Raw genomic sequence first — 144,179 nt, 5'->3', positions numbered from 1 at the left:
AGGGCCAGACACACAGTGCATGCTCAGTTCGAGGTAGGGGTGATTGGGGAGCGTGGATGCTGAAACCAATGCTGGGCTACAGCACTGACCCCCGAAGACGGGTTAAAAACTGCAGTGGGCAGGCAGTGAAAATCTGAGAACCTCATCTATTTGGATTTCCGAATACTTGCGTCTTCAAAATTCAGATCATAAAAAGCCGAGTCAGACCTTGAAAGCATTAGGACCGTGCCGTTAGAAAGTAAAGAATTCAGGCCAGAGAGATGGCTCAGAGGTGAAGAGTACTGGCTGCTCTTCCAGAGGACCTGGGTCCAATTCTCAGCGTCCACGGGGTGTGGCGGTTCACCACCTTTTGTAACTTCAGCACCATGGGATCTGACACTGCATACAGGTGGTACACAGACAGACATGTAAACAAAACACCCATATACATAAAGCTTAAAAGAAAAGGGGGCCGGGAAGAGTGAAGTCAAGAATTCTTTTGGGACATAAAATGTTTACCATGGCTGGAGAGAGCACTGTTATTACAGAGACACTGAGTGCAAATCCCAGTACCTATGTTGGGTGGCCCACAACTCCCTCTAACTCCAGTTGCAGGAGTATCCAGTACCTGTGTAAGTACACACACACACACACACACACACACACACACACACACACACACACACACACACACACACGTACAGAGTAGAGACAGTACAGGGAAAAGAGTTGTAGTTGTTTTTTTTGTTTTGTTTTGTTTTGTTTTGTTTTGTTTTGTTCCTTTTCACCATATGGGTCTCAAGTACTGAACTCTGGCTGTCAGATTTGGCAGCAAGACCCACTGAACCATCTTGCTGGCCCAGAAGTGGATTTTTTTTTGGGGAGGGGGCTCACCGTTTTTGAGTTTCAGCATCTAACCTACAGGCACTAACTGGTGGGCACCATGCTACCTCTGTACATTTCCTGAGCTTATACAGGGCCACTCCTTGCTGCCCACTGAGGATATAAAGAAAAAGTATACTGAGCACTTGTCCTTCCTTTCAGCTTTTATTTCTTGCCTGGACTCTGCTGGTCCTCCCAGGACTGTGACCACGGCTGTGCTCTGAATTGGCACCTTCTCCCTCTTCCACAAAGTTTCTTGAGCATCCAGCCTTGGGTTCTGACATTAGGGACATCTGTAGCTCTGGGAACATCCTAGTGTTCTTAGGGCTGCTGCTGACGTTTGACCAGAGCCTCCCGGAGATGCCTTGATCAGAGCGTTTGCGGACAGCACATACTGTGTGCACACAGAGCACAGGACGAGTTCTTCTTGTCCCTTCCCAAGAGGGAGGACACCACTGCTTTCATCCTGGAACACAAGCTGTGTGGACTCTGGAGCAAACACTTCTGAGTTTCCTGCTGACTGGGAGCTTGCCAGTTCAGGAGAGGAGGTTCTCCTGGCTGCGGCTTTTTCTGTCTCTCTCCTCTCTCTCTGTGTGTATGTCTCTCTCTGTCAGGACGCGGCAATAATTTTATGAGGTACACATTTTATTACTCCCATTTTATAGATGGGAGCACAAAGGTTCATTAGCTTAGTCAAAGTCACATGGCTTAGCGCGTGAGGACACTGACACTCAGCTGGCTCTGGAGCCCAGACCCAACCACAGTATCATGCTTTCTTTTCAGAGCAGATTGTGCATGAAGGGAAGCTAGCACGGCGTTGGGACGGGCACGGTCAAGGCAGTGTCCATGCAAGATACCTACCTACGCTCCCTCAACTCCACCAACCGGACCTGGCAACCTCGAGTTGCCTGCCAGTGGGGCAGCTGACACCAATTAGCTGCATAAAGCTGCTGGTGGCTCCTGCCCTGGGGAAGGGCACACTTGGCAGTCAAAGGCTCTAGGGTCCTTGTGGAAACAGTCTGAGACCTCTGCCCCATGTCTCTGGGACGACGGGGTTTCCAGGACCTGACCCTTCTCCCATGGCCTGCCTTCTTCCGTCAGCCAGTGGCTCCTTCCAGCCCTACCCCTCCAACCCCCCAAGCCTAGATATCTCCAGGCCGACCTTGGACACCATGTGGCTTTGGGCTAATTCCTGGCTGAGTAGGTGGGGGAGGAAAGGAATTGGAAATTCCTGAAGACTCAGTCTTCTGGGGGAGCAAATGAATCTTCTTCCTCCCGGGTCTCCTCGGCAGCTGCTGAGCTGCAGAATTTATCGGAGTCCTTCACGCTCTGTGACAGACTGCTAATGAAAGGGAGGCCAGGCTTCTGTGCCTGCCTCCTTTGGTTTCTTATTTGTTAGGGGATTTTTATCCCCAAGAGAAGACAGGATGGTGACTGGAAGCCAGGAGGGCCTCGCAGAGCCCTGTAGCTTGTCAGCAGGGCTTGGCTTGAAAGGGCCCGGCTGAGGGCCACCCAGGGGGCTGTTCCCAGCTCCAAGTACCTGCCTGGGATGTGAAACATGCCTTGAGATTAATGGGAACCAGATGGGCAGGGAGGCCCCCTCCACCTGGCCTCCTCTACAGCACTGCTCAGACTTCTGGCACAGGAGAGAAGCCTTTCTTAGGGCTTCTCTGATCTTGGGTTTTGCTCCAGGCCACATGGCCGGGAACAGAAGCCAGGACTCTTGGCCCTCGCTGTCTGTATGGAAAGATGAGGAAGTTAAGCGGACCTTGGAGGTCTGTTGTCTAGGAGGACGGTTCTGGGCCCAGGCTACACATGAGCTTTCTGAAGCTACCGAGGCCTGAGCCCTACCCAGACCACTACATAAAAAACCCTTGGGAAGAGGGCCAGGCGCTTGTTATTTTAAAAGTTTCCCAGATGTTCTCATGTGCTGCCCAGGTTGAGAATCACTGGACTCCTTGTAAACACTTCTGGATTGAGGAAGTGACTACTCCAAGGTCACGCGGTCAGGGCTGGAGACTGTCTCTTGCTTTCAGCCTCGAGTCTGCTCCTCCGCGCTGCGCTGACCCTCTCTTAGTGTCAGCCTCACAAGATGCCGGTGAAAAGCCCCCGCAGCCTTTTTTTTTTTTTTTTTTTTTTATGCTCTATCTCGTTTCTTGACGCTTTATGTCCGCAGCTCTCTCCACGCACACACCACCTCCAGGTAGGTGTTGTCTCCCCGCTCTGGCTCCTCTGAGTTCTCAGGATGGGGCCCCACTATTGAAAGTGTGGTCTGAGGACCCATGACATCCGCGTGGACTAGGAGATTGTAAGAAATGCCTCAGCGTGCCCCGACTCAGTCCAGACCCCAGAGTCTCAGTCTACGTCTTAGTCGGATCCCCAGGAGGTTCGTAAGCTTCACTGCCTGCTGTTTAGAGTACACCATCCATTACATTCTCCCCAGCAGGCTTCATCTCACTGACAAAACTGCTCTCTCCCAGAGAGCAGATGATGTCTTGCACACAACTTGGGGCAACACAGCACAACTCTAGGCACACAGTGCCTAGGATTTTTATGCTGATTTGCACCCATCTCTCAGTTATCTCAGGCACAGAGGTCCTATGACAGTGGAGACCTCCACTGGCTGAGCCCCCAGCTCTCCTGGGCCCTGCAGAGCAGGTGAACTCTCTCCATTGTCCGATGGGAGATTCCCAGGGGAGTGGTCCTGAGGAAAGAAGGAGAGAGCATCCTTCATAGATGCTGTGTATGGAGATGGTGTCCCTGTCACCCAGGAGGAGGATGCAGTGTTTGCCATCTGAGCCCTGTTCTCCCACACGGGGGTGGTAATATCTATCTCTTTCACATTCAGTAAGTGATTCTTAATGAGAATCAAGCTAGACCACAGAAGCGAAAGCACATTGATACTTCAGAGGTCAAATTATTTTCTTTTTTCCCATTTTTTGGGGGGATGAACTACATTGTCAGCTTTGAACTCTCAAGTTCTGGGTCAGAGTTGAACAGTAACAGGGGTCCCCGGTGTCGTGCCTGGGGAAGAAGGGTGTGTTCCCAAAAGAACAAGTACCTGCCATTCAGGGCCAGCGTAAGACTGAGTTTAGCCAGATCCAAGGGGAAGAGGGAATAGAGGTGGGTCAGAAGATGAGAGCCTTAAATCACCCTCCTAAAACAATTCCTGCTCACCACTTGCGTGTCACCCCGTGCTCATTAAATGTGTAAGCACCTTCACCAGAGGCCTCTGCCTTCTGAATGCTTTATCCTTTGCCCAATAACCGTTAATCAGCCAGCAGCAGTGCAAGTCTTGTGAGGGCTGGGTCTTGCCTGGCAACCACAATCTGCTCCTATTTCATCTAAAAAAAAAAAATAATAATAAAGTGGATAGGATGTTGTGTTTCTCTCCCCATCTCCAGCATGAAAGCGTGTAGGATCAGAGCGCTCTCCCAACCCCACCCCCACCCCTTGATGAAAAATTAACCAGCTGTGCAGAGCGAATGAATTCCTAAAGGAGAACAGGTCTCTGATGTGAGCTGGGCTGGGTTCTGGGAGCTCCAAAAATCCTCCTGATTGTTAATTCTCTCACCCCTAAATCCTCCTCGCAGCCACCGACAGGTGTGTTGTACAGCATGTTAATTGGCCACTCCTTTCGCAGCCAGCTGTGCCCAGCAACTGGTGGAGCAGAGAAGCCCTACTTGGTCTTTTGATGTGATGCAAGTCCCTGCGTGCTCCTGGGGCAGCAGAGTCATTTGGGGTGTACTTGGTGTTTACTTCTATCTATATCTACTTACTGGTGGACATACATGGAGAACAGAACCTGAGAACAGACCCTGGATCTTATTGGCATCTGACCCCAGCACCTGACAGACACTGACACACAGGAGTGATTGTACTGAATGAATGAATGGATGAATGAATGAGGGCTTGGCTATAGGCCAAGCCTATGTACCAGACACATTTCAGTCCATGGGACCCCATTCATACGTGCACCCATTCATTCAATAGACATTCATTAAGCAACGTGGTTCATTCATTCTTTATTCTCATTCATCTATTCATTCAATATACGGGCCTTGTTCTAGGGCTAGGGATGCAGAGATAAGATGTTCATTCTCTTCTCTCATTATGTTGATAATGTGGTAGGAAAATAGGTCAGTAACCTGGAAACAATGAGTGGGCGATACCAGCCTCCAGAATGAATCTGGGAAGCACTGTGGGAGCCAGAGGTGGCCACCCGACTCCACCAAAGACAAATACAGAGAGGTGACACCTGAGAGTAGGTAGGAGTTAACCACAAGGAGTCTTCACAGGGGAAGGTGTGCCTGGCAGAGGGCTCTAGGCATGTGGAATAAGGCCCTAATACCTGGTGATAGTAGAGGTCAGAACCAGAGGTCAGAACCCTACCCATTTCTTGAGTTGTGGGATTGCCAATCCCTGCTCTGGCAGGATAGATACACAATCAAGAGACTTAGATCAGGCGCCACCCATCAGAAGTAAAGAGAGGACCTTAAGACTAGCCTGAACACATTGGGAAGCAACTTGGAGAGGCAGGGGATTATTTCTCCAGAGGGTCCTTGGTGCTCCTTGTACCCATCCCAGGGCAGGCTAATACGCTGTATGGCCTCTTAAAAGCACTGCGTGAGGCATTCTGCCTATTAGCAGAGACTGAACCATTCTCATAGATCCTAGACTAGCCATTACCAGACACAGTGGATCCTCCTAAAAGTGAACAGAGAATTACCATCTGAGCCAACCATTTCTCTCCTAGATGTAAACCCCAAAGACTAAAAAGAAACAAACGTGTATTTGTATGCCCTGATTTATGGCTGTATTTTCATATTGATTGATCAAATCTAAAAATAACCAAGTGTCCATCCTCTGTTGGATGTCCACAACCACCCAATGGAATATTATTCTGCCACAAAAAAGGAATGGCACTCTGGCACATGCTACAACACAATGAACCTTAGAAATGTTACATGCACACGACATGACAAAATACTATATGATTTTACATTATGAGCTGTCTAAGTCATCAGTTAGGAAATGAATTAGGGTTGCCAGGGATCGGAGCAGGTGAGAATGTATTGCTATTGCTTTGAAGGACACAGAGTTTCTGCTGGGGTGGCAGAAGAAAATTAAGACCAGATAGTGTTGAAGTGGAAGTGTGAATGAGACTATAGCAGTAGATATCATGCTTTTAAAAGTGGTTAAAATGAATTTGTTTTATGTGTATGTTTCCACGATTTTTTTTTTGTCTCGTTTTGTTTGTTTTGAGTCAGAGTTTCTCTGTGTAGAGGTAGTTATCCCAAGAACTGACTCTGTAGACCCGGCTGGCCTTGAACTCAGAGATCTGCCTACCTCTGCCTCCCAAGTGCTGAGATTAAAGGCAGGCATGGCCCCCAATCTTGCCCAGCCAGCCTACAGAAGCTGGCATTCCCAGGAGGTCTCCCATCCAAGCACTAACCAGGCCTCACACTGCTTAGTTTCTGAGATCAGACATATCCAGGATGGTATGGCCGTACTGTTAGCACAAATTTTAAAACCCTCCACTGGCTTTTACAAGAGACCCAGCAGTCGATATTTTACTGCTGTCTCCTCTCAGGCCCGCATACCCAGAAGGCCTTGCTCCCTCCAGGACTCCTCCAGGCATTGGGTTCTGCCAGGCTGGTGTGTTCCGTTGTTTTTATTTCCTGCATCTGCTACTACCAGAATCTATTATTGCTCTCTGGGGCTCATGCCCCTGACAGCCATTATTTGTACATGTAAATCAGAGAGCCAGGGACAAAGCCCTAATGACAGGCTCTTTGGAGGTAGCAGGGACTGCAGGGAAAAATGAGCCAGTCCCCCACGGGACCCCTTCCTTGGGTGCAGTCTTGAGAATCTGGGCCGGTGAGGGTGCTGACTCCATGTCTAGGTTGACAGACTTCTTTGTGGAAGCGACGTAGCTTCTGGATTCTGGATGCTCTTGGGATGTCTGCCCCACTAGTGGAACTCAATTCTTGGCTCCCCGTTCAAGGCTGGCCCACAGCAGGCCAAGTTAGGACTGGTGGCATTGGCAGACATAGGAAGACAGCTTTCTCTCGGCTTCTCTTTGCTGTTAGAAGCAGGCAACTGTTTCTTTTCGCAGTCCACAGTGCCTTTTGCCTGAGAAGGGATTCCCAAGAAAGACAGGAAATGCATCTGTTCAACAGTGGTGGGGACACTGGGCTAGGGGAGGGCTCAAAGGCAGAGTTGCTTTTGCTTATACAAAGTCCTGGGCTCTGTTACTAGCACTCCCCACAAGACTGTGACATTTATCAACCCCCGGGGAATACTGGAAAGGTGGGGGTCCAGGGTAAACCTGAACCCACAAAGAATAGTATGGATATCATTTGGTTTTTTTGTTGTTTGATTGAGTTTTGGGTTTGGGTAGAGATGGGGTGGATATGTGAATCCACTTAGTGGGCCATCTAAACCTGTTAGCAGCTGGTGGCACAGGACACAGTAAGTCTCAGGGTTCGCTAGTGTTTACGTTAGAAACACAACTGTGGAATTGAAAGGGTGGTTTGGCTGGCAAAGTGCCTGCCTTTTCACCCACAGAACCCACAACAAAAAGCTGAACATGGTCACTGCCTGGCTCTAGGGAGCCAGAGATATGCAGATTCCTGGGGCTCTGGTGAGTAACACCAGGCTAATTAAAAACCCTGTCCAAAGGCTGGGGGGAAAAGGTAGCTGGTGCTTGAGGACCAGTACCCAGGTACCTATACAACACACACACACACACACACACACACACACACACACACACACGCTCACACACACACACGCTCACACACACACACACACACACACACACATGCTCACACACACATGCCACACACACACACACACACATGCTCACACACACACACATGCTCACACACACACATGCTCACACACACACACTCACTCATACACACACATGCTCACACACACACATGCTCACATACATGCTCTCACACACACTCATACACACACACATGCTCACACGCACATATGCTCACACACACATATGCTCACACATACACACTGACAGGCTCACACACACGTGCTCACACACACACAACACTCACACACGCTCATACAAACAAGCAAATCCCCACATTTGTATATGCATGCAATATCTTTGGGAGGCAGACACAAATTATAACAGTGATTGCCTCTGGGGATGAAATGGAAGGACAGAGGACTCAGAGCCAGAAGCAGGAGAAATATACTAATAGTTCAGATACATACATTTGCATACATATTTTTCCATATGTAATATATGTACAAATAATTCTCTACTGCTTAAGTTTTCTACCATATGCTTTTCATCGGCTACTCAATAAATAACCTTTACTTTATTTCTCTGTTAGTGTGTCACAAGTGGGCAGCCGAGTGGCATTTGGCTGCTCTCTTCTTCCCTCTGGTTTCTCTTGGTGTTTCTCCGGAGTTTGGAGTAGAGAGGGGCTCTTCTGTCTCCAGTGTGCTCAGCCAAATGTTGGACTTCCTGAGTTTCTTCCTATCTAGTTGTTTTCCTGGACAGGAGCCTAGGTCTTGTGTCTTCGTTCTCTCTCCCTCTGGGTTTCGTGTTGTTACTGTTCAAAATGCTCCACCAAGCATCCCTGTTTGTCTTTTGTAAATCTTGTCTTTCTAAACTCTAGGAAGATCATCATCGTTGTAAGATTATGTGTGAAGCATTCTTTTCCCTCTCTCCCTTTCTTCCCTACCCTCCCTTTCCTCCTTTTTCTCCTCTCCCCTCTGTGGGTGGCTACCTCTCCCATCTCCCTTTTATTTCTAACATGAATGTCTTCAAGATGGCTAAGGATATATTACCTTGACTCTTGTTTCCCCACCATTGATTAAAGGAGGTTTTTTTTTTTTAAAAAAAAAAAAAAAAAAAAAAAAAAAAAAAAAAGGAATGTTCCAGAACATTCTGAGCAGTGGAAAACTGCATTTGAGGAAGGAAGCTGCCCCCCTTAGCTGGGCTCTGTAGTTCAGCGCCACTAATGCTATAATAATATTTTTCTTACATCACAAAGCTCCCTGTCCTCCCTATCCCATTTAATTTGTAATTTCAGACAAGGATTTCCATGCTAACTAGAGGAAACACATAAAACACAAATACAAATGATTCCCATTTGAAGTTGTTTTGAATATTCCTGGTGAGGAACTAGTTGTTACCAGATTTTCATCGCCCTGAGTACTTATGGACTGTCTCCTTCCAGTCCATTCGTCCATTAGTCAACCTCGAGTCCTAAGGCACAAGAACAGAGGCTTCTAGTCTCATGGAGCCAACAGTTCACCAGCCCAAGACTAAAAGGTACGTAGGTAGCTGTAGGTGGCCACCTCGAACATGGACTAGAAGAAGCCACTGCTGAATGGAGATGCTGGGGGAAGTAGGACTATGTGGAAGACCTAGGGCCTGGGGCATGAAGGCTGTGGGGATGAGGGGTCTGGTACAGGGGGGCCATACCAAGAAAAGATATTGGGGTTGAAGACCACGACCCAGCTCTTGTCAGTGGAAAGATAATGTAAATGCTGTGGATACAATTGTAGAAGGGACTGCCCTGCAGTCCTGCAACTTGTTGGATGTCATTTTACTCAAGAAGTCTGTCTCTTCCAGACTGTCTACTCTGTCCAAAGTGAATAGTTCTAGGTCTGCCTTGCAAGGCTGTCATGGGGATTACATGAGAAAAGACTGACACATCTAGCTATATCCAGGAACCACTGGCTCCCCACTCATTAATCTTGTGTAGAAAGTTGGGGTCTTCTAAGAGTAAGGAGTGAGACAGGATTACAGGGAAAAAAAGGTCTAGCTAGGAGTGAGGACCCACTCTTCAGTTTTTGAGCAGAGAGTGAAATAGTGTATTCAGATCAATCAGGAAGATTGACAAGACAGCAAAGCAAGATATTTACTCATGAGATCTAAATTTCATGCTGCAGATAACTCTAGGACTTAGAGCCAGTGCTGAGACAATCATGATGGAAAGAATATGTTGGCTTGGGAGGGAAGTCCTTGGGAGAGTTTGCCCTGAAGACTCAGGTGTGAGAGTCAAGTATTCATAAGGATCAGAGTGTGCATTAGAGTAGTTGAAAGTGTTGAGTATGTGCGTGTGCATACATGTGTTTATGTGTACCATATGCAGAGATGTACCTGTGTGCACACATGTGTTTATGTATACCATATGCAAAGGTGTACCTGTGTGCACACATGTGTATGTGTACCACATGCAGAGGTGTACCTGTGTGCACACATGTGCATGTGTATGCCATATACAAGGTGTATTTTGTGCACATGTGTACCATATTCAGAGATGTACCTTTATGCATGCATGTGTACAAGTATACCACATGCCAAGGTGGACCTGTGTGCACACATGTACATGTGTGTACCCCATGCAGAGGTGTACTTTGTGCACATATGTGTAATACATGCAGAGGTGGACCTGTGTGCACACATGTTTGTATGTGTCTGCTTGTACACATCTCTCATGAAAAAAGAGTAGTGAGGACTCAGGAGTGTCCTTTAGAGAACATGGTAGTTTAAGGACGACAGGACATGGTGCGCTGGAGGACACAGTGGGAAAGAAGGCTTGGGTGCAAGGAAGCTTAGAGGGAGAGTCACGTGGAAGAAGGAAGAAGGCAGATCCTAGAATTAGTGGTGACAATGAGCTGTAGGAGCATGAAGTATGAGACAAAGTCATGTCACTGAATTTTTCAAGAAGGTGACCTTCAAAGAGCTGTCTGAGCCTGAGTTGCCATGAATTGCCCCTTCCTGAAGGTTGACCTAGCCCCTTCTTTGTCTTTTGTTCAACGCTCAACATTGAACTCAGAGACTCCTCACGAATGCTGGGCACGTGCCCAGATGCTGCCACACCCCAGCCCAGCCCCCTCTTGTCTGCCGTTTGGGTTCTGCCGGGTTATTCCCTCGTAGATGGTTGTTCTATACACTTCCCTCATTATATGTGCGGCTATCCCTGTCTGATATGTTTAAAGGCTCTCTGAGAATGTTCTTTTGTTCTCTCCACCCCCATAGCAGGCAGCACATGGAAGGCAGCGTTCACCATTCACTAAAGGGCAAATCAAGACTGCCAGTCACTCAGGCCTGAGAAGGGACTGGGGTTACAGTCAGAGGTACAACACATCCACTGGGATTATCCCAACTACTGCTCCCCCTCCCCGCCCCATCTCCAACCAGGCCTTCCGAAAGCTTATCAGACATGACACACCCCCACTCTCCTGTTCCCCTGATAACCCAAGGTCCTGCTGTCCCCTGCCTGGATTACAGTAGCCTCCCAACCTCTCACCCCACTTTTTCCATTCTTTTCTGTCTCTGCTACACCCAGCTGCCAGAATCTCCATTTAAATGACAGTCGGGCAGGTCAGATCACTCTGCTGCTAAAAAGCCCTCAAGAGGATTTCCTGCAGAGTAAACATTCAAAGCCTCCCCCACAGCTCACAGGCCCTTAGATGATCCAGATCCTGTCTGGTCCACAGCCTCTTCTCTGCTCCAAGCTGCACAGCCTCCATGCTGTGCTCCCACTCCCCTAACCCCACATCACCCTGGCCTAAGACACACTTCCTCTGGGGGCACACATCTCGAGTCTCTGTTCAAATGTCATTTAACCAAGCAGCTTCTATGACTGCATTTAGAGAGAGGTGTGTTCCCTCCCCCACTCTTAGCACTGTACCCTGCCTTTGTGACTCCTCTCCAAATCTGCCTCTGCATTTGCCTGTTTATGACCTGCCTCCCCAGTTTGAAGTCTGTCTGGTGAAGTCAGGGATTTCCCTTAATTGGCTGCTTTGAACTTGGGTGCCTAGAACAGTGCCTGGCAATTAGTAAGTGATTAATAAGCCCGAGGTACATGAAAGAGAAGGGAAATCGACATGGGTGTTTATTACGTGCTAAGTAGTGCCCTAAGCACGTCCACTCACATTGTTGCCCTTCTCAGCAATCCTGGAGCACAGTTGTCCACTAGTGTCCGTGGGGGATGAGTCCCAGGACTTCCCTCAGGTACCAAAGTCAACAGATGCTCACGCCTCTTAAGAAAAATGTGTCAGCGTTTGCTGTATAAACTACACGCATCCTCCAGTGTATCTTAAATCATCTCCACTCTCCTTACCAAACCTAATTCGGTATAAATGCTCTGTAAGTAGTTATTCGAGGAATTGTTTAGAGACTAAGGCCAAGGAAAATGTGTGTGTGTGTGTGTGTGTGTGTGTGTGTGTGTGTGTGTTCAGTACAGACACAAATTAACATTAACTCTGTCCACCTGGTACATACAGATCAGCCACAATTACTAGTTCAGTCTATCAATAACTGAATCTGGGAATACAAACCAGTGAAGTACCACGCTGACTGTACTGTGCTTCCTATTGTGTAGATGGGGGAAAGACAAAGAGAGCTGTAGGTCAGTCTTCACTGAAACAGAGTTTAGAATGGAGGCGGACAGCAGGAAGTGAGCAAATTGTTTGACTCCACTTTGAGCTCACTCATTCAATGGTGGACTATTAAGCTCTTGGTATTTCCTACCCTCTGCTAGTTTCTGGAGAGAACAAGTGTTCATCCCCATCCGGTGGTGGCTCTGAGGTAAATCTTTAGGAACTAACACTGTATATTAAGAACCAAGTTTTTCCTGCCAGATAAAGACCTGAACCTGGCATATGGGACCCTTCCAACCTTGGCAGCCTCATTCGGTGCTGTTCTTCATCAAGTCAAACTCACTATTTCCTGCTGTGTGGTGCCATCTTCTACCTTTATAAAATGCTTTCTCCTCTGTCTAGAACGCTCTCCTCTTACCCAACTCCATTTTTATCTGTTGAGGCTCAGCTCATTTTCTTCATCTGGGTGAACCCTGTTCCTGTCCTTGAACCCCATGTTACACTCCCCATAGGCCTGCTCACTGTCACCTTCCGTAACTCCCAACACACAGTAACCCCTCCAAAGACCAACAGCCTTAATCACCTTAGTTCTTAGGGCTGGTATGTGCCATCATAGGACTGCTGGTATGTGACATCACAGGACTGCCTGATTGTGACATCGAAGGACCCGTCACATAGATATGAGAGACGTGATTGTTGGATAGAACTGTGCTAGAGAAGAGAAGGCTTTGGAAGCTTCGGGAGACCCAGGTGTAATGAAGGCCCTTGACGTGAGTCTAAAAGGCTAGACTGAGTGGTTACTGGGTACCCCTCTGAAGGTAGCGCTCAGGAAACAGATGGAGGAGCACCTTGGTGCTGGAAAGACAAGCAGATACAGATGCTGAACCACAGACATCTGGAGAAGCAAGCAAGCATCCCGCTGAGAGACAAGCCTGTGGGCTATCTTGTCTCCCGGGCTGGAAGCTGCATGTGTACCTCAGGAGTGGCGTATGTGGCCATGGGACTGAGGATGTGGGAGAGCTGCCCAACCTGCACAACCTGAGCTGACCCAGCTCAGCCTTCGGTCCAGGAATTCATGGAGTAGGAGGCTCAAGCTAAGACGGAGCTGAGCTCCGCTGCAAAGTAGAGGGACTGACTTGACTCTGGGCTTGGTTAAAGTGCCATTGTTTCTTCCCCAGTACCCTCAGCTCCTGCAAGACGGGGGCCTGGGTCCCAGATCCTGTGTTCTGAGCAGTGGGAAGTACAGCATGCATGACATAGCCAATGAATACTTAGAACGAGTGATGCTGGATGAATACCCGAGAGCAGAGATTTATTATTAGAGTGGGTACATTTGCCCAAATGAGTGAATAGAAGCCGAGCTTCAGGGCTGTTAGAAGCCCTATGTTTGGTCTCAGATTACAGTTCTCAACCTCTGACACATTCTTGGGGTCTTATCAACCCATGTGGATCACCTGTGGGATAGTCCTCTTCCGTTCCTTTCTCAGACCCAGTCTGGCCATCGGCCATCATATGAGAGTGCAAGAAACCGACGCTAACATGTTTGGAGTCACACTCTCAGCTTACCCACACACACTGTGTCATGATTTGTTTGGTTGGTTCTTGTTGTTGTTGTTGTTGTTGTATGGTTGTTTGGTTGGTTGGTTTGGTTTTGTTTTCCCATCATCTTTGACATGAAATATAGGATTGGAGGCACTTGGGTCCCTCCCTGTGAATCAGAGATGACCGAGGTCCTTGGGAGAACCACTGGTAGCATGAAGGTGGGCTTGGCTAGGAATCAGGATAAGGAAGCTTAGATCCTTGCTGCCCTCACCTACTGAGGACCTTGGGTTTGCTGTGCAACATCTCTGGTCTCAAACTAGTTATCAGTTAAATACTGCTAACAGCACTGGTCATGCTGGCCTCAAAGGACTGTTGTGAACAATCGGCGACATAGGCTTTTACAAATGCCACTTTACAAATGTCGAAGGCTGGAGTTACTGTCCTGACTAACTCCTTATATCCCACTTGGAGTCGGAGGATATTCCTGCATGGCTCCTCTGCTTGCTGGACTTGTGTTCTAATCCTGGAGAGAGCAAGGGACTCCCTAAAAGCCGTGACACAAACCCGGAAGGTCTTTTTCATTCTCTCTTTTCTGAACCTTCTCATAGTACTTACTGTGCAGGAGATGAGCTGGTTGTGGGCCCAGGAGACAGATGACTCTCCTATGCAAAAGGCTCCACAAAGCTCTACACCAATGGTCTAGGTCAAGGGCACTGTCCTCTGCTCTCTGCCTGGCTCTCTCTCCAGGGAGACATAGGATGACAACTGGCAGCTAGTGCTGTCCTGTGAAGCCACTCACTTTGCATTGTGGAGGTGGGGGAGGGGGCAGGAGCAGAAAAGAGACTAAGGAGAATGGCTCACAACCGGAGTATAGAATAGTATCTTTTGGAGGGAACAAAGTTGGACTGGAGTGAGATAGGAGACTTTGTACAGACCTTTTATCCTTCCTTCTCCATTAGAATAATAATAAGTTGTGGGTTTGGCTTAGTAGTAGAGTTTTTGCCTATCCTCTACAAGGCCTTGGGTTCTATTTCCAACATGGTGGTGGTGGTGGTGGGGGTGGTGGTGGTGGTGATGATGATGATGAAATAATAATAGCAGCTAGTATTTTATTTAAGATTTATTACACTAATCCATTGGGGCAGGATGGGTACTGTTGTAGCATACATGTGGAGGTCAGAGAACAACTTGTGGAACTCAGTTCTCTCCTTTCTCCACATTTGCCCTTTACCAGGTAAACCACCTCTCATTTGTCAAAGGTGATTAGACAAATAAGCAAATTTCCGGGCTACATGTTGGAAGCAGGGGCTTTAAGAGCCAGCAAGATTGCAGTGTGGCTCTGGGCAAGTCTTGGCCTCTGTCCCCAGCCTCCTCTTCCAGAAACAAAGGTGCTGGTGATACATTCTTATATCAGCCCCAGGCTGAGATGTGTTGCCCCAAGTTGAAAGTCTGAGCTGGAAGCTTTGTAACCTCCAGGGCCCTGGCTGATGCTGGGCTCAGGAAATGCTATTTGCACCTCTGATCAGAGGTTCTGATCTGCCACTGCTGCCGCTTGCTGCTGGAAGCTGTCTGTGCAAGAACAGAGCAGTGCATGCAGAAGGACAGAAAGACAGTCCAAGTGTACAAGGTCCCAGCCCAAGGGCAAGGAGTACCAGACTGCCCTCTGCCTTGGCTTAGGACCCTAAACTCTTAACCGCCAAAGGGAATAGATTCCTACATGCAGGAGTAAGGCATCTCACTTCCCACAGTTGGTAGCATCAAATCGGTATTTTTTCTGTGGTGCAGACAAAGTAAAGAGAGTGTAAAGTGTTGAATTGTTTGGCATTATCAAGGATTTCAGCTCCCCAGGACTCCTGCATAAAGAGATGGAAATTTTAGCTGCCAGAGCCAAGAAACACACAGAAATATATGAATTTATTACATATTATCTTTCCCTCTTCCAAACAGCCTTGGAAATGTCAAAAGATCATCTATTGTCTCATCGTTGATAAGGGAACAGTTTGGGTTTAGTGGACTCAGTTTGGGCACCAGGCAGACAGTGAGAGGCTGTTGGGGAAGAGAGTGATTGCCCAGTTACCTTCAGGAGGCCCAGCCATCTCTCCAGGTCTCATTTGCTGGGTATTGGTTTCTTGAAGCCAGGAAAGGATGCACTGCCCCCTGAGTCACCTTTGACTAAGCACCCACTGTGTGCAAGTACAAGGAGCTTGGAACTTGATGGTGAGCTGAGAACAGTCTTGGCAATTTAGCTCTTTTGCCTGCCAGGAGAATCCAGAGCTGGGGGTGGCTGTGCTGCCTGGAGGACATCCAGGGAGCACTCACAGAGAAGGTGACATCAGAGCTGGACCTTGAAGTAGACATTATGCCGGCAGGGAGGAGAACAAAAGCATCGCGGGCAAGGAAAGCCCAGGGAGGATGGTGTAGCTAGGAGGGCCATATTTGGTCTCCAGACCTGGAAGCTTAGGGCTTGAGAGATGCACAGAACTGGTCACTTCTGCCCACGAGCTATCCCCACCCCTCGCCATCCGCTAAGTAACCAAGGTCATGCCTGATCACAGACCAGCTGGCAGTACTCTCCGATGTCAGTAGAGGTGAGGGTTTCAGCTGTCGTACCTGCTGACCACTGGTCCCTCCTTGCCACCAGCAGTGTGACTGTTTTGTACCTTAACTGAACTTGCAGGCCCTCAGGGAAGAATTCAATCTCTGGCTTGTTCCACACTGCCTTGCTTGACTGGGGGGAAGCCTAGATTAGGAAACTGTTGACCATTCCATGTTCCAGTGGAGGATGAAGTCTAGGGGATTAGGCAGATCGGGGGGAGTGTCACTGTCTCCATCTCCACTGTATTACCAGGAGCCATTGGTCTCCTGCCTCCCCAGCACCTGATGAGCACCTTCTCTGTCATCATGCTACACCAAGGGCAGTTCTGAATTCCCTGCTCCACACCCTCCTGGGAAGCCAGAAAACATGGGGGATAGCTGAGTTTTGAAAACCTCGTAGAGTCTGACCCCCTACTGTAACACACACACACACACACACACACACACACACACACACACACACACATTAAACGTTCTATTTCTATCTGTCCTTCTTGACTCCTACCTCCAGAGATGGAGGAGGGACTCTGTTTCAGATCTCAGATCAGCCGGTCAAAAAAGAGCCAGCCACTTCCCCAGCAGCTCTACCTGCAGAGAACCAGGTGAGAAACACATAGTTCTCCCAACTTCGAGAACCGTAAGCCCAGCTGGTTAAGAGGTACCCTAGGCCCTGGAAATAAATGCAATTTGAATTCTTCACCTTTAAGCTTATTCTGCTGCTTTCCTGCTTCCAGAGTCTTTCCACATTTATTTCTTAGGACTCTCTAGTCATCCTGAGGGTAGTGTAGAGCAAGCTTTGCACAACCCTTGTTTTTACAGTGGGTGGATAGACTGTGATATGCCTGGGGTTTCACTGCTAATTGATGGCAGAGTTGGCACTTGTGGGTCAGACTCAGAATTCTTGATTACTGCCCCAGATCTCCGTGCCACAGCAGGCTCCTGAATAGAAATGGATAGAACTGGAGGGGTACACCCTATGTGAGCCTGAACTGCCCTAGGATGGGGGTATGTGGGTGGTGAGCTCCTAAGGCCCTGCCTCAACTCCTTTCACCATGAATCATGGCCTTCAGGAATCCTCCCAATTCCACATGGCCTAGCCTCATGACACCATCACATGGATCCTCCCTTTTTGTCAAAATTGCCTCTCTAGTGTTTCTCCTCTTTGTGGGAAATGTTGGCAGAAATGGAGGACGAAGCTGTGTCCACTTCACTGAACTGGCGATGGAATTAGCAGGTAATCAGAAAATAATACAGAACAGATACTACCTAGGCCAGGGAGGCTGCTGCACTTGGGAGACTGAAGCAGGAGGGTCGGCCTGGTTATACAATGAAATCATGAGTCAGGGAAACAGAAAACAGGGGCTTGCTGCAAAAGCCTGAGTATCTAAGCTCAATCCCTGGGGCCTTCATAAAGCTGGAAGGAGACCATTGACTCCACAAGTAGAGCACTCACTGGCCTCCTATAGTAATAAAAATTATAGGGCCAAGCATGGTGGCACAGGCCTTTAGTGTCAGCATTCAGGAGGTAGAGGCAGGCAGATCTCTGTGCATTTGAGGTAAGCCTAGCTGGCTCATGTAGGGCTTTCCAAGAGAGCAGGAACAACATAGAGAGACCCTGTTTCAACCCCTCTAACAGTTGTGTGTGTGTGTGTGTGTGTGTATCTATACGTATAGAAAATACATCCCTCATACTACTGAAAAATAGATTGTAAGAAAGACATTCTGTTTGTTGTATGTTGGTGAAGCAAATAGAGAGGAACTTATTTTCTCACCCACTGCAAGACTGTCTCCTCCTCTATCACTCCGGTCCCCCATTTTCCTCATATAGATGCAGGTGATTTCATATAAGTAAAAAGTGACTGGGACACAGTGCAGGTGAATCGAATCTCAAGGGGCTTTGAAAATACAGGATGTTGCAAAAAATTCTAGAACAGCCCTCTTTAGTGAGGTGAGAGCTTCAGGCATGGTAGCCTTAAAATAGGTCTACTTGGGTAGAGACCAAGAAACGATGATGCCCTAGACACCAGACTGTGTCCCGGGGGTCTGTCTCGCTCAGTTCTGGCCTTGAAGATTTTCCAGTCTCCTTCGCTGGAAACCCCCTGGCTTACGGGAAGCTGGGTGTTATCTTAAGGTCTGTAATCGGCCTGCCTGCTTTTCCAGCTGGAGCTGTTCATTCAGAACAATTAGCATGTAGTTTAGAGCTGGAATGAAACATATGGCAGGGGGTCCCCAGGAGCCAGCACGTGTGGCAGCCCAGGAAGGAGGGGAGCAGCCTGGGAGGCACAGGAGGGGGTGTTTGGAAAGGCGAGCTCTAAAGCCCGTCACCTGGCCCAGGTACATCAGGATTTCATACTGGAAGAAAGGAAGTGAGGGTTGGAGCTAACTCCATATGCATCTCAAAGTCAACACTATGTTAAGCAAGCTGAAAAGTCCCATAAACCTACTTATATGATATTCCTCCCCCAGAAAGTCTCGGGGCAAATACCTGGAAGTTGTTGGGGGTGAGCGTTGGGAAATAGAGGTACTCATTCATTCATGCAGATATGCCCTGTACTGTATACTGATTTGGGTATTAGCAATCAAACGGTGAAGGAGACACAAGGTACCTTGTCCCCATGGAGCTGTCATCCCAGTGTGGGGCATCACTCAGTCAACCTAACACGTAGACGGCGGAGAGTGTGGGAGGACGTGGTAGCCTTAAGAAAGAGTTGAGAGTCTGAAAGCTTAGGACCGAAATGTTTCCAGATTTCAGCTGGCTTTGTTTATTATTTGTTTATTTTAATGCTGGCACGTGCCATGAGGTAGAGATGAAGCTCAAGTATAAACATGATTCCTTGTGTGCTACAAGCATTTGTACGTATTCGTGTGCGTGCACACATGTGTGAGAGCGCACCCGTGTATATACATGCATGGATGTAGAAGGCCAGAAGTCCGTGTCGGGGGTCTTCTATCGTACTCCACCTTACTTTTTTGAGAAAGGGTCTCACACTCACCCTGGAGCTCACGGTTTTGCCAGGGGTCTCATCAGTGAGATCTAGAACATTCCCTGTCTCCACCTCCCAGGGCGGGATGACAGGGATTGACTATCACACTTGACTTTTTAAGTGGGTGCCGGGAATTCAAACTCAGGGCCTCATGCTTGTTGGGCATGTATTTTACAGCTGGATTTGGCTCGCTTAAACATGGCACGCCTTTGAGTTTCATGTGCACCTTATGCACATACCCTGGAAGTAATGTCATATGGTATCTATAGTGTGCATTTTCACTACGACCTGTTACATGCCAAGTAAGGGGTTTCCCACTTCTAGTTTGATATGGGTCCTCCAAATAGCTCAGATTTTAGAGCACTTTTGATTTTGGGTTTCTGCACAGGGAATAAATCAACTGTACCCAGCAATGTTTAATTTATATTCAATGATGTGATAATTCAGATTTAAAAAAAAATGGTCAAGTTTTCTAAGCTAGTAAGTGGGAGAGTCTGGACCCTAAGCTTCTGACTACCCTCACCTTGCCTTGAAAATGGCCAGAATGCAGGGTCTGGAGCCAGACAGCAGCACTCTGGCTTGGAAGACAAATGGCAGGAGCAGCAATGAGGGGAACGGCAGGAGTTGGGGGGAGAGAGAGATGAGCTGATCGAAGCACTGTGATTAGGAGACTTAAATTGGAGCCCAGGGCAGGTAAAGAACAGAGCTGTAAATCCAGCCTTCCTGAAAGAACATTCAGCAGGAAGGAGATACAAGCTCACCTAAAATATGTCTGAGATGAGAACCAAAGATCGTTAGTTTTGAGAAAGGGTATAAAATGCTAAACATGGTCTTTATTGGGCCTTTTAAAAGCCAGGTGTAAAATACTGCCATTCTCAAGATTGTGTTTTTCCTTTTCTTTTTTTAATGGCATAAATTAAAATCTCTTTAAGCCATTAGCTGCTGTTCCCCAAGGCGAGCCCCTAAACCAGCTCTGCCAGGGGCCCCTCCTTTTAGTCAAGAGGTGTGGCAGCCACTCGACAGAGCTGCACTCCTCCACCTGTACCCCTCCCTACCCCCCTCCGCCTGCATTGGCACCAAATGCCCAGCCAGCGGCAGGTGGCTGAAAGGCTGAGAGGTTTTATGGGTCTGCCCAGCAGACCCTGTCTCCCACCAGTTGCCAATTTGGCTGGTTGCTCCCTGCTCACAAATACCTAACTCTAAAGATATTTGTGCATGCACACCCCTACCCCAGTCCTGTCAGAGCAGACCTGCCCCTGGGGGTCAGTCGTCGGAGAGGGGCAGCCTTCAGTCTGTCCAGTGCCACCTCTGTTCCCAGAACTGCTTTTCCTGGGCTAGTTTTTCTTTTCTGCTTCATACTTTCTCTTTTTTTCCCCTTTCTTTCCATCAAAGGCTGGTGCTACCCGAGAAAAAGTTCATAAAAATGTTATGTCCACCATAAAACCCCTAATGTGGCATTCTGCATGATCCATGCATTAACATTAACATTTCCCAGACAGTTATTGTGAGATAATGGGCCCGGCTATAATTCAGCAGTAACGTTCCTTCGAGCAAATGTTATGGAGGAATAAATGACTTGCGGAGTGTTGCTGCTGCGATGGGGGCAGGGCGAGGGGAGCAGTTTGGAAATGCAGAGTGTGGACCTTAGAGACCCTGGGGTGTCTAATGGAGGGGCCCAGGGCTCTTTCTACATCTGACCATGGACTTCCCTGCCCTCTGATTCCATAATTCACATATTCCTACTTTCATAGCTGTATTGGGAAAATCTACTAAGGGAAAGGATTTGAGGCCTGTAAGTCATAGGATGGGACACAGCATGGTAAGGGTCTTTTTTCCCCACTAGTATCTTTCCTGTGTACTCAGCACATGTTACACCAATCTCTACAACAGTACATTACATGTGATAGGTTTCTATCACTTTGTATATTGTCTTCTTTAGCAATTTCATACATGTATACAATGCAACTTTATCATATCTACTCCCCTCTTACTTTCCCCCAGACACCTAACAATATGTTTCTTTATTTCTCTGCTTTTGTTTGTTTTGGTTTGTTTTGTTTTAATCCACTGAGCCCAATTACTGCTGCCTGCCAGAACGTTAACTGATTGTGTTGGCTTGATCTTGTGTGAGTAACCAGAGCTGCAGTGAGTTCATGAGTGTAATGACAATGTTCTCTTCAGCAGACACCCTTCACAGCACACCTTCCCATCCTCCATTCTTCCCACCCCCTCCTACAACATTTCCTGAGCCTTGGGGACAGATGAGGTCCGTATAGATGTCCCATTTAGGACTGAATGCTCTGTGTCACTTATTCTTAACATTTTGACCACTTAAGGCTGTCTGCATTACCTGCTGCCCACAGCTAGTGTTTGGCCAGGGTCGAGAGCAGCACCAATCTGTGAATATGAAAGTCAGTATTTATCCTTGTCCTCTTAGTAAGATGGCCTTAGTAGAAACTCACCCCCCTGTCATGCCATGACCTATAACCTCCCAAGCCATGGGCTTTTGACCATGTTTACACTTAGAAGGCATAATTCTTTCCTGTGGAGCAAGCCTCAAATCCAACCAGAAAGCAGTTGGTTACCTCAGGAACATTCATGCCAGCACTGCTCCAATGGACGTACCTTGCTCTGCAGGTTACTATAGTAGCATTCTGTTCACGGCTGGGTGACTACTGACTTCCTTTCTCCTCTACAAGCCTATATAGCATCTTCCTACATTATGAAATCTAGCTAGGAGGAAATTTGCACGTCAGTTCCAGCTCGATTTCTCTGTCTTACAACCAAGTGCGTTGTGTCTTCAATAGTGGGAATTTGCTATCTGATTCTGGTGAGCAACCACAGCAATGGCAGTGGCCTGTGTTACGTTAGGGCTGTGGGGCTTTTGGGATCAACAACTCGTGGAGAGCTATCTCACTCCTATATAGAACTATTTATTTATTTTATTTTTATTCCCCTGTGTCAACCAGGGGGAGTACGATATCTGTGCTCAAGCTCCCTTGTTCTTTTCCAATTATGTTTTTTTTACTAGCTTACAGAGAAAGGGTTTCCATAACATTTATTCATGCATTCTTAGCTTTAGTTAACCTACCCCACTCCTCCCTCCCTCTCAATACCAATCCCCACTTAAAATTGTAACCCTAACTATTTTCTCCTTTACTTTCAAATCACATGTGTTCTACCACCACTCCCTGTCCTACAAGCCCTGTTTAGCTTCCTAACCTCTATAGACATCACAAATTAAGCATACTATATCATTAATTTTTTCATGCCCATGTCCCCTAAGGTTACCACATTGTTTTCTTTAAGAGCAATGTATATATCTTAGCAGTCTTGATAACCTAGCACAAAAACAATATTCAATAAATGTTTATAAGAAGTGAGAAAGGATGGATAAATAGGTAGGTGGGTGGTTAATGGAATGATTGCACAGAAGGATTCAGACTAACTGACTAAGGGAGTGCTCACCATAATCTTACCATCTGGGAGTGGGAGGCAAGAGGATCAAAAGTTCAAGACCACCCTCAGGTATATAGTCCAAAGCCAGCCTATACCACATGAGATGGTGCCTCAAAAAACGAAAACAAAATAAACAAACAAAACATCAATAAAGACCCAGACATGAAGGCAGAATGTATGGGAGGAAATACCTTTCAACAAGATTTCTTGACAGAAATCGTAAGACAATGAGCGACGGGCATTGGAGAAATACTGCTGGATTCATTTTTCTCTCTACAAAGAAAAGACCAAGAAACGTTGGGTCCAGCCAGAGCTAGAATGCTGGAACAGCCATTTCAAGGCTGTTTTGGCTGCCATCTTGCCTCTGTTACTCAGGCTAATAGTAGGCAAAAGGAACCCTTTTCACCCTCAAGGAGCTTGTTCTACCATGGAGGAACACCTCAGCACAGGACGTACCTCACCACAGTCTACACAGAGTGCAATGAGGGTGGTAGGGAGAGCGGCCTTCCACATGGAGATGAAAATTCTATCACTAAGTGAAAACACCCAAAGGACAATGTGGGGGATGTTAGATTTGAGGCAGAGAAGCAGTGTGGCCCAAAACACAGAAAAGATTGGAAATGGAATCCTCACAGCTACTAATTGTCTCTGTAGGTGTCTAGCATATGGCCCTGAGAGGCCATTTGACATGAGCAAGCTTTCCTAGGTCTCCTCTTACCGCTTCTTGCTGCAAGTTCCTTGTGGATCAGCTGTGCGGCTTGTGTCTGAGTTGGACAGAGGGTGATTAAGAGGAAGCCATATTCTTCCAGAAATGTGGGGGCAGGGTGTCTCTGTGAAAAGCATGAGGAAGAATGTTGGCTCTTTTCCAAATGCCACATGTCATGGCCACCACAATCTCTCCCAGGAGCATTCCCCAGAATGAGGGATGAGATTTATGGTACTGGTGAAGGAAATGGTGACCTCTGTAATCTATTCACAGGACTCTAGGGAGGCTGTGCCCCAATCAGAAACATCTTGCTCAGTCAGGGGTCTCATAATGTCCTAGAGCTCGAAGGGACCTTGTAGGTCAATTGCATTAACCTGCCACAGTGGAGGTGTCGGCAACAGGCAGCTTCCAGTCTCTTTCTAATGGATGACTCCTGGTAAAGGCAGATCTCCCATCCCAGGACAGATCTCACTGGTGGAAATCCCTCACACAAAGGAGATATTTGTCTCTTTGTTATTGCCACCCTTCCGTCTTAGACCTAATGTCAGGACAGCCTGGTGGAAACCCAACTATTCTATTCAACAGCTCTTCACAAATGAATTAAAGTTAACTTCCTTAGGGATCTCTGCCGCCTCCTAGCATCAGACTTTCTTCACAGATGTGCTCTGTTCTATCCATGTTCCTCTTGTGAAGTAAGCATTTATAAATCTGGAAGGATAAGGACGTAGGCTAGGAGGAAGATGCTATGGTGTGCTGTTCTGTTGCATGACAATGTGACTATAGCAACGTCATGCACTGTGCATTTCAAAAGCTAGAAGAAAGGATTGTGGATGTTTTTCACACACACACACACACACACACACACACACACACACACACACACACACACACACACACAGGCACACCCTAAGCAGTGTCTGGCTGCTACCTGTTGAATCTTCAGCTCAGCTTCACTTTTCTCCATCACGAATTGCTTTAGCTCCAGCTTGTACACTTCCTGTTTCATTCTGACAGCATAAATTTATATGCATCTCTGTCTAACATCACAACTAGCTCTCTACCTTACATGCCTGTCTCATAAACTTTTCCTCCATCACTTCTCTTTAGACGGCGTAACCAGACCTTTCGGTGTCTGTGATACCTGTGCCTTTCACAGTGCTACAGATCACTGCTCTAGGGCACACAGCTGGCCACTTCAGACTGGACTGGGTTTCAGAGCCTTGTCTGCAGGGGAGGGAGTCACTCTGCTGGCTAACACTTTGCTTGCCTATCCTCCCATCCAACGTTCCTTCCCCATCCATTCAGAAGGACATCATGCAACACTGATATATTTCTTGCAGAAATCAAGACATTCCCAGCCTTTTCTTTTTTCCTTTAATTGTGTGTGAGTGTGTGTGTGTATTGTGAGTGTGAGTATGTGTGTGTGACTGTGTGTGTGAATGACTGTGTGTGTGAATGAATGTGTGTGTGAATGAGTGTGTGTGTGAATGAGTGTGTGTGTGTGAGTGTGTGTATGTGTGTGTGTGTGTGTGTGTTTGGGGATGGGGGGAATAATTTAGTCTTCTATGATTGCTTTCCAATGAAGCCACTCTGCTCATTGATTGTCCCTTCTTTCATAAGAAGTCTATCCAATGTAGAGCTTTTGTTCGTAATTAACACCAAACACCGTTAGGTGGTTTCCAGAATCTGATGTGTGTTGTGAAGACAGAGACCTAGTCTGTGTCCAACAGTTTTTCTCTCATGGGCTCACAGGTAACAGTGGCTCCCCCAGCTCTGCCAGTCAGTTCTCCCCACCCTAAGAAGGAAGTTGCTGCTGTCTTCAGCCTTGAGCTTATTTAAAGCTGGGAAATGTAGTTTATCATCCTCTCACCTTTCTTAAACTTGAACTCTTTTGAGATCATCCTTCTGGTTTGATGATTGTTGTCCTTGGAAAACACAAAGGAAAGCGGGAGTTAAAGCATGTGTTTTCCTTCTGGTTGTTCTCTGGTACCCTCCGATGTTTGCCCTGGCTGAGGCCGCCTCAAGCTCTTGTGTTTCTTTTCATTTTGCTTCAAGTATTGCTTTCTGCTGGAGAAAGAAGGGAGGGGTGTGTGTTCAAAGATGTTTTCAGGCTCTGGTTCATTCTGGTCTTTTGACTGTCCTACTGTACTTACAATGATCCTGCCTTGAGTGTATAAGGCCCCTTCTTGAATCTTTAGTACAATAGCTTTCAAATCATCGTAAAGCTCAGAGTTGAAGATGAAGGTTTGTGGCCAAGGTGTGATGCCCCTACATTTTACACTCACCACTAAGAAAACAGAGGCTAAAGCCTTATGCTCTTTACCAAGCCCCCTTAGGAACACAGTTAGCAGTGAAAAATTCACCCACTAATATTTTTTGATTAGCTCTTACACCCAAGGCACAATATTAGATACTGTGAGTGACACAGACGTGAACCAGATCTGTCCCTGCCTTAGGAGGGGGCAGACACAAAAACTGCTGAACTGCGGTAGCCCTAGGTAAAATGAGACAGTTAGAATCTTGGGATGTATGAGTGCTGTGAGAACCCAAAGCCAAAAAGAGGCCATCTGTGCCCTGGGGATCCAGGGTGATCCAAGAGGGAGACGGATACATTTGAATTGCGGTAGAAGTCTGGTCCAAACAGCAGAATCACAGATGCAGAGAAGGTTATGTACTTATGTATTTCTTATAGAGGAGAAAAAGTAAAAAAACCAAGCCAGTTTTGGGGGAATACCAGGCAAATAAGCAGCCAGATAGTACAGTGAACTCGGATGTACGGTAGAGTCCTAGTCTATTTCAAGTGTCCTGCTCTACCCAGGGTTCCACTGAATCCTTGAGCGCAGCACACCTTCAGAGAAATCTCTCAGTTCTTACTCTAAACCTGTGCATCTTTTGCAATCTTTTTTTAAAAAGATTTATTTATTTTTTTATTTATATGTTAGTACACTGTAGTTCTCTTCAGACACTTCAGAAGAGAGCATCCCATCACACATGGTTGTGAGGCACCATGTGGTTGCTGGGAATTGAACTCAGGACCTCTGGAAGAGCAGTCAGTGCTCTTAACTGCTGAGCCATCTCTCCAGCCTTTCTGCAATCTTTTAATACAAACTGTTTTAGCTGGATGGAGTGGTGCCCATCTGTAATCCCAGCTTGGGGTGGGGGTGGGGTGCTGACATAGGAGGATTGAGAGTTCAAGGCCAGCCTGGTTTACATAGCAAGACTCTGTGTTGAGACATAAAACAAAGTAAAAAAAAAAAAAATTACTCAAATATTTCTTGCATATTTCCCCTCTCCCATTTTGCCCATCCCTGATATTTGCAGTGGTGTCTTGTTAGCCTTGAATACTCCTCCTGCCTCAGATTCCCCAGCACCAGGATTAGAACTCGGTGCCAACATTTCCCCAGAGCTGGGGACCGAACCCAGGGCCTTGCGCTTCCTAGGCAAGCGCTCTACCACTGAGCTAAATCCCCAACCCAACATTTTTTTTTAATAGAGATTTTTGACAATGTTATTCAATCAGCTGAGTTTAGAATCAGGATGCCTGGATCTGAACTGAGCATCAAGCATTTTAGGTCAGATGGGTCACCCCCATCACCCGACTCTCAATGTCCCCCATGATGTAAAGTGGGCAACAGGGCCTGACCTCCCTGAGCCCATGGGAGAGTGGCAAGCGTCAGATGCATCTGTGTGAAGGGCACCACATTGAAAGAGGTGGAACGTGGAGTGGGACTGAGTCAGGCCACGCACTGCACCGCCAGGTGGGAACAAGCCTCCCTGTGACCCAGTGCCTGACTGTGATCCTTTACGAAACATCTGGTGGAGATGCAGATTGGGAAGGGTGGAAGAAAAGAGAGAGGCCAGTTTGGAGGCCACAGAGCCAAGCCTGATCTGGTTGAGGGTACAGCAGGCTGTTTTGAAATATCTGTGAGGCTGTCAGAGTTCATGCTGAGAAGCCAGCCAGGTTCTGTGGGAAGTCTCCCTGCTGTGCCTCAGGAGAGCAGGCTGTGAGGTAAATCAGGAATGCTCCTCGGCACGTCCCTGCAAGCTACCCCATGGTGAGAGAGGGAGTGTGTATGGGGGAGGGGGGACTGAGCAGAAGGTGATTGCATAGACCTGGACACCCCACCACCACCTCCATCTCGTGCCACGCACACTGAAGGCGTATGTGGCACAAGAAACACCGAAGTACCTCAGAGGGCACTGTGGGGAGGGAACCTCTCGTGTTTGCTACTCAGTAGGGCAAGCAGAATCTACTCAGAAAGGCAAGCAGAATCACCCAGGTGCCCGAGGCCATGAGAGAGCTGGATTGGAGGTTATCCACTGCCCAAGGTAAGGGGTCTTCAACACAGCTTCCAGGGAGTGTCACCTGACCCGAGGGCTGCAGGTAGTGGTCTCAGGAGACTAGGTAGAAAGGGGCCGTCTAGGAAGAGGGGACAGCAGACACAGAAGCACAGAGGCCAGGAACAGGTGGTTCTGAGGAGGTTGAATGAGGCTACAGAGCAGGGTGAACCCCATAGGCTTTGGGGCACACACAGTGGGATGGGAAGGAGAGGGTATTTACCATGTATTTTGGAAGAACTGGCGGCATGCATCCCCAGTACGAGATGAAGAAAGAGAAGAGGAAGATGGTTGAGTTTATACCATTGTTCGAACACAGTAAGAGCAGGCAGGATGGCAGTGGATGGTGCCCGAGGTGAGGTCCCGTTGGTGCTGTGGGAGACCCAGGTGGCATCTGACTCCATCCAGGTTCCCATCCTCGCTCTTCCCTGAGGGTCCGGTATGTCTGAAGCTGACTGTCCTAGGTACGCACTGAGTTAGAAGCAGCTTGGAGACCAGAAACCCGAGTCTTACTCGTCTTCCCCTGGAGGTATGCTTGCGTTTCACAGACTTGATGTTAGAGAGCCCGTGAGCAAGTCACCGTCTTGTGGGTTGAACTTTATGTCCTGTCCTTAAGGTCTTCATGTGCTTGGTTAATGATGCCTCCAGGGCAATCTCATGGGAAAAGTGGGTGAGCCTAAGGAACAAACAAGGTTCAAATCCTGGTCTTGCTCTGTGCCAACTGTGTGACGTCGAGCACGTGACCAGCCTGACTCTCTCAGTCTGTACTGATATAGGCACTGCTGGCCACCTGTATATCTAACTAAAGCTGGAAAGTAAATAGAAATGCAAAGTTTTGGTTACAGCATAGCCACACGCGTGGGCGAGGAGAGATTGAAGAGTTCCACCATTGCAGGAAGTTTCACTGCTCAGCACTGTGCTACTGTGCAGTTGTAGACATACCCGACCCTCAGGGAAGAGCGAGGGCCCTGTGTGGGAGGTGCTGGGCCCTGTCGCTGGCACATAAAACTTTCAACTGATGCTGGCTGTCATAGCTCTGGGTGGATGTGGAACAATTCTGTAGTCTCTGGAACCATTGTGGCAGTGTGGTTCACAAGTCCCCTAAAAGACTCAGGACCCAAGGGGCCTGACCGTGTGACAGAGAGACTGTCTCTGACCTTGGAAAGAGTTGATCAAGGCCTCCGCGTGTACTCTTAGAATTTGGTATTGACGAGGTGGGCAGGAGGACCTCAGAGGCATGCAGAGGAAGACATGTTGGGACGTTCAAAACTGTGATCTCAGAACACCTGCAGGAAAAGGTCCTCTCTGTGATGGCATTTGCTTGTGGTGACACAAAGCTGTTTCAGATCTGGGCCCTGGCTGCAGCATATAGTCTTGGTAACTGGGGTGGGTGGGAACCAGCAAGCTCTCACTGGGAACAACTCTGATGAAAATGTGGGGAACTCTATGGCCTGACAGTTTCCTGGAGAGCACGTTGCTACTCCACATGCCTCTACCCTTCTCCTGTGCTCTGTGCTTTAGGGGCTAGCTGAGCAGGATTGTCTGTGACCTGGGGTCAACGGGAGGGGACCCAGGTTGTTTGTTGAAAGCCTGATGACAATTGCCCAGAGATGGTTAAGTGCCCACAGATGGGAATTGAGGCAGGGCTTCAGTCCTAGGAGTGCTGTTAAGGCCCCCCCAACTCCTTCTCAGGAGCCATCACTTGATGCCTTCTTCTCTATGGCTTCGCTGCACTATGCTATCTTGTACTGAGCAACTCACCTGGGCTAAGGGCAGATTTTCCATTAAGGACTGCACTTAAGCACCACTCCACCGACAGCATTAGCTGGGCCTGGGCATCCTTGAAGGGGTTTCTTTGGCCTTCCTCTGGGAAACCCAGAACATTCCATTGGGTTTGGAGAAAGACTGAGAGGGAACTACGAGTAACAGGGAAAAACAAGCAGGCTGGGTCTTGGGAGTAGGGTAGGTAGCTGTCACTGCTCTTTGGAAGGGTCTTGGAGAGTCGTGTCTGTCTGGACTTCCAATTTGCTTGACTAATTCATCTCCATGGATCTTACCAGTTTTGGGTTCGCGCGCGCGTGGGTGTGTGTGTGTGTTTGTGTGTGTGTGTGTGTGTGTGTGTGTGTGTGTGTTGGCGAGCGGCTGGTGGAGTGTGCCTGCGGTTTCCCGTTGAAACCTGCTCAGAGACAAGCCGCATGTTATTGTAGTCCTTCTGCACAGCAGCCCTCCCTCCCTGCTGCCTGTCTGTCCTCCTCCCTAGCAGGATGGATGGAGGCAGTGTGGAGAAACCCGAATAACTAATCAGAGTCCTCATTAACCCCCTGCTGGGATGCTCAAACATTCACTTTGCTGTTTGTGAAGCAGAAAAAAAAATCCTCTCCCTGCATTAAAATTGATGCATTATTAATCCCTGTGCTCCTGACCCGGTGGGCTGCCTCACCATCCTGCGGGGGTGGGCAGCCTGCAGAACCTACCTAGGGCACTGGCTTCTCTGTTATGTGTTGGCCTAGTGCAGAAAAGCCTTCTTGTGGTCCTCAGCTCAGGGAGGCACCAGTCAGGTGAAAGCCGTTCTGTTTTTATCCTGCTGGAACGTGAGGGAGCTTTCCTGCTCAGTCTTACTTAAGAGTACAGCTGCCAGGCTGCCCTGGTGTTGGGCTGGAGCACCGTAAGCCTAGGTGAACACAGAGGCTATAGACGTGCCTCTCGCCAGACATGAGAGGGTGAGCTGACTGGCTTCCCGCTCCCTAGGGGCCACTGCTTCTCAGTCCCCACGTGGCCTGAGTTTAGAAGGTCTTAGTGTTGGGCCCAAGAGGATGCTTTTTCTGCACAGCTGGAGAAGCTGTGCCCTGCGGCTTCCTGGTGCTACACCTTACCCAGAGCTTAAAGCTACTCTCTGGCTTATACCTTTGGAAGGGGTCTTCACATTAATCTTTGAGCAGGATCATGAGTCTACAGCCTTTCTCACTTATGAAAAACCCCGTACCTGGAGTTGTAGAACATGGAAGGCACAGTATCCGGCCTCAAAGAACTTGGTTTGGAGCGTGAGCAGGATGTAAAAGAATACACTAATCCAGAAATGAGTCAGCCAAGGAAGAAACAGAAGGAACAATGAAAGAGACCTTTTTCCTGTACATTGTGGTAACAATACTACATGTTGGACTCTGTGTGTGTGTGTGTGTGTGTGTGTGTGTGTGTGTGTGTGTGTGTGTGTGTGTGTGTGTGTGTATGGTGTGTGCCAATGTCCCCTCACGGTTCTGGAGGATGAGAAGTCCTGGAGCAAGGGTCTTCTTGGGATCATCATCATGAGACAGAAGGGAAAGAGAACATTTTCCTGTCAGAAAGAAATCAGCCAAACTCATTCATTTTAGCAGGAACCCATTCCAGTGACTAAATAAATAAATAAATAAAATAAAACAAACCCACAAAAACAACAAAACAAAAACAAGAAGCAAAACCTCCCGACTGCACCCTGAATCCAGTTGTGAGAGCAGAGACCCCCTGCCCTAAGCACCTTACACGTCCCACTTTGTAGAACTGAATGATGATAGCAGCTGAATTTCACAAGAATTGTACCAGGGGAACTTTCAAACCATGGCAGAAAAGAAGGGAGAGGGAGAGGTGAGGGCGACCTGAGACGGGGTGGGGGGAGGGCTCCTCTCTGTCCTCAGTGAGCCATCAATGCTCTGGGAAGGCTGACAAGAGAATCAAGAGTGGCTGTGAACCCTGTCCCAGCTGGTTGGTTCCGGTTCACCCTATTCATCCACGGCCCATTTGCCTTCAGCTAGGTCTGCCTAGTTCTAGTACCTTAACCTGTGAACTTGCAGCCAGTGCTTGTACTTGTGTTAACTCCTTTTTGTGGCCTTCCGTGCACTAGGCTTTTCAAGACAGCTTTGTAAGAAAGGAGATAAAACTAAAAGAAGAGGAAGAGGAGAAACCTTTTTTTTGTCAATCTGAGAAAAGGTCAGAGGTGGCTACTCTGCTTTTTTTTTCTGTTAATGGAGTCTGTCTTGTCAACTATTTCCCGCCTCCCCCCCTTACCCCCTTGAGACGGGCTATTGGTTGTATAGCTGAGGGTAGCTTTGAACTTCTGATCCTCCGCCTTCATCGCTCAAGTGCTGGGATGTGTGCCAGAAAGCCTGGTTTATGGAGTGCCAGAGACTGAGTCCAGGTCTCCATGCATGCCGGGCAACAACTGTACCAACTGAACTGCATTCCAGCCCCTAATATTTTTAATATTAGCAGATGCTGGGGATTCTGGGTGGATTAAAAAAAAAATCCTGGGTCTCAGCCCATACAGAGTTTTCAGCCTATTGGGGAAAACAGGTCTCATACAACTGAGTGTGTGATTACAAACTTAAGCCAAGTGCTCCAACTCAACCAGGAAACACGAAGGGAGAGGATCTCATGTGGTCTGAAGGGTGAGCTAGAGCTTCCTGAAGAAAGGGGGCCTTCGTCTGTGATGTGAAAACAAAGCAGGTGAGGGAAGGGCACCTGCCAGAAGATGTGAGAGCTTGTGCAAAGGCCCTGTGGTGGAAAGAAGCACGTCTTTTAGAAGGACCAAGGACTGCGTTACCTGAAGTGCAGAGAACCAGCTAGGCGAGGCTGGAGAGACAGACAGGGACAGAGTGCATTGACTTTCATGGACATCACAGGAATGTGGGTTGTCAAGAGGAATGGGAAACCAGTAGTGTGTTTGAGGCCCAGAAAGGATGGGGATATAGTAGAATAAGATTTGCACTTCAAAAAGATGTCTCTAGCTGTTCAGCGGAGAACAGATGGGCGAGTGCCAAGAATGTTAAATGGGTCATCTGTCCCTTGCTGTCTCCTGTCTCCCATTTTAGTGAGCAGAAGCCTATAGAATGTGCTGGAGTTTTATGAAGGGAGATGCATATCTAAATTCTCATCACCCGGCATTCAGCCTCAGCTCAGAGCTCACAGAAATAAGCTGGAGCCCTTGAATTGGCTCTCTCCTAACAGAGTGAGCAGCCAGTCAAGCTCTTGTGACTGCTTTGGCCATTGTTAGCCAAGTACTTTGACGCCTATGGGGACCCTGAAAGCAGGACATGTGCCCCAGCCTCCAGGAGACCAGATGTCAGGAGGGGAAGCTGCTGAGAGAAGGATTAGCAGGGCTGGGAGGAAGCTGATAGCTGATGAAGAACTACAGGGGAGGGAGGCATTACTCAGGGTGTCCCAAGCACATGGTGGTCTGTATTCTAGGCAACTCATGTCTGTCAACATAAACACCAGCCCTGGATGGCCACTTGCTGTAAACTCCTCTCCACTGGGTTAGTGACTCTGCAGCCAGTCATATTCCAGCATGCTCCTGTCCAAGAAAGTGTCATGTCTAGCCTTGGGCCATGACACCTTGTTTTCATTTATTATATTTTCCTACAAGTAGACTCCGAGGGTCAACATTTCCCTGTAAAAAGCCAGACGGGTGGTGTATATCTGTAATCCCAGTACATGAGAAGCCAAGGCAGGAAAATGACAGATCTGAGACCAGGCTAGGCTACAAAGAGAGACTCTTTCTCAAACGAAAAAGAAAAAAACAAACGACTAAACCAAACCAACCATTCTCCTTCCTTAAGCTTGCTGCTGCTTGCAGGAAGATAGGCTAGGTAACCCATTTTGTCCTTCGAAGGCAGGAGGAAATAGGCACTAAGAGATGATGGACCCGTGTGACCGGCTTCGCCAGGAATGCTCTCAATGGAAGTCTGTGTGGTTATAATCATGCTCTCTTTCATTCTGGAAATTATTCCAGTATGACAGATGAATGATGTCACTCCAACAATGTGCATGGCTTTAAAGAGGTGCACGAGTTTTTTTTTTTGTTTTGTTTGTTTGTTTGTTTGTTTTTTTAACAATTCAGGAGGCATCACAGAATAAGTAACATATAAGCTGAGTTCTTACAGAATGAACAGCTATGAGAGTGTGGGAAGAGCAGACCCAGCCTGGGAACACAGGCTCGGTAGAATCAGGAAGCAGAGGCTATATATAAAGGGAAGAATGTATTTGAGCCCTAACCTAGACCAGGGTCAGCAGACCTGCAAAGGCTTAGACAGTAATTATTCCAGGGCTTCTCACTCTTGCAATTTTTCAGCTCTGTCTTTGCCTCAACGACTGGGCTGAGCTATGACCTGTAGTAGGAAGCAGTCATAGGTAACAGTCAACAAATGGGTGAGGTGAGATTCAAATAAAACTATGTTCACAAAAACAATCTCTGGTTTGGCCTGGAAGTGTACACTTTGGCCTATTTGGCCATCTTAGTCCTGGCGGTCATTAACAAGAATATACATTTCCCAGTTCTAGAGGCCGGAAGTTCAAGACCAAAGTGTCTGCCGATTCAGTGAGGAGTCACTCTGTAGATAATGCTCACTGGATTGGAAGAACCAGGGAGTGTCTGTAAACCTTGTATATAGGCATGATCCCACCCATGAGGGTGGGACCCTTTTGTCTTCCTACAAGTCCCTGCTTTTTCATGTTGCCACTGTGGGATGAGGTTTCACCAAGAATTGTGCAGGGCATACTGAGACCCTACCATGGCAGTGTAACCTGCCAGCTCTACCCGGTTGGCACCTGAAGGAGAATCGTACAAAATAAGCCTGCAAGTTAGGTACAGGCTGTGTTACAAAAGATTTCAAACATGTATGTGCTCAAGATGTGCCTTATTTTCAATGAGGGCATGGGACTAGGTCATCATTGGAGGACCTACGATTTGATAGTGGTGTTTAGAGGACACTGGAGGGAAGCAGCAAGCTGCAGAGGGAGTGGGACTGACTGACTGGTTTGGGGCTGAGCCCTGCCCTCCCTTGGTGACACTTGAGGCTGCTGGTTTTCATCCCTGAGGAATGTTGCTTTAATTCCACATTTGCCTCCCGTTCCCTACCCTCTAAGGGTGCAGAACGCCTTTTCTGATGGATGCTCACGGTGGATGCTTGGTGACAGGGCTTTAAGAAGTACTAGCTATCTCCTATCTCCTGTGTGCACCCCTCTGGAGTGGTCATCTTTCTAGTGAACATCCCAGTAAACAAACATGAGATTTCTTCCAAAGTGCAGGAAGCTCAGCTTCCCAAGAGTCTCGGAACAAAAATGTCTGGAACCTCCTGTCTATGCCTGGAGGTCCTATCCTAGGAAAGTATCCTGGCCCCCTTTCACAGGACCTTAATCTCCCTATGTTGGTGCCGTTTGTGGCTGTGACCTCCTCTTCTTCCTCCCCAAGCAACGCTGTGGCGTATGTTCACACCTAGATTTGGACATGAAATTTAAGGAGACAGTCAAAACTCAGTAAATCAAGTGAAATAATATTTTAATGCAATTGTTTTTAAAACGAAAATTAAAAATTAATGACACAAATGCACGGCGGGCAAGCTCTCAGAAATTGACATATGTGTACGTGTTTATGGGACACAATGTGGCATTTTGATACAAGTATACATGAAGAGGGAACAGTAATACGATTTCCCTTTAGCCTCAGCGAGAGTGGGCGAGATGTGGCCACTGTTGCAGTCCTTGCTCCATTCCTCCAGTTGTGGTGAACTTTGTGCCCCAGGCAAGCACTTCACCTTCCTGCCCTTAGCCCGTAGCCTGAGGAGATGCCAGAGGGGCACCTGAGCCGTGGAGAAGGAATGTGTTAAACTGTGCACAGAGAGAAGTAGAAACTTCCCCTTCTTATCCCAGCAGGGAAGGTCTCCCTTGTCTATTCTCTCCTCTCTAGTCTAGCAGACATCTTGCCCCCAGGCCTGTTTCCCTATAGATTCCTTCTTTTCTCCTTTCAGCTGAAGTTTATAGTTCTTGGTCTCTCCGATTCTGGCCTATTTTCTCATTTTAAAGTTACCGGAAGGACTTTTTTTTTTTCTTTTTAAAAATTAGCATTTGTTAATATTTGGGTTTTGGAGGCGCCGGTGATCAAAGCCAGGGCCTCACACATTCTAAGCAAGCATTCTACTTCCTCCCTTGCTGGTATATAGTTATACAAAATGGGGGCGTTAGCCAATTGAGGCCACGGGGTCAGAGCTATAATCTCAGCTCCTATGGGAGGCTGAGCTTAGAGATTACAAATCCAAGGGCTGCCTAGGCTAATTCAAAGCTAGCCTGGGCAACATAGTGAGACCAAGTTTCCCTCTTCTTCCTCCTCCTTCTTTGAGACAGAGCCTTACTGTGTATCCCTGGCTGTCCTGGAACTTGCCATACAGACCATGGCTGGCCTTGAACTCACAGGGTCCTGCCTGCCTCTGCCTCCCAAGTGCTGAAATTTCAGGCTTTCACCCATCACTCTAGGCTAGATCTCAGCATTTAAAAGAAGCAAAGAGAGAGCTGGGGATGTAGTCCATTGGCCAGCGGTTTGCCTTAGCATGTGTGAGGCTCTGGGTTCAGTCCTAGTAGGGAAAACACTGATGGAAGGCAAGGGAGCCGGACCTGGGAGCTAAGAGCTTATGTCTTTAACCAAAGGACAAAGCAGAAAAGGCCAATCTGCCCCATCAACTGAAGACTGAGAATTAAGTGTCCAAGACTGTGAGGGGCATTCCTCGTTCAAACCACCACACCCACCCAGCCCCTCGCTCCTGTGACCTCACCCCCCCCCTCACCAGCCTGCCCTCCCCCTCCCATACAGTCTCAGGGAGGGCCTGCAGAGTCTAACACTCACTCTCCTTCCTTTACCTTTCTTTTGCCTGTGTTGTCATCTGACTTGGTGTTTTATTTATAGACCTCATTTGTTGTCTTGTGATTGTCTTCACTGTTCCCACCTCTCTCCCAACCAAGTACAAGCCTCATAAATGCTGGGCTTTTTGATCACTTCATGTCATGTCCTAAACAGTTCTTTACACAAAGCAGGCCCTCGGCAAACCCCTGTCAAGGAAGGGCATATTAGCTTAGTTCCTTTCTTGACCCTCTAATAGCCAAAAAAAGGGTGTGACCTTTTCCCTAAAGGAAGAACCATTTTCCCAGGGCCCTTATCCTAAGCCACATACAATTCAATTATTATTCAATCAATATGGCCTATATAATAAGAAAATAATTTGTTAGTGCAAACTCTAGGGCTTACACAGCCTTGTGTGACTGTTTTAAATGGGGAATGACTCCATGGAAGTTGAATCAATGCTGATTCTTTTTGTGACCTTAACCAAGACAATGAGGTCTCAGTTTTGATTTCCCTGTCTGTTTCCTGGAAGTATTGATCATAGCACTGCCACCCTTCCAGCTACTTACCACTTAGACCTAAAGCCCATGGATGTGACTGGACATACTCTGGAATGCAGAGGTGGTCTAGAGAGTATGGAGGTATGGGAAGTCTTACTAATGTGGTGAAGTCACGGTGGAAATGACCATCCACTTCTCACCTTATTGACAGAAGGAGACACCAGGGCCCAGAGCAGTGTAGTGTTCATACATGCTAATCCTGATGCCATTTCTGGCCTCTTTGAGGTTTCATGTGCTCATGCTACAAGAACAGGAATCCTGGGCTCTACTTGAGCCCAAGTCAAAATTCTCCACGGTTGAAAGAGAATTCCTGGTTGTCAGGTCCTTCTGAATCCAGCCCTTTGCCAGCAGCTTGGGGAGGAAGGTGTTTTAAATGTATCCCTTCTCCATCCCTTCTATTACTGAGCGACATCTGAACCAGCACTTTATGGACATTTCTTTCCTTTTCTTTTTATCCTTCCTCTACTCTCCTCAGAGGAGGTTATTGTGGAGGCTCTGGGTATAAATCTTCCTGAGTGGCCCTGTGCCTTGGGCAGCAGGTCATCTGGTTGGCACCAGCTCCTGTAAAGTGTGATCACACAGGAGGGAGCAGGGCCCTGAGTCAGGCAGGCCAAGGAGGCACAGAGAGATTAATCTCTTCAATGACACGATTCTTGTGCATTCCTTAATGACTGAAATTTCTTGTGTAGGGAAAATTGCAGTTTTCCCTAGAGGGCATAGAAGGGAAAGCCAGGGCTTAGCAAGTGGGCATTCGTGTGGGCAGCAGGTGGGCATGCGTGTAGATAGCAAGCGAGTGTATGCATGGGCATCAAGTGGGCATTTGTGTGGGCAGCAGGTGTGTGTGCACATGGGCAGAAGGTGAACAAGTATGTGGGCATGCATGTGGGCAGCATGTGGGCATGCATGTGGGCAGAAAATGGGCATGCATGTAGGCAGAATGTGGACATGTTTGTGGACATGCATGTGGGCAGCAAGTGGGCATGTGTGTAGGCAGAAAGTGGTCATGCATGTGGGCAGCAAGTGGGCACGCCTGTGGGCAGTAAGTGGGCATGCATGAAGCAAAATGTGAACATGTATATGGGCACGCATGTGGGCAGAAGGTGGGCATGCATGTGGGCAGCAAGTGGGCATGCATGTGGGCAGAAGGTGAACATGTAAGTGGGCATGCGTGTAGGCTGTATATCCCCTTGCTTGGAGTCCTTTGCCTTTTTGTTGTGCATGAATGACAATGAGCATGAATCAGAATCTGTGCGTTTATGTTTGGAGAGAGAGAGAGGAAAAAAAATAAAAGAAAACCTCTCTCTCTCTCTCTCTCTCTCTCTCTCTCTCTCTCTCTCTCTGTGTGTGTGTGTGTGTGTGTGTGTGTGTGTGTATGCGTACACGCATACACGTGCATGGGAGCTGTCCTTATCATTGACATTGTGACTATGTGTAGATCAATGTGTGTGTCTTTAAATATATACATTTCTGTTTTTTTCCTGCATAAATTATTTCATGTAAAGGCCATCCAGAGATCAGTTCCTGGCATCCCTTTTCAATAAAGCAATATTATCAGAGCTTGGTCCCAAAACTAGTCCCTGGAGAGGCTTTCCCTACATTCTTTGTCAAATGAAATGTCACGGACTCACCAAATGACGAGAAGAAAAATTCTTGTTTATTTCCCAAGTGAGGTAGATAGGAAGCTCTGTTTCTTGACATCTTTTCCCTACTAGGTGGGCAGGTGGACAGGTGAACAGAGGGGCGAGTGGGCAGGTGCATAAAGGCGTAGGTGGATAGAGGGGCATGTGTGCAGGTGAATAGGTAGACAGAGGGGTGGGTGGGCAGGTGGACAGGTAGACAAAGGGGCAGGTGGCTAGGTGGTCTGGTGGACAGAGGGGCAGGTAGGCAGGTGGACAGAGACAGGTGGGCAGGTAGACAGAGGGGCAGGTGGGTAGGTGGACAGAGGGGACAGAGGGGCAGGTGGGGCAGGTGGACAGAGGGCAGGTGAGTAGGTAGACAGAGAGGCAGGTGGACAACTGAACAGAGGGGTATGTGTACAGGTGGACAGAGAGGCAGGTGGACAGGTAGATAGAGGGGCAGGTGGGTAGGTGGACAGAGGGGCAGGTGGGCAGGTGGACAGAGGGGCAGGTGTGTGGGTGGGCAGGTGGGCTTTAATCTCGTTTATAACATGAATCATTAGAGTGTAAAATAGCAACCAAATCTAAAAATATACGTACAAGTGACTTACAGAGACACGTTGAGAGAATTACCAAGTCAGATGCAGACAGTGATGATTGGCAAGAATTTCCACAAATTCAGATTATTGCATGAGCAATGCATCTCTGAAATTTAATACTCCTTTTCCTACTTCCGTTAAACAGGTTGACTCTGAAAAATACATAATTGGTACAAGAAAACCATTTCAAGAATTGAGATTTAGAAACCTAAATCGAAGAGCAGCAATGGTAACAAAGCAACACAAACCCAGTAATTTTAGGTTATGTCATTTCTAGACTAAAACAAAAATCACCTGTGTGGTCAACGTAACTGTTAGACAGGGCAAATAGTGAATGATTACAAATGTGAGGAGCTGACTCTTGAAAGATGGTGTTTTGTTTTGTTTTGTTTTTTACTAAACTATGTCTAAAGACACCCTTACTCCCCACTGAACACACGTGGATGTGTATATGCAGCATAATACCATAGCATCCTCAGACACACCCCGTGAGTTAGGCATTCCTATTTACAGAAATAGGAAAGTTTATTACATTATGGTGGAGCTTGTTCAGGTTAACACAAGGAGGAAGGGCGAGACCTGGCATTGAATCTACGTTTGACTGGCATCACCTCTCTGTGCCAGTTTTCTCACACTCAGGGAGTGCAGAAGGCATGTGAACTCATCCTCAGTCAAAAGTGCTCAATTCAGGGACATCGGGAAATATGGAGAATAGCAGTGTCTTCGGCGATGAATGCTAATAACTAAGTTGGCGAACTCTTCACTGAAATATTCCAGCGTTGATCTGAGTTAATATTTTCTAGTAATGTCTTCTCTCAGTGTGACAAGAATGATAGTTTGGAAGATCTACACAGGGTCACCTAGGTGTGCAGAGGGAGTACAAGAGAGACCCAGGTTCATGATGATGCTGTTAAAGAGATTTTATTTAACTTAAAAGAGCTGAAGTTCTAGAAGATACAGTAAGGTTAAGGGTCCATGATAGACAGACAGACGGACGGACGGACGGATGGACGGGCAGGTGGGCGGGCAGGTGGGTGGATGGATGGGGGAAGGTGGGAGGGAGGGATAGGTGGATGAAGCAGATCTTCAGCTGTGAAGGAATTAGTCTGGAACTAGCCTTAGGGATTGGCAGGTACTGGAGGCTGGAAGACAGGAAGCACTGGATTCTTTACTAGGAAACAGGGTATACAAGCTGGTGTATGTACTAGACATTGGGTGTTGAAGAGCGGCAGCCTCTCTCAGCTGGTTCAAAGATTCAAGTCCAGAAGTATTGGGGCTTGGGTCAGAGGAGATGGTCCACGCTGAGCATGAAGGGAAAGAGCTTAAAATATCTAGAGTTTCATCTTCTTGACGTTGGAAAGCTGCTGGGGTCTGCCCAGAAGAGACACAGTGCCATAGGCTTCTATTCCTGTACAAACATCATGACCAAGAAGCAAGTTGGGGAGGAAAGGGTACATTCAGCTTATACTTCCACATTGCTGTTCATCACCAGAGGAAGTCAGGACTGGAACTCAAGCAGGTCAGAAAGCAGGAGCTGATGCAGAGGCCATGGAGAGATGTTACTTACTGGCTTGTTTCCCCTTGCTTGCTCAGCTTGCTCTCTTATAGAACCCAGGACCGCCAGCCCCAGGATAGCACCACCCACAATGGGCTGGTCCTCCTCCACTTGACCACTAATTGAGAAAATGCCTTACAGCTACATCTCATGGAGGCATTTCCTCAAGGGAGGCTCCTTTCTCTGTGATAACTCCAGCTTGTGTCAAGTTGACACACAAAACCAGCTAGTACACACGGTGTGTCGAATATGATACAAACTCCCAAGGAGCATGTCTGCTCCCAGATTACAATCTGGGCTCTTGGAAGGCGGCCTCCTTGCTCTTGGTTTAGTTTTGACTTTCCTTAGGGTGACAGTTCAGGTTTAATTAACGATCAAGAATCCTCAGAGAATGGACGGAAACGTCGTATTTTCAAGCCCAGCCTCTTGTCTGTACAAGACAATGAGGCCAATGACAAGGATGATGCTGCAGCCAATGTCAGACTGGAGGAAGACTGATGTCCGCCATGACAGAACACACATGTGCAGACCCAGAACGAGCTGCTGTACTTCCTTAGCTTGCACGTCTCCACACAGGGAAGGAAGGAGGCCAGAGATTACAGATGCCTGCTGGGGAATTGCAGCATGGACATTGTAGGCAAACTACGTTGTCACAGCTCTGCTGAAGTGGACTGCAGGTTGAGTGCAGACTCTTTCAGGGTGTGTGGACCACTTGGACAAAGAACTCAGCTCCTTTTGGTACTCCCATACTCCAGGGTGGAGGAATTTCCCTAAGAATTGGGGTTAGGCCCTCACTTTGGGCCTCCGAACTGAGATTCTAGTGGCTGTCTATATTACTTCCCTGCTTATCTACAAAACACTGCAAAATTGGTAAAGGCATTTTTGGGGGGCAGTCGCCCTCCTAGTCAGAGGAAGCCCAGCTAAGATGAACTTGGGCAGCGAGATGGGACCCAGTGCAACTAAGGGGATGGAAGCCGCACTCCATTGTTTGGGGAGGTAGTAGGGATGAAAGGGGTTTTATCTTCAAATGGAAACTCTGATTCCGTCCTTCCTTGTCTCCTTAAACATCTGTATCTTCACATCGGGTCGCACAGGGCTCCGTTCTCTGGGCGTCCGTCCTTCAGTCTGCCTCCTGACTCTCAGGTTGTTTGTCCAGCTCCAGCTCAGAGTCAGACAGTATTGTCCCAGGCTGTCTGTTAAAGGAGGAAGACTTTGAATAGCGAAGAATAGCATGGTGGGGATCTTTGCCCTGTGGAACAGGGACACGCTGGTCGCTGAGGTGGTGTTAGGAAGGATGGCTGCCACGTATCTGTAGCTTCTTTCTCCCTTCCATCCTGTTACTGTCTTTCATCTTCCTCCGAGCTTTCTGACATGTGAGCTGCCCTTCTTACGCTCAGAGGAATCACTGTCAGTGACAGAGAGGAGATTACAGGCTATATTTCTGCCTCCGAGCTTTCTGTGGGCGGCCGGGGAAACAAGTGGAGATAGCTGCTTGTCAGTTCTGGGAACGGAGAAATCTATGTATATTGTAGCCCCGAAGCAGTGTCCCCCGCAGGGGCATGCTGGTGTCACCTCTGATCATTCTTCCTCTCGCTAATGTGCATTTTATTAATCCCAGAGTGGAGCGGGAGGCCAGTGGGCTTCTTTTGACTAATGCTGGTCTGAATCCCATCTGGGGCCCCCCCTGCATCACCTGAGGGTGGGTGGGGATATAGCCAGGGCTCAAATCAGGAGCCTGGGGACTGCAGCAGGACCTCAGGAGGGAGCTCTTCCCCACTCACACACATTCTCTCCAGGGCCACAAAGAGCATGGTGAGAGGCTAAGGGACACTGGAAACAGGCAGGGCTTCTTACCTTACCTAGCTCTGGACCTAGCCCTGACCCTGACCTCATCTCTCTGTACTTGACAGAGGAGAGGATGGTGAAGCAGCAGCCGGGAGCATTGTCAAACACACACATGGCAGTTTACGCTACTTCCTCAGGACAGGAAGAGAAGGTTGGAGGGGAAAGAGGAAAAGGAGAGGTTGGAGATTGATTGACTCATCTTTGGGCTCAGGCCCAGGCACATGGTAGATTCTTAATACACAGACTAAATTGAAGCAATTTGCACCTTCGCAGAAGAGGGGAGGGGTATCATAAACGGCACCTCACAACAGTTCTCCCATCTGCCGTGCCAGCCTCAGAGATACGGAAAACAAGACAGGGCGGTTGATGTTGGCCTGACTCTAGGAATGGCCCTCTAGGCATGTCCACCTCTGCCCTCCCCTCTCTCTGAGGAAAAGATCAAGTTAGCACTGCCAACCGCAAGTGTTCTCTTTGCATTGGTGAGACACACAAGAACAAAAAGGTCAGGATAGGGAGGTGCTAGAAGATTGGGCAAAAGCACACCCGTGTCTGAGTTCCCTAAGCCTCATTAGCTACATGTATAAATGGGAACAACTACTTGGCAAGGAAAAAGGTTTCTCATATGCTGCTAGTAGGACAGGACTAGGAATGACACTCCTGTTGGGATTCTGTGAAAGTTCTTTAAACGAATGCGTCTTCGGACTTGGCAACTTGGTGACTTGGAAATTCCACATAAAACTTGCCCCAGGAAAACGATCAGGTCTGGAGTACAGGTCACCACCAAGAATGACCACTACTTGTTGGTGATAGCAAAACTGGCAATAATCTAAGTAAAATAAAAATTTAACTGAATAATTATAGCACGTCGATAAAATGTAATGTCATACAGCTATTAAAATAATGGATTCCAGTTGACAGTTGCTGCACTCACCATTAATCCCAGCACTCAGGAAGCAGAGGCAAGTGGATCTCTTGAGTTCGAGGCTAGCATGGCCTACAGAGCAAATTCCAGGACAGTTAGAGCTACACAGAGAGAAATCCTGTCTTGAAAACAACAAAAACAGCAAAATAATGATGTTGACGATTGATGATGATGATGTATGTGCACTATACTGCCAAATACTAAGTTGTGTGCACGATATGGTACTATTTTAAGAAATGAGCATTTTACTTCAAATATCAGACATGGCCATTGCATTACAATAACAACTTTACTCCTCTTATTTATGTATGCATTTCTATAAGTATATGTGTTTCGTTGAAGGTAATAAAATATTACTTCTAAGATTAGTTTTAAGAACTAAATAAGGGGACTAGAGAGACAGCTCAGTGGTTAAGAGCACTGACTGCTCTTCCAGAGGTCCTGGGTTCAATTCTCAGCAACCACATGGTGTCTCACAATCATCTGTCATGGGATCCGATGCCCTCTTCTGGTGTTTCTGAAGAGAGCAACAGTGTACTCATAAAATACATAAATTTTTAAAAAAGAATTAAATAAGGTATTTCCTATGGAAGTAATTTAGAGACTGAAAACGTATAAGATGTGCTACTGGCTTTGAGAGGTTCACAGTTTGGAAAGAGATGACAGAAATGTAAAACAACCATCGATGGGAGAGTACAGCAAGCGCTTCCATAGACAAGCAGCATGTCACTTAGAAACACAGAGGAAGAAAAACTCCTTTGGCCAACCACCTGATTGAGATAAACACAAGAATGGATAGGGTCTTGTCAGGTAGAAATATAGAAGGGGAGTATTGAGAGACGGGGAATCTGTGGGCCAGGTCTGGCGCAGGAGAGTGGTCATGACTGAGTGGAGAGTAGTGGACCCCTGGGTATGCGGACGAGGATGAATGTAAAAAGACAGGGTCCCATGGTGTCACTAGACTCCTGAGTGTCTCCCACAGCAAGATACCTTTGGGCATACGAGTGGTGGCCCAGCTGTAAGCCCATGAAAGGCTGTGAGTGCTCACTGCTTATAGGTAAGTATGGATGCCCTGAGGGCTGATAGTCTGTGCCAGGAGGGACTGTAACAACTGTGGCCAGGGAGGATGGTCCTATCCAGGATGTGGCCCTAGGAATGGAAAGGAGTGAAAGTGATCTTTATCTCTCATGAGGAAGAGATGAGAAGGAACCACATCAGGGAGTGAAAATTCTGTGTATCTTGGAGAAGAGGACTCAGACATGCCTCCCAGGTTTGCAGCCCTAGGGCTTACTACAGAGTTCATGGACAAGGTTACATGGAGGCGGAGCAGGGCGAGGGAATGAAACAGGGGTGATTTGGTACCAACAGTGCCCCATTCTCCAACGGTGCTGATTTCTCTGGCCTGTCTGAATGGCTCTCCGGGTGCTCAGAGGGACCTGTAAATGGGTCTCAGTATTTATCACTTCTTGAGTAGACTGAGAGGACTGCAGGGTATGAAGAAGGCAGGGAGGTTGTTTTAACCCAGAGGGTGTTTGTAACTGGAGATGCCCAGGCTACCTGTTCTCCCTTGGAACATCTCTCCGAGCACACCCTGCCTTCCTTGCAACTGGGAATTCGGACCTCCATTAGGATGCTGGATTTTGCCTGTCTGCCACCCTCACCTCCCCAGCAATGTGTTACACATGTATGTACACACACACACACACACACACACACACACACACACACACACACACACACACGGTGGGGCAGGGTCGGGGAGCCTTGTTGTGCAGGCAGATGTCTAGTTTCTACTTCCCTGCTGCAGCCCCAGCCTGGGCTGCTTGTCCCCACTCCTGCTGTCATGCCACTAGTTAATTACATTTGTTACTGAGGTGCAAATGTGTTTTTACTAAGTTGGTCTTAACTAGGAAGGGGCTGCTGATGTTACAGATGGACAATGTCCTCAGGGACAGGGCTAGGGCTCTTGGCTAAAGGAAGTGCAGCTGAGAGTAGCCCCTGCTCCATCCTGGCACCTAGCAGAGCCTCCTTGGAGTCAAATTAGCAAGTCCTCCGTAGGAGAAGGTGATGCAGTGATTGGGATGGACCTGTCAAGACAAAATGGCAAGACTGACCACCAAGACTCTGCCTGGGACACGGTTCATTTCAAATATTGCAAAAAATTAATTCACAGAATTAATTCACTTGAACCTAAAAATAACGTTTAGAGGCAGGCAGCCAAGGCTCCGTTTAGGTGTCAGGTTGTCTTTCTTTGGTTCTAGTCTATTACCCTACTGACTTTTCCTCTCCGTTTCCCTGTTTCCCTTACACCCCTCCTGTCTTAACCCAACTGTTGTCCCTTCAGACCCTAGCTGAAGCCTGGCGGTCACCACCTGGACCCTGCTCCCTCTTTCTCGGAGTTCCCATCTCACAAGGTGTTGAATGATTCTCCCAGTGTTCAAATTCACTCCTAGAGCCCTTTTACTGCTGAGCAGAAAGCTGTAGTCCTCCCAAGGTGAGGAAACCAGAAAGACAGCCACAGGGCAAGTCCAACTGTGACAAAGTCTGGGCTCTACAAAGATTTGGCCATACTGAGGAGAGAGAGTGGAGCAACAATGACACGAGGAACTAGATCCACCATTTCTATAATAGGGCATGTCCTAGGGAGGAGAAACTGGGGTGATAGAGCCCAGTCCTCTGTGTGCTGATGCCTCTCCTGAGACCCTCTGTCCCCTTCCTTCTGCAGGTACTCTTCCTGTAGCTGACTAGAAGTGTTTCTGGCCCAGCTAGAAGTAAGAAGAGGGGGCTGAACCCCCTGAAGACCATCCCAGAGGCGGTGACATCATCCAACAGTAAGGCATGCTTTTCTGTCCTTTGACACATGCTGGACACTGCCCCCTCCCCCGCACACGCCCCCTTCCCCCCACACTGTCCTTCCTTCAGAGTCCCTCTAGCACCACTAGGTTACCTGAGCAGACAATTAGCAAGGACAGCCCTAGACAGCAAGCACTGCTTGTATTTCATGTCTTCCTGACCTCCCTAGCCAGACCTGTAGTGCGCTCTATGCACTTTGTGTTCCTTGAGGTGCAGGTGGGTGGGCATTGCACATACCCCATGGTGATGATTATGTGCACAAGGCACCTGAGAATCCCCCAGGGATGGTGGTGATAAATGCCAGTTCAACAGTCAGAGAATCTGATTCTGTGAAGTAGCCGAGGATGACCCACACATATGTACCCCAAAAGACCTGATAAGCAAGGAGGAACCTGCACCCCAGATGTTTCTGATGGGTTAGGAGAAATAGTTCCTTAGACAGTACTAAGTACTTTGAAATAGAAAACTCCCATTCAAGCTTCCTAGTGGGCGTGAGTGTGGGTTTTGTTGAGGTTTAGTTTTTTTTAGGTTTTGCTGTTTATTTGTTTTGTTTTTGTTTTTGATGTGGTGTGGTTTTTGGCTTTCCTTTCAGACCCCACAGGTTTACGTAGCAGTATAGTTAGCAATTTAGAAGCCTGGTTATCCAAAACAACCCCGTTTCTCTTTCCTGTGTGTCATGATTGGGTCCGGATCTATGATGGTGAGATCCAGTCACAACGCCCAGGGACCTTGTCCGGGATTCGTATGTTTTCATGATGTCTCAGGGTCCCTGTAAACCTCATTATCCATCAGCCTTCCTTCTAGGGTTGGTAATTACTGCCACGTTGCCCAGAAAAACCTGTTCCCTTGTAAAGGAGGAAGTTGCCAACACAGGCAGTGAATGTGGTCACCCTAGATTCCCAGGCAGGTAGTCAGTAGTCACAGACATTCATAGATGACGATATCTGAGAAGTAAAGAGCAGGCAGCCATGACTGTCCCGCTCCCCATCTGTAGGCACTGTGGTTCTGACGTAGTAGTGATGAGATCAGGATGCTCTACCATGAGCAGGCGTCCACGTGAGTCAAGGCAGACCTACATTTTGAGGGGTGATCACCCTGAAGTCGTAGTCGTACAATTCTTTTGGTATTAGGAGCCTGAGTACACAGTACTTGTAGTTCATTGTACACAGAGGCTAAGAGGAGGCTTTGAGGAGTAAGGAGGGGGAAACGAAAAGATAGAGAGAAAGCCTGGCGCTGGCTTGCAGATATGTTGAGCTAGTTTGAGTGTGTTGCTTCCTAAAGCCAAGTCCAGAGACTTTCTCTGCGACTAAGGTGCCACTGGGGCTCTCCTCGTGGACTGCCTGCTAGAGTCCTGCTCTCTCCTGGCTAAGGCTGTTGCTAGATTCCATATAAGCCAGCCTGTGCCATGTGCCATCTCATGGTTGCTATCGTACAAGGCAATGGCTTGCCTGACTTAGAATTCCTGTGTGGCTGTGTCTCTTGGGAGAATGGGGGCTTCCACCAAGAAGATGGAAGCCAATTCAAATCCAAACCCGACCTCTAGCCTCGAATTCCCGGACACAGTGACTCACCACTGAATTTGTTTCTCCAAGTGAGCGGCAGTGCGGTGCGTCCTGGAGACTGAGCACAGTTGACACTACTGCTTGGATGGGTGCGATTGGCAAGGACGATTTTTGTAGCTAATGCTGGAAGTGTGGCAATCAGAGAAGCTGCCAGCTGTCTCACTTAAATTCTTAGCTCTCGCTCTCTTTTTTTAAAATCGTTTTGCTTACATAATCCACCCCCTTTTTATTCTCTAATTCTCTCCTTGCCAAGCTGGCAGCAGAGGGGAAGGGCTGGGGTGGATGGGGTAGCAATTACACATCAGTTTGGGGAGCATTTACATTTTGCAATTACAATTTAAAAATAAGTCTCGTTAATGATCTCCACGTGTAAACGACAAACCTTAACTGACATACATATTCTCCTGGGCCTGCCTGCCTCCCTGCCTCTCTGCCCCGAAAGCTCAATGCAGGCAGAAGTTCCCAGGGAGACACAGAAGAGGCTGTGGAGGCTAGCTCAGATCTAATGGACACTTAGGGCCATTAATGTGTGCCTGAGGTTGGTTAGAGGACAAGGGCGGGGCTGGGGATGTGCAAAGCGAGGACTTCAGTGTCTCTCCTGTATTCATGCTGGGTATTGGCTCATTCTCTGAGATTCAGAGACTTGTGGTCGATCTCTAGGTCCTTAAGAGGTACCATCGATGCTCTAACCTGGGGAAAGGGGGACCCCAAACTCCAGGTGCTTTCCAGGAGGGAATTTTCTGAGCCCTGTGGGGTAAACCCATGAATTCTAGCTCATTCCTCTGGGCTAGTCAAAGCACCCAGCTGGTTTCCTACTCAAGCTCAAGATCGGAACTGTACACATTCTTTCCTTGATGAGGAAAGACTTGTCGGCATGTTTTGATTGAAGCCCTGCAGAAACTCATATTTTAAACTGACCCAGCATAGTCTCAGTTCCTAGCTGGCTATTTGTTGGCTACAGGACTTGGACACGCTCTAGTACTTAGGTCTTTTATCATTGTCCTTTGTCCCCTTGTCCATTCTTCCCCACTCCTTCCTTTCCTCCCTCCCGTCCTCTTTTTCTTTCTTTTGTCTTTTTAAGAGAGGGTTTTAGTTATGTGGCTCAGGCTAGCCTCCAACTCACTGTCTCCTTCCCCATCCTCCCGAATGCTGGGGCTACAGATACAGACCCAGCCCATCAGTGTCTATGCAACTGGAACAGAAGCCAATGGGCTCTCGTGGCAGTGACCTCGCACATTTCTGGTGCATTAGAAATGCTTAGAAAAGGTTATCCTTTGTCCAGCATTCTCTCTAGCAGTTCCAAGGTACCTTCTGTCTACCCTGAATCTGCTGCTCTCCATGGATACTAAGCAAGGGGGATCTGGTCTCATTTCCCCAGGCTTCTTTAAAGTCTAGCCATCTTCCTACTGGGTGGTCCTAAATGCTTCTCCTCTTCCGAAGCTTCTTTAAGAGCACAGCATCAAGCTTCTGGTCTAGGTTCCCTCTTTTGGTCAATGTTGTACCTCACTAGTTTCCAGGACACTTCTTTACCTGGTGGCCCTTCCTTAGCATCATGCCACTCTGGTCCCCATCTAAGAAGGTAGTAAGCCAGATGCCCTCTAAGCCTTTCTCAGCTCTCCTCCACCAAATCTTATGTAGAAGTTATCCCTTAGGTGGCTTCACTTAGGCTAGTTGGAAGTAACACATACAGTCAAGAGCTCACAGTTTCTGTCAGTCATGGTAGCACACACCAGCGTTAGAGAGATCACAGCAGGGGGATCACCAACTTGAAGCCAGACAGGGCTACAGAGTGAGTCTCTGTCTCAAAACAACAACAATAATATTCCTATATTTGATAGCATTTATTTTTAGTATATAGTGTTTATAATATGGTCCAAAGTAGGACTTTTGCTCTGCCAATCCTTCTGCTTGGTGTTTCTCTCAGCATCTTAATGGTCTTTTTCATTTGTATTTTCTCGCATACGTATTTTTTTTGCTCCCTGTGGATGCTATACTAATGCATACTAAAATTAATGCGACCTTCTTTCTTTCTTTCAACCATTATATAAATTTAAATCTTAACAGTGCAAAATATATAAAATAATACATAGTATATATATAGTGCAAGTATACATAATCCTTTATGATACTGTATGTTATTTATGATATAATATGTGCTGTATTATATGTATTATAACCTATGTAATGTTATCCATCCATATGTAATGTTATCCAACCATATCCATCTAGTATGCATAGTAAAATTCTAAGTTTAAACCTCTTTTCTCTTTCATCTTTTTTCCTTTCTCTTTTTCACTTTTGGGAATTTGAGGCAGCTTCTCACTGTAGGTTCCAGCTGGCTTGGAACTCACTATTGTGGATTACACTGGTCTTGAACTCCCAGGAAATTTCCTGCCTCTGCCTCCTGCTTGTTAAGATTCCAGGCTGGTATACCCCGCAGTGCTTGGTCTTTCTCTTTCCTCTCGATGGCATTTCTTCACCAATTTCTAATTTTGCGATGAATAGCCATGGAAACTAGGTTTCCTATATTATAGCATGGTTCTACATTCTATTGTGGTACATAGAATATGATGTTTTTAAATTGTTTTCAATTTATTTTATGTTTTATATATATGAATGTTTATTTTGCATGCATGTATGCGGACCACATGTGTGCCTGGTGTCCTCAGAGCATTGGGTACTCTGGAAATGGAGTTACGGATGGTTGTGAGCTGTCACGTGTATGCTGGGAACTGAGTCCAGGTTCTCTACAAGAGCAGCACATGCCCCTAACCACTGACAAAGCCACCTCTCCAGCACCAAGATATAGTGCTTTAAATAGGATGTAAAATAATTCTTACTATAGAATATATACACATAATATGTATATATATATATATATATTTATATATTTATAAATAAAATTTGCCCAAGCATGGTAGAGTTCAAGGCCAGCCTGGGCTACACAATGAGACCCTGTTTCAAAAAATGAAAGTGTAAATACTGTAAGTGTATAATATATAGCACTACATATAACATGTTATATACTATATTCCCACAGTGTATATGTACTATAACAATAGTATATTACCTACTTTCTTTACCTTAAGACTTGGAAGGTTTGTATTTTTTGCGTAAGTGTGGTTACGTCTAGATTCTGACTAGAGGTCAATTAAAAGACTGAACTGCAGAGAGAAGCATGTTGTCCTCTGAGAGGCTCCACTGAGCAGGCAGCCGACTCAGACAGGTGCAGACACTCACAGCCTAACAGGGGAAGGAGCTTGGGGACTCTTATGGAAGAATAGGAGGAAGGACTGCAGGCCCTGAAGGGGATAGGAACTCCACAGGAAGGCCAACAGAGTCAACTAACATGGATCCCTGGGGCTCTCAGAGTCTAAATCACCAGTCAAAGAACAGGCAAGGGCTGGACCTAGGCCTCCCCACACATATGTAGTAGATGTGCAGCTTGGTGTCTTCATGTGGGTCCCAAAGAACCAGAACAGGGGCTGTCCCAAAAGCCGTTGCCTCTGTGTGGGGTGTGTTCTTCTAGCCGTGCTGCCTTGTCTGGCCTCAGTGGCAGAGGAAGCCTCACAGAGATGTGAATGCCAGGTTACAGGCTTACCCTGGGGAACGCCCCCTGCTCAGATGAGAAGGGGAGTGAGGGATAGGGGAAGGGTTGTGGGAGGGGGTGACTCCGAGGGGGCAGTGAGAGGAACGTAAAGCAAATAAGTAAAAAAAAAATTAAAATTAAATTAAAAAGACTGAACTATGTTGGAAGGCATGAACCCCGTGTGGACGTGGAAATGTCACTCCGTCACATCATCTGGTTGTGTGCTTTGACTGCAGGAGAGGCAGATTCCCCCGGGTCAAGAACACAGTGGTGTAGTGACCCCTCCCTGTCCCTCTGGGTTTCCCTCTTTGGTAGAGTCATGGCTCCTTCTCCCACGTTTCCTTATATGGTAATAATATTCAGAGCTGTTGGTTTTGCTGGCATATCACCTCTAGATATGTTTTTCTTAATGTTGCTGAATGGGAAGTGGGGTGAGCTCTCACGCAGCCAACATCGACTCCATCGCTTGCTTGGTTGACTCAGAGTCTTCCTCTCTCGGGCCGGGTTTTGTTTTGCCACGCTGAGAAGCAAACACAGAGCTTTTCACACCGGGCAGATGTTCTGCCACCGAGGAACACCCTCCATTCTGCCTTTGAGTCTTGACGATGATGCGCCGCCATCTTAGTTCCTGCCCCGTGGATATCCTTGGGAACTTCAGGCTCCTCTCGTTTTTCTCTTGGGGCTTCGGAATGGCGTAGTTGGGGACCTGAAGCTTGCTTTGCCTCCTTCTCTCTCTTCCCCAGCCCTTGGGATCCTCTTCACTCTGAAGTCTCCTGCTTGGCTTCAGCTCGGGGAACTTTTTCGTTTTATTATATCTCTAGTCACTGTCCTCAGTAGTCTCTGCCTTCTCCGTATGGCACGTCAATCGCTCACGCAGGACGCGGAACCTACTGGTTGGTTACTGAGCCTGCTATTTGGGACCTGAGCGCTAAAGAGGACCCTATAGCCAGCTTGCTGCTCCACCTGAAAAAATTCCCGTTTGTTCAAAGGAGTCAGGGCTCTTGGTTTATGACATAGCTCTCTTGGTCCTCTGACAATTAACCCTAGGACCTTGGATCCCCACTGCTCCTGGACTAGGGAAGAGACAGCGAGTTTCTGGTCTGTGAAGGGGAAGCTGGGGTACAAATCAGGACAGTCATGGCAGTCATCCCCCAGCTGCGGATCACTGTTAAGAGCCTTCCATCTCCCGACATCCACGGTCCTTGACCCAGTCTTTCTGAAATGGACTTCCTCATCTCTTCATCTCTCTATGCCCAATCTGCCCCCCCCCCCCCATATTTTTAGCCCAGGCACATGCACACATCTCCTGTTAGAGAAATAATCCTGATAGTTCAAGTCTCCCCCGTATAAATCCCTGGACAAGGACTTAGCAGATGGGTCTTCTGAGTGCTCCAGAGCAGAGACTATGATCTCATATCACAGAGAGGCCTTCAGAGAGCAGGGACCCATCCAAGCTTTTCAGGTTGGTGCATTAGAGGGGTGTCACCTTGCGTGGGAATCCCATTTCCCAGACCTTTCTGCCCTGATGACTTCCCGCATACAGCTCAGTCCCCCTGCATGCCTAGGTCACCCTGCTCTGGACAAAATGAGTCAAGTTGCTTCTTTTACCTTTGGCAGCCTGACCCTGGGAGATGCTCAGATCCCAGGAGATGGAGGTCTGTTGTAAGTTGGAGCCTCCTAATTGGTCCTTGAGGACCAATGGACAAAATTACCTTCTCCACTCTTCCTTCTACCCACCGGTCCTTTCCCTAGCACAGCAAGGGAAGCTTATCTTCTAGGGTGAAGAAGGGGAGGGAGAGGCACAGTTTTTAACTTGCAGAAGGCAAGGGCTCTTTCTTTTCCATCAGCATCATAATGAGAGGAAATTAGTCGTCATTGCAAAGACTCGGTGAGCTATACTTCTCAGACAAGTTACCAGTGTTCAAAGTGTCTGCTGCCAATATGAAACACGTCTCCGGGTCTGAATGCAGCTGGAAGGGCTGAAGCATGACTAAAGGTTTCCCTGGTAGGAGCCAGAGGACTACAGACCCCTTCCTAAGGCTGGGGTGAAAGGGAAGGGGTCTGGCAGGAGGAAGCCAGGAGCCAGTGGGAGGTGAATCGCGTAGCCCTGGTGCTCTGTCCTCATGTCTAACAGCTGCCGCTTTGGAGGCTATGAGTAATACCATTTGCTGACCCAGGACAATGTCTCTATCCACTGCCCATGCAGCTTTCTGCCTGGAGTCTCTCTGGGCTGAGATGGAGAAAGTGCAAAAGAAAGGTACCCTGGAAGGGGCTTCTGTTAAAGACAAAACAAAATAAAACAAGACGAAAAAGCAGCTAGGACTTAGATGTAACCCAAAGCGTCACTCCCAAATGATGGAGTGGCACGGCTTAAAACACATAATATTACTGAACTTTGGAAGGAAAGAGAAGAGAGTCTCAGCCTTTGGATTGCGTTTGAATAGGGACGCTGCTTAGTAACTGTGGGTGGACCTGGAAAGCCATACGTGGGATGGCCAAGAAGGCCACGTGAAGACAGAGAACAGGTTAACAGCAAGATTCTCCTTCCCCTACTCTATCTAAGCCCCAGTGAGGAGGCACTTGGGTCCAGACTGACCAGGAGGCACTGACATAGAACCTGGGTCAGTGTGAATCAGAGCTCTGGTCTCCCTTTGGAGGCACGTGTGATCAGGAACAAGCAGCCTGGGGCTTGTGCCTACAGCGCGTGTTTTGAAAGTTCCTGCCAGACAAGGAAATAAAGTATCAGGTTCCCAACTCTCCAACGCCTCTGAGGTGCAGTCTTCAGCCAGACACTCATTATCTCATGTTCATTCTTTGATTTCATTCTTTCCCTTCCTAATTGAGCACACAGTCCAGTGAATCTGTGAAGGAGACTCCAGATCTGCTGTGTTCAGCACGCTAAATGTTTTTCCTCTGTCTCAGTTTTATCATGTTACAAGACCTCCCCCCCCCGCCCCTCCCTATTCTTATCTCTGGTATCAGCATTTTCCTTTTTCATCTCCCTCTCATTCATTTTTTTTTCTATAAAATAACAAGAGCAAAATGCAATCAAATATTTGCATACATTTGGACTAGTTCTGCTCGCTACCAGGATAAGAGTACCAACAGGTAGGAACCATGGAGGAAGCAGCCCCAGGGTGGGAGATGATGAAGCCCCACTGTGTGGAGGTGTGGGATAGCTAATTCACATGGATTAGCTACCACTAAAGCCCACATGTGACACACAGAAGACACCAGTATTCTTTTCATGATACGATTTTTTTAGAAGTCTGGACCACATGAAAATCAAGGAACAGTCTCTGTACAGGACCAAATCCAAGATGGCAGTTTGTTTCCACAACCGCCTTGCCTTCTCAGTGCTGGGCTCCTTCTCAGTTTCTGGGATCACTTTCTTCCCCAGATGTTTCTGGCTTTTATCCTGAAACATTTGTACTCCTTAATCAGACTGTGTGAAATATTTTAAAAATGATTCCACCTGTCTAAGCCTCAGTTTTCTCATCCACAAATTGGACCAACATGACTGACTCTGCATGGTAGAGAAAAGGCAAGGGTATCAATATATGCTTAGTAATATACTCAGTGTGAGCTAAGGGTCACTATTCACTCCTTATTACTGTCTCACCGTCATCAAAATTAACGATGAGGGAAGGGGCTAACAAACTCCTCTCTGACGTCTAAGAGGCACCTGGACCTAAAAGGTCCTAGATTTGCACTTTAACAGAAAGCCAAAGTAATGGGTGTATAACTTTGCAGGAGTATTTTATTCACTAGGACAAGAGGCCTGGGAACTTGTACTGCATATACTTTTACCCCACAAAACAACACCTAGAAAATGGAAGCCGTAGCTATGATCTTATGCTGGGGAGCAAAGAGGTTCCTGGGTGGGGAAGGGCATATGGCAGAGATGGGAATTTTTCATAACTTAGAAATGTGTGGAGTAACATTCCTGCGTCCTGCAGTGGCGCCCCATGTCTGCCCGTTGCAAGGCTCTGAGCGAGGCTGAAGGTAACGGAAGGCTTCGTGGTCAGTTGGATAGGGTTTGGAGCCAAAGTTTGATGAAGGAAAAGTGATGTGGTTGTGAAATACAGAATACCATCCTATCCTAACTGGCGAGGAACATAGCAAAAGGTGCGCGAAGGGTACATCTTAGGTCAGAGACAGAGGACATGTGTGCCAGCAGGGATACGAGGCTGGGGCCCCGTCTAGACTCACTTCCCCTCACATCGACTGCCATCCTCCGTCCTTTGTGGCCTGCTTCTTGGGATACCAGGAACACAGAGTCAAGGCACATGCCCCCATTCTAACAGCAGTAAGGGCCAAAGTGGACGCCACCCGAACGGAGAAGTACGCCCACTGCTGAAGCCAAAGAGCTGCTTTTTCATCAGATTGTTTTATTTTTTTTTCCTGGAGATGAACTTAAAAACTCGGATCAGGTATCGACCAGCCCCAAACAGGTATCAAACAGCCAGAGAACATAGTTTGGTACTTCTCGAAGAGGAAAAGGCCTGGCAGGCCCTCTGCAGAGGCTCTGGTTCCGAGACCGAGGCCGTCTCAGACTGTCCCAGCTAATAGGCTGAAGAGGCTTCCCAGGCCTCTGCTCTGTGCTCCAGCCCCTCCCTGCTTGCTCTTCTCCTCAAGCTCGGGCTCCGCCCTCAGCCCTCAGACTAGTCAGGGAAGAGGCAGACAGGGCATCAGGGACTAGCCGCCTGGCTTCTGTCATCCGGGATCCCCAGGATCTGAGCTGTTTGTCTCCGTTGAGTTGTGAGCCTCTGGGGCCAGGCCTGTGTTGTTTTCTCAGCTCTGTTCCCCAGGCTGCTTTCGGCTCTCCACAAATAATAATAAACCTGGGAATCAAGTCCGTCGAGGGGGACTTTGCATCCCTGAGTTCATCTTTAGACTTGTTTCTCTTCGTGTGTGCAGACAAGAGAGAACACGTGGTAGCATCTCAGGAGGCCAGGTTGGAGCTCCCTGGTTCCCTGGCAATCCGCTATCTGCCAACACCTGGTGGAGGACCGGGAGGGCTCGTCTCTGTTGATAATCATTGGAGTTGCAAAGGAAAGGACACAAGATTGAACCAAAGGCCTTAAGCCCTCTCCTTTCCCGTTCCTCTCTTTCTCCCACCCATGATGTAGACTCAAAGGGGGCTGGACTGAAAAGGAAGGAGGGTAACTAGATGTGGAGGGGCATGGCTGTGATCCCAGTGGGTGAAGAGCTGAGGCAGGAGGATCTCCGTTTAGAAGACACCCTTCTGAAGAGTGGGAGAGAGTAGCACCAACCTGTTTTTTTAAACGAAACAGAAAACAGAAAAGGGAAAGAGAGTTCAGAATTGTGTCTTTAGGTGAGAGGGTTGCGGGCGGGGTGGGCAGGCAACTGGCACAGGGCAGCTATTAGGCTTCCTCTCACTTCCGTTTCTAGGCACAATGGAAGAGTGTCAGGGAAGGAGACATTTTCTTCAAGTTGAACACTGTTGACAAAAGCAAGACCCAAGCTCAGTAAATGTGAAGTTTAAGAGGCTAATGCTACCCCACCAGGGCAGAGTGGCACCTCCTTTTCAGCAGCCTACCCCATCAGAAGTCCCAGGGCCCGCCACCCTCTGCCTCCCAGCATGGGGAAGAGCAAACCCTTCTGGGAAAGGCACCATGCGTGCTGCTCCCCACCCCCGCCCCAACCCCTGCGCTGTTGTTTTATTTTGTTTAAAGGAACCAAAGGGAGAAAAATTGCCAAGTTGTAAAGTGTTTAAAGAAGAGATGAGAATCTTCATCAAAATGCTAAAAGCTGGAGGGGGGGAGTAATGTGCAAACTCTTGCCTGCTATTTATGGGATTGATTCTCAGATCAAGAAGAGGCAAGCAGTTGGATGAAAGGAATTATTGTTAAGCTCCTCGGTAGGAAGATCTAATGGACAATTGCCGCTATCAGGGGGAATTAAATTGCTGTTTCAGTTTGTAAAATATATCAGCGGCTTTTTGAAGCCAGTGAAGGTGTGACACAGAGGCGGGGGGAGGGGCGGCAGATAGGGGCCTCACCATTCTGCTGAGCTGGTATTGAGTGGGAACAGATGAGGAAGAGGGTTCCCGGTTAAACCGAGGAATGGCTGCAGTGGAGGGAGGGAGCTATAGATACAAAGGGATACAGAGTAGAAAACAGCCACTCCCCACACCCCAGAGCTGGCTTCTAGAGCAAACTGGTACTCAATCTCTAGGCTGGAAAAGACTCATTTGCTCACCTTCGTGGTGAAGTACTGTCATCCCACATAAAGGGCAAACAGCAGGGTGGACTTTGGGGTGGAGAGAGGGTCTTGGGAGTAGGACCGCTCTTTGGGGTGAGAAGCTAAAAAGAGGTCCGTGTTACTCAATTTCTCCGTGAGGCACTCGGGCTGATGGAGACGGGAGGGAAAGAGATGTTCATAACTCTTAAGTAATCTGCTGTGTCTCCACTCTGTTCCCTGCAGACCAGCATCATGCTATTAGGGCGTGACCTGGTGCCGCCTTCTGCGTAGGAAACCCTAGAAAGTAACAAAGAAACGCTAGCACAGAGAGTGGCCAGAGAGCTTGGTGGCCTTGCTCTTATTGCCACTTCCTGCTCAGGGCAGAAGACACTCATGGTGTGTCCAAGCAGGAGCTAGAGGGGAACTGGAGAAGTGGGCCTCCGGGCTGCGTCATTCTGTGAGACCTAAGCTCTGGGCCAGGCGCAGTGTGTCCTGGGACCCACGGAGTAACTGTAACTGTATAGTATGAGTAACTGTACAGTGAGCCATCCTTGGAACGGAGAGAAATTAAGGACTCAGACCTGAGAGCAAGCGCATCTTAGTTCCTACCCACAAGTCTTTCTTTTAGTGATATGAACACAGGTCCTACACCTAGCTTCCAAGACCCACTCTGAGTTTGATCTGACCAAATGAAGGACTGCCTTTTGCCTCCGACAGCCTGAGATCAGGGGGAGTGGGAAGAGGCATCTGCTAGTCTCTGGTCTTCCTGTCACCAGACTTCACAGGTCCTGAGGCTTTCTCTCTCAGCCCAGCAGTGCTCTCCTGAGTCACCTCATACAGTGGATTCTGCAGTGTTTGATGAGCTGTGAGTTAGGTCAGGGTCTTTTAGCCCCCACCTTAAAGACCCTGCATGTCTCTCTCCTTTGAAAACGGTTCAATCAGAAAAACTAACTTGGATGTAAAGGGAACCTCACATTTTAGAAATTTGTAGCCCATTGGTGCATCTCATTTCCCTCCCTTCTCCTTCATCTTCCTCCCCCCTCTTCCTCTCTCCTCCCCTCTCCTCCAACCTCTTCCCTCTTCTTCTCCCTTCCTTCCCTTCTCCCTCCTCCTCTCTCCTTCATCCTCCTCTCCCTTCTCCATCGCCCTCCTTCTTCTTCATCTTCCTTCCCCCTCCACCATCCTCCTCCATCCTCTTCCACCCCCCACTGGCCTCAGACTTTGTCCTCTTCTCTGTGCTAAGTCCAGTCATCATCCCAGGGACCACAGAATTCCTGTAGAAACTCAGCTTTTTGCTTATGGTTTCAAGCTTTTACCGAGACCTAGGGGTGTGTGTGTGTGTGTGTGTGTGTGTGTGTGTGTGTGTGTGTGTGTGGTGTGCATCCACACGCCTGCGTTTCTTTAGATAAATCCACAGAGTCACATGAAATCAGTGACAGGTTGACACCGTTATTTCAAGATTCATCGCTCGGAGTTGCCAGCAAAGGAGACCTAGCCAATTCCTCCCCATCAACAACACTTTTTTCCCAGGCATAATTTATAGCACTGGGGTGAATTTGTTTCCAAAAGATGAATATCACACTATCAGCAACAGCTGCCTCTCATTTTTATTTGTTTTTAAATTTGACTCAAAGTCCAATTCTCTGTACACATCAGAAGCTGTAAATCCTGAGGCGACTGATTACTTGATTTAGTAAACAGGTTATATTATATAATGCAATTAAAGAGGGGCCCTACGACGCCACCTACAGGCGGCTTCTTGGAAGGGGAGCTGAGCTGGCATCGTTTGTCACAGGGGACAAGCCTAGTCGCTGAAGGAAAAGAAAGGGGGGTCGTCGGGGACTAAGTCAGGTTGAGGCAGCTGCCCCTGAAGGAGAAGCTTAAGCCAGCCAGGTTACTAATGCAGCCAGTCACCCCCTCCTGCTGCGTTCACAGTGTTATTTCAGCCTCCTGCAAATCTGTCTAGACGTCAGAACCGCTGGCCTGGGCTTCAGAGAGCGGACGGCTTTGGGGATGCAGGTGGAGGTATATCCTAGGAGGCTATGGAATAGGATGATGGAGGATTCCTGGTTTGCTAGCCTTGGGATGCTTCCTCCCCCCTCCCCCCCTTCCCTCCTAGTGAACTGAGGGAGGAAGAGAAACCGAGAACTGACTGACCCTTGGAATGAAACTCCAGCTCAATTATTGGCATTCAATTCAATAAACATATGTGGGGAGCTAATTCTGTGCGATGGTTTTGCAGATGTTGGAAGCTTCTCTTATTCCCGCCGTCCAAAAGGGAAAGCGTTGTACAAGAGAGTCTACAGGTTGTAGAACTCAGGCTTTTGGACCCTAAGCACAGGCTAGATCCTGGGATTTTGTAAATCTTATTCAACTGACTTTGCAGGTGGGGGAATTGAGGCCCAGTCACAGAGTGAGACTTCCGTAGGCTCCATTTATGCCAAAGTAAGGAAATCCTTGGGGGATGGGGGTGGGCTCGATTAGCTGCTATTGAATGGTGGGCAGAATACCCCCAACACTCCTGGGATACATTAGGCTTTGAAACCTCCCGTGTTTTTCTACTTAGGAAAAAAAGAAGAAGAAGAAGGTACTATCACAGAAAACCAGTTTCTGAAGGGGAGAAGGCACTCAGTTCTCAGAGCTTTAAAAAAAAAAAGATATCAAACCAACCAGATGTGGTGTGCAAAACCCAGCACTTAACTCCAGAGGCTGAGGCAGATAGTGAGTCTGAGGCTAGCCTGAGCTACCTAAAGAGACCCTTGCTTCAAAAATAAAACATAAAACAAAATGAATAAAACAAGACCAGAGTGGGTGAAGGAGAGGATGCCTCAGAGGAAGAAAACAGAACTTTCGGGATCAAAGAGGGTGGGAAGGCCCCTCCCCCTTATTTTTTATGCCATCCACCTGCTCAATCTCCAGTCTGGAACAGAGGGGCATGACAGGAAGGGGCCAAAGCAAATTTGAACTTTCCTTCCTTCTTCTACCTCAGCACCGGATACAAGGATATAATTTAGTCCCAGCTAGGGTCAGGGGCCAGGAACAAATGCTGTCAGGCCGGCTGGCCAGACAGTTCCCAATTAGACTTTGTTTCTCATCCTTAAGGCCTCGAGCCCCCAACCCTTACACCCCTGCCCAATTACTGCCCGGCAGCATTAACCCCTTGGTGCCCCGGGCCGTTAATGGAATGTTAATTGGTCTAATGGGTTTCATGTCAACAAGTCCTAATGAGCTCCTTCTAACGAGCTTGGCAATTTTTTCCCTAAGCCTATGTTTGTCAACACAGTGGAGTTTGTGCTCCAGTCTGAGGGCATCATGGCACTGCCTCTGGGGAGCTAGAGCTAAGAAGGCATGGAGAGGGGCACCCCTAAGCTGTAAAGAGTCTTTTGTACCCGCCTTTGGGGCCCCAATCCCCCATTACCTCATTTGGCTTCGGAGCCTGCAAAATGGCACTTTGGAACCTTTCGATGACAGGATCAGTGATACAAATTACTTCCTCCTGGATATCTTGTAGAGTTGAGTGCTAGATAGGATTTCCCCTGCCATGTAGCTGTCTTGTAATAAAGGTCTCAGCATTAACGAGAAAATTCTCAAGCCGAGTCCAGAGCAAGGAATTTTCCAGGGTAAATGTTCCTCAAAGCCCTCTGATTACGGACGTCATTGGCTGTGGTCCTTTGAATGCCCTGGTGTTATGTCTAATAACAGAAATGAGAGGGTGTCTGGACAGGGCCAGTAACCCCACAGAACCGCTGACGAAAGCTCTGGAGCCCTGGAGCCCTGGAGCTCTGAATGGGTTCTCAAAGAAAGTGTATAGGACAGGCTTCTCTAAAGATCCAAGACTCCCGGCTGTCACTAAAGGGCTCCCCTACATCCAGACCGTATGTCTGACAGGATCACAGAATCCCCACATCCCTCTCCCTTCAAGGAGGCTAAAGCAAGATGGGGCATGCATAGATAGAGGGATTAAGGGCACAGCCAGCCTCCCCGGATGAGCATGGAAGTCTTATGCAGCTGAGCGCCACTGGGTCAAGTTTCCAAAAGCTTCTGTGTTTGTCTGAGCTGAGAGAGTAACTTAAGCCATTTAAAAAAAAAAAAAAATGACCTCCAGTTCTCTTTCAGGAAAAAATCCTTAGAGGGCAAAGAGCAGTGGCCTAGGGACTTTTATGGTGACCCCAGGAAAGGGGAGGAGCCGGAGCCAACTAGGTTCCTTGCTGCAAAGCCTAGCAGGCTCAGAATTGAAAACTGCTTTCGCCTCGTAGGTGGTTGACTCTAGGATCAGGACACTTTCAGCTATCCTTCCTTGTTCTGCAACAGGCATTATCAAGTGACGCCATCACTTAACTGACCTTGCCTTAATTATGGGAGCGTTAACGAAAAGAGTGGGGAATTACGACTTTTCTGTGTAACCTTAATTCTTCTGTTCGAGTTTTCTTTGCCTTACCTTTACTGTGAGTTTCTCATTTACGTACGGAATGAAGTTACGGAAAGACTCAAACCCAGTGTTAAAACAGTTGCCCCAATCGGCTGAGAAAAAAACCTTCCTGGATGTTGCTCTAGCAGTGTCTCTGCCCTGTGCTCCCTCTTCTGGAGATTTCTGGTATTGCAACCCTGCAGCCTTTTCTGTCACTGAATAAGATTCTTGCTTTGCGACTCTTTCTCTGTGTGTCTCTGTCTCTCTGTCTCGATGTCTCTCTCTCTGCCTGTCTCTGTCTTTGTCTCTGTCTCGATGCTTCTCTCTGTCTCTCTGTCTCGATGTTTCTCTCTGTCTCTCTGTCTCAATGTTTCTCTCTCTCTCTCTCTCTCTCCTCCCCCCTGGCCCACCCTCTCTCTCCCAGGCCTACCCTGCTCTCCAGAACCAAGGCCCAGTCAAAGTTACTTTATCTTCCAGAGTTTGTAACATCTCTCAAGATCTCTATTTCTTTATCCTCCCGGGTTTTCAAAGAGAGAGCTGACATACTCATTTTACTATCATCTTTGGGGAGTGGGTGTATGTGGAAGGGGTATGAAAACAGGGTCTTGTTATGTAGACCCTAGAGGCCTGGAAATGCAAGACTGTGCTCAAAACTTGTGCCTTCCTGCCCCTGCTTCCCCAGTGCTAGAACTATAGAGTGCCAACCAGTGCTAGGGTAATAGGTGTGTGCCCCCTTCCTGGCTCTCTTCAGAAATCTTCATTTTGAAGGTCTTTCTAATGTCTCAAGAAATTTTCCTCTGGGCAAGGGATGGAGTCCATGTTTAGAACAGCTCAAAATCCTGGGATCCATCTTTAGCATGAGGGAGGAGGAAGAAGAAGAAGAGGAAGAGGAAGAAGAGGAAATAATCTCCTTTTTCTTCTGGAATTCTCTCTAGTCTGCCCTTGCTTACTATGACTGGCAACAACCCACACAAATCCCGGCAATGAAGACAAACCATGATACTTTTCCTGACAGAGAGAAGCTCTCCCACTCTGCTCTCTCCTAGGCTTTTGTGCAAAGGATAGCCTGGGTCTCAGTGCCCATCCTGTGTTGAGATGGACACAAGGCGAGCCCAGTGAGGCAGGTCAGAATAGAGAGAAAGGGTGAGCCTTGAAACCAAGATGCTCGCTCTGCTCAGGCTTGTTGCTCAGCCAGCACCGTCTTCCCCAGCCCCCCTTTACTTTCTTCCTTCCTGCCAAATTATCACCTCCCTCTACCAACCATACCTTCCCGCCCCCCATTCCCTGGAGAGAAGATCTGGCCTCATTCATCCATCCAGCCTTACTCCTTAGCCCAGCTCCCTGCACAGAGTCGATATGTGATAAGCATCTGCTGAATGAAACATGATCCCCACTGCTTCGCTTGTGCGCCTGAGGTCAAAGCATGCCTGGTACTTTGGAGACTTGGGTCAGGCCAGGGTAGTTCTTCATTCTGTCTTTCCCTCCCTGAAAAGAAAAAAAACAAAACACACACACACACACACACACACACACACACACACACACACACACACATACACACACACACACACTCCTGAGATCAACATCTTTTTTTTGAATGGCACCTCTAAGACCCCTTTAGGTTGCTACATTTTGTGGACATTTTGGAAGGCTCTGGAGAAGCCCCCGAGTGCCCTCAGGGAGAGACAGGAAAATCTGAACACTGGCTCCCAAAGCTCATTAGACCCCTCTGCCCAGGAGAGAGTTTCCACCCCTCCATGTTCTTCAGGCTCTCCTGCCCCATGCTGGACAGTGCAACTAGCCTGTGAGTGCTGGCTCTAAATATTTCAGGGCATCCACTGCAGCTCAGCATCTCTCTGGGCATTCAGTTTCCCTGGGTGGCATAGCCAGGGTGTGTCTGCTTACAAACCATGGTCTAGTTCAAGGAGAAATTTCGAGGCCCCAGAGGGCAGTTCACTTACTGGTGATGAGGTGGTGTGGGATGCAGTGAAGAAGATCCATAAAACACACACACACACACACACACACACACACACACACACACGCTTCCTCATGACCTGTCTCCTCCTATGTAAGAAACAGGCCATCCATTTGGCAAGTATGGCTCTACATACTGGCAACTCTATATTGAACCAAAACTGAAGAAAGTCCTGGTGTCCCAGTATGCACTCTTCTGTTCTTTCCCTTCCCAAAAACTTCCACGCAGATCACCCCTGGATTAGTCTTGAGGAAGGCTGATGGCCCATGTCCCTTGCTTCCACTAGGCGGTGTAATGAGCACACTTGAGAGGGTAAGCCTTGTGCTTGGAGACCCTGAGCCTTGAAGCTGGAAACAGATGGGATTACTGCCTAGGGGAATGAACGCTTGGTGGTTCTGAACGCCTGTGAAAGGTTGAGCCTTGTCAAAGGCAGAGAGATGAAGCAGGCCTGCCACTAGTCAAGCTACCCACTGCCACCCCCTCCCCTTACCAACCAGGCCTGAGTTGATGCTGAGCCAACCATCACCACAGGGGTACAGATTGTTTTACATGTAATTTGAATATTACTCCTTTTGAGTCAAAATTAGCACAGCAAACTTCTCTCTTCCTGACCCCTTCCCATAGTTGTGATTTGTTCCCCTGAAGAAACTCAGGTCCCTGCATACACCATCAACGCCAGGTGCTCCAGATTGGGGAGAGAAAAAAAAAATCGTGGAGCTGGTTAGTCCCCTGGGCTGCCTGGACTCTGTACTAACTGTGTGGCCCCTTTTCTTCTGCCCACAGATCCTCCATGTGAATCAATCCCATGATGCAACATGCCTCCCCAGCCCCAGCTCTGACAATGATGGCCACGCAGAATGTCCCTCCCCCACCCTACCAGGACAGCCCCCAGGTGAGTGCGACAGAGAAGAGTGGGGAGGAAACCCTATGTGAGTGTGGAACTCCCAGGCCACTGGCAGTCCTGACCCAGCTGTAGCCTGCCTGTCAGCCTTGGGGAGGCTTCTCGAGAGAGAGTCTGAGCTGGTGAATACAGATCCTTGAGGAGTCATTGGGCTTGACAAAACACCAGGCTCATACAGTGTCTGGGTTAATTCTGTTACCGGGACCATAACTTGGAGTTGTGATCATAGACCTGCCTGCCACTCTTACCCTGCAGACATTGGAAAGTGCTAAAGTGCCCTTAGTACTGCTCAGGGCAAAATTGACACTGGCCATCTGGGGACAAGATGTGCACAGTCTATTTAAGAGACTCCTGCTTTCCTCAGTACCACATCTCCCTTCCCCTGATCTGAGTACTCTGACCAGTGCCCTGCTACTTGCCTGTTAGAAGTCTCTTAAGGCTCTGCTGGGCTTCTGCCTAGAAAGAGAAGGATTCTTGTCCATGACTTCAGTTCCCCATCCCTGGTTCTCATCTTCCAGCCTCAGCATCATGTACTTCTGAGAGCCCTGTGATCGCAGAACCTGTACAGCAGTACCTTCCCAACGTTTTAGATCCTCTGGTTTTTGTTGTTGTTTTCGGTTTTGTTTTTATTTTTCTTTTCTGGAAGCTTCTAGCATGTGTGGCCTGGGCTGCCGCAGTTCCTGAGACCCATCCCTTCTTACCTCTGCTTTGGGTGCCTCCCAGCAGGCCCCGAGCCTCTGAAAGCCTGAGATCTGGGGCTGCGCTTTCACAGGAGACGCCCCCTTTTACCGGCGTTCTCCTTTCCCTAGTCTGGCGAGTCCAACTCAGTTCAATAATTACCTATCGGACCTGCGTCCCGGGAATGGCATCCACTGGAATGTTCGCTTGGCATTTAACCCAGGGAAGAGCTACTGTGTGTCAGTCCGCCTTCTCTGCCGAAACCGTCCTCCGACCGTCTCTATCCCTTGCACGCCAGCACGTGGAAGCTAGTATTGAGGTTTGGAAACGGGGCTGGGGACTTTGTTCACGTTAGGTCCTATGGCCCAGCTTAGTGTGAGCTCAGAGCAGCTATCCTGTACACCTTGTCACTCCCAACCTCAGGGGAGTTGCCAGATGCCACATTGCAGACCATTTTTGACTCCCCTCTCTCCGAGAGTACAACCCACCCACCCCCCCACCCCCCCCCCACCCTGGTCATTCAGTGACCGGCCAGCACATGCCCTTGAGTCTCCAGGCTTGCTCTGCACTGGACCCTTCCCTGAATCTCATCAACCTTAAGAAATAGGATGAGGTTGGGGATTTAGCTCAGCGGTAGAGCGCTTGCCTAGCAAGCGCAAGGCCCTGGGTTCGGTCCCCAGCTCCGGAAAAAAAAGAAAAGAAAGGAAAAAAAAAAAAGAAATAGGATGAAGATGGAGGCTAAGGAAGAAGGGTTAAGGCAGTGATAAAGTGGGGGGAAGGAAGCAGGGAGAAGAGTTCTCAAACAGAGGCTATCGAGGTTTCTGGTTCGTGGAAGAAAAGCTTTCAGAGTCAGATGGCCCCAGGAGTCCCTTTCCCCCTTCTTTAGGGCTGGGGTGTTTCTCCCATATATGCTTGGCTACTAGCACTCCACGCTGCTGGTCCCTTCCCTGCCTTCCTCCCTCTCAGCTTTCAAGAGCTAACCCCAGCTCCTCAGGGGAAAACTCCGCTCTATTTCCCTTGTATTGTCATTATTCTAAAGAACCAGCTGCTCTCTGACACTGTCTTCGCGAAAGCCGGGCCTTATAATAGAACTGTGGGTCAGGCACACAGGGACTCATCTTAAACAGCGGCTCTCAGGAAACGAGACCCACTCTCTCATTACCCCTTCAGGTCTAATCTCTTGACTTTTATTCCCTATGTGAAGAACTCCATGCCGCCTCCCCCAGAAACCCACTTTCTTTCACAGGCAAGGAATGGGCAGTCTGATATGAAGTCCCCAAAATGAGAAAGGGAGCAAGAAGCAGAGGCTCTCCTCGGAGACCCGTGCAATCGTTTTAATAATGTTCCCGTTGCGCTAAGGGCTAGCAATACTGAGCATAATCTATTCAAATGCACAGGAGAATGTCACTTTGGAAAATTAGGAATCTGCATTAAAAAATTCCCAAGCCCCGGACCTTCTTTATAATAAATTAGAATTTTTTTTTTCCACGCAAGTTCTTAACTTGGCAATTTTCATTTTGAAGTTTGGGGAATAAAGTTATTAAAAATGACGGAGACTTTTTTTTTCCTCTTTTCCATTTTAGTAGAGAAGCATTAATGGTTATGGCCCCATGCTATTTGGGCGTAAGCCAAAGTGGTAGGTGGCTAAGTGGCTTCCAGCCCCTGTGGGCTGTTTGAGTTTGTCTGGGGGGAAACTCTGTGACTTCTCATAAGGACGTCATTCTGTTTATTATGATCTGAAGACTCATCGTATATTTAGAAATCGCAAGAGCAACAACCCGGTAGTACCCTTCATGTAGACTTATCTCCTTCCCGTATCTTTTCTGTTGAATTCCGTTGGAGAAGCAGCGCCCTCTACTGTCTAATTACAATACCTCATACTCTGGTTTCTCTTCAAATCATTAACTTTTTTTTTTTTTTTTTGTCTTTTAAAAAACTCTAATACTCATAATTTCAGTATGCGATGTCTATGCCCTTGATTCAGACCCTCGTTCTACGCACTGAAGAGATAGGGGTGGGTGGCTCGAACTCAGCATCCTGTAAGAAAACGTTGTCTGCAGGGAGGTTGAATATGAAGTAGATGGATGGACCCTCCATTCAATGAATCCTGTTGATTTGCCTATCATTGTTTCTGTTCTTATGCAACTCTGTCACGGTGGGCCTGGCCATCATAGTCACTGGGGTTTCCTCACAGCTTCCATCTCCTTCTACCCCCAGAATCCCTACCAACTCTAATGGAGCTCTACATTTTATACAAACACACACGCACGCGCGCGCACACACACACACACACACACACACACACACCAGCAAATGTCACTCTGGTCTCCTTTCTAGAAATTTTATGGTATCGACCACCCTTTGAGTCTTATATCCTTACCTCAGAAATGTCTTGCATCCTCCTGTTTCCCATCAGGCAGTGTGTACATATGCAGCATCTCCCACAATGCCACATTCTCCCAGCTCTATCTGCTACCCCAGGAAATGGGGATCTAGTAATGAGAGCAGCAGTTTCTCTACCCTTACTTACCAAGCCCTTGTCAAGGAAATAGAAGGCAAACATAGACGCACGCCTACCGTTCCATAGATGTTTGCAGGCAAGACACATTTAAATCATCTGGTCTATTGGGGTAGATAGTCAATGTTTAAAATTCTCAGTCTGCACGTTTACAGCAAGCCCTGCTGCGTGAACGTTCCGCCAGAAAGCAGATATCTTAATGGATCCTTTTCCAGCCCTGGTGGATGTGACACTTAGTGGGTGGGGTAGATTAGAAATCGATGGATAGGCAGGTAGCTGGGAGTTGTCATCGAATGACCCAACAATACCTGCTCTAAAAGGGGCTTTGGCAGTTTACTCAGGACTGGTTTCCTCGTCCACCAGAGAGAGCGTGATGACAAAATGAGAATTCAGCTTTCAGGCTCATCTGGGGAAGCTCCCTTCAGAAGGAAGGCAAGCATTGGCTCGAGGCCTTTTAATGCAGGCAGAGTTTTCATGGAAACGGAGGTCCACTGCTTCATCCCCCTGCAGCAAAGAGGGACGAGGAAACCGCTTTCCTAGTTCCAGGGTCAAAATGATGCTTCCCCACCTTCCCAACAGGGAAGCAGCCAGAGATGGGGCTACAAAGCATTCTCTCCACCCATTTACCCTTACTTCCCCTCCCTGTCCTAGCCCAGATGCTCCTAGCAGAACCAGGGATGCATCAGGCCTGAGGAAGCTGGCCGGGCTTTGATCAGTCATTAGGATCCCCATGCTGGTTTCATTAACAAGGCAGAAGGGGGTGGATGGGGCCCCTGGCTGTGAATGGCCTCCATCCAGGCCATGCAGCTGTGCTGGGCAAGCGGGTTCAGATGTTGTCACAGTCCTTAACATCCCTCTCATCTCTTTAAGGCCTGGAGCCCCCTGCCTTGCAGGGTCCTCTGCTCAGCTGCCTGTGAAACACATTCACTTTGCAGCATAGAGTTAATTCATCTGCTTTGAAAGTTCCCCTAAGCCTTTTCTGTAGCTATGATTGACAGTTCCCTCTGCCCCTGGGGGCAACACCCCAGGGACCATATGGGAGACCCACCTTCCCTCCATTTGATTCATCAAAACATATTCTTCTCTTCCTTTTATTTTGTTGTGGGCCTTTCTTCCCTTTATACTCGGTGACCTTTCTCCCTGCCTGCTTGGGCCACCCATGCCTTTAGACCTGGATTCTTCATTGCATAGAGGGGGAAAAGCAAACTCCAGGTCTAGCTGGGCCCTCTGTCCCTGCATCGGAGATGATGATCTGTCTCCAGGACTAGGAAGCTTGTGATGGGCCCGGTTTAGGTTTTGCCTTTGATTAACTTCCTTCCTACCTCAGTTACCAGAAGCAGAGATCTGATTGTCTAACTTCTTGTCTCCAAATAGGACCAGCGCCCTAAACAGCTACAAAAATAGTTAATGGCCCAAGGATACAAAGCCTAAAATAAATCAGGGGACTGGTGACCACGTGAGCAGCAGGGCTGAGAAGCACTTTACGGGCTGTGTCCTCTTGTGCCACCTTTGAAGAGATTGAGTGTCCCTGTGGCCTAGCGTGAGGGCTGGATGAGTCCTGTTGTTCTTGGAGCTGGTAGTCTCAGAGAGCAGGGTGACTCCCCATAGCAGACACCCAGGAACCTTGGGTCTGACCCTGACCCTGCTCCTGTGTATCGCACAAATTCAGGCAAGTGATGCAGTAATGATCTCTTCCAGTCCTTCATCTTCTTCACAAACGTTGAGTGCTTCCTGCCGGTCTTGCCAATTGGGTGCTATGTACTGGGGGGGTGCAGAATTAGAGTTCCTGTCCTTTCGAGGCTTTACTTTCTGCAGAGGCAAAGTGGAACTTCTGCCATTTTCGCCTCGAAACCCATGCACGCCGTGGCGTGAATCTAGGGTGACGTTTCTCGGCGTCTGCTCAGCAGTGCTCTGGCTCGATTCCTCACTGCCGCTTCTGCACATCTCTGTGGCCCAGATGGGATTGAACTTTAATTACTTTTTTATTAGGAACACAATAGGCATATCAGATATGTTTTTCCAGCTAAGAACACACACACACACACACATACACACACACACACACACACACACTCATGTGGATAGACCCATGCACACAATAAGACTCTGTTAGGCTCTTGTGTCTGTTGGAAATCACTGGCTGACTTGGGACCGTAAGAGAAGTAAGGGATCCTCTGGAAATGAATGGGAAGTGAGGGGAGTGGTCATGTTCCAAAAAACTGTACAAAGCTGAGAAGTGTGAGATGGGGTTCCTCTCCCTTGCCTGGTCTCCGTTACAGCTTCCTGTTGGTGATAAGGGGGAGGCAGCATCCAGTAACACTTTCGTAAACCACTGCCTATAAAGTGTTAATTAATCAATCAAGCCCCTCTGCCCTATTGCACAGCACCTAACTCTTCTGTGCACTTGTCTGGCTTCCTGGCCCCGGGATCCTGGTGGAGGGGACTCAGACCTTCTGTTTCAGGATGCCCAGCCCCCCCTGCCAGGGTTCGGATTCTACTGCTGCTTCCCCTCTCTAGGCAGATATGTTGAGGAGTCCTCTGTCACATCTTGTTTGTCCTGAGTCTTTTAACCACCACTCGCTCGCAATTTATCCATGGTTCAGTCATTTAGCAACACATTAAAGCTGGGAAACCCATCCACCCATGGAGATGGCCCCACAGTTGTCACAGCTGTTAAGACTGGATACAGATGAGGCAGAGGCCAAAGCTACCTGACTCTGAGGAGAGTCAGGACTCCGCCATGAGAAAAGGGGATGTATGGATGCTTCCTATAGAGGCAGCCACGGGACTCTTCAGATATGCTCAGGCAGCCCAGAGCACTGGAGTGTGAGGAGTGAGAACATGGGGAGGGTGCTGGTCCCCCTTGCTGAAGCTCAAGGAATAGACCCAGGCTTTGAGCACTCTGAGACCATTACCCTCAACGCTGACCTCAATACAGTCCACTGCTGCCTCCCTGTTCAGCCCAAAGCTGTATTTACCAAATGGCTTCATGCTCTGACCCCCTCCCAGGTCCTTGGACTGTTGCCTGGATGCTAGGAAAACAAACCTATGCTGGCTTTTTCCTGGCACTAGAGGGAGTGCCAGTTGCTGGCTGGAGCTTTTGCCGCCAGCCCTTAGTGGGGCCAGACCTGCACAGAAATCTGCTGGGTTCCTTTAGCAATGCTCTTCCTGGCTTTCCCCTGCCAGGTGTCGGGCTCCGAAGAAGGGGATCGTGTCTTAGAAGTCATGTCTGTGCTGAGGAGGTACAGGTCTGGGCTGATCAAGGTTTGTAGCAAGGAACCTAGAAGACATATATTGCTAAAGACCCACAAAAACCAATCCTGTGTGTGGTGAGGGACAGGGGTGCAGGCCCCAGGACTTCTCAGAAGGGAACTACAGATGCAGGGCATGAATTCAAAGAAGACTGGCAAAAGTGAACATCAACAGCGCTTAGCAGCCCGAGGCTGTAACTTATGGGTGAAGCCTTGCCTGGCGTGCACAAGGCCGAGGTCCCATGCCCAGCACTACGAGTAACACCCGAAAGAGCTGAGACACAAAGCTCACCTGGCACTCTTTCTTTGCCTCGCACTTCCCTATGTGGCCTCATAATAGAAACAGGGGGAGGGAGTATTCACTCTGTTCCGTTAAGAGGGCAGCTGAGGCTGAAGGGGACTGAGAGTCAGCTGGCCAAGGGACCGTTGATGGTTGGTAGTATCTGTTTCTGTCCTCCTGTCCCTAAGCCCGTATTTGCAACACTTCCCAGGAGTGGGTTCTTTCAACAGAGGTACACCGATGTCACAGGACCTCAGGGCAGAGGAGAAGGGAGGCAGGCAGCTAGTGGGGTGCGGATTTTAAAGTGCATGGATTATATTAGTAGCAACTGCCATGCTGAGGCCCATTAAATTCCAGCTGCTTTGCCATGCAATACCTCATTTCCCTCCAGTTACTTCTAACTGTAGGTATTAAAAACTATTCCCATTTTATAGACCGGCATCAGAAAGGTCGAAGAATTTGCTCAAGTCTCACAGACAGACAGACAGGCAGGCAGGCAGAGCCATCTGTAAAGAAGGTGCCCACCTTCGCATATCCGGCTGAGATCTCTCAGCTCCAGATCTTGACAGGGTGCCCACTGCTCCCATCAGTGTGTGGCCAGAGACTGTAGGCTTCTCTGCTATGACCTGAGGTATTTGGGGTCAGCTAGAAAGGTATCATTACTGGGAAGTCCTCTCTGCTCCACACCAGCTCCTCCTGTGTTCCACAGAGTTTGAACGGTCTCTGTATCGGACAGCAGGGCTACAACACTGGCCACTGCCCTCAATCATCCTCCAGTCTGACAGGCGAGTAAGGCAATCTGGCAGGTCATTGGAAACATGCTACCAGGCCAGGCAAGCAAAGAGCAGATGTCCTACCCACACTGATGTGTCTCTGGTCAGTACCATCAAGTGGGAGCTGCCCTCCCAGCAGAGAGGGGGTAGGAAACATCACTCTTTTTCCTCAGATAAGGCATCTGAAGGGCAAATGACACACGCAAAGTTGCCCAGCAGTCAGGGTCAAGGGTGAAATTCAAAACGACTTTTATGTGATGGGAGCACTCTGCTCTTCCTAATGCAAAGTGCCTTTCTAACCTGCTAGGAAGACTTTGTTGTGGTTCTCTACTTAAGGTACCTGCTTCCACTCTGTGAGTATCAAAGCAGAATTCCCAGCAGATCCTGCCAGGACATAGCATTGACCACAATTGGGAGCTCAGGGCCCCTAGCCCAGCTTTTGTCCCGTAGTTCAGGGTTTCCAGAGGGCCTCTCTGTTCTCCTGAAGAAAAATCAATGGAGCAGTAGGTCACTTTGGGCTAATAAGCCCTCCATAACTCTCTCGTTAGGTTTCACCTAAGTTGGAAGTGTTTTCAGCACAATCACTGTCAGGAAAATTGACCTGAAATTCACTGGGTTACGGACACAGGTAACAAAGATCTTCAGGAGTCTCTTCAGCTGCATGAATGTCCGTTTTCTTTTCTATAAAATGGACTGAGGAACTGCCCAGGATTGCTCTTCAGCTTGAAGGCCTACTGCAACCTTGTATGATCAGTCAGGTAGACTCTGATAGGTGCTGGCTGTTCCCCTGCTACTACTAGAGAAGGGAGGTGTTTAATGGGAAGGTGTCATAAAGTGCTAGTGTGGGCCATGAACATGCCACTTTCTGACTTCTCTTACGGTTATCCAGAAATTCTTCTACTCGTTCCAAGATAAGATTGTCAGAGTAGTTGGATCTCTTAGCTCCCCTAGATACTGTATATCTAGTCATGCATTCATAGCCTTGACTCTTCCCATTTATAGAGTGGCAGACAGGAAACACGACTTAAGAATTGGAACAAGGGAGTTAGAGAGATGGCTCTGAGGCTAGGAGCACTTGTTGCTCGTCCAGAGGAGGTAGGTTTGACTCCCAGCGCCTACGTGGCAGCTCGTTACTGTCTGTAGCTACAGATCCAGAAGATCGACACCCTCTTCTGACCTCTGTGGACACCAGTCATGCATGTGATACACAAACATACATGTAGACAAAACATCCATACATATACCAAAAAGAAGAGGAACAGGAGGAGGAAGAGGAAGAAGAAAGAAAGAGAAAGGAAGGAAGGAAAGAAAGGAAGGAAAGAAAGAAAGGAAGGAAGAAAGAGGAAAGGAAGAAAGGAAAGGAAGGAGAGAGAGAGAGAGAGAGAGAGAGAGAGAGAGAGAGAGAGAGAGAGATTGGACGGGAGTCCTTGAAGTCAAGGATTTTGGCTAGTTCCATCTTGGGTACACAGAAAAAGGGAAGCAGGCAGGTACTGGTCCCAAGGTCTTCACTCCAAGAAGGACCCACAGCTAAGAGAAAAGAGTCAGGAACCACATAGATGGGCCTCCTCAGAGCCAACACCATAATGCCCTGTCCACTAGGCATAATCTTGTTCCCTTGATTACTCCCCTTAGTCTGTGTTAGGTATTACTCTTTCTTTTTAAAGATTTATTTATTTATTATATATGAGTACACTGTCACTGTCTTCAGACACACCAGAAGAGGGCATCAGATCCCATTACAGATGGTTGTGAGCCACCATGCTGGGATTTGAACTCAGGACCTCTGGAAGAGCAGTCAGTGCTCTTAACCTCTGAGCCATCTCTCCAGCCCCTAGGTATTACTCTTGATTAGGAAATTTAATAATGCCAGGAGACTTGCCCCAAAACTCATCACTAAGAACCGTTAGTGGTTCATTGACCCCAGGCCTGATCCAGGCTCCTTCACTTGCTGAGGCTTTTCTGATTCCCTAGTGTGCTCTCAGGGCATTGGATAACTCTGCCTCCCTCCTTCTCTGTGCCCTAGCTTCCTCTACTTGTAAGAGGACGGTGCTGCATGTCTGCATTAAAGCCATCCCCTGCCTTGTCCACAGTGAGCCATACAGGTACAATTTCCCTAAAGGAAATGCCCTGGATGAATAGCCCATTTGAGAGCAGCTGTGAATGTTCCGAATGGCCTTGTGGAGATGTATGGTTAATTTTTTCCCATGTCAAAGCAAGGAAAGTGGGTGGAAGTCAATTGGGAAGTACCCTGGAATTAGTGTGCTAGTTAGTAATTGGCTCTGGAAGCATGGGTTGGAGAAGGGGATCCAGTCCTGATTTGCACCATTCACCAATTTCCTTGCTGTAAGTGCTCCCACTGTGGCCAATTTCAAGACACCCAGACATCAACCAGTGTACGAAATTCCCCAAAATTTCAACCATCAGTTTCACAGGCACTTCCATGAACCCATTTAATAGCCCTGCCCTGCCCTGCCCTGCCCTGCCCTGCCCTGCCCTGCCCTGCCCTACCCTGCCCTGCTCTGGTTCTCCCAGCTTCTCCCCCTGCTCCTGCCCTTTAGAATTTGATGCCCCTAAAACTGATTTCAAATCACCCCCATTCTCCTGAGGGTCTCTGACCTTGTAAACAGTGGCTGGTCCTATTTGAATTCCAGGTCTTTGGAAATGGCTAGCGAAAGAAACCTATTCGGAAATAAACGTTCATCCTCCAAGCCTGAAAGAAATGCAGACTTCGCTGGATCAGCCCCCACAAGCCACATAAATTTGAGTCATCCTCCCTCTCAAACCAGCTCTGGTCTCTCCCACCCTCTAGGAGTCTCTGAGGGTCTCTCAGGAGATCAGCAAATGACCAATTTTGATTTAATTTTCATTCTAAGCATTCATCTTTATCCCATCAGGGCCTTCCATTGCCTTTCCCCAGTCAAACAGAAGAGTTCCTCCCTTGCCCTTCTCTAGAATCTCATCTTAGTCAAAGCTCCGTGGATTCTTTCAAGGACACCTGACAATTTACCTAGTGGGCATAGCAGAGTGTATCAGTGCACTGACATTTCACCATCGGATGAGCTCTGTTGATGTAGTTGTGCTCACTTTACTACTGGAGCAAATTCTACAACTCTCCTGTTTAATTATAATCCCCTCACTCAGATATTTAAAGGGAAGTCTCATGTCCTCCTATTTCCCCTGGCTACCAAATCATGCATACACATTCTAGGTCCTACATGGAGTTGTCTTGAAACAAACTACAGAATGCCATCGCCATGCTGGTCAGCTGTCCTCTGAACGTGCCTTCACGTACTTGTTTAATCCAAGGGAAAACAGGATCCCAACCACCTCGTTGTGCTCTAGGCTTTCCTTAAAGCATCCTCAGACAGCATCCGTTCATGTTGGGATTTGCTTGTGTGTTGTTCGTGGACACATTACACCTTGGATGTATTGAACTAGCCATCAGCTAATGCACTGATGATAACCCCTGTACCCCCTGTTCTGCACTCACATTATTGATTATGTTTTATTTTTAGAAGTGTTCAATTTTAACTTATTAGATGAAAAATAATCTTATTAGGTTTGCCCTCTTGTCCAAATCTGTAAAGATCTTTTGGGCCCAAGTTTCTCACCATCCATAAATTTGTTGAACATTTCCTCAGACAACCTCCTTTTCTTTGTATTTGTTTTTCCTTTCTTTTTATTGATTATTTTATTTATTTACACTTCAAATGTTATCTCCCTTCCCAGTTTCCCCTCCACAAACCTCCTATTCCCTTCCCCGCTTCCCCGTCCCTCCTGCCTTTATGAAGGTGCTCCCCTACCTGCCCACCTACTCCTGCCTCAGTGCCCTAGTATTCCCCTACCCTTGGTCATCAAGCCTCCCCAGGACCAAGGGGTTCCCGTCCCAGTGATGCAAGATAAGGCCATCCTCTGCTACATATCCAGCTGGAGCCATGAATCCCCCCCACACCCCATTTGTACTCTTTGGTTCCTGGTTTAGTCCCTGGGCGCTCTGGGGAGTCTGGTTGGTTGATATTATTGTTCTTCCTATGGGGTTGCAAACCCCTTCAGTTCCTTCAGTCCTTACCCTAACTCCTCCTTTGGGGTCTCTATGCTTTGTCTGTCTGATGTTTGGCTATGTATATCTGCATCTGTATTGGTCTGGCTCTGGCAGAGCCTCTCAGGGGACAGCTATATCGGACTCCTGTCAGTAAGCACTTCTTGGCATCAGCAATAGTGTCTGTGTTTGGTGCTCAGACAACCTTTAAATCGCCAAGAAAAAAATGTTGAAAAAAATGACCAAAATAAGGAAGCCTTTGACTAGAAACCTCTACCATGCTGATGTCTGTCCTTTAATTGTTGTCTGTGAGGTGTAGTTCACAATCCATGCAGTTGTCCACCAGGCCACATACAGTGGAAGATGCCTTGCTGTAGTGAATTATACTGTATTTTCCACTTCTGGCATTTTAATGATCTTGCCAAATTTTCCATGTTGTCAGGCACTGCTCTTGTAAGCCCGGAGCCTAGCAGTGTCTAGTGTGTGGCAGGGACTCTGGAAGTGCCTGCAAACACTAATTATATTAATGGGTGAGGGCCCAGATCACTGTAAAGGCGACCACTGTTTGAACTGAGTGTGCCCATTGTGAAGTCTAGTACATTTGCCTCACACTTCCATCATGTAGCATCTCTTTAAAGACCATCAATCCTAAATGTATACTGATGAGGGAAAAAAAAAGGAGCTTAGGCAAAAGGAGCTTAGGCAAGTTAAGGGATTTGTCTGAGGTCAAAGGCTGGTAAGAGGACAGTTGTCTGCTGGCCTTGGGGCACCATCTCCTGTGCACTGAGTTTGTATTCTATGGTGGTAGGGGTGTTTCTTTTTGAAAAAAAAAATGACACAGTATAGTAAAACATGGATCCTTCTCTTATGGTGTCTTGTTTACCCTCTGCTATTCATTAATTCATTGATTCAACAAATATTTAATGCCTTCTAGTGGCAGAATGCAACTGTTATGAGCCCTCCTTGCATTTTAGAGAGGAGTGGGGAGAAAATAACCAAATAAACATATAGTTTATGGTCAGGCTGATGAATATGCAGAAAACTAAAGCAAGGGGCAGATGGGGGGTGGGTTATTCTTTAAAGGGTGGTACCCAAGCAGAAATATATGTAGAGAAAACAAGATCTGCCTATGTCCTAGGGACATACACGCAGCAGTAATGTGATATATTCACACAATACTTTCTCTTCCATAGAGCATGGACACAGATCCTATTATGAACTCCCAAGCTGTGACACGCCTGATTCCTTCCAAGCATATGCATTCATTTAGTCGTTGACTCTTTTTCTCATCGAACGTCAGTCGTTTTTATTTAAGTATGGCCAGTTGAGTGCCAGGGGGTGGTGAAGAAGGCCTTAGCACCAGAGCCAGATGTGAGCTCTGGCCAAGGACATTGAGATGTCTTGGTATCCGGGAGAGGTGGAAGGATGCATTGATACCGTTCTAGGAGTCTATTTAACTAGAAGAAATATAATGTAAAAGAATTAAGTTCTATAATAATGGTTTTCAAAAATTGTAGAGATACTGGACCATTTCTTTAAATGGAACGTTAAACAGGAAAGTCAATGTATTATATTGAAAGGAATTGGTATAGTTGCTGTAAAATTGTAGACCTTGGAATACCCTCAAAACCCTATGACATGCTATGAAAACCATTTTTTCTAAAGTTGTTGCTCCAATCAAGAGCAGACATCTGTCCATTGTCTGTTAAAAACTTCATCTTCGAGTGGCTATATAAGCCAAATTTGCACAGCCATTCAGTTGGCCATTAAAACTACCTGAAGAGTTACCTCTTGACTTGCATGAGAAGGGATGAATAGAACTGTCCAAATGAAAAGTACTCAGCCTATTTTTTTTCTACTTTCAAAGCTATCTAATTAAACTCATTACTGTCAAAAAGACTCATAAACAGGGGCTGGAGAGATGGCTCGGCGGTTAATAGCACTTGATGTCCTTGCAGAGAACCTGAGTTCACTTCCAGCACCCACATAGCAGCTCACAACCATCTTTAACTCCAGTTTCAGGGGAGACCCACCGCCATCTTCTGAACTTAACAGCACTAGACATGTACATGGTACACATACAGGCAGTCAAACCTCCCATACCAAAAAGACTCACGAGAGTAATTTAAGCAGTTTGTTGTATTATGGTTTTGTTTTTGTTTTTGTTTTTATTTTTATTTTTCTACTTCTGGGCAAAGATCACAACATTTGCATTAAGAGCCACCTCTTAGACCAAGACATGGTAGGTATGTATGCTATGGTCCCAGTATTTGGGAAACAGAAACAGGAAGAGCACTCATTCAAGGTGAGCCTTAGAAAGACATCAAGGTTTAAGCCAACCTGGGCTACAGGAGACCCATTTTCCCCCCTCCAGGTCCAGCATAGTCCAAGGGAGACCTTTCTCACTCCACCTAATCTGCCTTCCTGTTTCTTCTCTCTGCAGATGACAGCAACTGCCCAGCCACCTTCCAAGGCCCAGGCTGTTCACATCTCAGCACCCTCAGCCACCGCCAGCACACCTGTGCCCAGTGCCCCCATTGATCCCCAGGCCCAGCTTGAAGCAGACAAGCGAGCTGTGTACAGGTAGGGGACTCTCCAGCAAGCCTTAGCTGACGTATGAGAATGCAGATCAGAGGGTACACTGGTCAACAGTGATAGCCGGAAACCGCTTGCTTGAGCTTCCCCCTCTCTCAAGCCAATTCAGAATCCGCTTACCCCTAGCCGTTCCCTGTGGGTTTACTTTAGCTACTGGAAGTATCTGTGAGAGATATGAGGGTATGGGGGCAGTATCAGCCATGAAAACTCCCTTCCCATCTCAAGTGGGAAGGGAGTTCCTAATAAACATCAGAAACCCTCAGTTCATCCAACCAAACCCTCTCCTCGCCCCGCTTCTCATTGCCTTCACTCCAACAAGTTCACTAGTCATCTGGTTGTCCCATCTACAACTTGATAGTCACTAAACTTTGCGTGCATGCAAACAGGGAGAGCTCATCAAAACACCCAGGTCTAGGCTGCAGGCTCAGACAGGTTGAATCAGTTGGTCAATCACCAGGAAGAGGGGTGTGAATTATCTTTGTCAGCATCCCAGGTAAATGTGGCCCCAGCTGTTCCTTGGGCCCCCCTCTGATTCATGCTCATAGCAAGAGGTGTTGCATGTGACTGTGTGGGTCCTGGTACTTCCCCAGGGTGAGTTTGTGGAGAAAAGGCTCCTCTGCTCGGTCATCTCCTTCTGCTTGAGCCGCGTACCCAGGGCAGGGCGGCATCCTGAATGAGAAGGTGGTGAAGCTCAGGGGAATCCCCATCAACTTTAATGAACTCCAGTTCCTGTGTGTGTGGTTGGGGAAGAGGGTGTGGTTATCTCAAAACAGACCTGAATGAAATTGTTATTGTCATGCATTCATGAGGATCCCACGGTACAAAAAAAAGATGCCCAAGACTTCACTTGGTGTTGAGGCTGGACAATGGCTCACATGCACCTGTGCAAGTTCTCGTGCATCAGCAAGTGCAACATACCTGAGGAAGGTATGCATCACAGCTAATGCCAGTAACACGGGGAATAATGCACCCAAGACAGGCAAACGGGAAGACAAATGAATAGGAAGACCGAATCCTTCCTTCCCCCACACCCCAAAGACAATGCCTATATGATAATGGTTGTAATTAGTGATGTTATCATCATTATCCTCAGCATTATTTTTAGTTACTCAGATAAGCTGATTGCCTCCGATGCCAACACCTAGGCCCTGCAGTAAAATAGAACAGTACCTGGTCCTTGCCTTGTGCAAAGAATAAAGCCAGGCCCAGCTGCCCTTGGATGCAGGGCTCTGCCCAAAGAATTCTGGGATCAGTAACTGGTGTTGATAACGCCCAGGGAGGGCAAACTAGCCTCTCTCAGTGTCCTTCCCTCCCTCTCTCCCTCTCTCATAGTCTCCTATAAAATCATTACTATTAATATTGCAGGCACTGTGTTAGACTCCTGGGAAAGAGAGTCGGGTAGGAAAGTAAACACCAGTACTTGTCACCCCAGGAACCAATAGATATGCAAATAAGAAGCCACCACGGTGTACTCAGAGACACTGGGCAGGTTTTCTTTGGGTGGCAGCGTTTGTGGCTGGTCTTACTGGCTGAACAAGAGACTCCACCAGGTGGAGAAACACCTAGGCCAGCCCTTTCAGGCAAAACAGAATCTGCTGTGTTATAGGATCATAGGATGAGCTAGTGGCCGGAGCAGCTCCTGCTGAAAAGTGATCACACAGCTGCCTGTAAAGGAGCTCGTGGGAGCCTCTGTCAGCAGCCTGAGAAGGGAGAGGAAGCAAAGTGACCTCTGCAAGCTACCCTCGTGGCCTGATGGCTCATAGTGCTCAATTTAGACAACCGCCACTCCCCATGTGGTTCACGGGTCAGCCGCAGCGCATCGTATGACTAGATTAGAGATGATTAGAAAGACATCTTGAAGCCCAACCTAACCTCAGGATTCGATATATGAAATTCACATGGTCCTGGGTGATTCATATGTACCGTAGAGGGTGATCTCAGGCGTCTCTTCAGACCCTTAGGGGTGGGGTGTGTGGTGAGCATAGATCACAGAGAACGCGTCTGATTAAGAGGATCTTTGGGCCTGAAGAGATGGCTCTGAGGTTAAAGGAACTGGCTGCTCTTCCAGAGGATGCATGTTCGATTCCCAGCACCCACATGACAGCTCACAATAGTCCGGTTCCAGGGGATCCAATGCCTCTTCTGACTTTGAGAGGCACAAGCATGCATCCAGGCAGAACAGTCGTACATATAGAACAATACAAGTTTTAGCAAGAGTGCTCTTTGGGAGAAAAGAGGGAGCTTAAGGTGGGGGGCGGAGAAGATTGAGCATTCTACAACCCCTCCCCCCCATCCCCACCTCACCCATCTCCCTTCCTCTGACCTCTCTCACTCCTGCCCCTAGGCCACAAACACGACCACCATTGTGCATCAAGTCATGATATCTGCTAGAAATGAAGTTTCTGGAAATCCAAAATTGCTTCTACCTCTTACTGAGCCTAAAGGTTCATGATAGACTCGGGAAGCATTAAGAGGAGTTAATGAGGCAGCCTGTGTAAGCACTTGGCACCATGGCTGGCATAAAGCAGAGTTGCCCTCCACGATACCATCATAGCAAGATCCCTGGGCCCCAGAGTCCTTCCCAGGATCCCAGGTTCATGCTACACCCAAGCCAAGCTCCAGGAGAGGTGACCCACCAGACCTGTCCTCCATGTCTCGTGAAATAGGACTCAGATAGTCCTTCCATTAACACTTCTTCCAGCTCATCCCTTATCGTCCCCTGGGATAACCCAACAGAAGTCTTAGCATTTGCCCGCGGTGGACTTGTGACCATCTGACCCCGTACAGGGACTCCTAGGCAAACATGGCTGCCTAGCTCCTCACAGCTAGGTTGGGACTAACCCCTGTACCACCGTCTAGCTCTCTGGTCCTATCGCCTCTAGGCCCAGAGCCCCAGAGTTATCTCCTATATTCATACCTCTCCTATTAGTACCAGCAGCCCTCTCCGCAGTCACTGCTTGGATACCCAGCCTCCTGTAGGGTCAGTTATTTTAATTAGATTTGCCTGTTCGGGGCAGTTTGGTTGTTCCAAAGCACATTAGGGAGTCCACGTTTTATGTCAATAAATGTAACAAGGCCCTTCCATTCAGATTAGTGCCCAACACTATGTTTTTAGGAAGTCTTCCCTGTGGCCCCTTCCAGAACTATAGATGGAAAAAGATGGGGGGAAGCTCCCCCACCCCTGCCCTGCAGACAGGCAGAGGGACAGTGTGGCAAGGGGGGGAGGGGCCTGCCAGTGCCCCCAAGGTTTTATTTGTGTATAAGGATGTGTTAATGAAATGTATTGGTTCCCTTCTGATCTGGAAGCTGGGGGAGGGGGCGAGCAGAGCCTGTCTTTAATTGGATCATACCGGTGCATCATCTGGGCTAATCAGCAAAGCAACCAGGAGCTCCGGCTCAGATTAATGATTTCAGTCTAATCCAAGCAGATCCCATGATTGGATGCACATCCCGGGTAATTGTGTTTGTGGCCCAGGAGCAATGATGAGAGGGAATCGGAGGAGGGGAGGCCTATGGAGTAAGGAGGTTTAGGTTTGGATGGTCCTCAGTTTTCTCAGCCCCCACCTCATCTCTGCTGTCTCCTTCCAGGGAAGTTCAAATTTAACTTGGACTGCCACACCCCACCTGCCACGCTGCAGGATGGGCGGTCAGGTGTCAGGTGCAGTTTGAGACGGAGGGATTAGGGTGCAGAGCAGAGAGGGGGCCAAGAGGGTGAGGTTAATCCAGCTTTCACTCCCCTGCCTCCCCTTCCAGTCTCCTTCATTCCCCTTTGAAGTGTGTGGGTTCCCATGGAAACCATGATGTCCTGGGGAGCAGAAGAGTGGCAGGGAGCTAGGCTGGCCAGGTGCGAGGTAGGGAGGAGGGCGAGAGGGGGGAAGGAGGGTGACTTTGCAGAACATGCTCAGCTAAGGTACTGGCAGCTGTCTCTCCTATGGCTGCAAGAACCTCTCTGAGAGCTGTGACCCCCTGTCAGGGCTGAAGTTACCTATGATAAAGAAATGTGGGCTGGAGGTCTGAATAGGAAAAAAAATATATAGTAAAGCCAATTGTGCTCCGCTTGCCCATTAAAAAGCACTAGGGGTCAGCTGCAGAATCAGGTGGAGGATCTCTGACCCGTAGTTTTTGTGCCGTTGCTCGGCAAATTAACTGGATTAACATCTGGATGAACATGTCTGTGCCCTCCACTTGCTGGACCGTTAACTCCATGCAGACAGGTTTGGGTTCCTATCTATCTTGCTCATTGCTCTGTCCCCAGCACTCAACACAGCGTACAGCACAGGCAAAGAAGGTGCTGAATTGCTTGTTGAGGGGATTAAATAGGTCAGACAGTACCCCGTGGTCCTAGTATGAGATGCTGGCAATTAGTGTGTGTGTTGGGGGAGGGGGGACAAGCAAAGAGCACGGTTTGTAACATTTGCCAATTTCCGGGTTGTAAATGTTCCTTCCATGACCCACTCAAAACTGCTACTGAAGAGCTGGAAAGAAATGCACAGGACTGGGTCTTGCCAGCATGAAGTACAATCCGAATGCAAGGAGCCAGGTCACAGATACACAGTCTCTGTTTACAAATGGAGGGAGGGGGGATAATCCCATGTGCAGATTCAGTGGCTTTCAATGGCCTTGATCCTCCACTCCCGGTTCTGAACCCTCCGGTCTAACTCTGGAGTCTTAACTTGAAATGTTCTCTCTTTGATGACTTAATGCTTCAAAAAGTGCAGAGGGTGGAGTAAGTGCTGGATCTGTGTGCATGCACCGTAGTGCTCCACATGCATGCCAAGGCCAAGAGTTTTCAGCTTTGGGGATGCTGCTAAGTCTCTGTCTGCTTGCACAAGCCCACTCTCAGCATCCACCCTTGTCCGAGAGCCTTCGCTGGCTTACCAGTGAGGGAACTCCATCGTGGCAATTCCAGAGGCCCTGCTTTAAACACTTTCACCCCCTTTCTTTTCTCCTGACTTAGAATCTTGGGGTGTTTTTGCATACTGCACTTGGAAGACTTAAACCAGTCCCCCAGTTCCCGTGAGCCATTCAGCAGGGATCCTCACCCGGGTGTGCCCTATCCCTTGAGATCTCATGCCAAGTCCAACTGTCACTCAGTAAACCAAGGTGAATTCCTAAAGTGCTGTGTGTATTACACTCGTTCCTGTTGCATCCAGACTGGGTTCGTCTCAAATCCACACCTGTGGGAGAAGGGCGGAAGTGGGACAGGGAACAGCGGTCAAATCACTCCCATGAGACCCTCCTAAAGGTCACCGAATCCTGAGGCTTGATCCCGACAGTCCCTTCAGCTGGAGGTGCAAATTCAGTTTAGCAACCCATGCTAGGCAGGGGAAGCAGAATGATGTTCTAGAAATAGACGTGGTGATAACTAACTTTGTCGCCTTGGGTGAGTTAATCTCTCCGAGCCTCCGTTTTCTCAACTGCAGCAAAGAAAACACTAATGCCCAGGATAAAGTTACATAACGCTGGGCAATGTCCACTGCGGAGAGCAGTGCGTGCTGAGTGGACCGGAGGGTCTTACGCATAGGCCCCGTTTTGTGTGGCTTTGGCCGCCTCGATCTGAAACATTCAGTGATGTGGGTTTCGGTATTAGGAGCCCAGCCCCGGCAGCCGCATGGTTCACGGGCTGGTTCCACAACTGGGCGCTCAGTGTTTCTGTGCCCTGGCTTCCTCCTCACTAAATGGGAGTGAACGTAACACTATATCTTCATCAGGGCTGCCAGGAGGATTAGATTGCACAGGCAGAGGCTTAGTAAAGAACCCGGGTGGGGGCAGGTGCTGAGGAGGGGCTCAAGAGTGAGGTGTTTGCAGCTCAAGCATGGAGATCTGAGTTTGGATCTCTAAAAACAAACAAACAACAACAGCAAAAAACACAGGGCAAGGCAAGTGCTCATTTGTAACGGCAGTGATGGGCGTGCCTGGGCAGCTGGATCCTGGGCAAGCACCGGTCTCAAAAAATAATGTGGGGAATGAAAGTAGAAGACATCTGATGGGAACCTCTTCCTGCCTTATGCATGGGCAAGTGTGCTCCCACAACGTGTGTGCACACACGCACACCACGTGTGCACACCTGGCGGATGGTAAGTGTTCTCTGTAGGTGCCAGCTGCTGTTGAATGTTTTTGGAAATTGAAACACAAGCAGGGTCATCAGGTCTAGAAAGTAAAGGGCAGGGGCTCTGGTGATAGTAGCAGACTCTGGTTTTCACAGTGCTACTCAACGAAGCATTTATTTAGTGTACCGTGTGTACATAGAGCATTGTATTAAGTCCCAAAGGCATTGTTCGATGAGGAAATGTGCAGACAGGGCAGGGGGAGGGGGTTGGGGGAGGGGAAGGGACATAAAGAGTAGCTAAAATATAAATTTGGCACACGGTAAGGGATCTAAAACAGTATCCAAATATCTGACTTAAGGCATGTGTGGGAGAGTCATACTTTCCCAAGGGAGGCAAACCCTGAGAGAGTGGCATCAAAGTCCTCCTTGCAGGGGCTGGGCCGAGAGGTGCTAGGAAGTCAGTGTCCCTAGGATCAGGATAGACAAGTGACAGGGGTCCTGTTGTCACTGTCCTCTTCAGCAGCTTCCTGGCCAGGGCCCTGGGAACTGCCACTTTCTAACGATGCGTCACTGAGGGAGTTTGTCCACCCTGTGACCAAAGAGTGTTCTGGCTACAAGTAAGTGACCCTAGGGCTTAACTCTTTGTCTCCACTGGCATGATGCTTGGTCATTTACAGAATGTGTTGGGTAAGGTAGCCTGAGGATAGCTTGAGAGACATGAGTCATTTCAAGGAAGAAATTGAAACCAGAGCTGGGGCCAAGGCCTCTGAAGTACTAGGTACAAGGGACAGATGTTCCAGGCTGTGTCCTTGGCGAGGCTTTGTGAACTAGAAACTTCAGTGACCATTGCACGCTTCCTGGAGCAGCTGGATTTGCTGGCATGGGAAGTAACATCTTAGCTAATGGCTGTCACCAGGGGTTCCAGTCTATCTGGGGAGTGATAGCATGCTCTAGTTTCTCTAGTTCCAAGGGGAGCCCATTCTATCCCCTTCCCACTGCCATCTGAAGTCTCTTGGCCCAAGCTTATTTTCTGCACAGGCTATTGGAAGGTCAATGGGCTACAGCTACGTTGTTCTGGAGCAGTATGTGCGCCTAGAGGTGGTAAATGCTGTGCCTCCACCCCTCAGTCCTAGTCTAGTTGAGCTGAATCGTCCACAGACATAATTGTTCCTAGACATAACTTACGGCTAAGAGATGCAGGAATCTAGAAGCCCCAAAACGCATCCTCACGAGGTCATGCCCAGCTTGGTACTCAGAGGCCTCAGTGATAAGAGGCTACAACTGAGATGCATACTCCACTGTCCCGCCTTACAAAAGGGAAAGCAGTCAGGACTGGGTCTCACCAATCATGCAGAAGAGGTGGGTGAAGTGGGAGAAGAGCATCCTGGGGCTTTAGGACTTCTATCTCCAAAGGCTTCTTACCTGTTCAGCTCGCCCAACCTACTCCTCCGTTAACTAGCAACATTCTGCACTTCCTAGACACTGGTCCACTTCGTGGTCATGTGGAGAGACTAAGGCTTCAAGCTTCTAGCTCTATCACTGGGCAAAATCACTGACCCTCTTTTAAAAGGCTTTTCTGCCATATTATAGAGTAGACATCCAAAGAGAAAACAGAGGGAGAGGGAGAAGGAGACAGAGACAGAGACGGAGAGAGAGAGACAGAGAAAGACAGAGAAAGAGAGAGCCTGGCACATCATAAAACAGAATCAATATGAGTCTCACCAATGTGGATGTAGCCTTGCTCCCACCCAGAAATGTTATTAGCAGATGTACTTCTGGACACCTATCTGATAAAACAGAGGTTTCTTGTCTTAGCAGAGGTCTTGATGGTTAAGTATACTTGGGACAGCTTGGCTTTTGACCCCAAGATACATAATATTCAAGGATTGTGACAGAAACAGAACAAAGTGATTCAAATTAGCATATGGGGACCAGTGAGATGGCTCAGCGGGTAAAGGGGCTTGCTGCCAAGCCTAAGGGCTTATGTTTGACCCCCAGAACCAACACGGTAGAAAGAGAGAACAGAACTTTCCAGCTGTCCTTTGACCTCCCCATGTGCACCCACCCACCTAAATAAATAAATGTAAAAAAAAATCCAACATTACCTCATGGAAGTGACGGGAGAGTTCAGCATTGAGAGTTTGTACATCCGAGTTTACGTTTCAAATCATTTGCTTGATAAAATCATTCACCCACCCAGCACATCGGGGTGTGTATACTAGTACACAGTAGCTGTCATCAGACACACCAGAAGGGGGCATCGGATCCCATGACAGACGGCCGTGAGCCACCATGTGGTTGCTGGGATTTGAACTCAGGACCTCTGAGTTCAGTCAAATGGTGGGTGTGCTAAGTACATAGGGATAGATTACAGCAAAAATAAGAGTTTCTTATAACCCAACAAGTGCCACCAAATATGTGTGGGCGAGTGACCAAGGCGAAGTGGATGCCGCCTCCTTCACCTCCCCTAACCGGGTCCTCTGCTGCAGTGTGACCTGTTCGTGAGCTGACTGGATTTCAGGTGACCAGGATAGAAGCTCTGATTGCCTCTCCTTAGCTGCCTAATTTCAGGAAAAGCTGATTCTTCCCTGAGCTTGTTACCTCTGCTTTTCACAATGGGGCTGGGTAGGAGTCTCGTGTGAGACTTTTTAGATCTTTGCTCTTGTAGACTAGACTTAACATCCATATTGTTGAGATTTCATATTGATTTTGTTTTTTGATGTGCCAGGTTCTCTCTCTCTCTCTCTCTCTCTCTCTCTCTCTCTCTCTCTCTTTGTGTGTGTGTATTCATGTTACACAAATGTGCACATAGAGGGATACAGAGAAGGCTATGGCATGCCTGGGTCCGACACGCACCGTCCCACCCACCTGGGGGAAGAGAGCTAGGTTGCAGCCCAGGAACCCTAACAGATGCAGCTCCAATTTAGTAACAAGAAAAAGTCCTCTCCAAGGCAACCCAGGCGAGCATACCGCCCACTGGGCAGGACTAAAAATAATCCTGCATGCTTTCAGCGTCACACCTGAAGTAAAAATACATCCAACCAGGGGCTTCTGGCCCCTTCTCCCCACCCTGCTCTGTTCCCTCCATCTGGTGCTGTTGAAGTGGGGAGAAGGAGAGGCTGAACATGCACCTTTTTTCACACCCCACCCCAAGACCTTCCACCCCTCCCGCCCACATAACTCCAGCAGAAGCGGGTCCTTTTACAGCAACCGTGTCCACAAGCTGTCGGATGGCTAAATCTGACGCTAGCTTGCCCAGTAACGACAGACTCTAAGCCAGAAAGAACTGCAGGCTCTTGCCTCAGAAACCTCATCGCCGTAGTTACAGTGCTTGCCTCATGTGAGCCTTCCCATTCATCAGTGGTCAGAGCTTTATTGATCCCCTGCTAGTACTACTCTGTTTCTACATTTATTGGGAATTTGGAAAGTTATCAGGTCACAGACAGCAGTTGTTCACTGTGTAGTAAGGGAGATGGTTCTGTGTATAACAGCTGTGATTAGCAGGAAGAAATCGATGTCATAGGGAAATAAGGAGTTCTTATTGATAGTATTTTTTATTATTATTAAAAGAAAATAAAGGAGCTTTGGCTGGGCCTGGTGGCTCATGACTTTAAGCCCAGCATTCAGGAGACTTAAGACAGGAATATTGCTGGAGTTTGGGGCCACCCTGAGCTATATCCTAAGTTCAAAGTCAGCCTGGGACTCATAACAAAACCCTTTCTCAATAGCTCAAAAGTGACATAGAGAGCAGGAGGCATCATGGCCAAGAAGCTACTGAGACTCCAATCAGAGGGACAGCAGAAAACAGTGTCCCTGTCACGTGACTTGCTTAATAGTTTTCCATCACAAAACTAGAAAGGAGTCGCTAGACATTGAAAGCGTGATGATGTTGGGCTGGAGAGATGGCTCGGTGGGGTAGCGGGCCTGATGCTCAAGCATGAGAACCAGAGTTCAGCTGCTCAATACCCATGTGAAAGTCGGTGTGTCGGTGCATGACTGTAATTAGGGTAGAGTGACTGGCAGGTCTCTGGGCTTCAGCTAGAGCTGAAATAGTGAGCTCTAAGCTCAGCAAAAGATGGCGTTTCAGAGACTAAAGTGCAGATGGACAGAGGAAGTCAATCTGTCCACCACGTGTGGATTCAACAGAGGGGAGGAAGGAAGGAAGGAAGGAAGGAAGGAAGGAAGAAGGAAGGAAGGAAGGAAGCTGGATTTGCATTCTGAAAATAACAAGGTATCTCTCTCTCTCTACCCCTCTCTCTTTCTGAGAGCCTCCATCGAGATTAGTACATGGGCCTGTTTTCCAGCCAAATGAGTCAGCAGACAGGGGAAGTAAATGTATGGAAGTAGATGGAATCATTGGTGCTTTGCATAAAGGAGTCCACATACTTCCAGGGGCGGGGCCATAAACGAGTATTAGTTGATAGCTTACTGGGTGCCAAAGACGGTTTCTTCAGTTAACTATGTGTAGGAGGGGTTATCGCTGATATATAAAAGTAAAAACCGAGGCTCATGACATTCTATAACCTGTCCAAATATCATGCCGCTGTCTCCCCAAAGTCTGCATTTGTTCCAAACCCCCCTGCTTCCTACTGTAAACTGAGTGAAGCCAGGAGAGAAACCCAAGCATTTCCTGTGATGGCTCTGAAGGAGCTTAGACAACCGATAGAGAAACTCATCAAGTGACTTCACGGAGAGATAGTGTGTGGAGCTGGGTTCTGCCAATCATTCGAAGGACTTGGAGGGGTACAGGGACAGGAAGCTCAGGTGTAAGAAGTCACTGGAACCCAGTGCAGAACCAAAGCCTGGAGCAGTGCCTTCTGGGATGTTGTCTCTGTGATCCCAATGTTCTCTGGCCTGGGATACTAGCAATAAAGTATCACGATGCCAGCCCCAGGGTAGACTCTCCCAGACGGCACCCCGTGTGTGTGCCTTTGGCAACCATGTGCGTCAGTAAGGGTAAGCAGTGGCTTGAATGCCAGCCTCACCCTTCGTGTCCCACCCCAGCAAGCCCTCTGCTGGAGCAGGCTGACGCTGTCTGTGACTTTGGCCATGCTACATTGTTTCCATCCAGAAATCTCTACCACATATCATCCACCCCACCCTCTGCTCATCATCCTGCCCCACCTGGGAAGGGCTTTCACTACCCTTTCCCCTTTGGAAGGAACTGGGAGCTCTGGGAGGAGTGGGCACTGAGCCTGGGCTTCCTCTGCCCACAACTCAGATGTGTCTGGCCAGGAAAGGGTGCTGAGGGAGCCTGGAGGCTCCATGGATGTCCATAGGGTGGTGGGAGGAGATGGACGGCCTAGGCAGGTAGCCACATACTTGGCTGGACCCATAATTGAGGTCCGTAGCCTAGCCAAGGTCACAAGGAAAGATTCGGCTGAGACATTCAGAAGGGACAGAGGCTTAACTGAATCACAGGATTTATAACACAGAGCACTGACAGTAATGCCCGAAGGCCTGGGACCATCCCTCAGCCCCTCTTAGTCTGCAGCAGCCCGTTTCTGACCCTGTATCTATTCTGACACTGTTGCTCTCGAAGCGGTTGGCGTTCTTTCCCATCCTGTTTCTACTCTTCCACTAAGTAGGAAAAAAAAATTTTTTTTTAAATTAAAAACAAAAGAAACAGCACAGCCAAGTTGTCTACGGAGGAAGGAAGGGAACTGGGAACGGACCCAACTGTCTTTTCCTGAGTCCTTTCCGTAAAGAGACGTGCTGCAGCCACAGAGGGGAGCATCAAGTCAGATTAGAGTGTGCAAAGATGCCGGGAAAGCTGTGGTCTCCGCTCCCTCCCGGTCTTTGCAAACTTGAAGGAAACAGATCAGCTCAATCTTTGCTAAGAACCTGTCTTGTCTTGAAGTAGGGGAAGGAAAAGAGTTTGTGGAGGGACTCACGCTGCCTGCCCGCTCTCTGAAGCCTCAGTGCGGTAGTGGGAGGGGCCAACCGGAACCTAGGGTTTCAGGCTTTTGGTTGCTGAGAGGAGTGGTGGGGCTGTCTGCAAAGGGCTTCCGCAACTGTACTGTCCTTGTAGGATCCATTTGCTTCCCCCGGGGGTTGGGGGGTGGGGTGCAGTCCCACCCACTTAGCCACACCCTGGGTGCTCTTGACCAGCGTATTTGGGTGATGTAGGGAACACGAAGGCAGAAGTGTCAGAAGTAATTAAACCAAACGATGACTTAAACCCCTGTAGAAATCAACACATCCGGTTTAATCACCTTCTTAAGCTAGCACAAGGCTGCAATTCTATGGAGAGGGCTTCTTTATTTCTTTGGATCGTTAACAGGAACTGCATACCTTGATCTTGATTTTAGTTCGGATGCTCTGGGGAAGAGGTGATGAAGGTGGGGGTGGGGCTGGGGGGGGAGTTCCGAAAAGGAATAATAAAATGTTATTTGAGACCATCCCTTCTTCCCCTCTCCAGACTAGCCTTGTCTCTCCCGCCCTCCTGCCTCTGTCCGGGCTCCCAGCACCCAGGCAGAGGCACAGTGCTGAATGTGCTAAATTAGGCCATTAGAGAAATTCATTTCTCTTTATTAGTCTGTGTCAAATCCTTTTTATTAGTGGCTGGAAACGACCTCTCTTCTGCAGTAAAATGTCATGCCAGTTCACTCCTTTTATTTGTTCTGCACTGACGAGGCTCAAACTCTCACTGAATTAGTGCAGCGAGATTTATTTCCTCCAAATTTTGAACGGCTTAAGAGAGATTGGGGTGGTAGGGAGGGGGTGGTGCGGTCAGGAGGGAGGTGGCCCGTGGAGATCAGAGTTGGAAAGGCACGGGGAGGGAGAAGGTGAGCTCCTGTGGAGGTCAAATGTCCTCTGCTCTTTGGAAATAAAGTCTAATGACCATCTCTCATATCTCGTTCGACTCCTGGCCCTGAGGACTAAGTTCCCACATTTCTGCTTCAAGCTGCTTCTGAAGAGTGTTGATCCACAGACAAATGAACCTGGGTAGCAGGAAGAAGGGCTCCTTGAAGCTCATGTTTTTCAGCTGGGCATGTAGTTCACTAGCGAAGTACTTGTCTGCTTATGCATGGGAACCTGAGTTTGGTCACCAACATTAAAAAACAAGTATTCTAGCCAGACAAAATGACATGCTAAAACTAAACTCATATACAGTTTGAGGCCACTTGATTTAAAGCTTCCATGAATAGCATGTGTGTGTGTGTGTGTGTGTGTGTGTGTGTGTGTGTGTGTGTGTGTGTGTGTGGTTTTCTTTCCCCTAGTCTATCCCCACAGCCATTTCCATGCCAGGTTGCTTAGGCGTCAGCTTCCTGGACCCTTCTGTATCTAAGCCTGAAGCAGAAGCTGCTGGAGAGTGCTCCTCAGTGGGACCCTATGGCTTCTTTTCCACTTAGACAGGGATAAGGAAGGCTTAGAAAATAGAAGTCAAAACTTAGGCAGGTGAACGGACTGTGGCTCTTCTGCAACTGTTCTGGGGACAGCCTTAGAAGCCCAAGGCTGGGGGACCCAGCAGGATCACTGGCTCCTTGACCTCTCTTGGAGGTTCAGTGTAGTCTTTAGCTGTCCCCAGGCAAATAGGGGAACTGGCTCACTGCGTGATCTGAAGGAAAGCACGTGGGACCCACACATAGCCCCACTGGCCTGGCATGGCTCCCAAGGATGGGCTCCTGTGTCAGTGGGACCAGGCAGTCATAGGAGCCTGAGGAGGGAGGAGATAAGAGAAGGGAGGCTTGGGGTGTTGACTGCTCAGCTGCCCAGTGCACAGCCCACGAGGGGAGCAAGAGGCTGGGACAATCCCATGGAATCTGCCCTGGGCCTTAGCCAACACAAAAAGCATAGAAAATATCCCAAAATGTGAGGTGGCTCAGTGAGTTAAGGCATCTACTGCTATGCCTGGCAACCTGAGTTCAACCCCCAGGGCGCCACGCCTAGATGGAGGGAGTCAGTCCTCCGGGGTTGGGGATTTAGCTCAGCGGTAGAGCACTTGCCTAGCAAGCGCAAGGCCCTGGGTTCGGTCCCTAGCTCCGGAAAAAAAAAAAAAGTTATTCCCTGACCTCCAAACATGTAGTGTGGCATCTGCACATTTCCAATAAACAAACAAATAAATATAGTGCACACCCCAGTAAATAGGTAAGTAGATGAAGGCATAAATAGTGCACACCCCCATAAATAAATAAGTAAATAAATAAATAATGCACACCGCAGTAGATAAATAAATGTAATGAAAAGATGGAAAGAAAATACTCCCAAATGAAACGAAAGAGCCCCAGGCATGTCCCCCCACCTCCATTCTAAGGAGACCTGACACCTGCAAGTGGAAGGTTTGTAATATGGATCCTTACAGTGGCTCTGCAGAAGAGGGCATGTGGCTCCCGATGTGTTTGACACGGCCACCTTGTGCCCCATCGCCACCCTTGCAAATCTGGCTCTGTGGCTTTGTCTTGGGCCCACTAAGTACGTCATAGCCTGACTCCTGCTGCTCTGTTAGCCATATCTCTTCCACTCTTCTCCTGCCCGCCTCTCACACTATCACAGGTGGCTGTACCAGAGTTTCCCTGCTCCTGCTGGTAACACCTCTCCTCAGGTTTTTTTTTTTTTTTTTGCATGGCTGCCCCCTCATCATTCCAAGCTTAACTTAAATGCCACCTCCTCAGAGAGCCCCGCCCTGACCAGTCTAAGAAAAGCTGCTTGCTCCTCCCTGCAGAGGCAAGAGTAGGAGCCGAGGAAACCTCTTCCCCTCTCTATGCTTGTAGCTGGAGCACTGAATCCCAACAGGCCTCACCTACCCATCCCACATGTCACTCACTCTGTGTACACAGAAAACTCGGCACACACACGACATTACGGTAAGGCATACACTAGACTCGTGGCATACAAAACCCAGCCCCCAGTTGCATGCACACAGTCCTACATGCAATGTATGGCATGAATAGAGCATCATGTCCACACACAGTGAAACAAACATGCTGGCATGGGACAAACACTCGCTCTATGGAGAGCCTGCGCTCAACTCCAGTCTCCCCCCCCCCTCCCCCCCAACCCCCTATTTGGTTAGCATCTGCCCCCCCCCCCCCGTAGCCGGGGAAGAAGGAATGTGCAGTGACCGTGTGGCTGCTGTGGGCTGGGGCATAGGCTGCACCCCCACCACCTGGCACGATGCTTCGGATTATTAGTTCCTGGTAATTTAGTGCCCTTGTACAGAGTCGATTTGTGCCTTTCATTCCTAATTGATCTAGTGGCTGTTTAAATGGCAGCAGGCATCTGTTGAGAGTAGGAAGGTTCATAAGGCGCAATAATTCATAACGCCGTCTGGAATTTGCCTTTCATGGCCCTCAGCTAAACCACTGCAGGGCTCTGCTTAAATTACAGCCACTGAGGCTTTCTTTGGTATTCCACTCAGGGCCAGGAGAATCTTGCATTAAACTGGGATCAGGTTAGATTAGACCATAATATGCTGCAGTATTGGAGGCTGCAAATGAAGACTTATACTGGAGTTTAACCCCTTCACCCGATGTTCTCTTTGTCTTCCAGCTGGGTAGATAAATTCACCCATTGTTTTCCCCCTGTCAGCTCCTTCCTGGGTACAACAGAGATTTCTGGCAATTCTGGGATGCACAAGAACAAACCTGAAACATTGGCCCTCTCTCTTGCATACTCTAACCCCAGTACGTAGCCCTGGGGCCTAGGAGTTTATGCATCAGCTCTCTAAACAAGGATCAGCCTATCCTGCACTTGAGTGGAAAGACCTAGGCAGGATGAGACTAAGCCTTCCATGTGTCTTTCTGCCCGCGATGTTTAAGATTCAGGGTGGGACAGACATCAGGGCTCCCCCCAGCCTACTGATGGATGCTGAACTTTCTGTGCTGTCCAGAGGCTTAGCTCTGCTCTCTGTTCATCCACCTGGGGAGGGAGCAATGTCTCCTCTCCTTCTCAGGACTCAACTATGTTCTTCAACACGGCGGTCATTAGCCACATGTGACTATTTACATTTGAATTAATTAAAATTCAATAAAATTAAAGATTCAACATCTTAGTTGCACCGGCTATATTTCAAGCGTTCACTGGCCTCAAGTGGCTAGTGGTTCCTGTGTTGGATGGTGCAGACTGTGGAACATTTGCATCACTGCAGAAAGTTCCACTGGACAACGCTACCAGAGCATTCCTGTGGTGGACTACCAACAGCTAGGTCCAACACTTGTTCCTCTTCCTCTCCCACGAAGCGACGCTGCAGAGAAAATAAACCAACAGATGCTGTGGTGTCAGGAGTTAGAGGAGACAGGCCAGGAGATGCAGATGCTTTCTTGGAAGAACAGGGGAGGCAACTGGGGTCCCCTCTGTTCCAGCGTCAACAACCTAGGCACACACGGGTGGTATGTGCTTCAAAAGTAAGTGGGATGTGTGTTCATGGATGCAAACACACAACATCCATGTTCGACAAATGTCTGTGAAGAATCACATACTTCTGCTCCTCTGGATATTCAGGAGTGGATAGATAGGTCTGATTCCTGATTAAAGTCTAGGTCGCTAGGCAGATAATAAAGAAGAAACCCAAGAGAGTTGGGAGAGAGGTATGAGGCAGTGGAAGCCAGGGAAGCTTCCAGCAGGTAATGATCTCTACACTAAGACTCGTATATTTATTTGGTTAAACATGTCTGCTCATATAGACACACACATAATTTATTCATTGATTCAGTCACCAGCTATTTTTTAAAGTGCCCACTGTAAGTATAGATGGCAAGATTCTTGGGTAGGACAATCACTTACAGGGAGACTATCCTGGAGGAACACATGTCATGATGCAAATAGCAGTTCAATTATAGCTGTGTTAGGATTTGGTGACGGAAGTGCAGGGGGGAGTTACAAATGCAACTGATTTCTGATGAAAATTGAGTCTGCCACAGACATGGGCCTAGGTGGGTGAGTTTGGGGGCTCGTGTATTTCACCCAGTGTATACATCTGTTGCCCTCAGCTGGCTTCAGATTTTGTGCTCCTTTGGGCGCGCGCGCGCGTGCGCGTGCGTGTGTTTCTTTCTATAATGGACACATCCAAGACAAGGTACTGACCTAGATGGCGCTGTGGATCTTAGCTTGCATGTCACCTAGCGTGAACATTCACATTCAAGAATTCTCCAGATAGTTCCCCCATTTCCTTCCTGGACTCATGCTGAGTTTGAAATGAACACGGACCTCTTTGAAGAGTTATATAACCTCTCCATTGCAGCTTATGTGACCACAGGGAAAAGGTAGGCACCCTTTGAGGCCCCAGGAGTGGGTCCTTCATTCCAGAGATCAGAATGCTGCCACTTTGGCAGACCCTGGGGACGGGGACATTCTCAAGGAGTTGGACCCTGGGAAAAAAACAGTGATGGGACTGCTGAACAGGGAGCCTGGTGGCTTCTCGGCCGCACCGGCAGCCTGGTCTCTGTGCGCATGTGTGAGTTCTTGATGTCCCCGCAGGCACCCTCTTTTCCCGCTCCTGACGCTGCTGTTTGAGAAATGTGAACAGGCCACCCAGGGCTCAGAGTGCATCACCTCCGCCAGCTTTGATGTGGACATCGAGAACTTTGTCCACCAGCAGGAGCAGGAACACAAACCCTTCTTCAGCGATGACCCAGAACTGGACAATCTGGTAAAGACCCTCTCCCCTCCATCCCGGCTCGAGCCTTCCCACCCTGTGATCCCATCCCAAATATTCTAAAAGCGTTCCTTTCGTTAATTGGTTCAACAAGGCGTTTTGAGTGTCCACTATGGAGCAGCCACCGTGTGAACTGGTTCATGGTCGAGGACCAGTTCCCAGTATTTTTACCTGAGATTCTAACTGTGGGCTTTGCTACCAGTGTTTTCTCCATCTCTACCTCTGGTGGCACCGGCATCTGCACATCCACTTTACAGTTCAAACAAGTGGAGAAAGGAAGGAATAGCAGCCAGGATGCCAAAGGTTTGCACAGAGAACTGGTGGCTATGTGCTACTGTGGTTGGCAGAAGAGGCAGATGTGTGAGGGTAAGAGGCAGGTTCAAGCATGTCGATATGGAGAAAGACCTGGTCCTGCTAGGAGATTTAATGAAGGTTCTGCCCTCTTATCGGATACTCTAGATCATACCTCCAAATAGTTTGCTACTCAGATAAGCCCTACGTCCTATACAGCGCAGGTCCCTGGGCTGCACTATGGAACTGTGGTTTTGTAGATTCAAAGGGAGGCTATGAATATATATTTCCAAGGCAGTCACCATCTTTACCTTTGGCAGCTGCCATGTTAGACGGGATTCTGAAGTCCTTATCGAGTCTTCGAAGAGGGGTGGTTGGCAAGGCTACTGTGCTGCCCGTCATGCTGGGTAGTCTCCTGGAATTATTACCTGATTTGTTTTTTCTGTGTATGAACTGCCTGGATGATCACAGAAAATTTGGAAACTCTGCAAATCTGCTTCTCAATGTAGACTCATTGATTGATGGTAGTGCTGGCCTCTTCTGCCCAGAATTTAGCTCCCCCCAAAAGAATAGAGTTAGGGAATTATAAGTAACTACAAAAGAAAGGACAACTACATGTTCTCTCTCTCACACACACACACATGCACACACATACATATGAGTACACACGTGTACACACATTCAGTACATCTACGGAACAGATAAATGACTGGTATTATTTTGGACTGACAATTGCTCACATTGCTGCTGCTCTTGGTGTCCAATGCAGCACTCTGTGAAGTCTAAGATGCTACCAGTAGAACCCATGCTGGCCCAGAGGTTTGTGGTATTGTGATGATTTAAAAGTGGGAGCAGGGCTCAGACATGGAAGAAGTACTGAGGGCTGCTAAGGACATTAGTGGAAGCACAGAAAGCTCCCGGGTCTACTTCTGCTCATCCCTGGCTCTTCCCCTTCCCTAGCAGGCAGAGAACCCTGGCCACAGTCTCTAAGATTCCATTGTGCTGGTCTTCCAGCTGGTGGAGGGCCAGGCTAACTTAGTCCTGTCCTGCTCTTCAGCTAGTTGGAATTAGAAGAGTCCTCGATTTGGAAAGGAAAGCCTCAAATTAGCCCCAGGCAGCTGTGGGGCAAGGAGACAGCTCTTTCTAAAAGTTGGGACATACTTGGGAGATGGTAACTGTGCGTGTGCACACATGTGATGTGTGCATCATCACTTATCCTCTGTATGACCTTGATGACCGAACCCCTCGGTGCTCAGTTTCCTCATCTATACAGCTAACTATACCTATCTCATGTGATGGTGATAAATTAATGGAAGGGCTCATAGACTTGGCCCTTAAAAATGCTTCGCATCTGAAAAATTCATCTCAATGTGGTACACACTGTTCTAGATTCCCAGCCTCACCTCCTGGCTGTCAAAGACACAATATGGTCAGGAGCTTGAAATGTTTAGGGCAGGGCAGGGGAATCCAACAGTCCCCTTTGCCACTGGTTCCTCACCCTATGTCAAAAGGAGGAGACGCGGAGACTAAGCACAGGAGCCATCATTAGGACAAGAATCATGTCGCCAGCACAGCCGAGATGCACATAATTAGAAATTAGAAAAAGGTCAGATCCCGTTATTACCAGCTCAATCAGCTGCCGAGTGCCACAGCCAGTTAATTTGGCATCTGTATTTTTTACAACCCCGCACACGTAGCCCAACGGACTGTAACTCTTTCTCCGGACAGATATACTGCGCAGCCAAGCAGGGACATAAAATGAGGGACCCCAAGCAAATGAGCTGAGATAATTGAGAGATTTATTTTTTATATATGTGTGTGTGAGGGCAGCTTTCCTTTGCCCTTGAATATTGACTTTCGTAGATGGGATTGTCAGGAGGGCGCTTGGGTCCCCCAAATCTTTGCCCCTCTGAAGGTCCTCTCTGAACACCCTCTTCCAGTCTCTCTCTGACCCTCCCCTGATTTCTCTCACCTTTTGGGGAGCCCCTAACTGTTCTTCCCTCCCTCCCCGTAGCTCTTTGCCTGTCACACCCTCCTGTGCTCCTCACAGTCTCCCAGAGCCTCTTTTCCAGACAAGTCTCCATGGAAACGGCTGAGTCAGCTCTCCCAGTACTGCCCCAAACGTCTGAGAGAGGATCCAAGTTAGAGATTTCTGAGGGAGGGAATCCTGTACGCTTGCTGCTCCACAGCGTCTCTACTGGAAGGAAAACGTAATTACAAAATGGTTGGGGTTAGAAACCCAACCTTAGAAAGGTGTCCACTCTCATCTTGTTTTTTTTTTTTTACACACAGCGACCCTCACATCCACAGAAGAGAGACCTGGTCTTTGATTCCTGGTTTTGTGCCTCTCCCCTTGGCATTCCACCTCTCCCTGGTGACAATAAAGCCCTCACTTGCACATAAGAGAATGACACCAATAATGTCTCCTTGGAGCCCCCCACTAGGACCGTCCTCGGGTCCATTTCCGTGCCAGGGGGCCAGTTTTCTACTCTCTGGTGGTTAATCGGGAATCCCTGGTGAGCCCTCTGGGATCTACTACAATTCCTACGCCATGCTGGCCTCCAGACCCGACACCCTCCCTGGGCCCAGCAGCCTCTGACTGGCACTTGGTAAAGTTTGTAAAATTTGCAAGTTCCCCAAACCCCTTTGAAAGGTAAAAGCTTTTTGTTTTATAAAGTCTGATTTACGGGCCCCCGGTGCAAGGCCAAGGTTTTATATATTATGCAAGATTTCAAACTAAGGCTGTAAAACGTACGGTTTCAGTTTCATGCATGGAATTTTTTTATGTGTAAATTTTTTAACATTTATGGGGCACGTTTTAATGAGACTCTGGTGTGGCTCCAGGGACAGATTATAGCTGCCTGACCGCAAAGCCAGTTCCAAAATGGGGCCTCCCAGGCCCCTGGGCCTACTCTGAAGAGGCAGGCCTGGAGGCCAGAGGGTAGGAGTAAGGAGTCACATGAAGGGGCCAGCCCAGAGCTGTAGGCCCACAGAGACCTCAGCCAACCCTGATCTGAGAGTTACTCACCTTAGCCTCCAGTCCAGCCTAGAAGGGAGCTGAAAAACCTCACAGACTCCAGAAACAGCAAAAGAAATAAGAATATCAATGATGATGATAATTAACATTTATGGACCACTTACAGGTTCCAGGTGCTGTCCTAAATTATTTGCATCTATTATCTTATTAAAAACTCACAAAGCTTAATATTAATATTAACAATATTATCCCCATTTTGCTGGAGGCACTTGCTTCAATTCTCAGGCCACCCCCCTCAATCAATCTCTCTCTCTCTCTCTCTCTCTCTCTCTCTCTCTCTCTCTCTCTCTCTCACACACACACACACACACACACACAGAGAGAGAGAGAGAGAGAGAGAGAGAGAGAGAGAGAGAGAGGCTCCTCTGACACATTTCTAGGAGAGGAGTCAGGTTTTGCTTTAGTTCTTTTCTAACCACATCTCCTTCAATCCTCAGCACAACTGAGAGTCCCTTTTTATTTATTTATTTATTTTATACTGTTGGAGGTCAATGGTGAACCTCGCATGTGCTAGGCAAGCACTTGGCCGCTGAGCTCCAACCACCCCAAGACCAGCGTCACTATTATCTCATTTTATAGCTGAAGAAGTGAAGGTGCAGAGATTAAAAGTTGTTCAAGGCCTCAAGCAAAGAGACAGAAACCTCTCAGCCTCCAAAGCCTTCTCCTTGAGAAGCTCCTCAGATTCTCGTTCAAGCCCAGCAGGGAGCTGTTAAACCATTGAGTAGAGAGAGAGATCAAGGACCAAGTATCCTGTACCCAAGAAGTTACATAGCTGGATTTGAAGAAAGGTTGTCTAACTGGAGAAGCTCAGCCTGAGACTTCTGGTCCCAAATTTTGATGCTGTCCAAGTGAAAGTGCCAGTCCTTGACACACATTGTGCTTTGGACTGCCATGCGTGGTAGTTTCCATAAAATATCCACTTGTCTGGCAGTCCTCCAGCCCCTGATATTCACCTTTCTTCCCCGTTCCCCCTTTTTATTCTAGCGACCCTGCACTCCCACCTAGCCAGGTCAGGCTGGTGCTGGCTGGAAAAAAAAATTCATTAGGGTTTAGCTTTGGCTGCTCCCAAGTAACCCACAGGAAATGTCAGCTCGCACACTTTAGAAACTTCTTCTTCCCTACAAGAGCACCTACCTTCCCGATTTGCAGAAAGAGAAAATGGAAGGAGCTTGCCCTCAAGGCAAGGAATGGAGCAGTCTGTCTGATCTCCGAGCTTCTGTTCCCTTATCTTTAGCAGAGTGATGGATAATCTGGCCTGTATCCCTGAGGTGAAGAGACTCAAATAAGATAATGGAGGGAGAAGCCTTTTGCAAACTGTAAACTTGCTGTGTTTACAGATGTTCCGAGAGACAAGGAGTCACCATCATCAAATGAACAGGGCAAGACCTACAAGAGGGGCAGCCATTTAGAAAAGAACTTGAAGCTGTGTGTGGCCATTGTGGGGGCGTCAGGACAGGGATTCGACATTTATTAAACACGTAGGTTATGTACCAGAAATGTTTGCAAAAGGATCTTACTCAGTATTCATAACAATTTTAAACTATAGATATAATTATCACCATAAACCCATAGATAAAGATTAAGCCACGTCTCTAAAATGCCCAGGTAACAATAAGTTCAGGCCATCACAGCGTGCAGCTTTTTTTAGAAGATAAGGTGTCCCTGCCTTGGGTACTTTCCTAGGACTGTGGGATTATGTAATACTGCAATGTGAGACGGCATTTGATTGGCTGTTTTGAAAGGGCCACCTTTTGAAGAAGGCAGACTCTTTATTTTGAAACAGAATGGGGAGAGAGAAGCTGGCAAGCTAAAACCTGGGGAATGAGAAGTAAGGACACACTCGTTACATATGGTGGTGGTATTCAATTAGTGGCATTCTGGCTGGAGAGATGGCTCAGCAGTTAGGACCATTCACTGCTCTTCTGGAGAACTTGAGTTTGGTTCCCAGCACCGACACTGGGCAGCTCATACACCTGTAATTCCAGTTCCAGGGGATCCAGCACCCTCTTTTGGTCTCTGTGGGCATCTGCACTCACATGTTCAACCCCTCACACTGACACACACACACATACACACATGCACAGAATCAATAATAAACTACAATTGTTTTAAAAAATAAATTAAGGGTCATTGTTAATATGCTGAAAGATTTGAAGTAAGTTTCTATGATCCAAATCATTTGGGGGGAAATCGTTTAATAAATCAGCATTTTATTCTCACTTAGAGGCAAAACAACAAAATTAGACACATAGGATGAAGGATGCTTCACTTACTGTAGATATTGAGGGAGCCCCAGAAATTCTCTCAGAAGACAAATATAGGGTAGCCATAGGAAAGCTTAGTGGAGTATGAGAAATTATTTAAAGAAGGTCCTTTCGTTTTTTAAAATATTTACTTGGGCCTTTGGGATGTAGAGGCAGAGGATCAGAAGTTCAAAATCATCCTTGGCTGTACAGGAAGTTCCAGGCCACCTATCTCATCAAAACCAGAGAAAGCAAAAGGAAAAAAATATGTATATATGTACACACACACACATTTGGCTCTTCTTGATTTACAAAGTATTTTCACATTATTATCTGTTGGCCCTTAACAGAATCCTGTGGATTAGAAAAGGTTCCCTATCTCTGTTTTACAAACCAGGAGAGTGAGGCTCGGAAAAGAAAAAAAGTCCTGAACCTGTTCACTGGCACAAGGAGAGCAAGCAGTGGGTCTGGCCTCACCTCCAGTTTGCATGGCACCGAACTCCACAGGCTTTCGGCCTGGATGTAGTCCCCCTCCCCACCCTCGTGCACAGCGTTGCACATCTATTTCTCTAATATTGAAGAGGTCCTACATATTCATTGCCTCAGAGTACCATCATGATTTACTCTGCCTTCTTAAATCTTTAAACCAATTCTTATAGCCCATAAAATAGTAATCCTTCATCTGTGCTTTATCAGACCCCAGGATGTGGCTGCCTTTGGCCCCTGCACACCAGAACTAGTTAAAACACACTGTGCGTGTCTTACACTTGAGCTAAGAATTCTGGGAGTATAGTATATATTATATGTATATGACGATATATATTTGGGTTTTATTTTGCTCAGTTTAGCTGTAGCTTTGCATTTAGTGTAATAAATACATATTAGCCATACACTTAGTGAATAGGGGCCATGTTTGGGAGGAGGTGTGATGTATGTATTTACTTATACATGCATGCATATGTGTGTGTTCATTCGTAAGACTACTTTAAAATGTTGACTTTTAAAAGCAGAATATGGCCAGAGACACCACTCGGTGATAGATCATTTGTCTAGCATGTGAGAGACCCTCGTTCTACACCCTGTACTCCCTCCTCCAAAAGTTAAGCAGGATAGGATAGTCTTGCTAAAATGAAAGATGAGAGAAAGAGGGAAAGAAGAAAACAGGAAGGAGAGAGAAAAGGAATGAGAGATGGGAAGGGAGAGGGAAGAAAGAAAAAATAGTAATAGAATTGGTTTTGTTTTGACAAAAACAATCGAGCAATTGATTCAAATCAGATGACCTATCCAGTGCACAGATAAAATTAAAAGAAGAAAGTCATGTTGATGGAGGTGCTAGGTGTCCTTGGTGCTACAAAAGGCTGAGCAAGCCCTTTACATAAAGCAAGAGAGATTCGAGTCCTGTGTAAGGAAGAACTTCTTAATCAGCACATTAAAAGAACATAAGAGACAGTCCAGACAATGAGGTCGTCTCCCGGTGGCAGGCACGGCCTGGAAGATGTCTGCCGCACAGGTCCTAGTGTGTCTGCATACTCCCCTCACCTGGCAGGCCTCCACTTACCCCAAACCACATGCCCTTTATGCTACCATTGTTTTCATCCTACCTGACTCCTGAGATACCATAGAAGGGCAAATCAATTCGGTCTCAGGTATAAGGCCACGAGGCTTCATATTGCCCGCCTGCTGTGTGACCTTGGGATGAAAAAATGTCTGTGGACTTCATTTTCTTCAACTATAAAATGTGAGCAGTAAGGGGACTTGTCTGCAGAGGAGGTTGTCAAGAATAAATAAGGCAGAGCGTAGAACGGGCTTAACCCAGAGCCAGACATACAGTAAGAAGTACTCCATTGTTCTGCTGATCCACCCACAAATGTCTGCCGTGCACCTCATAATATGCTGATTATTCTAATAGACACGAGTCAAGACCTTCCGGGCTGAAGTCTTGCAGAAAATGTAGGCAAGAACAAGTCTTTCTCAAGTTCCTTTCAGTTCAAAGTACTTATATTAATATCACCACTTGCTCCTTGTTTGTCTGTCCCAGCTTCATGGAAGTGGCATCCGTAAGATGGGACCTAGTGACAGAGCCCTGTGTAAAGCTTCTGTCTGTGACCCCCTAATTCTGATTTGGTACTTCAGTGTGTGTGTGTGTGTGTGTGTGTGTGTGAGAGAGAGAGAGAGAGAGAGAGGGAGGGAGGAGAGGGAGGAGGGAAGGGAGGGAAAAGGGAAGGGGGGGGAGAGAGTGTATTCATGTGTACATAGGTGTACATGCATATGGAGGCCAGAGGACGACCTCAGGTGTCATGCAGACATCTTACATTTTGAGACAAGGGCGTCTTATTGTCCTGAAGCGTTCCAATCCAGCCAGTCCAGTTGAGCAGCCATCCGAGGGGGTCTTCTGTCTCTGCTCCTTATCACTGACTTTTATTACAAGGAAACCTTAAACACCACACTCAGCTTTTTCAATGTGACCTGGCAATCGAACCCATCCAACGAGTGCTTTACCACCTGAGCTGCCACTCCGCCCCCTCATTTCATTTCGTATTGTCCGAGCTTGTCCCTAGGCATCGTGAGGCTACCAAAAGCTGGGAGGTCAGCACTAGAATCCCCCACACTGCCCATGTCAGCGTACACAGATGTGGACAGGCAGCAACCCCTTCTACATTTTCATCCTATTTTGCTATAACTATAAATTTACATGCAATTGTAAGAATGAGTATGAGGGCTCCAGATTCCCTTCTTACATAACAGAGCACAATTTCACAGGCAAGAACAACCTACCAACCTTACCCAGATGTTGTCTATTTTTCCCTGCACTCACTTGCATGTACATACATGTGTGGATTGTACATACATGTACATACATCTGGGTGGATTTGTTACGTTTGGATTCATGTAAACATGTTACGGTCAAGGTAGAGAGTAAGGTCTTCCCTCTTTTCTTCACTCTATCCCACCAATCACTCATCTGTTCTGTCTCTATAGCTTTGTCATTTTAAGGATGTCCTGTAAATGGCACTGTGCTGTTAGGGTGTATATCCCTTTAAGGCTGGTTTTTCTCTCATAGCATAATTCCCTGTGATACATCCAAGTTGTTGAGTTATTAATAGTTCAGTCTGTTGTATTGCCGAGTTGTGGTCTGTGACATGGATATACCATAGTGACTTCATGCATCCATCTGTTTCCAGTTTAAGGCCACTTGATGGGAGAGAGGGAACCTACATTTTTATTTCTCTGGAATAAATACCCACAAGCTGCTGGGTCATAGGATAAATAATACACACTTAGTTTGGGTGTTTTGTTTTGTTTTGTTTGCTTGTGTTCGAAGCAGGTTCTCACTAGGTAACATTGGCTGTCCTAAAACTCAGTAGATAACCCAGGCTGGCCTTGAACTCACAGGGATCTGCCTGCATCTGCCTCTCAACTGACGTTAAAGCATGCACAACACCCAGCAAACACGCTTACTTCTTTTTTTTTTTTTTCCTTTTTTTTTTTTTTCGGAGCCTGGGGCCTGAACCCAGGGCCTTGGGCTTCCTAGGCAAGCGCTCTACCACGGGGCTAAATCCCCAACCCCAAACACGCTTACTTCTATAAGGAACTGTCACACTGTTCCAGTGACTATGCTGGCGTTTAAGTCCCACCAGCAACGCACAGTGATCCAGAGCCCAGTTGTTCTGCCAGCATTTGGTGTCATCCATTTCTAACCGTAAGTGTGCGTGTGTGGGTGCAGAGATTTCTCGCTGTGGTTTCAATTGGCATCTCCCTAATGGCTAATGACATTGAACGTCTTTCAATGTGCTGATTTGCCATCTGTATACGCTCTTCAGTAGAAGGTCTGATCACGTCTTCTGCCCTTGTTCTAATTGGGTTGCTTGTTATTCTACCATTTAGTTTTAGGAGCTCTTTACATAGCATAGGCACGAGACTTTTGTCAGATATGTGGTCTGTCAGTATTTGCTGCCAGTCCACAGTCTTTTCATCTTCTTCACAGGATCTTCTTTGTCACTGCAGATTATTTGGGTTTTGTTTTTGTTTGTTTGTTTGTTTTCATACAGGATCTCTCTATGTATCTCTGGTCATCCTGGAACTCACTGTGTAAATCAGTCTGGTCTTGAACTCACCTCCGTGAGTTCTGTCAGCCTGCCTTGGCCTCCAGAGTGTGGGGATAAAAGACATGCATCTCCATGCCTGGCAACTTCTTCTTTAAGAACAAACATCTTTAATTTTAGCAAGCAAATCATTTTCCATTTCTAGATTATGGTTTCGGTATCAAGTCTAAGATTTCTTTGCTAAACTTTATACGCCAAGATTTTCCTCTCTCTCTCTCTCTCTCTCTCTCTCTCTCTCTCTCTCTCTCTCTCCCTCTCTCTTTTTTGTTTTGTTTTTCAAAACAGGATTGTTCATGTAGCCCTGGCTATCTTGAAACTTGCTCTGTAGATCAAACTGGTCTTGAACTCAGAAGTTCTCCTGCTTCTGTCTCCCAGTGGTGGGATTAAAGGCATGTACTATCATGGCTGGCTCCGTTTTCTTTCTTTTTTTTGTTTTTTTTTGGTTCTTTTTTTCGGAGCTGGGGACTGAACCCAGGGCCTTGTGCTTCCTAGGCAAGCGCTCTACCACTGAGCTAAATCCCCAACCCTGCTCTGTTTTCTTTTATCTAAAAGAAGTGTTACAGGGGGTTTTTTTTGTCTTATATTTAGGTCCCTACTCCATTTGAATTCATCTTTGATTAAGTGAGGAGTTCAAATTAAGTTTTAGGGGGTTTGCGTTTGCTTGTTCGTGGATGTCCGGTTACTCCTGCACCATTTGAATGATCCCCTGTTAAAGAACAATTTATTTGTCACAATCCATAACAATGTGTGTGGACTCCCCCATCACTCTTGGGAAATTGTACTAAGGAACTAATGCAGAAATAAGAGCTACACACATCACAAAATTGTGTGTGAGTGAGTGTGTGTGTGAGTGTGTGTGTGTGTGTGTGCAGACCATACCAAATGCCTAATAAATGCTTAAGTGAATGTTCTACCCTTGAGTTAGATCCACTTTGTCCTCTAGCCTCCTTGTGTAACTTTTTTCTAAATAAAACTGAACATTTGAATGTACTATAAGTGGCCAGCAACAGGAAACTAGTTAAATAAAGCATACATATGGACTCATATGTGACAATTGAAAATAATTCTCATCCATTCAATATTTATTCTATGTAAATAAGGTAATGCTATGAGCCAATTAGATGTCACCCCTGCCTTCTTACAGCTCTCGGTCCAGAAGAGAGAAAGAGAAAACACTTCTGGCGCTTAGAAAAGCATACTTGATGAGCTAAGGGGAAACCAGACAGCAAAATTGTATGTGTAAGTCTCTTGGAGATTGGTTAAAGTACATGCATGTAGGTCAGCCAGATGGCTGCACAGGTCAAAGCACTTGCTGCCAACCTTGAGTTCGATCCTGTGAGCCACATAGTGGAAGAGGAGACCTGACTCCCACAAGTTATCCCTGACCTCCACCTTTTTAAGCACCACACACACACACACACACACACACACACACACACACACACACACACACACAGAGAGAGAGAGAGAGAGAGAGAGAGAGAGAGAGAGAGAGAAAAAAAAAAATGATACATGGGGGGTGACTGAAGCTTTTCTTTTAGGGTAACTGGATAAAGACTATTGTTTTTTGCATCCTGCATTTTCCATACTTTCCATATATTTTCTCTTATGGCAACAAGAGAAGAGTGAGTTTGGTGATACTTGCCTGTAACCCTGGTGCCTAAGAGGTATATGCAAGAGGATGATGAGTTGAAGGTCATCCTCAGCTACATATTGAGTTGGAGACTAGCCTGGGCTACATAAACCCCTGTCTTAAAACTTGATGAAATAACACAAATGAAACAAACCCCAATTTAAAAAAAAAATAGCAACAGCTAAGGAGAGTGCTCCAAATTCAAAGCAGCTTCAAGCCATGTTAGGGTCAGGGATGCCGGTTTGAAGAGGTCCTTGTGCAATAAGGGCATGGAAAACAGACAGACAGTTGTTACCCCGTGCCCGGCTAAGTCGTACTGGATTACTTGATCCGTCAGCAGGTATCATCAGAGTAAGGCAGCCCATATCACATGAAGCACACAGAATATAAATTTAAGAATAGATCATGTCTGACCTCTGGGACGTTTCCAAGAAACTCTGACCTCTGTCTTCCTTGTGTTTGCTTAGGACTTCATGCTTTAGAGTGTGCCGAGGTCCTTCCCCGTGGTCCCTCGGCAAACCTGTAAAGTTGTTGGGGAGGGTCTAACGTTCCCATTTATTAGACACTAAGCGGGCATGGAAAGCCTAGGTAAGTTAGTTGCCCAAGGCCACATAAACAATCTGTGGTAAACCTGGAGCTTGAATCTGGACTTGTACTGCCGAAGCCAGTGCTGTGCTCAGAACCACAGCTGCCTCCAGAACAGCTGTGCTAACAGAGGGCTTAGAGCCCGTGGATAATCAACAGAGTCATATGGAGACTTTAGACATGTGGATGAGAGCCCCAGCGAGGATGGGCTTTCCTCCTCTGAGAGCCTAGGGTTGGGGGGGAGCTTGACAGGGAGGGGATGTGATAGAGACACCTGGACTTACAGCTCTTCCTCTCCCCAGATGGTGAAGGCGATCCAGGTCCTGAGGATCCACCTGCTAGAGTTGGAAAAAGTCAATGAACTCTGCAAGGACTTTTGCAACCGTTACATCACCTGCCTCAAAACCAAGATGCACAGCGATAACCTGCTCAGGAATGACCTAGGGGGGCCCTACTCCCCCAACCAGCCCTCCATAAACCTCCACTCACAGGTAACACACAGGGATGGGCCAGGCATGCAGAAAGGTCTAAAAGATCTCAGTGACCTGGCCAAAGCAATTTGAACCATCGGATCCTTTTACAATGAGGCATTTCTCTCTCCCTTAGGCAACACGGGCACTTATTTTTTATTTGCTTGTTTATGACGGGATCTTAGCAGGCAGCTTAGGCTGGCCTCAAACTCTTTTAAAGATTTATTCATTTATTATGCATAAGTACACTGTAGCTGTCTTCAGATACACCAGAAGAGGGCATCGGATCTCTTTACAGATGGTTGTGAGCCACCATGTGGTTGCTGGGAATTGAACTCAGGACCTCTGGAAGAGTAGTTGGGTGCTCTTAACCGCTGAGCCATCTCTCCAGCCCTGGCCTCAAACTCTTAATCCTGCTGCCTTAGCCACCATACCTAGCCAGCATGTCCCCTGTTTTACATCGACAACCACCAGCTAGAATGTGAGCATCCCCTAAATGACCATATCTAAGACAGAGAGTCCAAAACATTCCTGGCTCCCTACCCAAGACATTGTAAGTAGGTGAGCCCTGGTCTGTAAAGGAGAAAAGAGACCTGCCTAGCAGACAGTTTCAGATGGTAGATAGCCCTCCTGGCAGTCTCCTCCAATGGGCATTAAAATAGCTCTTGGTAGTCCTGGAAGAAGGCTCCAGGGAAACTAGTTCTTCCCCCAAATTCTGCCCACCTGGTAGATAAAGACAGATTCCACAGGACTGCTCCTCCCTCCTCATCCTCTACCCGTGTACTCTACTTGGTACCTCTCCCCCACTAAGGTTCAAGGCCACTGAGAAATTCACCTCACAACCAAACCGCTTCCAAGATTCTCCTGCCACCCTCATCCTAGGAAATGGTGCCTATTGTACACTATGTCTCTCCAGGACAGAATGTGTTCTCCAAATCCACAAACTCGAAAAGCTACCTGATTATTCCTATGCGCTGCACTTGCTGACATCTACGTAGACTACAAGCTCACAGCATGTTTCCCTCTCAGCAAGTTCCCGAGGTCCAGAAAACATGCACAGATGCCCCCGGGAGGCTCCCAGTAGCCTTTTTCCCTAGACAGACAAAGCTAGGGATACAGGTTTACTTTCTAAGGGTGAGCAATGGGGGCTACTGTGAAGGTTACTTGAAAGGCTGAAAGGACTCAGGTTGGCAGAGGCGAGGGGAGGGACAGAGTTTGCACATTGTAGACCCCCCCCCACACACACACCTTCACAGGTACACTCATTATTGCACCCTGTCCAGCTCGCTGGGATCTCTGTGGGGCTTGATGCTAAGAAAGACATAGGACATGGGGCAAGAAGTTTATTTCCTCCTTATATTGCTTAAAATCACCAAATCACTTTATTATAGATCTAAAAACAGCAGCCTTGGCTTCTGCTTGCTAATATTCTCTTGAAATAGACTCATTCCTTCAGAGTCTTATTGTACTTTCCCTTATGATCAAAATTAGCAAGAAACTTGCATAAAAGAGGACAATAATTGCTCAACGAGCATCTCGTTTGTAATTTATTAGTTTCTATTATTGTGGGTTACCATGGTGACGCTGCGCAGCCCCGGTGACGGGAGAGATGTAAGATAGGAGCTGAGGAGGCTGCGAGGCCTCACCAAATGGAGATGCACATTTTTATCAGTAATTTTCATGAAAATAATAAGTGAGGAGTTAATGAGATGGAAAGCCATCCTGTGGCTATTGTGAATTTTTTTTAAAGTGTTGATCTAATTAGAATGCATCGGTCAGGAAAAGTAATGAGGATTTAGTGCCTCACAGAGATGTGAGGATCATATCAGAAAATTAGCACAAGTCTTTGGAAATAATCAGGTCCTTGGAGAGGCCCTGGATTTCCCCTCCTGGGCCCTCCGACTCTACCTTGAGCTCTCGAGTTAGGGGGTGTGTACCAAGGTAGCAGGGCGGAAAGGGAAGGAGGGAGGGGCTGGAAGCGCAGCAACCACTGTGGCCCCTCAGGGCTGGAGGTCTGTGTGAGGCTGACAAGCAATGCTGAAGCAAGCTGGGGTTTGCAGGGAAGTGGAGTTTGTGAGGGGAAAGAACGTAGGCTCCGGGTGATCCAGGTGTTAGAACTGCAAAAACCAGACCTCTCGGGCTTGCTGGCCCGGTGCCTCTGAGCTTTGAGGAAGGAGACAACGTCAGATCCCTGCCCGAGAGTGAGGCTGGCCCTAGGGTAGCCTTTGCAGAAAGGCTCTGATCTCGGAAAGAGAAACTCAGGCAGTAGGGAGAAAACAAAGATACAAGAAAGGCGGGGAGGGGTAGGTTAGAGGTGGGGAGGATTGCAGGGAAAACGCGTAGTATTCCTATTTGTTCCTCTCACTTCCTCTGCTTGCCGCCTCCTTCCCACCTGTCTCCCCGGCCATCCCTCAGTCCTGCTCCACACCTGTGCTCCAGTTACATGGCTGCTGCTGGATTTGTCCTCCTGAAGATCCAATTGCCATCAGGACTTTCACATTCGCTTGCCTGGCATTCAAGACCTCATAGGTCTAGCTTCTGCTTCCATTTCTGAGCTACACTGCTCCAGGGAGCACAACCATTTTTCCACGCTTTTATGTTGAGGAAACATGTCTCCATATCGAACCCCTCTTCTCTACAAAGCCAAGCCAGTCTTTTCCTAGGGGCAGTGTCAATGCTGCTCTCCTACAGAGATCCCTCTGACCCCCTTCTATAGTAGTCCTTCCTTCTCTTAGCTGATGGCTAATCATTGAGGCAGCAAATGTTGCATAGGACGTTAGATGAGAAATTGTGCATCTTACTTTCCAGTCCTAGAAAGCACATGTTGTTTGCATTGACACAGCATTTTATATATTTGAAACCACCAAATCACTTTGTTGCATATCTAAAAACAGCTACCCATGCTTCCACTCGCTAATATCCGCTTGAAATAGATCCATCCCTTCAATATTGTTGCCTGGTGGTGCCAGCTGTGACTGCGATGTCTTCTGAAAGATCCAGGGCCAATGGGCATTGGTTGAAAGAAGTAACGTGGGGTGGGGGTGGGGGTGCTCAGGGGCATGCAGGAAGGGAGGAGGAGGAAGAGGAGGAAATAAAAGAACTAAGAGAAGGAGAAAGAGATGCTAGATCGTGAATGGAGTGAAGAAATAAATGGCTGGGAAGCAAGAGTTTGAAAGTGGAGAAAAGAAGTGTAGCGTGAGCACAATCCTGACTTAGCAGCCTCCGAAGGAACCAACTCTCAGCCCTAGGACTTCCCTGCAGCCTATGGAGGATGAAGGTGGTCCAGTTCTCCCTCAGCGGGGTGGGCTTCTCTCTGCTATGCAGCAAACTCTGCATTACCAAAGTTGTCAGGAGGCTGAAGGCGGTTTGCTCATCACCCCTGCCAAGGCCCTAGGACTTCTGCCCCAGGCTGAGCATCCTGAGGGTGTGATCGGTGACTTTTCACACCAGGTGGGGGTAAGGGGAGGTGCTCCAGCTTGGAGGATTTGCCACCTAAATGAGCGTGAGCTTGTGCATGGTCTGGGTATGAAGGCTATGACGGTGACTAGGACTTGCTAGGCATTACCCTACTGTCGCTGAAGCAGTATGGGTAGGGTCTTGCCTGTAGTCATTTAGGAAAGAATTCCTCACCATCCTCAGGACTAGGACAAGAGGCTTAGTTAATATCAGTGACAATCTTAGGATCCACCATTGGGAGAGGAAACTGAGTAATGGGGGACTGTGTGCATGCGTGTGTATGCGTGTGTGTGTGTGTGTGTGTGTGTGTGTGTGTGTGCGCGTGTGCTTGCTCATTCGTCATGCTCCAACCTTAATCTCCTCCAGCCTGAAATAGCTACCCCAAGTGCTAGTGTGACCTAAGGAGGGGTGCTGCCCCCCGGAACACGATCCTCTAGCTTACCATCCCAGCTGCCTGCCAGCTTTGTTGTAAACTGCTGGCTCCTGGCTTTCCCTGAGTGCTGTTCACAATGCCTAGTGTGGCAAAGGCGGAGACATTTTTGTTTTCCAATTGACAGCCCTATTCCCAGACACTAGGTTGTGCCTTCCGCTCACTCTGTGGGATTTGGCCTATTCCCAGCTTGATCTTCCATTTCTATTTGTCATTTTTTTCTGAGTGGGTAAAACCAAGGTGGGGAATGTGTTTTTACCACACAGAGGGTGGAGGGTTGGGGTGGGCAGTACTCAAGTGCTTCGACTGGCACAGCACACTTAGATGTTTCCACATCCCCAGGAATCTATCCTGTCTTGCCCCAAAACAGCGTGTTGCACCCAGGCATGCTGCAGAGGTAACTTCCCCACCACTACACTCTAGACTCAGCTCTGGCTTCTCCCGTCCTTCGAGAGCACTAACTAAACCGTACCACTAGAGAGAACCCAACTCTTGCCTCACTTCAGGGCTAATTTGATCTGAAAATCATCCCTCTGTCTCCATGGAAATTTAGAGTCCGCTCTAGTACAGGGACCAAGATGTAGTTCTCATTGCACTGTCAGTCATTTGGGGGCTGTTTACTGTCTTGGGTCCTGGGAGAAGCCAGGTGGATATTTCACGGGGAGCTCCTAATTCCAGAGGAGTGAGCTATGAGTCTCGGATGAATTCTGACATGTTGATACTCAGGACCTGGAGTGCTGAGACAGACAGGAAAGGGGAGAGGAAGGGGCTGGACGAAGGGGTCTTGGGCTGAACACGGCGTGTGTGGCTTGAGATCATCCTTCTTTCCCAACAGAGAGCCAGGCCTGAGGCCCAGCCAGCACAGGGCTCATGGCCAGATCCATTTCTGCCCCCAAACACATTGAACAAATCTCAGGATGGAAGATTTTGCCCGTTGTAGCAGAAGAAGCTGCAGATTCATTGGCCAGGCTTCCTGGGGGAGGTAGCCTTTCAGGGAGGCTTGGGAGAGTTAGTGGTCCATTGGCATCTTTAGAGGTAAGTGTTCCCAGGGCAGAAAGAAGTCCGAGAAGAGACTAGGGAATAGCGTTTTAGAATCCCTGGAGAGCAGAGGACAGAGAGCCATTCATTCATGCATCATATATTCACTCAAAGATTCATGGAACCTGCTATGCTCTGAGGACATAAAGGCGGATATGACACAGTCTCTGACCCTGAAATGGAAATGATGGTACATCTTGAGACTAAATTAATGGGAGGGATATTTAAAATGTTTATTCTTTTAAAAATTATTTTATGTGATAGGGAGTTTTGCCTGCATGGATGCCTGTGCATCCCATGTGCACAGCACTCACAGAGGCCAGAAGACGTTGTCAGATGCCCTGGACCTGGAGTTCTAGGTAGTTGAGGGCTGCCTGTGGGCACTGGGAATCGAACCTACGTCTTCTGGAAGAACAGGTCGAACTCTGAACCACTAAGCCATCTTTTTCCAGCCCTGAGGAGATATACTTTGATGTTGAGTATTATAGCCAACTGCTGAATATTTTAAGGAGAAATAGGGATATATGCAAGAGGGTCAGTGCTAGAGACGCATTGGAGGGCGAATTAATCGGGCTTTTATGGCTACAACATAAACTGGCAAGAAAGGAGCCTCTGCAGCACGGAATGAGCTCTTCCCGTCACAAACATAGTGTACACCAAGTGTCTATGTATGACATTTAATTTATCCCTCACAAGGCTTCAGATGGACTTTCATTTCCTTTTGACACCCAAGGAAGGAGGAAAAAAAATGAGACTGACCCAACACTACACACTAAGTGGCGAAAGTATGTATGGTTACTGTAGAACCTATGTTCTTATAATACAGTTACACACACGAAGGAGAACAAGGTTTCCTGCCCCAGGTTAGGCACAGAATGACTGTAACCCAGGGACACAGGGGCTAGAGGTGACATAATGGGTGACTGTGAAGCTTGAATTTGGATTTGGTAACTGACCGGAAGAGGGGGAAGGAAGTATGGAGCAAGCACAATCCTGATATGCTGGGCTTAGTAGCCCATAAGGAACCAGCTCTTAGCTCCGGGATACCCCAGCAGCCTGTGGAAGGCACCGATGGCCCATCTCTCCCTCACAAGGGTAGGCTTCTCTCCGACACGCAGCTCTGCTTTTCCAAAGTTACCCGGGAGGTGGAAGGCAGTACGATCCAGTCACTCCTGCCAAGGCCCTAGGATTTCTGGTCCCATGCTTGATCCTCTTGAGGATGTGACCTGTGGCTTTCCAGATCAGGTGGGGACATCGGGGGACACCACTTAGACAGGAAAGCAACACCCCAGACCAAGGAGGCAAGAAGTGGATTTGTGCTGCCCGACTCGGCCACAGCAGTAGAGCTGTGGCTTTGGTTGGGCCTCAGAGTGTGTAGTTCTTGCTGGGCGGGTGAAACCTGAGAGCCCCACTCCTTGCTCCTTCCGGGAAGGAATGTTCCTTAAGAGCAGCAGCTGCTGCTTGTCCCCACAGGCCTGGACTGCCTTTCCCTAGAGGCCAAAGCCCCCAGCTGGGATGGAACTGGACAGGATTAGATGGTTTGTTTATGTGTGCTTGACTTCCTTGCTTTTGCAAACGTAGCTCTTCTCCTCCTCGGTCTAAGGCTGGACTCTGGCTGTGATAGAACAATGGGACTCTTCCAGAAAGGGTGTCTGGGGACAGAGGTGACCTCCTCAACCACCGAGACATGCCTACAGCCCAGCCGGACCACAGATCTATGAAGCATCTAGCCCGCACTCCAACGTGCGCTAGGCACAGTGTCAAAGGAAGAGCCAGCTTTCTTTTCCTCAAAAACCAATTCCCAAGCTAAGACAACAGACATCGGCACAAGAGGGAACCTTTCTGTGTGCCCTGTGTGAGGTGATAGGAAGTATGGAAGGGTCAGGACTGTCCATGCCCATGCCTAGAAAGGTGGGACAAGCTCTCCAGTGAAAGTGGACACTGAAGTAAGTGCTCTCCCCCTCAGGCCAAGCAAGTAAGTCTTGGCAGAAGCCATCTAGGAGGGGTTGGGGAGCCAGTCTGAGGCTATGGATCTGCAGAGACCCCTAGTGGCCAGGGCAAAGATGACAGGTTCTGGGCCCTGTATCTGGTCCCTTAATCCTTTCATTGGAATCCTTGAGACCATCATTGGCTTTTTTTCTTAATCCTGAGATGCAAGGGATTTTGCAAGGTCATCCAGTGTATCTCCCTGTTTCAGGGACAACGTAGTAAGATAACATTTCCAAATATTTCAAAATATAGTCAAGAGAAAGGTTTCCATCATTTCTTTTCGTCACGCTTCAGTTTTTTTTACCCCACTGTATGTGTGTGAGTGCGTGTGTATATGTGCATGTGTATATTTGCCTATGTGTGTGTGCATGAATGTGAGCATGCATGTGTGAGAGTGTGAGTGCCTGTGTGTCTGTGCACATATGTGCATGTGTGTGAGCATGCATATGTGAGAGAGAGAGTGTGTGTGTGCTTCTCTCTGTGTGTGTGTGTGTGTGTGTGTGTGTGTGTGTCCCAGAAATCTCTTCTGTAGGTGGAAAATAACTTTCTGGGCATCTCAGGCCCTTTCCCTATTAAGAGTGAAATCAGAAATCTCAGGAGAGGGACAACTCTTCCAGCTGACATCAGACCACAGATTTTGTAGTCACAATCAGCTTTCGTGTGCCCCATTACCCCAAGAACACACTCTCAAGAGCCGTCCCAGAGCTCCTCTTGTTTCTTAGTAAACCCCTTTCTCTGAAGAAGTCATCCTTTTTGTTCCAAAAATGAGACTTGGAGTGAAACCGATGACCACTGATGTCTATAAGATGATCACAGGGGTGAGGGCATTGCAGGTGGCACTCTGGGGGGCACATGCTCCCTGCTTTTGTAAAGTTGCTGCTCCCCCTTGCCCAGCCCCTTCTGGGGGACTCATTGCCTCTACATCTCAAATAAATGGTGTGTGGGGGGTGTTCTAATACCCCCTGTGGAGCCCAGGCTTCCGGTGGCTCTCCAGAGTTCTTGGGCTGGACGAGCTGCTTTCAGTGGGAAGTGAGACTGGATGCTGAAAGTGTCACTTACTCCGTGACCACTGTGCTTCTCCGCTCCCTGTTGGTGTCCCTCTGTGAGTGTACACAGCAGCTGCCTGGGTCTGAACTCAGATCAGCCTCCAGGAAGCTGTTGAGGAGACAACAATACCGTGTATTTAGCCAACAGATTCTTCCCCAGGGCTTTCACCACTGCCACAGTGGCTTCTTCGAAAAATGACTTGAGACTGTCCCTAGAGAGTCAGAGCTGCCTTGTCACCGTTCCACAAAGCTACAGACAAATGTGCAACCTGACATCATAGCAAGGTGGGGTCTTTGCCCTCTTCTGAGACGGGGGCTCTACTTAGATTCCTGAGGCTCAGTGCCAAGTTGCAGGGGTACGTCAGACGAGACCGGTGGAGGCATATGACAAGGTCTGTACTGTCCTGTCTAGGTGTGCAGCCTTGGCTCAACTTCAATGACTAAGTAAAGAACACAAAGTCTCTGGGGCTTTGAGCACAGGTTTTACCCCTGCTCTGCCACTCAAGCGACTACGATCATATGAAGTAGGAAATAAATCATTAGACAACTAATGGTGCTGGGAAGTGTGTTTGCAGCAGGACCCATGGATCTAACTCCAAAGTCGGCTTCCTCTGTTAGCCTCTACCCAGTGGTTAGGAGAATGTGCTGCTCTTGCACATAGCCTGAGTCCATTCCCAGCACCCACATCAGGTGATTCACAACTGCCTACAACTCCAGCTCCAGGGGAAGCCATGGCCTCTTCTGGGTTTTGAGAGCACCTGCACGTCATGTGCATGTAACTGCACATAGATGTGCATGTCCACATATAATTCAAAATAAAATATATCTTTAAAAAAAAAATCCTAGGCCTCAGGAGGTTTGTGAAGCAGCCCTGCTTGCCGATGTGGGAGATGAACACCAAATGCAGAGAGGCCAGCCCTTTGCTTTCTCTTTCTTGCCCCAGCTAAGATGTTGCCAACCCTAGCCTTGCCTGTGGTCTCTACTCCTGAAGTTTTCCATTCTATCCCTTTGCTGGTGTACTTTGGCTGCTTCTTAGCACCTCACAGCCAAACAACAAGAGAAGGGTGGAGAAGAGTAGGGGAGAAAATGATCCAAACCAGAACAAATATTCCCTTTAGTTCCCCAGACCGAGTAAATGGGGATGGAGGCTCTCCAAGACACAGGCTTTGAGTAAGCTGGTGAGGTGTCCAGGTAGGGCTCACCCTTCTGTCTTTGGCTACAAAACAGTGTGTGCACTACCTGAATCCCAGAGGGCATATTTTATACTTATACTATACTTTTTCTTTGCATTGTCCTAACCATGCTGGACACTTCAAGGGAAGAGTGTCTTGGAGAAGTCTTTATATATTTAAGAGTCTCATTTATCTCCACCCTTATCTCCACCAGCATGGCTGACTCCAAATGAAAGATTATTGAATAACTACTTCCATTGGCTTTAGACCTAATGACACTGGGGTTTCCTTCTGTAAAATCTGCCTTATAAGTTCACTTCTGCTTCAGCCATCTTTAGTACTGGTTCTCTCCCATGGGAATAGTTGTCTGGGATGCTGGCACCAGATCTCAAGCCTCAAGTCTGGAAACTCAGGCTTTGAGAGCTCCTTGATGCTAGTTCGAACCAACACTGTAATGAAGGATGGGAGGCAGGCCTCCAGAAGGGTGCAATGTGATTCCCAAGAGGACCTTCTTCTTTATGCTGTTTCTGGACTTGGGGTTGTTTTCATCTTCCATAGGTAGGATTCAAGGAGCCTCTTGAAGTCCAAACTAGGTATTCAGTATTTGTGGCTGATGGTAGGGGAGAGCTGAGTTTGATTCCCGTGGCTGCCAGTCAGTTGTGTGACGTTGGGTGAGCCACCAGGACCTCTGGACCTTATTTTCTTTCTTTTACCCCTCAGGATGTTGGTATGTGCGATGGCTTTTTGCAGCTTCTAGGCTTCTGCATGCCAAGCTCAGTCTTAAAGTCCAGCTGTGTGGCTGGACAGATCAAGAGAGGACTCTCACTGGTGGGAAGCTCTCACAGAGCACCCCAGAGGGGGGAAGCCAAGGCAAGAGCTGCCCTCGCCCTTCCCCAAGGTCACCAATGCCAAGAAGAACTTAGAATAGAATTGAATCCTCTTGCTTCACCCTCCTGGAGAAGCTGATCCAGACACCCCATGGGGCAGTGGTTGGGATAGAGGACTGGGCCCCAGGCCCTGGTCCTGCTTATCTATAGGTTTTGCTCCAGCACCCCCTGGACCAGAAATGTAAGATTGGTAACTTGGGAGGAGACACAGAGGGGGATTCAACAGCCGGAGACTCAAGGCAGACTCAGAAATGGGTGCTATCCCCTGTTTCCCTCAAGGTGTTGCTGACTTGTGTGGTGCCACAGTGGAAGGAACGGGATTGTGACTGTGCTCTGTGACATTTTCCTTTCATTTGTAACTACCAGTAGGAAGTTGTTGGCTAGAGCTGTCTTCTAATCATGGGTATCTCCTCAGTCCAGATTCCAAGCTCCCCCTGAAGGCCACGGACCCAAGCTTCTTAAAGTCCTGAAATAAAAGCGGAGAAGTGGATCCATCCCCACCCCATGTTTACTTCATTTTCATGGCCACATACCTGTGTCCAGTTCTTTACTACTCCTGTCTTATTATCCCAGCCTTAAGCTTTGAGATGTGGGCCTTAGTGACCGTTGGATTCATTTGGTTCATTAACTAATTCAAGCTGGGTATTCTGATGGGGATCTGAGGCTGGGAAGAGCTCAGAGAGGCAGGCTGGGCTGCCAAGCTTCCCTCCTGTGTACCTCATCGCCCTCGTTCCTGCTCTCTCCAAACCTAAACACACCCATCTCTGACACATTCAGTTCCTCTTTCATAAATCTTGTAAGCACCCTGCCACTGTGCACAGGTGCCCAGACAGTAGGGTGGGCCCATTGCTTCATCCTGAAGACCTGAAGCTAAGCCTTCTTCTGGTGTCAGGAGACCCTCAACATCAAATCTAAGGACTTTTTCATTGACCGCTAGAAAGCAATAATGAAGGGAACAAGACATCAGGAAAAAACCCTCATTTACTTGGCTGCCTTGGCTCCTGCCAAAACAAACTGGTTAGCAATCTGGGCAAAGGGGATTCGGTTCCCAGTACAATTTTGTTTTGAGAATTCAGGGAAGACAGAAGAACCCATAACATGGGCTGAAGTCAAGGTTTCTATGGGATGCCATTGGAAGACAGGTTATACAGTGATACAAAGTGACTTTATTATTTTTAAATAAATATTTTAGTATCATAATATAGGTGCTAGGAATGTACAAAGACGAATCACTGGGGAGATGAGGGTGTAGCTTAGGTGGTAGAACACTTGCCCAGCACTGAATGTGCACAAAGCCCAGCACTGCAAAGAATGAATAAGCAAACAGATAAAACATTGGAAGTTGTTTTGTGATGGAGGTACATGAAGAACAGAAGTGCTGGGGGAGGGGAGGGCCAGGGGGACCTCTGGAGGTTGAGCCTGCATCTGAGTGAGTGTTGAGCAGGTGAATGGAGGCTCTCTGCAAGTCAGAACAACCTGGGGAGTTTTAAAACTCGGAAGCCTGGAACATACTCTGACTCATTAAAGAGTTGTCTCTGGGCCTGGAACCCAGAGCTCCATCCTTGCAGCTTCCAAGATGTAGCCAAAGGGAGACCCACGGGTTTAGGGGTTCATTTGTGCCTCTGTAGCCAATGGGACGAAATGTAAGTGAAGGACTATTACGGGCCTTTGGTTTATTTAAAGATTGGGACTTCTTATATTCACTCCTTTTTAGAAGTCCTAAGAACTGCCTTCTGGTTTGTGTTTGAGAGGAACAGGAGTTGGGGTGGGGGGAGGGGAACCAGAAAGGGAAGGGAAGACTTTGGAACTGAAGCATCTAAGCTCTTGGGGACATCATCGCAAACTACCCCTCCCTTACTGCCAGGACCTCCTGCAGAATTCCCCCAATTCCATGTCTGGAGTCTCCAATAACCCCCAGGGAATTGTGGTCCCAGCCTCAGCACTCCAGCAGGGCAACATCGCCATGACAACCGTCAACTCACAAGTCGTGTCAGGTTGGTGCAGGGTTCTGGGGGATTGTGGGAAGCATCTTGGGAGAAGGGGTGCCCCCTAGGAAAATCTGGGATGAGGGAGTGTTCTCTGCTAAGGGAAGGACTTCCAGCTTAGTTTCTTGACAGAAGTGTTCTGCACATAGTGAGCACCGAGACCTAGTCATGATGGGTTGGAACAAATTTAAGTAAATAAATCTCATGATTTCCCTCCGCCCCCTACACACACACACACACACACACACACACACACACACACACACACACACACACACACACACATTCAAGACTGAGGAAGGCCTTGTCCTTCCTCCTCACTATCTCCCACCAAAGGTTCTGCTTTTTCTACTGGACATCATCGCTTACCTCACCCACTCCCCTACTACAAGGAGTGCAAACTACCCCAAGAGTTTTCACATGAGACTGCCAAGCCACTGGGGACCCTGTTTGGCTTTTTTACCTCGGTGTCAGGGGACCCCAAAACTGGTTGTCTCCTCAGGTGGAGCCTTATATCAACCGGTTACCATGGTAACCTCCCAGGGTCAGGTGGTCACCCAAGCAATCCCCCAGGGAGCCATCCAGATCCAGAACACACAGGTGAGTGTGTGTAGGTGTGTGTACTTGTGCATGGACAACAGAAGGCACCTGTGATTGTTTACCGTCTGCTGGGCACTGCGGCAAATGGCTCACTTAATCCTCACCTCTAAGACACTGCTCTCTGGACAGGAAGCTGGATCTAAGCATTTTTTTTTTAATCAGCTCTGGGGATTTTGCTGCCTCCAGAGTTTACATCAAAGGACCCTGCATTCCCTGTGCTTGGTCACCAGCTCCAACTTGTCTGCACCTCAGTGATATAGAGGTCAGATCTCTAGAAAGATCTGAAGTCAGATGCCCGCGATCTGATATTAACTGTGATCTTGCATATGTCTCCTTACCTCTCTGAGCCTGAGTTCTTATCAATAAAGAAGGATTAGTACTGTCACAGCCATCCTACACAGCTGTGATGAGGATTAACCATGGTGAGAGACAGGAAAGTGCTTAGCAAACTGTAAAGTATCACAGAAATGCTAATAGCTACTGGATGGTTTATGGCAAACTCTCATCTTCAGTACTCTCTGCATGACCCTTTCTGCTGTTTCCTCTCTCATCCCCCCTTTCCCCTTATCCCCTCACTCCAAGCCTCATCTCCATTCTCTGAGGGAGTAGTATGGGGTGAGAGGAAAAGGTGACCTCCCCAGGGCCCCAAGAATAACTTGGGAAAAGGGGGTTGGCAGTGAGAAAGTGCCATTACTATGGCAACGGGTCCCTAGCCACTGGCCTCACAGGCTGCTGATGCTGACTTTTTTCTTCACGTGCCCTGAAGGTTAACCTTGACCTCACCTCCCTCCTGGACAATGAGGATAAGAAGTCCAAGAACAAACGAGGAGTCTTGCCCAAGCATGCCACCAATATAATGCGTTCTTGGCTCTTCCAGCATCTCATGGTGAGTGTGTGTGTGTGTGTGTGTGTGTGTGTGTGTGTGTGTGTGTGTGTGCGCATGCTGGGGTTGTGGAATCACAACAGGGGCCGATAAACAGCCCACTGCACAGGTGTCACACTCTGCATGCAGAGACTGCGGTCTCAGAAAAAGGCTATGCTGGATCATCAGCTATGGGGCAGATCGATGGAGACTTAAGTGGGACCTAGAGCCCAAGGACTTCTGAGTACTTGCTGCTACTACTAGCTCAAAAAGTTGGAGGGGAGGGAGAGGAAGTGATGGAGACCAACATTCTGAAGAGGGTTAAGCACTGGGCCAGCATATAACACTTTCTCCATCCCGGAAGCAGCGTATGTTGGCATGGTCCTTCCACAACCAGTTCCTTCATGTGGTAGATTTGAACGATGAGGTGGGAGAGGCCCCTGGGCTTCCAAAGTCAGAATTCAGAGCTTCTGTGCTAAATGGAAGATTTCTAGGCAACTCTATCAAAATGAGCACACATGGCAGCCATCCTCTACAGACCATGGCTGAGCTATACCGGCAGAAGCTTCAAGAGCGGCACAGTCGCTTGTGCCCAGGCAAACTTCTCACCCCCCAGCTCCAGTGGAGACATTGAAAAGTTCCTAGAGACCAGATACAGTAGAGGAAAGACAGGCTTGAAGACGGGTGCATCAGGTGTAGACTTTTTTTCTATAGCTGTGTGATAGTTGCAGTGGTATTTATTTCTCAGAGTGGTGTAAGTTCAAAGAGTTCAAACATACAGAGCTACAAGGTCGCCCCTTAATTAGCTATTCACTGGGCATGGTGGTGCTACATGTCCAAGTACTTGGTAGGCTGTGGCAGAAAGAGCATGAGTTCAAGGCTGGCCTGGGCTATATATAGCAAGACCCTACCTAAAAACAACAAAAAGAAATTCTTCCCTTTTGTACCTTCTACTACAATGAATGAAGAGTGACGTTGTATACGGCTTGGTTTTGTTGATTTTGCTTTTGAGACGGTCTTACTATGATGCCCTGGCTGGCCTCAGACTCATGATCTTCCTGCTGCAATCTCCCAAAATGGTGGCTTTACAGCTGTGTGCTACCACACTGAGTGTGAATCAAGTTTTTTGTTTAAGGCCAAGTCCCTGTCTTTGTGAAATCTTAGAGGTGAGTGTGATGTGTGAGGCCGATGTGTCCATTTGATTTAAAGTTCATGCTATTTTGCTGTCCTCTGACATTGAGAGTAACCATCCTATAGTGCTTGCTGTAGGTGTGGGTGCACCTACATATATACATAGTCTCTCCAGCTGTGGCAACTGTCCTAAGAATAGGGACTGTGCGTCATTCTTAAAGCCTTGATGCACAGTGCATGACCTTGGGACTTACTGGGTCTTCATTCCATGTTGAAATGTTTGGGAAAATTTGGGCTCAACAAAATTTTAAAAGTATGTGTGTGTGTGTGTGTGTGTGTGTGTGTGTGTGTGTGTGTGTCTGAGAGAGAGAGAGAGAGAGAGAGAGAGAGAGAGAGGAATTGGTTGCACAGGGGGTGGGGTGCAATTCGTATTGCATGCATATAAAGACCAGTGCCTTCTTCTATCACTCTTCTTAGTTTTTGAGACACAGTCTTTCACAGAACCTGCAACTTGCTGGTCAGCAAGGGAATCCCCAGGGTCCCCCTGTGTCCAACCCCACAGCGCTGGGGTTATAAGCAAGGTGTGGTGGTACACTCCTTTAATCTCAGTATTCAAAAGCAGAGGCAGGCAGAGTTCTGTGAGTTCAAAGCCAGCCTGGCTTATGTAGCAAGTCCTAGGCCAGCTGGGGCAGCAGAATGAGACCATGTCTGAAAAGAAACCCTCAGCGCTAGAGTTGCAGATAAGCTACCACTCCCGGCTTAATTCATTGGTTCTAGGGATCCAGATTCTGGTCCTCATCCACTTTACCCATTGATCAATCTCCCCAACCCTTTAGTTTTTATCCACTTGGTAGATTGTAAGAAAGATAAGGTTTGTGACTTGGTCCAAACAGCTGAGCTCTAAATTACCCTTGATATTGTCATTGTTGCTTCAAGAACCAACCCTGGGGCTATAATTCTTGGGAAATCCCACTCATGGTTCCCATAGACTGGTCAGGTACTGTCTGTGAGCTTTAGGAGAGAAAAGAAGGAGTGAAGGACAAACAGACATCCAGGTACCATAAATGTTCTGTCTCCAGCTAAGTTAGGACAACTAGTTTAGGGGCTGGTTAATTTGAAAGGCTAGCTAAGAAAGGACCAGCCACCCAAAAGACATGGTTTATGCTAATCTAAAAGATATACATATATTCATTTGCTAATTTTGGTAGGGAGCCAACATCTTTTTCTTACTAAACTGTATCATTTTACTTGCATAAACCTTTCTTAGAATAAAACATCTTCAAATTCTAACTTCATGTCAAGTGGAGTAAGAACATTGACTTTGGGGATCTAATCTTGTTAGAGGATCTTCGTAGATCTTCATCCCAGTCTCTAGTGTGTACCCACCCAATCTGACCCAAAATGAGAGCATTTTCTCTGTCTGTCTCTCTGTCTCTGTTCCTCTATCTGTCTCTGTTCCTCTGTCTGTCTCTCTGTCTCTCTGTCTCTGTTCCTCTGTCTCTCTGTCTCTGTCTCTGTGTCTGTCTCTGTGTCCGTCTGTCTGTCTTTTGAGACAGGGTTTCTCTGTGTAGTCCTGACTGACCTGTGTCTAATTCCTGACTGACCTGTGTCTAATCTCCCACTCATTTAGCTCTTCTGCCTTCATGCTCATCTCACAGAGCAGATATGCAATGCTCACACCAAAGTCTGGGCAAGCGAAGCTGTGCCCCTAACGTCTCTCTCTGCCAGAGACCTGTGGGAGAGTTGTGGGACTTTTATGCATGCAGGCTCAGGTTTTAGACCTCGGAGTAAAGCTGCCTCACACCCACCCATCTGTTTCACCAGGCTGGTGTGGCTGGAAGCTGGGGCCCAGCTGTGCTACACCTACTCCCACCTTCATCCCAGCCACACAGAGCCTTGCTCCAGGGCCTCTTATGAACCCTGGTGTGGTTAAAACAAAAAAAACCAACAACAAAACAGATGAAAGGGAGGCACCAGGGGCTTCCTCTGTATGACTTTTTAAATGGAAACGCCATAGATCATAAAATTTACTCTTCAAAATACATGATTCCAGAGTAGGGGTATGTGGTTCAGTTAGTTCATAGAGTGCTTATCTACCAAGACAGATTCCCAGCATGGACTATACTGGGCATCATGTACATACATGGAATCCCAGCACCCAGAAAAAGTGGAGGCAAGAAGAGAAGAAGTTTTAGGCCAAAGCAAGTTTTAGCTACACAGGTTCAAGACCAGCCTGGGCTAGAGATAATCTGGCTCCAAAATAAAAACGATAACATAGGTTTTGATATATTTACACCCTTGCACAATCATCACACCTCCCTAATTTCAGATGTTTTCCTTCTTCCAAAAGAAATTCCACAGCCGTTAGCCAACACCCCCAGCCTCTAACCACTTGGACTCTACTGCAAGCTCTATGGATCAGCCCTTCCAGAATTCTCACTCAAGTAGACTACAAAGTGGTCTTCAAGACTGTGTTCATTTAATCCACCATGAGCAGGGGGCACAGCTCGGTGGTGGAATACTTGCCAAATTAGCATCACATGGTCGAGGTCCATCCTTGCAGGAAGCACTGTCTTTTTATCTTGGGCTGACAGTGCTCCACTGTGTGTCTAGATCATGTCAAGTTTAGTCCTTCTCAGTTGAGGGACATTTTAGCTGTTTCCACCTTGGACTCTGAGGAACACTACTATGAATGCTTATGGACCTACGCAGAATTTCTGAGTCTTCATCAGCTTCCCAGCTATCTTACTGCACCCCTAGTGCCTTGCATGCTAGGCTCAGGGTCTGGGAGAAACTGGCTAAACACCCAGGTGTAGCCCATGCCCCGTACAGGATTCCTGGCCAAGGAGAGCAATGAAAATGAAAGCCAGCCAGAGGCATCTGCACCTTGATGGTGTTGTCAACCACCCCACAGATATTCTTTGCATTATCTGCCATCTTGCTAGGCAGAGCTCTGTTCAAAGCCTTGAAGGAATTATGTAGATGAGGTCTTGTCACCAGCTCACTGGCAGGACCCACCTGTCCCCTAGATCTAGACATAGTGATGTGTTCTACAGAGAGTCTGCAGTCTCTTGAGTAGGACATAGTAGTTGGTGGCTAGAGGACCTGGAGTGAGTTCTTTGACCTCTCTAAGCCTATTTCCTCTGATGGAAAATAAGAATACAGCATCCAGCTTGAGGGGCTGTGGTTAGGGTAGAACATGGTGTGAGATGCTTTAGATGGCACAGGCTCAGCTACTGCTTCAGATGCTTCCGGTATCGCTCTGGAGGTCCTTGTAGTATGACTTGTCTTAGACTGGTCTGCAAAATCAGCAAAGTGACAAAAGATTCATTCTTGTTTTCTGTCACTTTCTCTCCGTGCTCTTATTGTCTGAAGTCCCACTGGTCAAATGTCCATTTTTAAGTTACACTGTGAGAAGCAGGTACCTGTGGGAAGGCCGAAAAGGCCACCAGTCATTCCCACTTTGCCATGAATTAGTTCAAGGTCAGATTTTCTACTCTCCTCCCTATTCAGCTAAGATTAGATGCATGTAAAGAATGCCCATCTCGGGTGGAGAACACTTTGTTAACATGATATCCGGAGGAGTCAAGGTAGAATGGGTTGCCAGAGGAGGATCTAGAAGTTGTGCTAAATTTCCTATGCCCTGTCTCTTTTAATACCGCAAGGAATGCTTTATTTACATCAAAGACTTATTCAAGAAATTTGATCCTGAGGACCTAGGGGTCTGAATGTCCCCAGTGAAGAATCCTGACTGTGTGATGATACAGGAGACTGGCATGTATGCAAAATGCTGGGAAGTGAGTGGAAGACTTGAAAAAGGGGCAGCAAGATGGCTTAGCATGTAAGGTGCCCGCCACCAGGCCTGACAGCCTGAACTGGGCAATCCCAGAACAAACTGGGTAGAATGAGAGAACCAACTCCCACAGGTTGCCCTCTGACCTCCACACATTCACACACACACACACACACACACACACACGCGCGCGCGCGCGCGCGCGCGCACACACACACACACACACACACACACAGGCCAACCTAATCTAGACAATTCCTCAATTAAGATTCTCTTCCCAGGTGATTCTAGATTGTGTAAAGTTGACAAAGCTAATTATGTAATGTATTCTATAGCACAGTGACTAGCAGCAGAGATGGACTAGCCTGGTTCAGGATACAGGGAATATGGACCCTGCCACTGACTTGCCCCTTACTGCTTGCATAACTATAGCTGGTTGTTATACTCTCCTGAGATTTTTTTTTCCTCATATGTGACATGAGAACAAAGCCTGGTGCTTTGGCAGTACCTAGTGAGCCCACAGTGGGCATTCTAAATGCCATAAGTAATAAAAGGTAGCCAGCTGTTGTGGGTATCCAACAGGAGTAGTAACTGTTGTCCACAGGTGGGACGTGTTCCCAGAGACTTCTGTATAACTTTATAGGAATCTGCTTGAAAGCATAGAAAGGCAGGTGGAGTTCAACAGAAAACTGTCAGGACCATCGGATCACCCTGCACTCTGAGGGACATGAAGGTGACACTGTAGAGCCCAGTGCCCCAGTCTTTTCAGAATAGTACAATCATTGGTTAACCTGCAAGTGGAGACCAGTCAGGGATCGTTGGCCAACCCATGTCCCCAAGTCATAGCAAGGGTAGGGCATCGTTGTCTTTACACACCTGCACCTTCTTGGACTCCAGGGGGAGAGGCTGGGCTCTACGACTCTTTGGGTTCTGAGCAGTTTAGAGGTCCATCGGAAGACATATACAACCTCACAGCATCCCTAAGAAACCTGAGACTGATTAGAAGAGAACACACGTATACACAGAACTTAGAGCAGGCCTCAAGGATGCAGAAAAGGAAGCCCTTCAGGAAAAGGGGAACAAGATGCTCCTGCACAGAGGGCAGGGGGCTCCAACTGGCTGCCAACAGACAACCTGTAGCTTTTTTAAGGCAAGAGCTCATGTGCCAAGCTGAAGAGTTCTCTTTCCCCTTCTAATCTCTTTTTAACAAACACAGAATATGACAGGAACTACCCTAAGTACGCTGAGGCTGGAGGAATGGTTTCCTTGCAGGAGGAAAAAAAATGCCCAAGGTCTAGAGCTACTGAGAGGCCAGGTCCAGGATCCAAACCATGTAGAAAACTATATTCTCACCCACACTCCTAGGGCCACCTCTGTGACCCCTCTAGAGAAGCAGGGTATCTTGATAGACTGTGAGGTATCCCTCTTGCCTGCCCCTCAAGCAGTCAACAATCAAACAAGGAACAGCAGTAGTGTGACTTGCCTCTAGGAATAATTCCCAGGGGTGTGAATCAGAGAATCCACCGGTCCTCCTTTGTACCTGCAGACACCCCCTCCCAAACCTCCACGGAGATTCATTCAATGAGTACACACCACGCACTGCATTCTCTGTGCAGATGAAGGAGGAGATAAAGAGAAACATCATTCCTTTTCTCAAAAAACTGACAATCCGTCTCTTTAGGGTGTCAGATAACAAGTCACCTCTATAGTGGGAGACAACCTAGGGAGACAATCTAGGGGAGCACTTGAATCCAGAAGAAGGAGCCTAGGTGGACTAAAGATAAACAGGAGGGGGGATGGAAGCAAGCTAAGAAGAACCATCCTCATTGCAGCGGGATGAATGGGTTGGAGTAGAAACCAGAGGGAGAAAGAATAGCTTATGACTCAAAACAGGAGGTAGGATGATTTCACAGTGGAAAACTATACAGCAACAAAACCAAATAAGTACAGCCATGGTGGACGAACAAATAGCATTATTAGTAAGATGTTCGAAACCTAGACAGAAATGTTGCACGTGACTGTAATCCCAGCACTCAGGAGATTGAGGAGGCAGGAGGACCAGAAAGAAGTCCGAGGTCTTCTTCAGTTATGCAGTGAGTGAGTTCATAACCGAGCTGAGCTACGTGAGACCCCATCTCAAAGAAAAGAAAACAAAACAAACAAAAAGCCAAGTCAAAAGCTGGGCCATTGTGTTGCAGGATAGGATACATACAGAATGACCTACAGACATTTAAGGAGGTGGTTTTCATAAAAATTTTATCTTTGGGAGAGTGGTTGGAAAGAAGTAGATGAAGCTCCCAGGGTGGGAGTGGTCTCCCATCTTTTGACCTGGGGGTGGATGGGTATGGAGCATTTGCTGTGTGACAGTGGGCGAGGCTCCTTAGCTCTCTGTGCCTCTCTTTGTGTTTGTTTTTTAAAGGGTAGGGGTAAAAACAAGAAAGAATGAGCATTCTAAGCATGGCAAGTGCTGTCAGAGGAAGCCCATGGCTAACTGCACTTGCCTGGGTCAGGCAAGGCCTGCTTGTCTGCTTGCGTGATTGCTTGCTCTGTCATCTCTGAAATCAGGGCGCATGTGGCACCACTGTCGTGTTAGATGTGACACCATGTATGGTCATTTCAAAGCTCTGCCCCTCCTGGCTGCCTCCCTTTGGGTTACAGGTCCTCCTGAACATTGGTATTCCCATAGAATGAAGGCTCCAAAGCAAGCCATGGTTATAAGAGGGGGAAAGCACGGAAAGTTGGGTAGGCGCCAGAGCAGGTCTCGGGGAAGAGAAGCCCAACTCCCTACTGAGTCTGCTGCCAGTCTGGGCTCCACTGATACCCACAGGCTGATGTCCCCCACATCACAGTTCCCTTTGTGACCCAGTCAACCACATGGTGAGATCCACATGGGCTAGAGAGGTGGAAGGGTCATCACAGGGTAACCTTGAATGAAAGAAGTTGCCAGAGCTACAAAAACCAGTACTGGATTAGTTTCTTCTGACCAGAGCTCATTCTTCAAACTAAAAGCTACTTCAGTGTCCTTTGAATCCAAGGAAACGAGTGTTGTGGAGGTCTAAAGGGCAGAGTCAGCAGAGTTGCAGAGGAGTTTTTTAGGTCAGTTTGCAGAGAGAGCCAAACAGCACCTATTTAATGCATGGGCTTCAAGTTCCTTGTCTTGAGTGTTCAACTGGAGGAGTCTAAGAGGCCTCTACTCATCTGTGAGGATATAACACTCTTGTTTTGTCAGCCCATTACATCACTCTGAGGTCCAAAAGTGGGTGCCTTTTTTACTTACAGTTAACCAGAGAAAGCTAAGGACAAAAGATACAGAACGAGTAGCCAAGGCCTAACAGCTACCAGTTCCTCCTCAATGGGTCTTCACCATCAAGCAGCCTTGCCCAGTTGTGAAAGTCTTCAGGCTGGTACTGAGAAGGATCCAGACTTTGCTAGTCAGGGCTATACCTTTTTCAAGGAAGAATCATTCACTCGGAGCTGCAGCTTGGGCCCTTCCTTTTGGCCTTCAGCAGAGTTCCTCAGCTGGTGATCGCAGGACAGCTTCCAGAGGACAATGCTCATCTCCTAAGATCTTGTCTCACTCCCTCTCTTGTCCTTGGCCTCAAGCCTTTTCCAGTTGTGCTAAAAGTAGCACTGACTCAATTGTGGTCTGTCCAGGAGCCAGGACTATTTTGACTCTGTCCTCGGGAGTCATGTGGTCTGAGGCGTGTACAAGCTGGACTGCTCCCCGGTATTCAGCCGTCATGCCAGGAATGTTCTGGCCCACACACCTGTTCCCAAAGCTGGGCGACTCATCCAAAACCTCCACCCTGTGACTCCTGAGGTTCTACGCTGGGACAGAGAGGTGGTGGGACCTGTTAGTAGGGGTACTCATCAGGGATCTAAAAATCCCATCTGTAGCAGAACCATCAATGAGTGTTGAGCCGTACTCATTCTTCAAGTAAGATGGAAATATGTCGATCTGTGTTTAAGATATGTTGTCCTTCAGTGCCAGAAACAGTGCCTCCTTAGAGACAGGAAGCATCATCCTTTTATAGTAGGTTGGGGGACTTCCCTCTCTGGGGCCCTAACAGGGAAGAGATGCTCATCTGACTTGGTCATGTTGTATGACTCCTGCCTTAAAGGCTTATCTCTCTTCTGCATTTTTCAATGCCCAACTGAGGCCCTACCTTCCTAGGAATCCTCCCCAACCAAACCAACCACTCTTCTCCTATGACCTGAAGAACCCTCAGTAGAGGTCCCCACACACACACCTTTCAGCTGTAAACTCCAAACTTTCAGGTATCTCTGACTTCTAGCACTCAGGAAGCAGCAGACATCCAGCCTATGTAAGCTAACATCCAATTCTGCTCATCCACACGTCTTTATGTCTGTTGAGTTGTATATTCATTCATGCACCATCATTGGACATGAAGCCCATTCCTATGACTGCTCTGGGAACTACTGAGATAACTTCTAATGCACTAGAGTTCCTGCCTAAGAGCAGCCCTAGCTTACCACTGGCTATTGATGCCCCTGGATGAGGAGTGCAAAACACTCATTCAGAGGCCTTGATGACCACCTCGACTTAAGGGAGCTGGAAACGGCCTCCCTGAGGATTTGCCCTGTGACGAAGTTTCAGCAGCACTCAGAAGCATCTGCAGTGGGAAGATGAGGGAAGAGATATCAGGAGTGGGACAGTGATGGAGGACATGGTGACTAAAAGGCTGTCATATTTTTTCATCGTGTGGTCAACTCACATACCTGGCAAGTTTCACATTGTGTAGGCTGAACTGAATATGGGTTGAAAATATGTGAAAAAAATTGCACTAAGCGCGTACAGATTCTTCTTTTCCACATTGTGTTCCCTAAGTAATATGGTATGATGACTGTTTCCACATCTGCTTATCGGAAGTATTGTCAGTAATCCAGAGATGATATTTGGCACCAAGGAGAGTATGGCCATCATATACCCTCTTCCTCTGAGCCTCCATACTGCTCAGTGCCCAGTTCTGTGCAAGCTGTGTAGGCTGTGTGTAAACAGCGTGCCACGTTACAGAATGAGACTGGGTCATCCATAGATATTGCTGTCTATAAGGATTTTTGAACCAATCCTCCATAGATAACAGGGGGAGATTTTGTTTTGTTAACAGATCTGGCAGCCATAGATAGGGAGGGAGGCTTAGCTCCTTCCTGTAACCCTTATGAAGTAGGGAGGGGAGCATCGCCAGGGTCCCTGCCTGTCCACCTCTACCCTCCCTGACATTTCCCCTTATGGCCTCCCTCTGCTCTCTTCCAATTAGCATGAAATTGGCTCCAGCAACACTGGTGTGCATTCCTCCTTGTTAGACTCTTAATATTGCATGAATCACAGGGTCAGACGCCCTGGTGTGGTGGTCAGGGTCAGAGGTGTGAATTAAAACAACACATGATCCTGATCGCTTTAGTCAAGGGACATGGAGGCCAGCTGGAGAGGCTCCTTTCCTTTGTCACTGCTAACGCCAGCACTTCCAACTGCTCCCTCCGTGAGCTCTAAACATCCTGCCCATGTCACCCCATCCTCGCAGTATGAACTCTTTGCAAGTATTTAATCATTACCTAACTTAATAATGTCTTGTTAACTGCCATGCCCGAGGTCTCGCAGCTAGTCACAATAGAGCTAGCTTGGGAGCCCCAGTCTCTGGGACTTTAAAGAGTGCAAGCATTTCTTGTCTGCAAGCAACACAAGCACAAAGAATGATCCTGGTCTGAGAATGCTAGATGGCTTGGTCCTCTAGGCCCGAGATCTCCAGGTCTCTTCTGCTTCTAGGGTGAATCCTTGGTCCCTTTAGACTCTCATGCCTACTGGATGTCAGGCACTTGTGCCAGAGCCTCAGAAAGCTCTGGAAATAAATTAACTCAGTGTTGTCTGGCTTCACACCCATTGGCCTCAAGACCCTCTTCCTTAGGCTCTCCCTTTCTTTTGTTTTTGATTCCTTGTTGTTTGTTTGTTTGTCTTGGGAGGGGGATGTTTTGAGAGTCTCTTGTAGGCCAGACTGATCACCCTGCTTTCACCTCTGAAGTTGTTATAAAAGCATGAGCCACCACGCCCAACCACTGTTCCTTTCTTTAGTGTCACTCAGCTCAGCCATCTTCCTGTGACTCTGGCCACTACGTATTCCCTTCGGCTAAGTTTCCATGGCACTCATTGCCAAAACCTCAGCATCTCCAACTTCTCCTTCGTTGTCCTCCATCGGTGGTCATTTGTGTGTAAAGACAGTGCAGACTCATTCTTTAATGTGCACTGTGTCCTCATGAAGTGTAGTTGAGGAGCTGGAGTAAATGTGTAATCAAGGCTGGACCAAAGCATGCAAGACTAAAGGAGATATCTGTACCATACAGCCCTCCTCAAGGGAATGCAGAGCCATAGTCTGAAGAACTGAGTTGGTAGGGCCATCTGAGTGACAGTGTAGCCTCGGCTGCCCTGTAACTCACTCTGCAGAGCAATGCTGAAGTTAAAGGTGTGTGTGCGTCACTACTGCCTGGCCCACCTCACAGTCTTAGTAAGTTTGATTAAATGAAATGAAATGTATGGATGCACTTAAAAGGGTTAAAAAGTCCTAAGTCAGTAGTATACCACTGTATCTATATCCTGTCTCTCCAAATGCCTAGTATAAATCTAGACACACAATAGATATAAATAACAATTTAATTTAGATTGTATTAATCCATCCCCCTTCCCCATGCACTGCCTTTTGGTGGCTTTGAGAGGCCATTGTTGATCCTAGCTCTGAGAATGCCTGCCTTCCTGCAGGATCAAGTGAGAGTCAGGGGAAAGTGTCTTGTAATCAATACTGAACTAACTGTAGAATGCACCCTGGTCCCCATTGTGTGGCACTGTGTTGGGGGAGCCTACGGCACATGGGAGCCTCTGTATATACTCCAGGCACATTGTCCTCAAGAGCAAACATTACCCTTTCCCCGGTTCCAATCCCCAAACCTTGACTGTGTCCATGTGTTGGCTATGAACACCAGGACGATCTGGCCCCTGTGTGCCCACAACTTCTCATTAGCCGTTCTCTCCTTTCAGCACCCCTACCCAACCGAAGATGAGAAGAGGCAGATTGCAGCCCAGACAAACCTCACCCTCCTGCAAGTAAACAACTGGTGAGCTGGCATCACCTGCCCACAGCCTCTCAGATCCAGGAGCGCATGCTTGGCAAGGGAGCTCTGAGCAGGGAGAGAAGATAAGAGTGCCCAGACCTACCTCAGCCTCAGCTCCACTGCCAGACCAGTCCTCTTCCCTTGTGAGCTAGGTACAAGGAGCCTAAGTCAGCCTGGCCTGGGCTTCAACTGTAGCTTTGCAGCGCCCTCTGCTGGGACATTGGGTCAAATACATCCATGGAACCGTCATGCATTTAGGGGAAAAAAAAAAACACTGCCAGAGAATCTGGGCTCACCAGCCTAGTAGGGACAGACCAGAGAGAGGGTCTTGCATCAGATACCAAAGGTACATCCAGTAGTGGTTATCTGGTCTACCCAACTCCATGTGTGCTGAAACCAAAACATTTATTTAAGTAAGCTGGGAAGGAGGAGGGAGAGATGCCTTCCTGAGCTGACAGGGATGTTGGCGTCCTTGTCTGCTTCTGGCCAGGACGGATGGAAAGGACTAGACCCTAAAGCTAGGCCCTTGTTATAAGTCCAGAAGTTTGTGACTGTGCCCACAGCTCTTCCCTTCTCTGTTCAGCTCTGGTGGATCTTGAGTAGGGATTTCTGACAGCTCCTCATACATTCTTCCCATGATCACCGTTCCCTGGGTAATTCATAAACTCCTCAGCCAGAGGGCTTTTACCTGTAGACCAGTACAGCTGCCTACAGACATTTGGAGATCAGCTTAACTGTCACATTTGCTCACCCCCAACACCACCCATGTGACCCAGATGGTGTCTAACCAGGTCTTCATCATCCCCCTGGGCAGGTTCATCAATGCCAGGAGGCGCATCCTGCAGCCCATGCTTGATGCCAGCAACCCAGATCCTGCTCCCAAAGCCAAGAAAATCAAGTCTCAGCACCGGCCCACCCAAAGATTCTGGCCCAATTCCATTGCTGCTGGAGTCCTGCAGCAGCAGGGTGGCACCCCAGGGACGAACCCTGATGGTAAGACCAGGTCTAAGGATGCCCTGAGTTGGGGCTGGTGGGGCTCCTGGAAAGCAAAGATTCAAGAGTTAATGTCTCCTTACCCACCCAGGGTCCTGTCACTTCTTTCCACAGTGCTTTTCCTAGTTTGTTTTTTATAAAGCTTATCAAGAAGGGATGTTCGGTGCACATCTTTGGTTTGTTTTTGTTATTGCTATTGCCTGTGTTTTGTTTTGTTTGAGACAGGATCTCACGTAGTCTGGCCTCAGACGTACTGTATAGCCGAGGCTATTCTCCTGTTCTGACCCTCATGCCTCTGCTCTCCTAGTGCGAGGTTTGCAGGTATGAGTCACAGCATTCAGCGATCATGTAAACTTAAAGCAAGCTCACAAAGGGATGGGAGAGGGTGCTCCTCGGAGTCAGCGGCTGCTCAGAAGAGCCCCTTTCTCCCTGCTCCTCGTGTTCCCACGTCTCCCAGTACAGTCAGTATCTACTCAGCTCTTCAAGGGCAAGGCCATCTATAAATACCGAGGCAGGCAGCTGGCTTGTGAACAGAGGCCAAGAGAAGCTTTGTTCTTCCAGATTCCCCATCACACCCTCCATATATGCTCTTCAAAGTGCTGGTTTCCTGGTAAACGATGAATAATTTAATCAGCGAGACATTTCTGAGGTTGGCGCATGAAGACCGCTGTGTGGGCACGAGGGTGGAGACACCCGTGTGCACACATATCTGCCTGCACACATATGGCTGTACACAGGTTCCTCTGTGACGTGTCGCCATCTGTTGAGGTAGAGTAGGACGTTGAGGTGGTGCTGGACAAGTTTGCAGAAGATCCCAGGGCGAGCAAGGCTGACACAGTGTCTGGAACCCATGACTTAGCAGAGGATGAAGAGGAAGATAAGGCTCAGTTTCCTCCTCATCAGACTTCGGTTCAGGGCTCCTGCTTTACAGAGTAGTTGGAAATTTTAGTTGATTAATTAATTAGCTGATTGATTGATTGATTGATTGGTTAAAAAGTTCTTCCTAGAGCTGGAGATATGGCTCAGCGGTTAAGAGCACTGACTGCTCTTCCAGAGGACCTGAGTTCAGTTCCCAGCAACCACACGGTGGCTCACAACCATCTGTAATGGGATCTGACGCCCTCTTCTGGTGTGTCTGAAGACAGCTACAGTGTGCTCATATAAATAAAATAAATCTTTTTAAAAAAGTGCTTCCTATACTTCTATAGAGATTCCTGGGTGTGTAGTAACCTGGAGTGTTGCTGCCTGAGATGGTGCAGAAGAGGTTAAACAATGGAGAGATGGAAAGCTTCGCGCCAGTGAATTGTCTCACTCAGGGTCTGGTGCTCTTACTAACGAGGGGCCCACCATCGCCCGAGCCAGCCCATCCACCCTGTCCATCACTAAGGTGGCTGGGCCCAAGCACCAGCCCTTGCCTCGTCCTAACCTTTGTCCTCTCCCATGCAGGTTCCATCAACTTGGACAACCTGCAGTCCCTGTCCTCAGACAATGCCACCATGGCCATGCAGCAGGCAATGATGGCTGCCCATGATGACTCCTTGGATGGGACAGAAGAAGAGGATGAAGATGATATGGAGGAGGAGGAAGAGGAGGAGGAGGAGCTGGAGGAGGAGGCTGATGAGCTACAGACAACGAATGTCAGCGACCTGGGCTTGGAACACAGTGACTCCCTGGAGTAGTCAGGCAGCCCAGATGGCATTGGTCACCGGGCAGGAAAGGAGTGTCATCAGGAGGGTTCAGGGTGGGGGGGAGGGAATATGGGCAGGCAGCACTAAGAAAGTTGGGCCCTAGCTTCCCCGGAATCATAGCTTGAAGAAATGCAGAGACGCCCTGTTCCTTTCCAACCACCAAGCTTCAGTGAAAACCTAGTCCCAGACCCTCAGACTGCAGTGCACTCCATTGCCGGGGGCCAGTCAAACAGCCTGTGAAGAAGGAGAGCTTGAGATCTGGACTCACCACATACCGGAGGACAGATGACACCCGTGGCTCCACACGGAAAAGGACTTGAGTTGTTTACAAGCCCTGCCCTCTGAGGTGGACAGGCGCTATTTGCAGAGTGGACCTTTGCTAAGGGGCAGACTTGGGAGGGAAGGATGAGAGAGAAGGGGTCTAACATTTTCCCCCAGGAGAATCTGAGCTCCCTTGAAAGACACTCATGGACAGGAGGGAGCCTAAGTGCATAACCAGTGGCCAGAGGAGTAGGAGGGCCTGAGACAACACCACACACTGCATATCAGAGTGAGACATGGATGGCACAGGGCTCCAACTTGCCCTACTGAGGCCCTGTCTCTAGGTACAGTGGCCATGGACTAAGGAGAGGGGGAAGGAAACCAAAGAGACTCCTTCTTCCTCTCTCTCTCGGAAATATATTGTCGGTGGGTCCACCCTGAAGAGGTTAAAAGCAACTCTCCATCTGGGTCAGCTCTAGGACCAAGCAGGTGGCAGAACCTGGATTGGGAGCCATATTAAGATGACTCTGGGGATCACAGCAGTCCCTAAGTGATCACATCACAGCTCCTGTAACAATAGGACCATGATATCTTATGAGATGCTCCTACCCTCAGGTGGAGCTCTTCAGAAACCCCAGCCTCCTCCGTAAGCCTTGAGAGAGGTGGGGCCAGGGATTCTTTTCACTCCGCAGGTCTCCGTGGTAACCCTCTGCTCCCAAGCTGGCACTACCAGCTTCTGGCCTCCTCCTTCATTCTATTCTCCAGAGAAGGCAGAAGAAACAGTGGAAAGCATTATCCCAATGGGAACCCAGGGTCTGAAGAAGGTGCTACTGCTCTTCCCTTCGGTACCCAACATGGCAGGGGATATAGCGCACAGCTAATCTGTACACACCATTGTGCTTGGCGCTGGAGGAACTGGGGCAGCCTGGGAGGAAGCCTCCTACCATCTGCCCTCATACACACCCTCCAAGCCCAGCTTGGAGGATCCAGGATTGGCATCTGCTGCTCCTGTCCCCTCCCACCCTATGGCTGTGAAAGACAGGACTGACCACATGTGTGTTTTCCATTGGGTTTAATGTGACGGATGTGCAGTTTCATTTGTAAATGTGCATTGGCCATCTCCTTCAGTGCTGGGATGTGAACGGCTATCTGGCTCAACCAGAGGGGACCCTTGGGACCTTCTGAGCCTTCTCCTCCTCTACCTGGTTGGGTGGAGCAAAAGGATAGTCACTTTTCTGAGGTCTCCCGGAAATGAATGTATTTCTCCCCCAAAAGAGCTGATATTTAATGTTTTACTAGGGATTTTTGAGAAACAAATAACCTTATTTATAATCTGGGTGATCCAATCATTTTTTTACTCCCCTTTGATGCCGTACCTAGAGGAAAGGCAAGCTTTTTGGCGTGAGACTTTTGCAACCTGCAGTGGGATAACACACTTCCTCTTCTGGTTCATTTTTCTTGTTAAAATGCATACATCCACACATAAACCCTTCCACTCAGCACCGTGACAAGCTCCCTACTCAGCACGGACGTGTGTGCATACGTGCACATGGATACACATGCCTTCATCTCCCTCCCAGCCCCTTTCACCCGCCCCATGTTATGCAACCTCCTTCTGATGTATCCACCAAACCAGTACTGAATGTGGCCGCGGATTTCCAGTAAACCTTGTCACCTACCGAAATACTGGTGCACATCTCTCTTCTTGTGACTGCTTTAGAAGTCTCATGACTTCAGTGGGACCCTGGGTCAGACAGAAACTGGAAGCCCAGTATCCACCCCACTGAAATGACCACCCTCAGAAAGGGATAAAGTAGAGGGCTTTTGGTGTGACTTTTGTTAGCCTGTCTAGAGGGAAGGATGGTCCACTTTGATGCATCTGCCTTGTTTGTGTCTAAGAGCATAGCGAGGACAGAGACAGCTCTGTACTGCCCTCTCCTGACAGCTCTCTGCACTGCAGGTGAGAGCTCACTTCCTCAGTCCTCCTCTCATCCAAGCTGATGCTGACAGGGCCTGCACTTCTCTCTCATATGCCTACCGTCCTTTCTCCCACTGGTGGTAAATGCTGAAACCTGAAAAGAGGCATAGTCTGGGCTGCAGCTTTAGCCCTGATACTATGTCCAGGGCAGGGTCTGTCCCAGAATCTCAGAGGTCATCTCCACACCCCATAGAGTCAGGCCAACGATGCTGAAGGGGTCAGAAAGGTCAAAGATTCACAAGATAACAAAGAGCCCATTATAACCTCACCTCCCAAAATTGGGAAGATGAAGAAGCTGAGCGTTGTAGTTTACATACGCTGTCCTAACCTTCTGAAGATGCAGGCAGGGGGATCAGAAGTTAAAGGCCACCCTGGTCATATCACCAGTTAGACATAGCCTGGAATATGTGAGACCTGTCTCAAAAAATAAAACACGTAAACAGAGAGGATTCGGGCAGACTTCATTATCATTTCAGACAGAGGTTTCACACACACACACACACACACACACACACACACACACACACACACACACACACACACATGTTCAAAAGGACTGAAGATAAATGGCCAGCAGTTAAGAGTATTTGCTGCCCTCCAGGGAAGACCCAAGTTCAGTTCTCAGCACTAACTCCAGTCAGAATACATTTCTCTGGCCTCTGTAGGTACCAGGCAAGCACATTGTATACGTAACATGCATGTGGACACACACATACAAATAAAATAAGAAAATTATGTATGTATAAGCCAAGAAAAATTCCATGACCAAACTAGCCTGGATACTGTTAGCTGAAATATCAACCAGTTTAGCCCAACATTCTTAGCTAAATAAACCATGCACTGTGTGCGATGCATATCAGTATATTCAAGGCTGGGGAAAGTCCTGCAGGAAAGAACCTGTTTAACTGTTTAGTTGCTCTTTTTATTCATTTGCTACGGAGTCTGCAGAACGCACAGGAAATATGGCCCAAAGGAATTAGACTAACATGGTTCTCCTCCCGCAAGGTTTTCCATCCGGGGTTGCCACCGTTTCAACCATGCTGCCAACTAAAAGGGGGTTTGTGCTTTGGGTGGCTGTGTTCTCAGGAGGCAGCAAGTGATTTGTCTGGATAATCCAGAAGCTACCCAACCCAAAGAGACGTTCCCTGTGGTAATGACAGAAAGGGGACACTGAGGTGGGGTAAGGTGAATTTCCTTGGCTCAAAACTAAACTCTGACATTAGAGTCCAAGACACTGTTCAGTCTAGCTCTGCCCTTGACTCCCAGCCCATCAGGAAGGCCCTTTCAGGCTTGTAAATCCTGCTGAAGACTTAAACATCCTTGACCCAGAAGCCCCTCTACTGATTTACATGGGCAATGACTGGCAGCCTGCAACCTGCTGGATCTTGATCCTAATGAGCTCTCTGTTGTTTCAGTACACACCTGTCAAACCCCCTCTCTGCCCTGGACTCCGCTCCACACACCAGGAATTAATTCAACCATGGGCAATGAAGCCCTTCCAGGGAGCTTGCATTCTAAGACTGGCTTAGAGCACAATCTGGTCATTCTGGGACATTGATCTCTAACTTTATCACTCAGCGTTGCCAACAAGAGCTGCTCAGGTCAAGGGTGGTTTGCTCCAGTCAGTTGCTTTTGAGATTTTTGCACAAACGTAAGATGGAAGACTGAACATCTAAACAGATCAGATTCCTGGTTGCTCCTAAAAGTCAGGCAATTTGGGACCTGCGTGACTATGATTGGGCACCTGAATAACTGCCGCCCTGAGGTTCAGTCGCAAAGTTATGTAGGTAGCCCACCTCTGAGGCTCGGTGAGCTGTGGTTATGCTGGAACTGTCCTTTCGTAGTTGGCTGTTATGCATTTTCTCTTTTCTCTATGATGTTAATTGGGTTAGTGTGTTTTGAGTGGTTTGGTTTGGTTTGGTTTGGTTTGGTTTGGTTTGGTTTGGTTTGGTGGTGTCGGGGCTTGAACCTTGGGGCTTAAAATGCTTGGCAAATGTCCTATCACTAAGCAATCTCCAGTTCTCAGTTCTCTCTCTCTCTCTCTCTCTCTCTCTCTCTCTCTCTCTGTGTCTGTGTGTGTGTGTGTGTGTGTGTGTGTGTGAGAGAGAGAGAGAGAGAGAGAGAGAGAGAGAGAGAGAGAGAGAGAGCTATATCCCTTTTTTTTTTTTTTTTTTTTTTTCTGTGTGTCTATGTTTCAGTTTTTTCTTTCTCGGTCTCACTAAGGTTCCCAGGCTGGCTCTGAATTTGTTCTCCAACACAGATATGCCTTGGCTTTGTGATCCCCTTGCCTCATCATTCCAGGGAGTTGGAATCAGAGGGCTATACCAATAAGTTTGCTTCATTTTATTGGGGGGGGGTATTTCTTGCTATATAGCACAGTCTGGATTGGCACCGGTTATGTATTCCAGGCTAGCCCCAAACTCACCTTTAATTCTTCATCCTCCTATCTTAGGCTCTGGTGCGGGATTACAGGGGCCGCACCACTGTGCAAAGCTAAACAGATATTTTATAAGAAAGGAAGTGTTCCTTTAAACTCATTTCCCAATCAAAACCTAGAAAGCAAGATGGTCCAACAGGACTCTGCCTTGGAAACAAAATATATGAGCGGAAATGCAGGTGGCCCTTTTCTTGTACCTTATACATATGTCACACCTGCACACCTTCACTCCTGGGTCCCATCTGCCACTCTGGCCTTCATGAGTAATCATGAACTTTGGGAGAACAAAAGCTCCCATGGCCAGTGTTTCCTCAAGAACGTTGCTCATAGGAAATAGACTTCAGGGGCCCTTGAGATGACTCAGCGAGTAAAGGAACTTACCACTAAGCCTGACCATCTGAGTTCAGTTCCTGGGGCTCACATGGTGAAAAGTGAGAACTGAGACCTTCAAGTTGGCCTTTGACCTTCACACACATGCTATGGCATATGTGACTCCCACGCAGATAAATAAAATATTTAAAAAACCAAAACAGACTTCAGAGCTGGGCATGTGCACATACCTGTAATCCAAGGACCTAGGAGATGGATAGGGACAGAAGGATGGAAGCGTTGGACCCCAGTTTGGGCTACATAAAGAGACCCCCACCTAAGAAGGGTAAAGGAAGGGGACAAAGGGGAAGGGAAGGGAGGGGAGGAGTCCAGCTCCTCTTTCCAGTTCCTTCCTGCATAACTTCCTTCTTTCCATTTAGACTCCAACCTCAAAGCCAATTATCCATTCATTAAGCTTTTGTAGGTGCCCACCATGTACGGCATCCCCCTGGGGTCAAAGGAAAATTCTGCTTTGCAGGACATCCGTGGTCAGGGGTTAAGTACCAAGGCCAGTAGACAGTGCTGCTTGTATCGTGCCGTGTGCTTCTTGGCATCTTATTTCTAGCCCGCAAACGAGGCAAGTTTTATTACACCGCCTTCAAGTGTGCCTTCTACTTTTACATTTCTCAGCCTCTCTCTGGGCCGATCTCATTTAGGCCCCTTTGCAAATTAAATGCATCTCATTAAACCGAACCCATTTAGGACAATGCCCTTCAGGTGTGTGCATCTTCGTACATCTTTCATCTTAAGACAAGTGCGTGATTTATTTTCATCTCATTAAACTCTTTAAAATTATGTGCATCTCATTACACAGCATACTGAGATGACTTATTTCAGGTGTAGACATTACACCCAGCATTACCAGACAGGAATATGATTTTTTTTTGTTTCATTACAAGCCTTACAATTTATGTACATCTCATTACAATCAGCCATTTAAGACAATTCCCTTCAGTTGTATGAATCTCATTATACCTTTTCATTTTCTGATTTTTTTTTGTGTGTTATTTATTCAGAAGACATTTCAGGTGTGTATGTACCACTTCTTTGTCCCGCCTTCACCCACCCCCTACGCTGAGGTTGTTTTCTTTATGTGAGTACGGTGTTGCTCTCCTCGGACATACCAGAAGGGGGCACCAGATCCCATTACAGATGGTTGGGAGCCACCATGTAGTTGCTGGGAATTGAACTCAGGACCTCTAGAGGAGCAGTCAGTGCTCTTAACCACTGTGCCATCTCTCCAGTCTGTGTATGTACCTTTTCTTTACATATTTATTCATGAGCATTTCTGGATGGTTGTGTGCATGGTTGCACTGTAAAATGTTTACTCTATCATACTTCTTGAAGGCCAGATACACCGTCTTGGGGGCCTCGTATGCTGGCACCGACAGACTGACTTCTCTGGGTTTAGTCAGGACTCTGCCAACAATTTCCCTTATTGTAGAGGTACCATCAGAACCAACTGCCTGGGGCCCTCTCCCTTCTTGCTGAGTGCCGCCAACATGGTGTTCAGGCGTTTCATGGAGGTTGGCCGGGTGGCTTACATCTCCTTTGGGTGCCATGCTGGAAAGCTGGTCGCAGTTGTAGATGTTATTGATCAGAACTGGGCTCTAGTGGACGGACCCTGCACTCAGGTGAGGAGACTATACCTTTCACATGCATGCAGCTCACTGACTTCATCCTCCAATTCCCACACAGTGCCCGCCAGAA

The 144,179-nt window shown here is 47.9% G+C and overlaps 1 protein-coding gene and 1 pseudogene across 1 annotated transcript; both read left to right on the top strand.

The window, feature by feature from the left end:
* The first annotated feature begins 64,971 nt into the window (after positions 1–64,971).
* On the top strand, positions 64,972–139,369 carry Pknox2 (PBX/knotted 1 homeobox 2). The gene is made up of 10 exons (XM_032910886.1): positions 64,972–65,085; positions 79,077–79,216; positions 96,696–96,867; positions 109,068–109,256; positions 121,118–121,247; positions 121,741–121,838; positions 122,605–122,724; positions 134,670–134,746; positions 135,558–135,736; positions 137,183–139,369. The coding sequence occupies exons 1-10, from the start codon at positions 64,999–65,001 to the stop codon at positions 137,413–137,415; spliced, it is 1,425 nt and encodes a 474-aa protein (XP_032766777.1). The 5' UTR covers positions 64,972–64,998; the 3' UTR covers positions 137,416–139,369.
* Positions 139,370–143,793: 4,424 nt separating this feature from the next.
* Positions 143,794–144,179, top strand: part of LOC116907343 — a 777-nt pseudogene continuing 391 nt past the window's right edge.

The sequence above is a fragment of the Rattus rattus genome, chromosome 8 (genome assembly GCF_011064425.1).
Source record: "Rattus rattus isolate New Zealand chromosome 8, Rrattus_CSIRO_v1, whole genome shotgun sequence".
Classification (NCBI taxonomy): domain Eukaryota; kingdom Metazoa; phylum Chordata; class Mammalia; order Rodentia; family Muridae; genus Rattus; species Rattus rattus.
This window is presented reverse-complemented; position numbering and strand designations above follow the sequence as displayed.

What these genes read in the sequence shown, in the direction of transcription:
- Pknox2 (XM_032910886.1), top strand. Translation starts at nt 64,999, where the DNA reads ATGATGCAACATGCCTCCCCAGCCCCAGCTCTGACAATGATGGCCACG. An exon ending in CCTACCAGGACAGCCCCCAG is followed by an intron (nt 65,086 to 79,076) that starts GTGAGTGCGACA and finishes TTCTCTCTGCAG; the next exon opens with ATGACAGCAACTGCCCAGCC. An exon ending in CCATAAACCTCCACTCACAG is followed by an intron (nt 109,257 to 121,117) that starts GTAACACACAGG and finishes CCTTACTGCCAG; the next exon opens with GACCTCCTGCAGAATTCCCC.